This window comes from Syngnathus typhle, linkage group LG8 (assembly GCF_033458585.1).
Source record: "Syngnathus typhle isolate RoL2023-S1 ecotype Sweden linkage group LG8, RoL_Styp_1.0, whole genome shotgun sequence".
Taxonomy (NCBI): domain Eukaryota; kingdom Metazoa; phylum Chordata; class Actinopteri; order Syngnathiformes; family Syngnathidae; genus Syngnathus; species Syngnathus typhle.
Window position 1 is genome coordinate 15750444 of NC_083745.1, and position 112588 is coordinate 15863031.

General features: G+C 42.9%; 1 protein-coding gene across 3 annotated transcripts; it reads right to left on the reverse strand.

The window, feature by feature from the left end:
- Positions 1–11027: 11027 nt before the first annotated feature.
- Positions 11028–110708, reverse strand: LOC133158577 (trichohyalin-like). Of its 3 annotated transcripts, none has more exons than XM_061285854.1 (4): positions 110523–110698; positions 75334–76560; positions 29465–29545; positions 11028–28997 (listed from the first exon to the last, which is right to left on the reverse strand). In XM_061285854.1, exon 4 carries the CDS (start codon positions 28836–28838, stop codon positions 17760–17762), a length of 11079 nt encoding a protein of 3692 aa, XP_061141838.1. In that variant the 5' UTR covers positions 28839–28997; positions 29465–29545; positions 75334–76560; positions 110523–110698; the 3' UTR covers positions 11028–17759. The 3 variants fall into 3 exon arrangements, with proteins under 3 accessions (XP_061141838.1, XP_061141839.1, XP_061141840.1); XM_061285856.1 differs by lacking the exons at positions 11028–28997; positions 29465–29545 and adding exons at positions 43620–46959; positions 47026–47134 and having other exon boundaries at positions 110523–110708; XM_061285855.1 differs by lacking the exons at positions 29465–29545; positions 75334–76560.
- Positions 110709–112588: the final 1880 nt, after the last annotated feature.

Below are 112588 nucleotides of genomic sequence, written 5' to 3' on the forward strand. Positions count from 1 at the left end.
ATATACACATATACATACACACATACACCTACATATACATGCATACACACACACAAGTAACCAAACAAAAGCATAACAAGCTATATATTAATTCGTCATATTTATACATGCATACATAGTACAAATGTGTATGCATATATACATAAACAAATACACTATACAAAATGAGAAACAAGAGAACAAAATAGTCACATAGCGATGTTGAAACAATCAAAGAGACACCAGGTAGGAGTAGCTTAGAGGGGACAGAAGAAACTGCAAGCAGAAAATAATAAAAACAAGGAAGAATCAGAGTATAAATTGTGGTTTAAGTTGATGTTCTTAGTATGAATCAGCTTAGTGCGGTGGAGTAATTATGGTACTGGTAGGATCATGAGTAGAGAAGGTGGTCTTTCAGCTGCTTTCTAAAAGCAGCCTGTGAAGATATGGATCGGATGTGGATTGGTAGCTCATTCCAGAGTGAGGGCCCTCTAAAGGAGATATTATATTGATGGCGTGATGTTCGACAGGAAGGTGGGTGGAGATTGTCCCTCTGTCTTGTTGGATAAGAATGAAGATCAGATACAAATGTGAAGAAATTATAAAAGGTGGCTGGAAGACAGTGTTTCCTATATATATATTTGTGGATGAGTAGACAGGTTTGATGAATGTTTACTTTATCAATTGGCAATAGTGAATAATTTTTAAACAGCGGTGCCGTTGGTTCATATCTATTCGAGAAAGAGATCATTCTTAGGAACTTTTTTTGTATGATGAGTAATTTGTTGAGGTATGTTGGATATGTGCCTGCCCAGACTGTGTTGCAGTAATTAAGAAAAGGAAACAGGAAGCTATAATACAGAGTGAGATGAGCAGAAGGATGGACCAAGGGACAAACTTTTCGTAAAATACCTAGCATTTTCATAGATCTTTTGCAAACCAAATCAATGTGTTCAGACCAGTTTAATTGTTTGTCTACTATAACTCCTAAGAATTTGGTGCTAGCAACTTGATGGATTTCGTTATTGTTTATGTAAATTTTGGTCTGTTCTTTGGGGTAAGATTTATTTATATTGCAGAAGATCATGAAGTTACATTTTTTTATATTGAGTGACAACTTATTTATTTTGAACCATTTTGTAACAGCGTGCAATTCAGTATTTACACTTGCAATGAGGAAATTAAAATCATCGTGGGTGGCAATAAGATTAGTATCGTCCGCAAATAACAAAGGGAGAAAATTTGAACAAGACATGGAGAAATCATTTATGTACACCAAAAATAATAGAGGACCCAATATTGAGCCCTGCGGGACCCCAGATAGTATTTTCGATCTGTTCGAAGAACAACCATTTACATATTGTTCTCTGTTAGCGAGATAGTTTGTGAACCATTTCAGGGCAGAATTGTTCACTCCATATCTCTCTAGCTTAGCGATAAGGATCTTATGGTCGACGGTATCAAATGCTTTACTTAAATCTAGGAAGACACCAAGAGCGAAATTCTTATTGTCAAGAGCTGTTGAGATATGGTTGACAAGCTGAAGCAGTGCATGCTCAGTAGAGAATTTTTTGCGGAAACCATATTGATGTTTATAGAGAATATTGTTTGTTTCTAGGTGCTTTGCCAATCTTGAATAAACCATTTTTTCTAGAATCTTGGAAAAGCATGGAAGAATGGATATAGGTCGATAATTACCATATTCATTTGTCTCACCAGCTTTGAAAATAGGAATGACTTTCGCAATTTTTAGTTCTTGGGGTACAATGCCAAACTTTAATGATAAGGAGAAAATGTGTGTCAGTGGAATTTTTATTGAATGAATGATTTTCTTAATAAGTATGCTTCTGATCTCGTCATGGCCAGGGGCCGTGTTTTTTAAGCTCATGACGATGCTGTAAACTTCCTCAACACTAGGGGGGTCAAGAATAGAGAGTGAGTTGTGTATGACTGTGTTAGCAGAAGTTGAGTTAACATCGTCAACTACTGGGTACCAGGTGTAGTCATATACAATGACCAGCAGATATTCTCCAGTGGGAAGAGGTCCATAAAAGTCTGCACTCGTGCTGTGCCAGGGAGCTTTGGGCAGATCTGACATCTATAAAGGCTCCATGTGAGTGACTGGTGTGTTTGCCTGGCATGCTATGACAGTTGTTGACTTTGGCCTCTGCTTGATTGGGAACCACACTTTTGTTCTGAGAAGTTTTTTGTTTGTTTATATCATTCCCTGATGTCCCTCGTGTGCGAGCTGTAGGAGGTTTTGTAGGGTCGAGGGGATGACAATTCTTGTCTCTCAGAAAGATGTCATCAGTGGGGGATACTGTCAGCTCGCTGCTGATTTGTTTGAACTGTCTCAGAATGTTAGCGTGTTGAGTGTTGTCTGTGATTTTGTTCCACGTGTTGTGTCCGATGTGTTCGCTGACCTTCTGTAAGACGGGATCTTTCAGAGTCTCCTCTTTGATCTCTGAGGGTCATCGCTTTTGGTGTGGCATGATGAGAAGTGAAGTTGATGTACTCTTCTGCGATCTTCGCTGCTTGTGTGCTGTCGTTGGTCTGTGAAGGCACCGGATGACGGGAGATGTAGTCAGCTGGATTTTCAGCTCCTTTTTCTTCTCCACTCTGAAGTTGTAGGGCTGAAGCCTCAGTCCCCACCGTTCGATTCTTGCAGGTCGTTTCGATCTGGGGTTGTTCCAGATGGTTTCAAGGGCTTTGTGATCAGTCACAAGTGTGAATGGATGTCCATAGATGTACAGGTGATAGTGCTCACAGCCCCACACGATGGCTAGTGCTTCCCGCTCTGTTTGTGAATAGCGCTTTTCCACGTCGCTGAGGTCACGGCTTGCGTACGCTATGGTGCGTCTCCATCCATCCACTTTTTGGTAAAGAATAGCCCCTATCCAATGGGTCTCGCGTCGACAACAAACTCTGTATCCTTATGTGGCTCAAAGTAAGACATGGTGGTGTCGCTGGTGAGACCATCCTTGATGGCTCTCAGTGCTGCTGCTTGATCTGGTCCCCACTCCGACTGTGCGTCTTTCCTCGTGAGTGCGCGCAGTGGAGCAGAGATGGACGCAAAGTCCTTAATGAACCGAGAGCAGTAGTTGGCCATGCCAAGCAGACTCCTGATCTCACCAGCATCCCGTAGGGTGCCGGCTTGCTGTATGGCTGCCACATTTTTCGGATCCGCTGAGATCCCGTCAGCCGAAAAGATGAATCCGAAGAAGTCGAGCCTGGACTTGTTGAATTCACACTTCTTTCTGTCTAGTGTGAGACCGCTCTCTTTAATCCTCTGGAACACAGCTCTGAGGTTATCATCATGTTCGGACTGGGAAGTACCGTAGACCAGTGGTCCCCAACCACCGGGCCGCGGACCGGTACCGGTCCGTGGGTAACTTGGTACCGGGCCGCCAAGCCGCACAGAAAAAAAATATATTATCGACGATCAATTAATTCAGGTCAAGACACTCGTCCCGGTCACGTGACATGTTTCCCCAGTCGAGCCCGCAAAGCTAATATGTGGCGACAGGGTAACTAACCAGGCAATGAAGCATTCAAAACTGCTTCAACACATGGAGACCAAGCATCCTGCAATAAAAGACAAACCTTAATCACTCCGGGTGTCATTGTCTCCGATTACGTCTAGATGGGACCGGCTCGTTTCTGAGAAACAAACTCAGTGCTCCCACTAATTCAACGTAATGGTGAGTTTTATTTTTGTCATTTGTACTTGTTTTTATGTTAGTCGTATCATTTTATTTCAACGTATTTATATATTTATTATAAATGTATTATTTATTTATTTATATAAATGTATTATTTATTTATATAAATGCCGGTCCGCAAAAATATTTCTGACATGTAACCGGTCCGTGGCGCAAAAAAGGTTGGGGACCACTGCCATAGACAATGATGTCGTCACTCAGCCTTTGAGGCCCTGGAGGGTCTGCCAGTTTGTGTTTTGAAACACCTCCGCAGCTGATGAAATACCATCGTTAAGGCATTTGTAGCACCTCAGACCAAGGTGAGTGGTGAACGTGGTTATATACCTGCTGTCGGGGTGGAGCTCTAGCTGGTGATAACCTGCTTTCAAGTCCATCTTAGAAAACACGGTGGCTCCATTCAGTTCATGAGATACCCATGGCGTCAGACCTGAGACCGCTTCAATGATCCCATCCTTGTTGCCAATGTAATGTCTCCGGGTCCCGTTAGAGAATAAAAGAAGGATGCCTCGTTTGGATGTGTTGATCGTCTTGTACTTTATTGCCACCCGCGCATTACCAACACCGTTCTCCGTTGTACACAACCTCTTACTCCTTTACTTTCCGGATCGCACACACTTCACCACCGGGGGCGCTACACATATACACAGTATATTCAGATTTGCTGTGAACATTACACTGCCCAGAACTTGTTCAGCCTCCTGCTCTTTGGAATTATGCCACTGTCTTAATTGTTGCTACATTACTGAATGTTATGCACTTTGTTTTATTAGTTATTTTAATATACCGTATTTATTCTAATTATCGCCCTGGAATAACCTTAGAAGGTTTATGTCCAACAGGGGGGGGGGGGTGATTAATAGAGAACACTTTTTGTCTGATCGCCAAGGGGCACTGAAATGGGCGATAATATGTACCGTTTTTTTCCGTGTATAGTGCGCAAAATTTAACTAATTTATTGTCCTAAAATCTGGGGTGCGCATTATACATGGGTACAAATTTTTTTTAAATTTTTTTTTTTTTTAATTTATTTATTTATTTTTTTTTTTTTTATTAAGTCCCAATGATCGTCACACACGCAGGGAGGCAATGGGTCCCATTTTTATAGCAATTATAGTGAACAGCAGAGAAGAATGGAACAAACAACCCAAATTGCACTTCAAACACGCTCCATGCGACCGCAATGCTCTCGTATCAGACGCTTGCTCGATCACCTGCTCGTTTGCTGTCCCGTGCGCGCACGGAGCGCGGTGGTGCGTTTACGGGCAGTCGGAGAAATCAACGCCAACAAAAAAAATTACATCCAGCCTAGTTAAGACCATACCAAAGACTATAAAAATGGGACCCATTGCCTCCCTGCGTGTGTGACGATCATTGGGACTTAAAAAAAAAAAAAAATCATAAAAATTGGGTGCGTATTATACATGGGTACAGGCTTTTTTCCAGCATCAGCATGCCATTTTTAGGGTGCGTATTATACATGGGGGTGCACTACACGTACGCGGAAAAAAACGGTATGTATATTTTCCTTATGTATTATGCAATACCTGCATCTCACTGGTGTTCTTAACACAAGAACAGCGGCTGTTTTGATCTACCTCTAACAGAGGGGGCGTCAACTGACGCTCCATCGATGCGACACGTTACCGTCGCGCATCACTTGTTGCGCACGTCATGTTATTGCGATCGTCTTGTTCGAGCGCACGCCCCCATAATGTAATTGTGTGAGGATATTGTAGCTGAGTGACGAGTGTAATTGTGTCATAGTTTATGGAGAAAAACAATTTAAAAGGGACACTTGACGTGCTGACAAATCAGTCATATTTAAACTTGCGCAATGACGTCGGCATGCGGTTGCGGAAGAAAATGTAAGTTTTGGGGGGAATTTTTAGCAGCATGGGCGATAATTAGAGGTATCAATGTTTTTTATTTATGTCATCGCTAACACACACTGGGCTATTATTAGAATATGGGCAATAAGTAGAATAAATACTGTATGTATGTACAGTCAAACCTCGGTTTTTGACCACCATCCGTTCCAGAAGGCGGTTCAAGAAGTGAATCTGTCAAATTCCAAATAAATTTTTACCATTACAAATAATGGAAACATTTTTAATCCGTTCCAAGACAAAAAAACCCCGCCTTTTTTAAGCATTCTTTCATTTGCGCATCTTTTTTTTTCGCGCAACTGCAGCGCACCGCCGAACGCGACTGAAATTTAGAAAATATTTTTAAAGTCCTGATGTACTTTCCAAAATTTAAGTGGGCCTCAGTGCGCAGGGAGCTTAATTTGGTCCGGGCGCTCACTGTCGCATTGTTTTAAGGGCGTCTTTGTGTTTTAGGATGGCTTTACTGCTCCCACTTGCTTTCTTTGGAGGCATGATTAGGGGTTAATACAATCCTAAAATTAACGAAAATACAATAACGATCGAAGTCAGTGTGCATCCGGGCTGCACGGTCGGGTTTTCTCGGGTCCTTTTGGCTCATCTCGCGAGGTTCAACATCTGAATTTCGTTCAATAACCGAAGCAAAAAAACATCTCGAATTTTTCGTTCGAATTCCGATTTGTTTGAGAACCGGGACGTTCGAAAACCGAGGTTTGACTGTATACATATACGTATAGATTTATGTATATACTGTTTTTTTCCATGTATAATGCGCAAAATTTAACCAATTTATTGTCCTAAAATCTGGGGTGTGCATTATACATACATGGGTACATTTTTTTTTAAATTTTTTATTTGTAAGGAAATCATGGTACAACAATTTTTGAAGAAAATCTTGTCACGGATGGAGTGTGGAAAGGAGCAGGGCGACCAAGTGCAGCTTGGACCAGGGTTTATTGGAGGAACTCAAAACACAGACTTGGTAAACTAACATAACTCTCTAACAAAACCAACAACAGGACTGACCGACAAAGATGTGGAACAAAAAGACAGGGTGACATTACCAAAGACAGGAACAGAAACCTGTGTTATTGTCAAATATTGTTTGTTTTTTAATCTCCATCGCGGACTGGACGTCATACGGAGGCAGTATCACTGCGCATGCGCACTATGGATCCGATGCGAATAGTCCTCTTCTTGACTGACAATGAATGTGATAGTTTAATACAATCAGCAAATAAAAAAATGCGTATTACAGGTAATATTTTATTTCACAACGCTTTGCCTTGTTCCTTTTGTCTCTGCTGTTCACTTCAAACACGCTCCATATGAACGCAATGCTCTCGTATCAGACGCTTGCTCGATCACCTGCTCGTTTGCTGTCACAATGTACCCTACACAAATCTGAAACATTTGTTGCGGCTCCGAGTCACGACGAGGGGCAAGTTTTGGTTTCCAAGGGTGTTTTTTTTATTTCTCTTCAACTTCTCTCCCATACAGAGCCGCCTTTTTCACATGTCCGCACGTCACTTTCCTCTCTTTTCATTTTAAACGAACTGATCGCGGTGGTGCCTTTATGGGCAATCGGAGAAATCAACGCCAACAAAAAAAATACATCCAGCCTTAAGACCATACCAAAGACTATAAAAATGGAACCCATTGCCTCCCTGCTTGGGACTCAGCATTAAGGGTTGGAATTGGGAGGTTAGATCACCAAATGATTCCCGAGCGCGGCGCCACTGCTGCTCACTGCTCCCCTCTCCCCCAGGGGATGGATCAAAATCGCACGGGGATGGGTCAAATGCAGAGGACAAATTTCACCACACCCAGATGCGTGTGTGACGATCATTGGGAAAAATAGAAAATAAAAATTGGGTGCGTATTATACATGGGTACAGGCTTTTTTCCAGCATCGACATGCCATTTTTAGGGTGCGTATTATACATGGGGGCGCATTATACATGAAAAAAAAAAAACGGTGTCTAACTATATATAATATATATAGTGCCTTGCGAAAGTATTCGCCCCCCTTGAACCTTACAACATTTTGCCACCTTTCAGGCTTCAAACATAAAGATATAAAATTTTAATTTTTTGTCAAGAATCAACAACAAGTGGGACACAATCGTGAAGAGGAACGAAATCTATTGGATAATTTAAACTTTTAACAAATAAAAAACTGAAAAGCGGGGCGTGCAATATTATTCGACCCCTTTACTTTCAGTGCAGCAAACTCACTCCAGAAGTTCAGTGAGGATCTTTGAATGATCCAATGTTGTCCTAAATGACTGATGATGATAAATAGAATGCACCTGTGTGTAATCAAGTCTCCGTATAAATGCACCTGCTCTTTGATAGTCTCAGGTTTCTGTTTAAAGCGCAGAGAGAACCATGAAGACAAAGGAACACACCAGGCAGGTCCGAGATACTGTTGTGGAGAAGTTTAAAGCCGGATTTGGGTACAAAAAGATTTCCCAGGCTTTAAACTTTCATATCAAACAAGGAGAAGACTGATCAGAGAAGCAGCCAAGAGGCCCATGATCACCCTGGATGAACTGCAGATAACTACAGCTGAGGTGGGAGAGTCTGTCCATAGGACAACAACAAATCTGGCCTTTAAGGAAGAGTGGCAAGAAGAAAGCCATTTCTCAAAGATATCCATAAAAAGTCTCGTTTAAAGTTTGCCACAAGCCACCTGGGAGACATACCAAACATGTGGAAGAAGGTGCTCTGGTCAGATGAAACCAAAATCAAACATTTTGGCCACAATGCAAAACGATATGTTTGGCGTAAAAGCAACACAGCTCATCACCCTGAACACACCATCCCCACTGTCAAACATGGTGGTGGCAGCATCATGGTTTGGGCCTGCTTTTCTTCAGCAGGGACAGGGAAGATGGCTAAAATTGATGGGAAGATGGATGGAGCCAAATACAGGACCATTCTGGATGAAAACCTGTTGGAGTCTGCAAAAGACCTGAGATTGGGACGGAGATTTATCTTCCAACAGGACAATGATCCAAAACATAAAGCCAAATCTACAATGGAATGGTTCACAAATAGACGTATCCAGGTGTTAGAATGGCCAAGTCAAAGTCCAGACCTGAATCCAATCGAGAATCTGTGGAAAGAGCTGAAGGCTGCTGTTCACAAACGCTCTCCATCCAACCTCACTGAGCTGTTTAGCAAGGAAGAATGGGCAAGAATTCCAGTCTCTCGATGTGCAAAACTGTTAGAGACATACCCCAAGCGACTTACAGCTGTAATTGCAGCAAAAGGTGGCGCTACAAAGTATTAGCGCAAGGGGGCCGAATAATATTGCACGCCCCACTTTTCAGTTTTTTATTTGTTAAAAAAGTTTAAATTATCCAATAAATTTTGTTCCACTTCACTATTGTGTCCCACTTGTTGATTCTTGACAAAAAGTTAAACTTTTATATCTTTGTTTGAAGCCTGAAATTTCGCGAAATGTTGAAAGGTTCATGGAGGCCGATTACCTTCGCAAGCCACTGTACATGTTTGATATCGATTAAATATTGCAACAATAAAACATGTTTTCACAGTAGCCACTTTAACACATAATCGTAACTATGATCACGGGTTCTCCTAGTTAGCAGATTAAAATCCTCAAACAGTTTCAAAGTATATTATAGCAAAACAAAACAATATAAAATAATCCAAAATTGTGTGATACTACCGTTTTTTTCCATGTATAGTGCGCCCCCATGTATAGTACGCACCCCTAACAATGGCATGCTGATGCTGGAAAAAAGCTTGTACCCATGTATAATACGCACCCAATTTTTATGAATTTTTTAAAAAAAAAATTCAAATTTTTTTTTTTTTTTTTTTTAAGTCCCAAAGATCGTCACACACGCAGGGAGGCAATGGGTCCCATTTTTAAAGTCTTTGGTATGGTCTTAACTAGGCTGGATGTCATTTTTTTGTTGGCGTTGATTTCTCCGACTGCCCCTAAACGCACCACCGCGCTCCGTGCGCACACGGCGGCTCTGTATGGGAGAGACGTTGAAGAGGAATAAAAACACCCTTGGAAACCAAAACTTGCCCCTCGTCGTGACTCGGAGCCGCAACAAATGTTTCGGATTTGTGTAGGGTACATTGTGACAGACGGCAAACTAGCAGGTGATCGAGCGAGCGTCTGATACAAGAGCATTGCGGTCGTATGGAGCGTGTTTGAAATGAGCAGCAGAGACGAAAGGAACAAGGCAAAGTGTTGTGAAATAAAATACTACCTGTAATACGCATTTTGTTATTTGCTGATTGAAACTGCTAATTAAACTGTGAATTGAAACTAATAGGTGGAGAACTGAACTCTCGCTCTTTATATAGCTGACGTGTCTTGCGCAACCGTTCTGCGCATCTGTAATGGCGGCCTCCGTATGACGTCCGGTCCGCGATGGAGATTAAAAAACAAACAATATTTGACAATAACACACCATCGATTGCACCATCGCATCAAACGATGTGTCGTCAATTATGAATTTTACTAAGTGTGTTGGGCAGGATGGCTGAATGCGATGCGCGATTGACAACAAACAAGAAGAAAGGTGAGTTTTATTTCGGGGGAGATTTGTCATGTCTCGTCCCCAGTTTTGCTATGTGTCTAGGTTGCCATAGTTTCTGTTCGTGTCACCCCGCTCTTCCTGTGTCACCTCAATCGATGTAACGTGTTTTGTATTTAAGTCCTGTCTGCCCCTCGCTCACCGTTGGATCATTGCATGTGTTACTGTCATTCTGTTCCTGTCTTTGGTAATGTCACCCTGTCTTTTTGTTCCACGACTTTGTCGGTCAGTCCTGTTGTTGGTTTTGTTGTACCATGACTTTATTTAAAAAAAAAAAAAAAAAAAAAAAAATTAAAAAAAAAAAAAATTAAAATTTTTTTTCTTTGTACCCATGTATAATACGCACCCCAGATTTTAGGACAATAAATTAGTAAAATATTGCGCACTATACACGGAAAAAAACGGTATGTGTAATTCAGACAGGTCGTGTTTCTCTAGTCACAAACAATTTAACAATTTAACTTATCTACTAGTTTCCATCACATACCCCTACATCAAGTCAATCTAACTTTGGCACCATCCTCTGGTGAAATTTGGAACGGCAATGTAGTTCAACCAACAAACCCCCCTTTACCAGTTTAACAATAGTAAATTTTGAAGAACTAACTTTTAAGTAACCCTTACTCAGGCCCCCTCCTTCAGGTCTCCCATGTCAAGCTTTGTCACCATCTTCTGGTGAAATTTGGAATTTCATCTGAGCCAATTCGTCTGGGCCAAATCCAATACTCATTCACGCACCATCTTGTACCATCCTATACTTGACAGTTACTAAGTTCAGAGCCAGTGGATCAACATTGAAACGAAAAAGAAAGAAATTGCTGCCATTCGCTATGAAATTATCCGCCGAGTTATGGACAACCTTCAAAGTCAAAAAAGTCAAAGTCTGCTTTATTGTCGACGTCTTCACATGCCGAGACACACAAAGAGATCGAAATTACGTTTTCTCTATCCCACGGTGACAAGACATATTACACGATAGACATACAAGTAAACGACGCAATATAAAAAACAAGAAGGCACAAATAATAAATAATAAGAGTACCATTTTTTTCCGTGTATAATGCGCCCCCATGTATAATACGCACCCTAAAAATGGCATGTTGATGCTGAAAAAAAGCCTGTACCCATGTATAATACGCACCCAAATTTTGACTCCTACCTAAGTCCGTAAACGTAAAATTATTTCAGAAAAATGATCATCTTTGGGAACAACCGGATGTTATTCTGCCGGTCAGTATCACTGCACATGCGCTAGCATACTCAATAGTGAAGAAATGTTTCGAATTTGTGTAGGGTACATTGTAACAGCAAACAAGCAAGTGATCTAGCAAGTGTCTGATACGAGAGCATCGTGTTTGTATGGAGTGTGTTTGAAGTGAACAGCAGAGAAGAAAGCGCATCTGTAATGGCGGCCTCCGTATGATATCCGTATTTTTTTTTTTTTTTTGTACCCATGTATAATGCGCACCCCAGATTTTAGGACAATAAATTAGTTAAATTTTGCGCATTATACATGGAAAAAAACGGTAATAATAAATAATAAATAAACAGATAACACAACAAATAAGAGCCAGTGTGCATACAGACAGTAAAAGTACAGGACGCTACGCAGAACGGGGTAGCGAGTTCAGGATCCTAACAGCCTGGAGTATGAAGCTGTTTGAGAGTCTGGTGGTGGTGGTGTGAACGCCTTCGACAATGTGTGGACAATAACGGCTCCCATTTGACCGATTTAATTTTTAAAACCAAAGGAAACAAAATGGCATTATATGTACTTTAAAAAATAAAAATACGTTTTTGTTTGTTTACTTTGTGTTTTTTCAAACCCAAAAATGTGTCAGATCATTTTGCCGGCCCCTGTACAATGAACATGCGTGCTGGCTGGCTGATGCGCCCAGCACGAGGCATCCTCACAAGACTTTTCTAATTTTATTTTTTAACACTCTATTGTACTTTTAAATACGTTATTGTATTTTAAACACTTTTAAATACGATATTGTTTTTTAAACACCTTTTTAAACATTTTAAAGTGTAAAGGTGTCACGGCTCCACTCTGGTCTTGCCGTGCTGACCGGCTGACCCGCCCCTGCAGCCCAGCGTGAGGGCACCCGCACAAGGCATTTATAATTTTATTTTTAAACACTTTATTGTGTATTTTTAAACAATTAAACATTTTGTGAAAACATGTCACGGCTCCGCTCTGCTCTTGCCGTGCTGACCGGCTTACGTGCCTCCGCAGCCCAGCGCGAGGGCATCTGCACATTGCTCAGAGGCACGCTATTAGTGCTCATTGCCAGCTGCTGTCCCAAATACCGGATGGCAGTCGTTGGGTCTAAATACCATCAGACATTAATTCACACACTGAAACAAAGAGGAGAAGACAACCAGTAGGGGTGTAAATCGCGGGTTTTGTCACGATACGATATAATATCGATACAAAGAACTACGATACGATATTTGCCGATATCTTAAAGCCTGCTGCGATTCATTCACGATATATCGCGATATAGTGCTCTACGATCGATTTTTTTTTTTTTTTTTTATAAAAAATATAGAACAATATCCTGATTTATAACAATTCATATGCAAAATCAACAAGGTACTGCAAACTCTTTATTTAGGAAATTACAAGAGTATTGCAGTATACAAAGTGCTTATTTTAACACTGAAGTTTGATGTCGTGTTTTTTCTTTAAATATGCGGCGAGATTTGTGCTCCCTGAATATTTGATCACCGCATGGCAGGATTTACAAACTGCACGTGTCTTGTCCGTTGAGCCATATTTTCTTTGGAATCCAAAGTGCTTCCAAACAAATGACTTGAAGCCTAAAGGGGAGCAAATTTATTCGTCTTTTTGGACACTAGCCATAGCACCAGCCCAGGAGCCGCGTACTAGTTGTCGACTCCCCTTTCACGTGCCTGCTCTGCTCACAACACAACGCCGCGCACTGCTCCCTGCTCCCGGAAAGAGGAAGCAAGCAACAATGAACTGGATTTCAAAATAAAATGGCGTCTAATGTCCGAGGTCAAACACGGCGATATAAATCGATGTTTACGTTTAGCATCGATGCCAATAAATCGTAGAGCATTATATCGATTAATCGATGTGTATCGATGTATCGTTACAACCCTAACAACCAGTATTCGTTTTACTCGCGAGGAGTATCACAGAGAAAGCTCAGTTACAGTCTCCATTAATTCTGAGCTCTTAGTCTGTTATCTCCTCTTTTTATTTTGGGTTGCCCTGGTTACAAAAAGCGTTGCTACACTAAAGGGAGGGGAGCTATTGCTGTAGCAACGCTGCCTAGCTAACAAAGCGGCCCGACGGAACCTTGGCCTTTCTGTGACCCCAGCAGTGCAGTTTCCCCTCAGTTGGTTGTCAGCCTCGTCCTCGACTGCGATGAGATATGTATCTCCAAACGTTCTGAGTGCCGTGTACCTGTAAAACAATCCACTAGACTTTCTTGCTAAGTTTCATTCAATAATAATATTGAGTAAATAATTAGATACCTTTCGTGGAAACACTCCGACAAATATTAAATAAATGTGAGATAACTTGTATGAAGTCTACTTAAACAAACATTGAGTGAATATGGGATAACTTACATATGCAACTACTTCAACATGTATGTCTTTTCTAAAACACTTTATCAAAGGAAAACTGTCCCGAACATTAATTAATGAATGAAAACTACAAAGTTTACTTAAAGAGAAAGAACTTCACAAAGAACAAATGTGTTCTACTCATAACTAGTGAGGGCCTCCCAAAGACATGAGACGATGAGAAAGGAAGGGAGTTAAAGAACTCTCTGGGGCTAGACAGAGATCTTTGTTAAAGCAAAGATATGAGGCCTCCGGTCAGGCCGACCAGTGTTTCTCCATACAATTATTCCGACAGCATTGCTTTTTTTTCCTTTTTTGGTGCTTTTTTTCGGCGCTTGTCCTCAGTGCATGCCCCGCGCTATCAGGTACGGTAGCAAAGTGTAAACGTGTCATGGCTCCGCTCTGCTCATGTCGTGCTGACCGACGGGATGCACTCCCGCAGCCCAGCACAGTCCACATGACTTTTATAATTTACCGTTTTTTTCCATGTATAATGCGCCCCCATGTATAATACGCACCCTGGAAATGGCATGTCAATGCTGGAAAAAAGCCTGGTGGGTGAAGTCGATGCTGACTTCCTAAATGGACTAAATAATTTTGGGCGGTTTGAGGCACTAAACAGCACTCCAGCAGTGAAAACTGTTCCCCATCAGGAAGAGGAGGCACTTTGCCTTGACTCAGCCGACGTGTTGAAGACTCTGAGGAGCGTCAACCCTCGTAAGGCCCCAGGTCCCGACAACATACCTGGGCGGGTGTTCAGGGAATGTGCAGGTCAGCTGGCTGGTGTCATCACAGACATTTTTAACACCTCGCTGGGCCAAGCCACAGTGCCAGCATGCTTCAAGGCTGCCTCCATCATTCCGGTGCCGAAGAAACCTCAAATCACCTCATTCAATGACTACCGGCCTGTTGCACTGACTCCCATCATGATGAAGTGCTTCGAAAGGCTGCTTAAAGAATACATCGTCTCCAGACTCTCCCCAACATTCGACCCATTCCAGTTTTCCTACCGGCAGAACCGCTCTACTGAGGATGCCATCTCCTCTAATTTTCACTTGAGCCTGGCTCACCTGGAAGAGAAGAGCACCCATGTGTGGATGCGGTTCCTGGACTTCAGTTCTGCGTTTAACACCATCATCCCACAGCATCTGGTGGGAAAACTGGAACACCTGGGCTTCAGCACCCCCCTTCGGAACTGGCTGCTAGACTTCCTCACCAACAGACCTCAGTCAGTCCGGGTCGGACATAACACCTCCGATGTCATCACCCTCAGCACAGGCTCCCCTCAGGGCTGCGTCCTGAGCCCCCTGCTGTTCACCCTGATGACGCACGACTGCGTCCCCAGGTTCACCCCCAATCACATTGTGAAGTTCGCAGACGACACAACGGTGGTGGGCCTCATCAGAGACAACAACGACCTGGACTACAGAGAGGAGGTGGAGCAGTTGGTGAGCTGGTGCAGAGACATTAGCCTGATTCTGAATGTGGAGAAGACAAAGGAGATCATTGTCGACTTCAGGAAAAAACTCACCACGCTCCGCTGATCATCAACAGCTCAGCTGTGGAGGTGGTCAGCAGCACCAAATTCCTGGGGGTCCACATCACAGACGACCTCACCTGGACTGTGAACACCACGGCACTGGTCAAGAGGCCACAGAAGCGCCTGTACAACCTGCGGAGGATGAGGAGAGCCCACCTGCCCCCACCCATCATGAGGACGTTCTACAGAAGCTCCATAGAGAGCATTCTGACAGGCTGTCTCTCTGTGTGGTGTGGAGGTTGCAGCGCCTCCGATTGGAAGAACGTGAGGAGAGTGGTGAGGACAGCAGAGACGATCATGGGGCTCCTCTTCCCTCCATTCAGGACTTTTCATCTCAGCGCTGCGTGTCCCGAGCCCGTAACATCATCAGTGACCCATCACACCCCCACCATGGACTGTTCTCCCTGCTGCCCTCTGGGAAGAGGTTTCGCAGCATCCGGTGCAGGTCCACCAGGTTCTGCAACAGCTTTTTCCCTGCTGTCATCACTGTTGAACATTCAATCTCTGTTGAACTCTAAACTGGACTCTGCATCACACATTCACAGAATCTGTACATTATGATACTACAAACCACTATCTCGCACTGCCAACCTTGCTGAACTTTTATAACCCATGTAAATATAAAAGTACGCAACCTGGTTTTAGCATTCCTCTGCACACTTTTTTAATACTGTTTTGTTTCCTGCACTATTACATACTTTATCACTGCTGCACTTTATACTTATCTTTTTTTATCTTATATTCTTATATAGAATGTTACTTTTATTCAACCGCAATATCACTCCATTGTTGGAAGCTGTATGTAACGGAGTTTTGTTTTGTCTGCACCCTGTGCAGACAAAATGACAATAATGTTTGTCTAAGTCTAAGTCTCTCTAAATACTTTTTAAATAGTTTTTTAAAGCTTGCTATGCCCTTCTGCTTCAATGACGCACGACGCGAGCTCGCTGACCGGTTCATCAGCTTGTCTCGTAGTCCTGCTCTGCTGGCATTAGAGCCCTCCTTGTTTCCTTTAAATTTTCCGCAAATAAAGAGCCTGTGTTGTATTTGGTTGTCCTGCCTCGTTTGTGACAACAAAACGAAGCACTAATTCTGCTGACAAACAAAGTGGAGGAGTGGATATGTAGCAAGAGATTGAGATAGAGCCTGGTTAGCGGTCCTCTTACAGTTCTAAGCCAATCATCGGCAAGGATACAGATCAATATGTTCCCATTGGTCTCCTACCGGCCAATAGTGTGCTGTAAAGTCATATGGGCAGACAAAGCCCCACACTTCAAGTGACGCCGCAAAAAAACTGTGATGCACCGAATTTATCCGCAATATTTGTTTGCATAAAAAGGATGCACAATACAGGAACTTTTTAAACGCTGAATAATAAATTATTGAATATTTGCATTTATTTAATATGTACTGTAAATTGAGAAAGACAGGGGTCACTAATTAGACCCTCTTTCAAAAATGAATGACTGATTAACATATAGTTTTTACCTTTAAAAGACTTTGCCCCAAGTAGTCATCCATCCATCCATCCATCCATCCATGCATCCATCCATCCATCCATCCTCTACCGACATAGTCTCTCCAGCGCGTCTTGGGTCTCCCCGGGGTCTCCTGCCAGTGGGACATGCCCGGAACACTTCTCCAGGTAGGCATCCAGGAAGCATCCTAATGAGATGCCCAAGCCACCTCATCTGGCTACTCTCAAAGTGGAGGAGCAGCGACTCGACTCCAAGTCTCTCACGGATGACAAAACTTCTCACCCTATCTCTAAGGGAGAGTGCGGACACCCTACGGAGGAAATTAATTTGGGCCGTTTGTATCTGCCTATTTGCCTTTCAGTTCAGCTCAACGAACCGGTATAGAGTCCGCATCACAGCAAACGCTGCACCGATCAGCCTTTCAATTTCAGGTAGCCATCCTGTCCTCGCTTGTGAACAAGACCCCAAGATCCTTGAACTCCTCCAGTTGGAGCTGAATCTCATCCCTGACCCAGAGAAGGCATTCCACCTTTTTCTGACTGAGGACCGTGGTCTCAGATTTGAAGGTGCTGATTTTCATCCCAACTACGTTTTTTTTCCAGGATGGGGTAATGGGACGTCAAACGCTGCGTGTTCGCTTGGGGGGATGTGGGATGTTGTTTATGGGATGGATAGATTTTCTTGTGCGCTGAGAATGTGCGGGCGATTGCGCACACGCACAGTTTTGAGGGAACATTGGTCACAGGTTCAGTACTTTGTCCCTGGTGTGATGTTCAAGTGTCTTTTAATAATCTACGGAGTTAAATAATAGATGAGTTACTGTCTCATTTCCTCTCTGAGCAGTTGGCATGAGAGGTGATACAAAATTCCGCAACACACTATCTACTATTTGCTTTTCTTTTGTCCAATTGCGTATGTGATTACCAAGTATTCAGTGGACTGGCTTTTTTTTTTTAAAGGCTCTCAATATCCTAATGCATCTCAATTTTAAATTTCTGAAGGCTAGAATTCTTTTTGTCCTGACTTTTACGCTTTTTCTCCGAATGACTTTGCCATGCCTGAAAAAATCTTTGATCAGTTTTCTTGACAAATGTTTTTTTCTTCAGTATCCAATATGTTTCAACAAAATTGGTAATCACTTTTAATTGTTCCTCCAAGTGTTTTCTCATCTCATGCCCAGTGCATTTCATCTGATCAATCAATTTTTTTTCAATGTTTGTGTCCTTCCAGATTTTTCGTAGGCAGTCTCTTTTAGAGGTATGGCTCGCTATAGAAATATCTTGTTTGGCCAGTGATGTAGGTATGTTTTCAAGCCTGCTCTCATTCGCCTCCTGGAGATTGGCCTTTGCTTTTTTTAGTGAATATAGCATTGTTATTAAGTGAACCTCAATATACTCCAGCTCAGTTCTCAGTTGTGTTTTCCCCATGTCAATTTTCAGGCTTTTTCTATCGACATCAATGTTTGTCTTGATTGAAAGTAATTTTTCCCTGTCCTTGCTTATTCTGTCAATATGAGAATCAATAATTTCACGCTTCTCATTAAGTTCTTCTTTTTGTTCCACCATTATCGACAGCAGACGACCCAACTGGTACCTCTGTCTCAAAAGCAATTTGTTTTTACATGACACTTGGTCTGTCACCCGTTCAAGGTCTACAAGAATATTCTTCAATAAAAGTGTCACTGTCTGCACACCTTTCTCTTTTTGTTCGAATTTGATTAATATTTCGTGATTGCTCCTAATATTCTTTTCATTCACCTCCTGGAGATTCGCCTTTGCTGTTTGTAAAAACTGTACATTATTTATCACTTGATCTTGCCGTACTTTCAGGTCAGACCGCATTTGTTCCAGCCTGTCCTTCTCCATTGTTTGTTCTTCTTTCTCGACGTCAATTTTACGCTTCAACAAATTCAAAGTTTCCCTCTCATTGCTGACTGTGTTCAAGGCAGAATCCACATTTTCTCTGGTCTCATCAAGTTCTTCTTTTTGTTTCACCACACTTGACAGCAGACTTCCCAGCTGTATCCTTTCTCTCAACAGTAGTCTGCGATCAATTGTTACTTGGTCTGTCATCTGGTCAAGGTTTGCTAGTGTGTTCTTCATAGCTAATGATATTTTCTGCATGCCACACTTGTTAATTTCCATCTGGAGATTTTTCTCGTAAGCACCTTCAAGTTTCTTGTCATTTTCCTCCTGCATTTTGACCTTCACTTTTTCTAGTAATGGAACGTTATCTGCTAATTGGTCTTCCAGTACTTTCAGCTCTGCTTGCTGTTGTTCCATGTCATCTTTCTCAATAGTGAGTCTTGTTCTGTCTTCAATATAATTTTTCTTTGAAACTAATTTGTTCCTGTCATCAGTGAGTCTTTCTGTAGTAGCATCAATGACCTTTTGGTTCTCCTTAAGTTGTTCTCTTTGTTTCACCATGCTTGAAAGCAGACCATCTTGCCGGAACCTTTCTACCTGCAACAGTTTGTTTTGATTTAGTATTTGGTTTGTCACTTGATCAAGGTCTTCAACCATCTTTTTCAAGGCAAGTGTTTCATTCTGAATGGTTTCCTTATTCGTATCAAATCTAAGTCCTTTCTTGGATATGTTTTCAAGCTTGCTCTCATTCGCCTCCTGTAGATTGGCCTTTGCTTTTTCTAGTGAATGTAGCTTAGTTATTATGTCCTCCTCACTCAACTTCAGCTCAGTTCTCAGTTGTTGTGTTTTTTCCATGTCAATTTGCAAGCTTTTTCTATCAACATCAATGTTTGTCTTGATTGAAAGTAACTTTTCCCTCTCCTTGCTTATTCTGTCAATATGAGAGTCAAGATCTTCACGCTTCTCATTAAGTTCTTCTTTTTGTTCCACCATTATCGACAGCAGACGACCCAACTGGTACCTCTGTCTCAAAAGTAATTTGTTTTTACCTGACACTTGGTCTGGCACCCGTTTAAGGTCTACTAGCATATTCTTCAATGAAAAAGTCACTGTCTGCACACCTTTCTTGTTTTGTTCGAATTTGATTAATATTCTGTGATTGCTCCTAATATTCCTTTCATTCACCTCCTGGAGATTTGCCTTTGCATTTTGTAAAAACTGTACATTATTTATCACTTGATCTTGCCGTACTTTCAGGTCAGACCGCATTTGTTCCAGCCTGTCCTTCTCCATTGTTTGTTCTTCTTTCTCGACGTCAATTTTACGCTTCAACAAATTCAAAGTTTCCCTCTCATTGCTGACTCTGTTCAAGGCAGAATCCACATTTTCTCTGGTCTCATCAAGTTCTTCTTTTTGTTTCACCACACTTGACAGCAGACTTCCCAGCCGTATCCTTTTGCTCAACAGTAGTTTGCGATTAACTGTTACTTGGTCTGTAATCTGGTCAAGGTTTGCAAGTGTGTTCTTCATAGCTAATGATATCTTCTGCATGCCACACTTGTTAATTTCCATCTGGAGATTTTTCTCGTAAGCACCTTCAAGTTTCTTGTCATTTTCCTCCTGCATTTTGACCTTCACTTTTTCTAGTAAAGAAATGCTAGCTTCTAAATTATGTTCCCATGCTTTCAGCTCTGCATGCTGTAGATCAATCTCATCTTTCTCAATAGTGAGTCTTGTTCTGTCTTCTTCAGTAATATTTTTCTTTGAAACTAATTTTCCCCTGTCATCAGTGAGTCTTTCTGTAGTAGCATCAATGACTTTTTGGTTCCCCTTAAGTTGTTCTCTTTGTTTCACCATGCTTGAAAGCAGACCATCTTGCCGGATCCTTTCTTCCTGCATCAGCTTGTTTTGATTTAGAATTTGGTGTGTCACTTGATCAAGGTTTGCAACCATCTTTTTCAAGGCATGTGTTTTTTTCTTAATGGTTTCCTTAATCGTCTCAAAATAAAGTCCTTTCTTGGATATGTTTTCAAGCCTGCTCTCATTCGCCTCCTGGAGATTGGCCTTTGCTTTCTCGAGTGAATGTAGCTTTGTTATTAGGTGATCCTCACTCAACTTTAGCTCAGCTCTCAGTTGTTGTGTTTTCTCCATGTCGATTTTCAGGCTTTTTCTATCGACATTAATGTTTGTCTTGATTGAAAGTAACTTTTTCCTGTCCTTGCTTATTCTGTCAATATGAGAATCAATATTTTCACGCTTCTCATTAAGTTCTTCTTTTTGTTCCACCATTATCGACAGCAGCCGACCCAACTGGTACCTCTGTCTCAAAAGCAATTTGTTTTTACCTGACACTTGGTCTGTCACCCGTTCAAGGTCTACAAGCATATTCTTCAATGAAAGTGTCACTGTCTGCACTCCTTTCTTGTTTTGTTCGAATTTGATTAATATTTCGTGATTGCTCCCAATATTCTTTTCACTCACCTCCTGGAGATTTGCCTTTGCTGTTTGTAAAAACTGTACGTTATTTATCACTTGATTTTGCCGTACTTTCAGGTCAGACCGCATTTGTTCCAGCCTGTCCTTCTCCATTGTTTGTTCTTCTTTCTCGACGTCAATTTTACGCTTCAACAAATTCAAAGTTTCCCTCTCATTGCTGACTCTGTTCAAGGCAGAGTCCACATTTTCTCTGGTCTCATCAAGTTCTTCTTTTTGTTTCACCACACTTGACAGCAGACTTCCCAGCTGTATCCTTTTTCTCAACAGTAGTTTGCGATTAATTGTTACTTGGTCTGTCATCTGGTCAAGGTTTGCTAGTGTGTTCTTCGTAGCTAATAATATTTTCTGCATGACACACTTGTTAATTTCCATCTGGAGATTTCTCTCGTAAGCACCTTCAAGTTTCTTGTCATTTTTCTCCTGCATTTTGACCTTCACTTTTTCTAGTAATGGAACGTTATCTGCTAATTGGTCTTCCAGTACTTTCAGCTCTGCTTGCTGTTGTTCCATGTCATCTTTCTCAATAGTGAGTCTTGTTCTGTCTTCTTCAATATAATTTTTCTTTGAAACTAATTTGTCCCTGTCATCAGTGAGTCTTTCTGTAGTAGCATCAATGACCTTTTGGTTCTCCTTAAGTTGTTCTTTTTGTTTCACCATGCTTGAAAGCAGACCATCTTGCCGGAACCTTTCTACCTGCAACAGTTTGTTTTGATTTAGTATTTGGTGTGTCACTTGATCAAGGTCTTCAACCATCTTTTTCAAGGCAAGTGTTTCATTCTGAATGGTTTCCTTATTCGTATCAAATTTAAGTCCTTTCTTGGATATGTTTTCAAGCCTGCTCTCATTTGCCTCCTGGAGATTGGCCTTTGCTTTTTCTAGTGAATGTAGCTTAGTTACTATGTGCTCCTCACTCAACTTCAGCTCAGTTCTCAGTTGTTGTCTTTTTTCCATGTCAATTTGCAAGCTTTTTCTATCGACATCAATGTTTGTCTTGATTGAAAGTAACTTTTCCCTCTCCTTGCTTATTCTGTCAATATGAGAGTCAAGATCTTCACGCTTCTCATTAAGTTCTTCTTTTTGTTCCACCATTATCGACAGCAGACGACCCAACTGGTACCTCTGTCTCAAAAGTAATTTGTTTTTACCTGACACTTGGTCTGGCACCCGTTTAAGGTCTACTAGCATATTCTTCAATGAAAGTGTCACTGTCTGCACACCTTTCTTGTTTTGTTCGAATTTGATTAATATTTTGTGATTGCTCCTAATATTCTTTTCATTCACCTCCTGGAGATTTGCCTTTGCTGTTTGTAAAAACTGTACGTTTTTTATCACTTGATCTTGCCGTACTTTCAGGTCAGACCGCATTTGTTCCAGCCTGTCCTTTTCTATTGTTTGTTCTTCTTTCTCGACGTCAATTTTACGCTTCAACAAATTCAAAGTTTCCCTCTCATTGCTGACTCTGTTCAAGGCAGAATCCACATTTTCTCTGGTCTCATCAAGTTCTTCTTTTTGTTTCACCACACTTGACAGCAGACTTCCCAGCCGTATCCTTTTGCTCAACAGTAGTTTGCGATTAACTGTTACTTGGTCTGTAATCTGGTCAAGGTTTGCAAGTGTGTTCTTCATAGCTAATGATATCTTCTGCATGCCACACTTGTTAATTTCCATCTGGAGATTTTTATCGTAAGCACCTTCAAGTTTCTTGTCATTTTCCTCCTGCATTTTGACCTTCACTTTTTCTAGTAAAGAAATGCTAGCTTCTAAATTATGTTCCCATGCTTTCAGCTCTGCATGCTGTAGATCAATCTCATCTTTCTCAATAGTGAGTCTTGTTCTGTCTTCTTCAGTAATATTTTTCTTTGAAACTAATTTTCCCCTGTCATCAGTGAGTCTTTCTGTAGTAGCATCAATGACTTTTTGGTTCCCCTTAAGTTGTTCTCTTTGTTTCACCATGCTTGAAAGCAGACCATCTTGCCGGATCCTTTCTTCCTGCATCAGCTTGTTTTGATTTAGTATTTGGTCTGTCACTTGATCAAGGTTTGCAACCATCTTTTTCAAGGCATGTGTTTTTTTCTTAATGGTTTCCTTAATCGTCTCAAAATAAAGTCCTTTCTTGAATATGTTTTCAAGCCTGCTCTCATTCGCCTCCTGGAGATTGGCCTTTGCTTTCTCGAGTGAATGTAGCTTTGTTATTAGGTGATCCTCACTCAACTTTAGCTCAGTTCTCAGTTGTTGTGTTTTCTCCATGTCAATTTTCAGGCTTTTTCTATCGACATTAATGTTTGTCTTGATTGAAAGTAACTTTTTCCTGTCCTTGCTTATTCTGTCAATATGAGAATCAATATTTTCACGCTTCTCATTAAGTTCTTCTTTTTGTTCCACCATTATCGACAGCAGACGACCCAACTGGTACCTCTGTCTCAAAAGCAATTTGTTTTTACCTGACACTTGGTCTGTCACCCGTTCAAGGTCTACAAGCATATTCTTCAATGAAAGTGTCACTGTCTGCACTCCTTTCTTGTTTTGTTCGAATTTGATTAATATTTTGTGATTGCTCCTAATATTCTTTTCACTCACCTCCTGGAGATTTGCCTTTGCTGTTTGTAAAAACTGTACGTTATTTATCACTTGATCTTGCCGTACTTTCAGGTCAGACCGCATTTGTTCCAGCCTGTCCTTCTCCATTGTTTGTTCTTCTTTCTCGACGTCAATTTTACGCTTCAACAAATTCAAAGTTTCCCTCTCATTGCTGACTCTGTTCAAGGCAGAATCCACATTTTCTCTAGTCTCATCAAGTTCTTCTTTTTGTTTCACCACACTTGACAGCAGACTTCCCAGCTGTATCCCTTTTCTCAACAGTAGTTTGCGATTAACTGTTACTTGGTCTGTCATCTGATCAAGGTCTGCTAGTGTGTTCTTCATAGCTAATGATATTTCCTTCATGCCACACTTATTTTCTATCTGTAGATTTTTCTCATAAACACCTTCACGTTTCTTGTCATTTTCCTCCTGCAAGTTGACCTTAACTTTTTCTAGTAAAGAAATGCTAGCTTCTAAATTATGTTCCCTTGCTTTCAGCTCTGCATGCTGTAGATCTATCTCATCTTTCTCGATAGTGAGTCTTGTTCTGTCTTCTTCAATATTATTTGTCTTTGAAACTAATTTTCCCCTGTCATCAATGAGTCTTTCTGTAGTAGCATCAATGTCTTTTTGGTTCTCCTTAAGTTGTTTTCTTTGTTTCACCATGCTTGAAAGCAGACCATATTGCCGGATCCTTTCTTCCTGTATCAGCTTGTTTTGATTTAGTATTTGGTGTGTCATTTGATCAAGGTTTGCAACCATCTTTTTCAAGGCATGTGTTTTTTTCTGGATGGTTTCCTTAATCGTCTTAAAATAAAGTCCTTTCTTGGATATGTTTTCAAGCCTGCTCTCATTCGCCTCCTGGAGATTGGCCTTTGCTTTCTCTAGTGAATGTAGCTTTGTTATTAATTGATCCTCACTCAACTTCAGCTCAGTTCTCAGTTGTTGTGTTTTCTCCATGTCAATTTTCAGGCTTTTTCTATTGACATTAATGTTTGTCTTGATTGAAAGTAACTTTTCCCTGTCCTTGCTTATTCTGTCAATATGAGAGTCAAGATCTTCACGCTTCTCATTAAGTTCTTCTTTTTGTTCCACCATTATCGACAGAAGACGACTTAACTTGTACCTTTGTCTCAAAATCAATTTGTTTTTACCTGACACTTGGTCTGTCACCCGTTCAAGGTCTACAAGCATATTCTTCAATGAAAGTGTCACTGTCTGCACTCCTTTCTTGTTTTGTTCGAATTTGATTAATATTTTGTGATTGCTCCTAATATTCTTTTCACTCACCTCCCGGAGATTTGCCTTTGCTGTTTGTAAAAACTGTACATTATTTATCACTTGATCTTGCCGTACTTTCAGGTCAGACCGCATTTGTTCCAGCCTGTCCTTCTCCATTGTTTGTTGTTCTTTCTCGACGTCAATTTTACGCTTCAACAAATTCCAAGTTTCCCTCTCATTGCTGACTCTGTTCAAGGCAGAATCCACATTTTCTCTTGTCTCATCAAGTTCTTCTTTTTGTTTCACCACACTTGACAGCAGACTTCCCAGCTGTATCCTTTTTCTCAACAGTAGTTTGCGATTAATTGTTACTTGGTCTGTCATCTGGTCAAGGTTTGCTAGTGTGTTCTTCGTAGCTAATAATATTTTCTGCATGACACGCTTGTTAATTTCCATCTGGAGATTTTTCTCGTAAGCACCTTCAAGTTTCTTGTCATTTTTCTCCTGCATTTTGACCTTTACTTTTTCTAGTAATGGAACGTTATCTGCTAATTGGTCTTCCAGTACTTTCAGCTCTGCTTGCTGTTGTTCCATGTCATCTTTCTCAATAGTGAGTCTTGTTCTGTCTTCTTCAATATAATTTTTCTTTGAAACTAATTTGTCCCTGTCATCAGTGAGTCTTTCTGTAGTAGCATCAATGACCTTTTGGTTCTCCTTAAGTTGTTCTCTTTGTTTCACCATGCTTGAAAGCAGACCATCTTGCCGGAACCTTTCTACCTGCAACAGTTTGTTTTGATTTAGTATTTGGTGTGTCACTTGATCAAGGTCTTCAACCATCTTTTTCAAGGCAAGTGTTTCATTCTGAATGGTTTCCTTATTCGTATCAAATTTAAGTCCTTTCTTGGATATGTTTTCAAGCCTGCTCTCATTCGCCTCCTGTAGATTGGCCTTTGCTTTTTCTAGTGAATGTAGCTTAGTTATTATGTGCTCCTCACTCAACTTCAGCTCAGTTCTCAGTTGTTGTCTTTTTTCCATGTCAATTTGCAAGCTTTTTCTATCGACATCAATGTTTGTCTTGATTGAAAGTAACTTTTCCCTCTCCTTGCTTATTCTGTCAATATGAGAGTCAAGATCTTCACACTTCTCATTAAGTTCTTCTTTTTGTTCCACCATTATCGACAGCAGACGACCCAACTGGTACCTCTGTCTCAAAAGTAATTTGTTTTTACCTGACACTTGGTCTGTCACCCGTTTAAGGTCTACAAGCATATTCTTCAATGAAAGTGTCACTGTCTGCACACCTTTCTTGTTTTGTTCGAATTTGATTAATATTTTGTGATTGCTCCTAATATTCCTTTCATTCACCTCCTGGAGATTTGCCTTTGCATTTTGTAAAAACTGTACATTATTTATCACTTGATTTTGCCGTACTTTCAGGTCAGACCACATTTGTTCCAGCCTGTCCTTCTCCATTGTTTGTTCTTCTTTCTCAACGTCAATTTTACGCTTCAACAAATTCAAAGTTTCCCTCTCATTGCTGACTCTGTTCAAGGCAGAATCCACATTTTCTCTGGTCTCATCAAGTTCTTCTTTTTGTTTCACCACACTTGACAGCAGACTTCCCAGCTGTATCCCTTTTCTCAACAGTAGTTTGCGATTAACTGTTACTTGGTCTGTCATCTGGTCAAGGTCTGCTAGTGTGTTCTTCATAGCTAATGATATTTCCTGCATGCCACACTTGTTATTTTCTATCTGTAGATTTTTCTCATAAACACCTTCACGTTTCTTGTCATTTTCCTCCTGCAAGTTGACCTTAACTTTTTCTAGTAAAGAAATGCTAGCTTCTAAATTATGTTCCCATGCTTTCAGCTCTGCATGCTGTAGATCTATCTCATCTTTCTCGATAGTGAGTCTTGTTCTGTCTTCTTCAATATTATTTGTCTTTGAAACTAATTTTCCCCTGTCATCAATGAGTCTTTCTGTAGTAGCATCAATGTCTTTTTGGTTCTCCTTAAGTAGTTTTCTTTGTTTCACCATGCTTGAAAGCAGACCATCTTGCCGTATCCTTTCTTCCTGTATCAGCTTGTTTTGATTTAGTATTTGGTGTGTCACTTGATCAAGGTTTGCAACCATCGTTTTCAAGGCATGTGTTTTTTTCTGAATGGTTTCCTTAATCGTCTCAAAATAAAGTCCTTTCTTGGATATGTTTTCAAGCCTGCTCTCATTCGCCTCCTGGAGATTGGCTTTTGCTTTCTCTAGTGAATGTAGCTTTGTTATTAATTGATCCTCACTCAACTTCAGCTCAGTTCTCAGTTGTTGTGTTTTCCCCATGTCAATTTTCAGGCTTTTTCTATTGACATTAATGTTTGTCTTGACTGAAAGTAACTTTTCCCTCTCCTTGCTGATTTGACCCTGTATGTCACCCTCAGAATTCAGTTTTTCCTTTTTTTTTTTAATTTCATGTATTTTACTTCTGACATCAATATAACACCTCATTGCACACGGCTTTTGCACTGTGTTTCTTACTATTGTCATGGCAGCATCTACTGTTTGTGTATATAATATATAATTTTTGTGACTGAAATCTTCAACATAATTTTCATGTATCTGTATACACATTTTGAATTTGTTCAATTTTTCTTTGAAGTCTTCATCCTTTGTAAGCATTACATTGTCAAAGTTGTTTTGCTCAGTTTTTAATACGATTTTTTTTAACAAGTGTTTAATTTGCTTTGTTCTTTGCTTAAGATGTAGGGCCCAACCCTTGAGGTTGTGTGTCTTTCTACTCAAGTCATCGAATGAGCTGCAAATGGTTTTTGTATTGATTCTGAGGTCACACATTGTGTTTTCCAATTCATTGAGTGTTTCATTCAATAATTCTTTTTTCTTTAGAAAACTAATTTGTCTCTGTATATCTGCCTTATTTTGTTTCATGTTACACATGATCAATTGCAGATCATTTTTTCTTTTCTTTACCTCCTGTGTTATTTTCTTGAAACCACACATTTCCTTTTTACGTTTAATTTCTAAACATATAGTATGTTCCACTTCACATTTTATTTTACTTGAGATTCTTGGGTGTCTACTCATCTTTTGCTTGATGTCATGAATTATTTGCGACAGATATTCACAGTGCGTTCTCATAATTGTATGCATCCCTATACATTTATGATTCCCGTCACACTTGTTTTCGCACTGATTAGGGTCGTTTGTGATAACAGAGATAGTAGCCTTTTTCTGGCATTTTTTTATATTCTGCTTTAAGATCTCCAAACGATCCAAGTCTTTGGTCACCACCTCCAGTTGGCAATTTAGGTCTTTTTGCAATTTTTGTGTCCACCTTTTTAGTGATTTTTTCTCTAATTTTAACTCAGCATCTCTCAATTTATTTTCTTGCTGTATTCGACTGACACTTCTTAAAATATTTAGATAGCCTTTCTGTTTGATCTCCATTTGATATTTTAACATTTCAATCTCTTTGGTTTCTTTTTTCACACATTCTAGTTGAAATTCAAGGTATTTTATTTGTATTTGTATTTCTTTCGTGATGTCAAGCATTTCATTAATCTTGTTTTGTGGTTCATTTTTTTGTTCCTCTGTATGTTCCGTTTCTGTTAATTTGTTTTGTGGTTCATATTTCCGTTCCTCTGGATTTTCAGTTTTGATGAAAATAATTTGTAAATTATGTTTAGTCTTTGGCCTTTGCAAATTATTTAGATCAATTACCAGTCCATTTACCTCCTGAATTTTTTCCTCTATGGTCTCCATAGAATGTTGTATTGTCTTTCTCCGTTTCTCATCTTTTACCTTGAGTTCATATGCCTCATTTTCAGCATGTTCCACTTCTCTTCTGAATTTAGTCATAAATATTTCTTCAGTCATTTCCATTTCAGTTTTTTCTGTGTCATCCAATGTAAGTGTTTTGTCATTGTTTTCTGTGCTTGCTTGCGGGTCTTCTTTAGATGTAAACACAGATTTTATTATTTTAATTAAAGTGTCTTTATAGTTCCATCCGCCAAACCGAGGGTTCTTCAAATTCAGTTTGCCCTGTACAAAAAAAAGAATGTTTTGTTATAGTCGTTCAAGGTTTTCTCAACATTAAAGGGAGAGTAAAACAAGGAGATTCATTTTTCACTAACTAGCCCAGTTTTTTTTTTTCTTTTCATCAGGAAAATGGAAAAAGTTAGCATTTTCTACTTTATCCATTCATTTGGATAAATAGTAAAACAACGAATGCCTTTAAAAACACCCACTTTTAATGAGGAATAGGGCCACACACCCCTCCCCTCCATGTCTTGGTTGATGACATCACTGAAGGAAATTATTGCCATTACTATCGCTTAAAACAAGCATGTCCAAAGTCCGGCCGCCAGGCCAAATCCGGCCCCCGGTCAGATTTCATACAGCCCGCAGCTTTGGTCTTATAATGTAATATTTATGGCCCACCTGCACTGTCAAACTGAATAAAATAAAATAAAAATCATGAAACTTGAAACTGTAATTCCTCCTTTTACCAAAAGGTGGCAGCACCACTTTTATAATATCAGTCTGCATCCGTGCTGCAAACTCCTCTCCGCTCATTTCTGCCTTGGCGACTGCAAAGAAAATGAGGAAAGTTGACATCTAGGGTTGTAGCTGTCAAGAGAGATGGGAATTACAATATTTTTTCACTGAAAATCAAGACAAATGTGTTTGTCTAATTTGTAAAGAGACGGTTACCTTGTTTAAGGATTTCAACCTAGAGACACCATTAGACTAAACATGCTAACACATACGACAAACAAGGAGTGACCGTGCTGATAAAGTGAAGCAGCTCCAAGCTGAACCGGCATCACAACAGCTATTCTTCACGAGTTGCTGTGAGTCAAAAGTAAATATTACTAAAGCAAGCTACAAAGTGCCCATGTTAATAGGTAAACATGGCAAACCTTTGTCGAGTTACATGGTGGATAGGATGGTAAAAGATCCATGAGTGTGTATTGGATTTGGCCCAGACGAATTGGCTAAGATGAAATTCCAATTTCAAAGCTTTACATGGAAGACCTGAAGAAGGGGGCCTAAGTAAGGGTTACTTGGAAGTTAGTTATTCAAAATTAACTATTGCTAAATTGGTACAGGGGAATTTGTTGGTTGAACCAGTCAACCTCAATTCAAAATTTCACCAGAAGATGGTGCCAAAGTCATATTGACCTAACATAATAAATTAATAGTTTGAAAAGTTATCGATTAGATCAGCGGTCACCAAACTACGGCCCGCGGGCCGGATACGGCCCACGGGACCGTTTAATCCGGCCCGCCAACCCTGAACAAATTGTATTATTAAACTTTTTTTTTTTGGTCATTTTGCCTGCAATGACTGCGTTTCCCCAGTAGATGGGGAAGCGCTCGCCTGCGCATTTACTACCGGAAGCCGTGTCAGAAAGCTCGGTGCACACTCACAAGTGCGTGTACGTACTCAGTAGTACGGACATGGCGCACTCGCGCTCTATTTGTATCAGTCCTGAATTTAGAGCGTGGGATGTGACAACAGCATTCTTGTAATTCGCGCGCTGAGCTTTCAGATGCAGTTTTGCGCTAAAGCCACCCACAAACCTTCCCCTGGAATCCTTCCATTAAAATGAGTCGCCCAAGGAAAAGCAAGGTGGACACAGTGCCGAGCGTTTAAAAGAGAGTGGCCAATTTGGCTCGACGTACGCGACGTGACGTTCAGCCACATGAACGTCAATATCAACCCATCACAGATCGAGGTAAACGGACCAACACCTCGGATCTCGCCTAAGAACTGCCACAACAAATTTTACTCCAGACTATGACGCACTAGCAAACTTTAACAAAAAAGACAGCGGTGTCTACAAGCCTACTGGAACCTACAAAAGGATTATAAGGAAGGACCACAAGAACTTTAAGAGACTGCTTATATGTGTCAGAGAGATTCTGCTCTGACAACTGAACTTTTATCTGTTAAGATTGTGCATGGCACAACAGAAAGTTAATGTTCCATGGCTTTTTTTTTCTATGAAGAACCCAGAGAGAGTTATTTAGTTATTATTTATTTCCTGTTTTTTCTGTGAATAACTTAGAGAGGGTTATTTAGTTATTATTTATTTCATTAATAGTGTTATTATTTGTTTCCTGACTTTTTTTCTGTAAAGAACCTGGAAAGGGTTATTAAGGAGGGCGCTTGCCGCTATCAACATCCGTAAGGCGGCGGGCCCTGACAACATCCCGGGTCGTGCGCTGAAGGACTGCGCTGGTGAGCTGACAGATGTCTTCACAGACATCTTTAACACTTCCCTGCAGCAGGCCATCGTCCCGTCGTGTTTCAAAGCTGCCACCATCGTACCTGTGCCAAAGAAACCCGCTCCGTCCTGCTTCAATGACTACCGCCCCATGGCACTTACGCCCATCATCATGAAGGGCTTTGAGCGGCTTGTCTTGGAGCACATCCGATCCGTTCTCCCCCCCACCATTGACCCCTTCCAGTTTGCGTACCGAGCCAAACGGTCCTCTGAGGATGCCATCTGCTCTGCCCTCCACTCGGCCCTCACCCACCTGGAGAGAAGGGACCCGTATGTGAGATTGCTGTTTGTGGACTTCAGTTCTGCCTTCAACACCATTGTGCCACAACGCCTCATCAGCAAACTTGACACGCTGGGCCTCAGTACCTACCTCTGCAACTGGCTACTGGACTTCCTCTGTCAGAGGCCACAGGTGGTACGTGTTGGCGACAAAATCTCCGCCAGCATCACGCTGAGCACGGGGGCCCTCCAAGGCTGCGTGCTCAGTCCGCTGCTCTTCACCCTCCTGACGCATGACTGCACTGCAACCTACAGCGACAACCGTATAGTGAAGTTTGCTGACGACACGACTCTGGTGGGTCTCATCACCAAGGGAGACGAGACTCAATACAGGCTTGAGGTTGACCTTCTGACCACGTGGTGCAGGGACAACAACCTCCTGCTGAACGTTGACAAGACCAAGGAGATTGTTGTGGACTTCCGGAAGGGTCACACCCAACACCTGCCGCTGACCATCGACGGTGCTGTGGTGGAGAGAGTGAGCAGCGCCAAGTTCCTGGGGGTGCACATCAGTGAGGATCTCTCCTGGTCCACCAACACCGCATCACTGGCAAAGAAAGCCCAGCGCCGCCTGTACTTCCTGCGAAAACTCAGGCGAGCGAGCGCTCCTCCGGCCGTCATGACTACATTTTACCGCGGCACCATTGAGAGCGTCCACTCCAGCTGTATTGCTGTTTGGGGTGGCGGCTGCACTGACTACAACTTGAAGGCCCTGCAGTGATGTGAGTCACCCCGCTCAATCTTTGTTTGAGCTTCTGCCCTCTGGGAAGAGGTACAGGAGCCTGCGCTCCCGCACCACCAGACTCTCCAACAGCTTCATACTCCAGGCTGTTAGGATCCTGAACTCGCCCCCCCTTTCTGCGTAGCGTCCTGTACTTTGCGCTATGCTTACTGTCTGCTGTACAGACACTGGCTCAGTTTTGCTCCTCTTATTTATTGGGATATTTGTTTATTATTTATTCATCACTCATTTTATTTATGTATTATTTATTAGTTATTGTTTGTGCCTTCTTGTTTTTATTTTGTGTCGTCTACTTGTATGTTTATCGTGTACTGTGTCTCGTCACCGTGGGATGGAGGAAAAGGAATTTCGGGTTTTTTGTGTCTTGACATATGAAGGGATTGACAATAAAGCTGACTTTGACTTTAAAAAACCGTTATTTGGTTATGTGTGGCTTTCTCAAAAACAATAAATTTTTTAAGCTCCCCTACGATCGTCACACTTTTTCTGTTACAAACTGACACCGGCCCCCCATCAGAGAAGGGAAACGTTATGTGGCCCTCACAGGAAAAAGTTTGGGGACCCCTGGATTAGATGAAGTCTTGTTCTGAAGCACAGCAACACACAATTTTGGATTATGTTATGTTATTTTGTTTTGGTGTAATATACTTTGAAACTGCTTTAATATTTTAATTTGCTAACTAGAGAAGACCATGCTCATCGTTAGGGATGAGAATGAGACATGTTAATCACAGTTAGAGTAAGATGCAATATAATTTATTTTATTCAGCTTTGCAATATTACATAGTTAGTAGCAACTGGAGCAGCATCACAGCGCTGATGTTTCATTTACACATGAATGTATTAAGAGTTGAGTAAGGACAAGGGGTTGACAGTGATACCGTGGGTGGAAGACTGCAATTCCACGCTTGACCTTGACCTAGAGGTGAAAACATGTTTTGAAGCTGCTTGAGTGTTGTAATCTGCTAACTAAGAGAATCGACGATCATAGTTATGATTATGTGTTAAATTGACTATTGTGAAAGTATGTGTTATTATTGTCACAATGTTTAATCAGTATCAAACATGTAGTATGTAATATTGATGTTCCATTTACACATGAATGTATAAATGTGAGCGAAGACAAGGAGGCGGAAAGGGTTAATGGTGATACTAAGTGGTGGAAGACTGAGATTCCACACATGAGCGTGACCCGAGGTCAGATTCATCCAGTTGAGGCCTAAACAAGATGCTGTTTGACGGAACACAAGTCAGAGAAAGAGATTGCAAATGTCACGTTGACGGACAGTTGACAAGATTTGGAAGTAGAAAACAGGATGAAGCATCCCTGAGAAAATTGTTACATCCCTGAGAACATGGTCACCTCATCTGGTTGAATCCTGTTGAGACCGGCCGAGATGCGGGTGCTGTCTATTCTGGAAGCATTTGGGTCATCTGAGGCCAATGTATGACATCATGGAAAAAAACTGGTACGTGACCAAGCAGGCATAGTACCCGGGTGCTGTCTATTCTGGAAGCATTTGGGTCATCTGAGGCCAATGTATGACATCATGGAAAAAAACTGGTACGTGACCAAGCAGGCATAGTACCCACAAACTGAACTGGTATAAAAGGTTCGTTCGGAGAAAGAGCAGCTCTCTCTCTCGCGGGCTTCTGCCCGTGGGTCGAGGACCCCAATTAGAAAAAGATAGTTTTCATCCTTTCTGAGATTAAGCCAAGGTCTCTTAGAATGAATTTATACTATCTTCAAATTAGATTTAGTCAAATTTTAAGCTTAAAGACAGGCTGGGAGATGCAGACCTCGGTGCAGGAGAGAGGGGCCATTTTTTAGGGCGTCGGCATCTCCCTTCTTTAGGCCAGCCTGTTCTTTTAAACAGAATTCAGATTTTGGAACAAGGAGAACTGATCGCTCGACTCTTCCACCAAACAGCATTTTAGATCTCTAGGTGGGCTCTCCCGGTCAGGGGTTTGCCCCTGCAGGCTACTGCCGTGGGTTGAGAACGCCGATTAGACAAACATAGATTTCCTTCTTTCTGAGATTGACCCAAGGTTTCTTAAAATGAATTTATACTATCTTCAAATTGGACTCAGTCAAATTTTAAGCATAAAGACAGGCTAGGAGATGCAGACCTCGGTGTAGGAGAGAGAAGCCATTTTCGCGGCGTCATGTCCATTCTTTACGCCAGCCTGTTCTTTTCAACAGAATTCGGATTTTGGAACAAGGAGAACTGATCACTCGACTTTTCCACCAAACAGCATTTTAGACCTCTAGCCTCTTACCCTTCAGAACTTCGAGACTGAATAATTTTTGCTCTATTGAGAATGGTGAGTGGAAATTATTGTTAATTGTTCGAACAATTGAAACTTGTAATTCTTCTTCCTTATTCAATAAATTTCTACTTTATAATCATATAATTTTGATTAATGATTATTTTGATCTTGATTTAAACCTTTTATTTCTCTATCATAGTCATACTGTAAACCGTTCAGTTCTTTTTTAAATGAAGACAGCTTTAATCCTTAAACATAAGGGAGTGTCAGAATCTGGTTCAAAACCGTTAACTTGAGCTCAGCTAGTGTGCGTGCACGCTAGTGTAAATAAACGAGTTCCTGCAGTCTTAACAAAGACAGCTAAATCTATTCCGAGCGGTTAACAAAAGCCCCAATCATTATAGGAAAGAAGAGCCGCTGAAACGGCCGCAATAAATTTGATCCCGGATTTTGAAAAGGAATTACACTGGGATCCTGTTGCTTTAAAAGGGACTGTCGTCTGTAAATGACGGAATTAATCTAACAATAGATTAGTTACCGTATTTATTCTAATTATCGCTCATATTCTAATAATCGCCCAGTGTGTGTTAGCGATGACATAAATAAAAAACATCGATACCTCTAATTATTGCCCATGCTGCTAAAAATTCCCCCCAAAACGTACGTTTTCCTCCCTGACCGCATGCCGTCATCATTGCGCAAGTTTAAATATGACTGATTTGACAGCATGTCGAATGTCCCTTTTAAATTGTTTTTCTCCATAAACTATGATACAATTACACTCGTTACTCCGCTACAATATCCTCACACAATTAGGGGCGCGCACTCGAACAAGACGATCGCGATAACATGACGTGCGCAACATGTGATGTACGACGGTAACGTGTCGCATCGATGGAGCGTCAATTGACGCACCCTGCTGTTAGAGGTAGATCAAAACAGCCGCTGTTCTGGTGTTAAGAACACCAGTGAGATGCAGGTATTGCATACTACATAAGGAAAATATACATATTATCGCCCATTTCAGTGCCCCTTGGCGATCGGACAAAAAGTGTTCTCTATTAATCGCCCCCTGTTGGACATAAACTTTCTCTAATTATTGCCCTGGGCGATAATTAGAATAAATACGGTACTTGAACAGCGGTTAGACTCGGAACGAATCTTCTTTCCGTACCGGCTTAAATCCATTCTCATCTCCTCTACATACTGCGTTACTGCAGAGGGGCTAAACTACAGAATTTTACCCTTTAAACGGAAAGGGCTTATATCAGATTAGTGCACGATTGACACCTTTTGCTGAAGGTACATTTATCAAAGACAGTGTTATGAAAATGGTTTTTCACTTCTTTTTCACTTGTTTTAAGTTTTAATAATAAAAGACAACGTTTCATTACTTATAACTCCTGTTTAAAATGTAATGAGGCAAAAATATGTTTAAACTCATGTAAATTTAAGATACCATATTTTTCGGACTATAAATCAAGGTTTTTTTTTCATAGTTTGGGTGGGGGGGCGATATGTGAATTTTTTCATACATTTTCCAAAAAAAAAGTGAAATTGCGATAAACGAACCGCGATGTACCAAGAGATTACTGTAATTTGAATTTCAAGTGACGTCGGCGGCGCGGCAGTTGTTTACCTAAAGGACAAAGATTCGATCACGGGATGACGAAGATGACGAAGGGCCCCACGTACTACCGGCATCATTAGCGGCTTTGTTTGTAAGTGACACGGAGGACGAAGAGTTTGAAGGATTTAAGGATTTGGAGTGACCCAGAAGGTTTGAAAAACTATTATGGCTTTTACGCACGACCGGTCCTACTCTACGGAGCTCTCTTTCACCTCCGTGGATGGAAGTCGGGGGCCGCCGCTCGGCCTGGTGGCTGCCCGGGGACGGTGGATGGGGCTCGGACATGGCTTTTACGCACGCCCGGTCCTACTCTAGGGAGCTCTCTTTCACGTCCGTGAATGGAAGTCGGGGGCCGGTGCTCGGCCGGGTGGCTGTCCGAGGACGGTGGATGGGGCTCGGACATGGCTTTTACGCACGCCCGGTCTTATTCTATGGCGCTCTCTTCCACCTCCGTGGCTGGAAGTGCCACCTCCGGGGATGGAAGTCCACGTCGCCACACGCCTGGAAGTCCACGCCGATGCTTGGATCCTTGTACTTTGTTAACGCTACAATATAGTTATATACTAGATCTGTGGAATAACGACGAGGCTGACATCAGGGCGCACGCGCGGCGTTGTTGACAAAGGACGAGGAATTTGATCGATGGATTTAATGATTTGGAGTGACACAGATGGTTTGATAATATTATTGCTTATATAATAGTTATTGATATATAATTTATATATCGTTATATGGGCCTGTGGAATATTTTGAAGTGCAAGCGCCGTCAGCGGCGCGCACCCATTGTTGACATAAAGGACGATCAATGGATTTAATGAATTGGAGTGACACAGATGGTTTTATAAACATATTATTTGAATAACTTACTGTTACGTCAGGCCCGTTCTCAGCTCTTTGTTTCTGTTCATGTCACGTTAGCATACCTATCGTTTAGCCTGTTGTTGCTCGTTCATGTCTGTTATTGGTGTTGGATTTTGACGAATAAATTTCCCTCAGAATGCGACTTATACTCCGGAGCAACTTATATATGTTTTTTTTCCACATTGTTGTACATTTTATGGCTAATGCGACCTATATTCCGGAGTGACTTTTAGTCCGAAAAATACGGTGTGTCATAAAGTTTGTTCAATGTTATCTGACTTCAGATATGAATGAAAGGAAACATTCACTAGAGAAAGCAAATACCAATCTCCAGGAGGCGAATGAGAACAGGCTTGAAAACATATCCAAGAGAATACTTCATTTTGAGACAAATAAGGAAACCATTCAGAAAAAAACAAATGCCTTGAAAAAGATGGTTGCAGACCTTGATCAAGTGACACACCAAATACTAAATCAAAACAAACTGATACAGAAAGAAAGGATCCGGCAAGATGGTCTGCTTTCAAGCATGGTGAAAAAAAAAGAACTTGAGTAAAACCAAAAGGTCATTGATGCTACTTGAGAACTATTCACTGACGACAGGGGCAAATTAGTTTCAAAGAAAAATTACGTTGAAGACCAAAGAAGACTCAATATTGAGAAATATGAGATGGAACAACAGCATGCAGAGCTGAAAGCATGGGAAGATCATTTAGCAGCTATCATTCAATTACTAGAAAAAGTGAAGGTCAATTTTGAATGAATGAAAATGACAAGAAACATGAAGATAATTACGGGAAAATTCTCCAGATAGAGATTAACAAGGGTGGCATGCAAAAAAATATCAATAGCTATGAAGAACACACTAGCAGACCTTGACCAGATGACAGACCAAGTAGCAGTTGATCGCAAACTACTGTTGAGAAAAAGGATACAGCTGGGAAGTCTGCTGTCAAGTGTGGTGAAACAAAAAGAAGAACTTGATGAGACCAGAGAAAATGTGGATTCTGCCTTGAACAGAGTCAGCAATGAGAGGGAAACTTTGAATTTGTTGAAGCGTAAAATTGACGTCGAGAAAGAAGAACAAACAATGGAGAAGGACAGGCTGGAACAAATGCGGTCTGCTGTCAAGTGTGGTGAAACAAAAAGAACGTGATAAGAACAGAGAAAATGTGGATTCTGCCTTGAACAGAGTCAGCAATGAGCGGGAAGCTTTGGATGAGTTGGAGCGCTACATTGACGTCTACTGTCATATCGCACACTGGCTCGGTTTTGCTCCTCTTATTTATTGGGTTATTTGTTTATTATTTATTCATCACTCATTTTATTTGTTTATTATTTATTGTTTGTGCCTTGTTTTTATTTTGTGTCGTCTACTTGTATGTTTATCGTGTACTGTGTCTCGTCACCGTGGGATGGAGGAAACGGAATTTCGGTTTCTTTGTGTGTCTTGACATATGAAGGGATTGACAATAAAGCTAACTTTGACTTTTGTCTTTGAGAAAGAAGTACAAACAATGGAGAAGGATATGCTGGAACAAATGCAGTCTGACTTGAAAGTATGGTACTATCAAGTGATAAATAACTTGCAATCTTTACAAACAGCAAAGGCAAATCTCCAGAAGTTGAATGAAAAGAATATTGGAAGCAATCACAAAATATTAATCAAATTCGAACAAAACAAGAAAGGTGTGCAGACAGTGACACGTTCATTGAAGAATATTATTGTCAACCTTGAACGGGTGACAGACCAACTGTCAGGTAAAAACAAATAGCTTTTGAGACAGAGGTAACAGTTGGGTTGTCTGCTGTCGATAATGGTGGAACAAAAAGAACTTAATGAGAAGCGTGAAGATCTTGATTCTCATATTGACAGAATAAGCAAGGAGACGGAAGAGTTTCTTTCAATCAAGACAAACATTGATGTCGATAGAAGAAGCCTGAAAATTGACATGGAGAAAACACAACAACTGAGAACTGAGCTGAAGTTGAGTGAGGATCACGTAATAACAAAGCTACATTCACTAGAAAAAGCAAAGGCCAATCTCCAGGAGGCGAATGAGAGCAGGCTCGAAAACATATCCAAGAAAGTACTTAATTATGAGACGAATAAGGAAACCATTCAGAAAGAAACACTTGCCTTGAAAAAGATGGTTGCAAAGCCGCTTTTTTAGCTTTTGAATACATTTTAATGTGTACTTGGAGTACCAAGGATTGTAGAAAAGTTTCATTATTTCAATCTGTTCAGGTTTATTCATTTTCTGTTATGTATTTTTATCTTTTACGTCAGTGGTCTCCAATCCCCGGGCCGCGGACCGGTACCAATCCGTGGATCATTTCACTGGTCCTTTTATCTCAGACAAGATATTTTAGGTTGCATTACCTGACATGTTTCGGCTTGTACCTCCGCCTTCATCATCTGATGACAAGTGAAAACAAAATGAACTTAGTACAACTAATCCGTGAATCATTTGGCTGCATAAAAAAGTATAAAAAACTTACTTAAGCATTATTTATGTTTTATTTATCTGAGTCTGAACCATGTTTTATTTTGAGAAATGGACCGGATTCTCTTCTACACGTTGTGAAGTGAACAAAATATACCGTTTTTTTCCATGTATAATACGCACCCTAAAAATGGCATGTCGATGCTGGAAAAAAGCCTGTACCCATGTATATTACGCACCCAAATTTTGACTATTTTATTATTATTTTCTTTTTTTTTTTAAGTCCCAATGATCGTCACACACTAGGGGTGTAAATCGCGGGTTTTGTCACGATACGATATCATATCGATACTAAGAACCACGATACGATATTTGCCGATATCTTAAAACCTGCTGCGATTCATTCACGATATCTCACGATATAGTGCTCCACGATCGTTTTTTTTTTTTTTTTTTAAATAAAAAATATAGAACAATATCCTGATTTATAACAATTCATACGCAAAATCAACAAAGTACTGCAAACTCTTTATTTAGGAAATTACAAGAGTATTGTAGTATACAAAGTGCTTACTTTAACACTGAACTTTGATGTCGTGTTTTTTTTTAAATGTGCGGCGAGATTTGTGGTGTTCCCTGAGTATTTGATCACCGCATGGCAGAATTTACAAACAGCACGTGTCTTGTACGTTGAGCCATCTTTTCTTTGGAATCCAAAGTGCTTCCAAACGAATGACTTTAAGCCTAAAGGGGAGCAAAGGTGCTCATCTTTTTGGACACTAGCCATAGTAGCACCAGGCCAGGAGCCGCTTACTAGCCTCCCCTTTCACGTGCCTGCTCTGCTCACAACACAACACGCTCCCGGAAAGAGGAAGCAAGCAACAATGAACTGGATTTCAAAATAAAGTCGCGTCTAATGTCCGAGGCCAAACACGGCGATATAAATCGATGTTTACGTTTAGCATCGATGGCAATAAATCGGAGAGCATCGATTAATCGATGTGTATCGATGTATCGTTACACCCCTATCACACACGCATCTGGGTGTGGTGAAATTTGTCCTCTGCATTTGACCCATCCCCGTGTAATTTTGATCCATCCCTTGGGGGAGAGGGGAGCAGTGAGCAGCAGCCGCGCCGCGCTCGGGAATCATTTGGTGATCTAACCCCCAATTCCAACCCTTAATGCTGAGTGCCAAGCAGGGAGGCAATGGGTCCCATTTTTATAGTCTTTGGTATGACCCGGCCGGGTTACTTAAGTCCGTAAACGTAAATTTTTTTCAGAAAAAAGATCATCTTTGGGAACAACCGGATGTTATTCTGGCGGTCAATATCACTGCGCATGCAGTAGCAAACTCGATAGCGAAGAAATGTGTGAGACTCTCAACGGGATCACCAATATTTGAGTGATGTTCCAGTTATTTATCACAATTAGTTTACCAAGTCTGTGTTTTGAGTTCCTCCAATAAACCCTGGTCCAAGCTGCACTTGGTCGCCCCGCTCCTTTTCACACTCCATCCGTGACAAGATTTTCTTCAAAAATTGTTGTACCATGATTTTCTTCAAAAAAAAAAAAATAAATAAATAGAAAAAACAAGTAAATTGTACCCATGTATAATGCGCACCCCAGATTTTAGGACAATAATAGTTAGATTTTGCGCATTATACATGGTAAGACAAGGACAGCAGGGACGCACGGAGCCTTTGGCAGGGCATTCAGACCATCACGGATTACAAGCCCGCGCCGCAGAGCTGTGAAGGCGACGTCCGTCTGCTCAATGACCTCAACCGCTTCTTTGCTCGCTTCGACGCTCAGAACAGCACTTGCCCGCTGAAGGCCACTCCCCCTTCACACGAGCTGCCCCTGTGCCTCTCCGCCGACAGCGTGAGGAGGGCGCTTGCCGCCATCAACATCCGTAAGGCGGCGGGCCCTGACAACATCCCGGGTCGGGCGCTGAAGGACTGCGCTGGTGAGCTGACGGATGTCTTCACGGACATCTTTAACACTTCCCTGCAGCAGGCCATCATCCCGTCGTGTTTCAAAGCTGCCACCATCGTACCTGTGCCGAAGAAACCCGCTCCGTCCTGCTTCAATGACTACCGCCCCGTGGCACTTACGCCCATCATCATGAAGTGCTTTGAGCGGCTTGTCATGGAGCACATCCGATCCGTTCTCCCGCCCACCATTGACCCCTTCCAGTTTGCGTACCGAGCCAAGCGGTCTTCGGAGGATGCCATCTGCTCTGCCCTCCACTCGGCCCTCACCCACCTGGAGAGGAGGGACTTGTATGTGAGATTGCTGTTTGTGGACTTCAGTTCTGCCTTCAACACCATTGTGCCACAACGCCTCATCAGCAAACTTGACGCGCTGGGCCTCAGTACCTACCTCTGCAACTGGCTACTGGACTTCCTCTGTCAGAGGTCACAGGTAGTACGTGTTGGCGACAAAATCTCCGTCAGCATCACGCTGAGCACGGGGGTCCCCCAAGGCTGCGTGCTCAGTCCGCTGCTCTTCACCCTCCTGACGCATGACTGCACTGCAACCTACAGCGACAACCGTATCGTGAAGTTTGCTGACGACACGACTCTGGTGGGTCTCATCACCAAGGGAGACGAGACTCAATACAGGCTGGAGGTTGACCTTCTGACCACGTGGTGCAGGGACAACAACCTCCTGCTGAACGTCGACAAGACCAAGGAGATTGTTGTGGACTTCCGGAAGGGTCACACCCAACACCTGCCGCTGACCATCGACGGTGCTGTGGTGGAGCGAGTGAGCAGCGCCAAGTTCCTGGGGGTGCACATCAGTGAGGATCTCTCCTGGTCCACCAACACCGCATCACTGGCAAAGAAAGCCCAGCGCCGCCTGTACTTCCTGCGGAAACTTAGGTGAGCGAGCGCTCCTCCGGCCGTCATGACTGCATTTTACCGCGGCACCATTGAGAGCGTCCTCTCCAGCTGTATTGCTGTTTGGGGTGGCGGCTGCACTGACTACAACTTGAAGGCCCTGCAGCGCATAGTGAACACGGCTGGTAAGATTGCTGGTGCTTCGCTCCCCTCCTTGGAGGACATTTACACCTCCCATCTGTAAAGGCGACCACGATTGTGAGTGATGCGAGTCACCCCGCTCACTCTTTGTTCGAGCTTCTGCCCTCTGGGAAGAGGTACAGAAGCCTGCGCTCCCGCACCTCCAGACTCTCAAACAGCTTCATACTCCAGGCTGTTAGGATCCTGAACTCGCTCCCCCGTTCTGCGTAGCGTCCTGTACTTTCACTGTCTGAACTGTCTGAATGCACACTGGCTCTTATTATTTATTATTTGTTATTACTCTTATTTATTGTTTGTGCCTTTTTGTTTATGATGTTTTTTACTTTTGCGCTATGCTTGCTGGCTCCGTTATTTATTGTGTTATCTGTTTATTTATTATTTATTCATCACTCTTACTATTGATTGTTAGAATTTTTGCCTTCTTGTTTTTATATTGTGTCGCGTACATGTATGTCTATCGTGTTATGTGTCTCGTCACCGTGGGATAGAGAAAAACGTAATTTCGGTCTCTTTGTGTGTTGTGACATGTGGAGAGATTGACAATAAAGCTGACTTTGACTTTGACTTTGAAAACGGTAACATTACTAGTATTGCCACCTGTCCCGGATATTTTCATGGTCTTTTCAAGTTTTTGTACATGTGCAAAATGTTCTTTTCAGTTTAATTGTAGCGTGCCGATGTCCACAGCCTTATTGGCGCTAGAAAATCTGGATACTCATTTGTGGCGGGCAGTGGTGACTCATTCTGAATGGTGAGGTGGAAACGGAGTGTGTGTAGGATAAGGAGAGAGAGAAAGGAAAGGATCCAGTGACTAAAAAGATGAAGTTTTATCGTGAAAATGGGTGGAGAGACGGTGGGGGTGCTACAGGAGGTGATGACAGGCCAGTAAAGAAAAAATATAAACACTCGACATGTTTTTAACTAGGGCTGTGGACTTGGTCGGAGTTTTGCACCGAGTCCGAGTCTGAGTCCGGCCTCTTGACCACGAGTCCGAGTCCGGCTGTCCATTTTCTCTGTTAATTCATGTGACTGGCTAATTTAGATCAAAATCTAAATAATTACAACTGTTTTGTGATGGCTTTGTCTTTATTAAACATATAAACGAATACAGTAAACAGATACTTTCAAGTTTTAATCATTAATTACACCATTATAACTCAGACATTTATCTAAACACAAATAATTAGTGATGACCCCACAACTATCGAAACACATCAATGACATAAGCTGGGTGACATAATCGTTCGACTGGTCTTTGAATGCACCCCGCTTCAATGGCAGAACGCGGATGAATTTAAAGACATCAAATGAGAATAATCCTTTATAAAAATTAAAATTGACTGACGAAAACGTGAGTTCTTCATGTTTTTATTGAAAACAACATAGTGCTGACGCCGTACGACGCCGTACGACATCGTTTTTTCGCTATCCAAATAAGGCGTGCGCGCTCCCGCGACAGGGGGAACAAAATCTCACGGGGGAACCAAATCAAGCGCGGCAGGGGGAACAAAATCTCACGGAGGAACCAAATCAAGCACAACACCTGGTTCTTCCATCTTGGCTGTGTGCAGGGCATTGTGGTTCTTGTACGTGCACGCACGCAGGCATGCGCGGGCGGGCACGGAACAACTAAATTTGTCTTCATAACAAGCAAGCAGGGCTGTGGACAGTATTCCTACGCGCATTCTCAGCTGCATGATGAAAATAAAATGGGACGTATTTTTTTTATTGTCGGACTCGGTGGACTCGGTCAAAATCAGCACCGAGTCCGGCAGAAATGACCGAGTCCGACCGAGTCCGAGTCCCCGAGTCCGAGTCCACAGCCCTGTTTTTAACAATGACTAGTTAAAACAGGAGAAATGCGCTAAGTGGCTAATGTAACAATATGATCTATGGTTAGTCAACTGTGAAGTGTTGAGGGAACGGGGAACGTTTTAAGGGCGGACACTTCCGGTTACAAGGTTGGACTATCAGTACTGCATTAGTGTAACGGGAGACGGAAATAAAAATGACAACCACATTGGGTTGGATTGAGACCAGAATGTGCGCCTTGTTTCTGAAAACACCATACTTTAAACATGGTGCCAGCGGAGGAGGACTCCGTCTGAACTCGCATGTGATTTTTCCGGGCGAGGACTGTTACTGCATGTTAACTTAGCCACTAATACGAGTGACGACATGGAAGGAATGAGGACGCCGCAAACATTGTGCTTGTATTCTAGCAACCTCTCTAAAACATGGAAGAATTGGAGGGATGAGTTTGCACTGTATGTGGATCTGGCGATGGAACAGGCTGATGACAGACAGAAGCCACGGCTGTTCAGTTATCTTGTCGGCGAAAGCGGCAGAGAGCTCTTGGATACCCTGATGGGCGACGCGGCTAAGGATACGTGGAAACTAGAGGACAACATTACAAAGTTTGATGATCACTATAACCGTCGCGAATGAGATTGTGGAACGCTACATAACTGCTCAATCAGAACATTAATACAACACACACATAGGCACACACACACCCACACACAGAAGGGTGACGCGCCCACACTCACAGATACCAAATGGTCATGTGACAAGTTCCCGCCTTTCCGGACAGTACAAAACAAGCTGACCTGGAGACGGATGTTGTTGTTGATGTGCTGCCTTGCCATTGTGTACTGGCTGCCATTGAACAACCCAGGATCTTGCCAATAAAGGACCAACTCTACACTCTACATCTTTGTTTTACCTGCCTCAACTTCGGACATCCCCGCACAACACGCAACAGATGGTGACCCGGACGTGGGTTTTGTCCAGTTGAGCAGGTTTTGGCCGCTTTCAGGTGAGGCTTGCCGCTCCGGTTCGGAGGTCCGGGGCCCCACCTTCAAAAGGTAAGAGGATTTTTCCTTCACAAACTGGGACTTCCGCACTGTAGTGGCATTGCCTTGGCTGAAGTTTAGCGTATTTTGCCGTAAATTGAATTGGTTTGTGTACATGAACCTCTTTTGGTAAATTACAGCGGTCGGGTCTGGAGACGAATTGCTGCTTTAGTGGGTTTCGCGCGCTGTTATTGTGTGAGTCTTGTTTTTCGTCTTGTTTTGATATAAAATTTCGGCGGTCGTCAATGTGGTTCCGAGACCTGCGTCTCCATCCATCCATCCATCCTCTTCCGCTTATCCGGGGTCGGATCGCAGGGGCAACAGCTTCAGGAGGGACTCCCGGGGTCTCCTACCGGTGGGACATGCCCAGAACACCTCCCCAGGTAGGCGTCCAGGAGGCATCCTGATGAGATGCCCGAGCCGCCTCATCTGGCTCCTCTCAACGTGGAGGAGTACCGACTCTACTCCGAGTCTCTCCCGGATGACCGAGCTTCTCACCCTATCTCTAAGGGAGAGCCCGGACATCCTGCGGAGAAAACTCATTTTGGCCACTTGTATCCGGGATCTCGTTCTTTCGGTCACGGCCCATAGCTCGTGACCATAGGTGAGGGTAGGAGCGTAAATCGACCGGTAAATTGAGAGTTTAGCCTTTTGGCTCAGTTCTCTCTTTACCACGACGTCTTGTGATTTCATATTGTTGTATTTTTGGCCGTTGAGTGTACCCGGTATTTGTGTTTGGCGGTTGTCGATGAGGTTCCGAGACCTGCGTCTTGTGGTTTGTCACGTGTGGTGATTTAGCCGCTTCGTTTTCTCCCGGCATTTTTTGAACGTGGATGTGTGATGATTTAGCCGCTGCGTTTTCTCCCGGCATTTTTTGAATGTGGATGTGTGCTGATTTAGCCGCTGCGTTTTCTCCCGGCATTTTTTGAATGTGAATGTGTGCTGATTCAGCTGCTGCGTCTTCTCCCGGCATTTTTTGAATGTGGATGTCTGCTGATTTAGCCGCTGCGTTTTCTCCCGGCATTTTTTGAATGTGGATGTGTGCTCATTTAGCCGCTGTGAACCTCCCAGCAGACGTAAATGATTTGGCTTTTGTTGTTTGTTGTTTTTTTAATATTTTTTTTCCCTCTCTTGTTGCCTCTGTGCGGGCGTGGCACCAGTGCCTGAGTAACAGGCATTGAATGGCAGGTGTACAACTCCTATTTACTGGCAGGGCACACTGGGGTGGCTTTGCTAACTGATCTAACAGACGATCAACTTTCCTGGTACAAGCTTCCTCCATGCAGCCCCCATATTACGGTGATGGTGGCAGCGGAACACACGGCAAAGGATCTAGGTCCCATGACGTATAAGCCCTCTCGTGCTTCCGATTGGGTTTCTGTGTCATCCAAACTTTCCTATTCTTCAACCTGTGATACTTACCGCATGAGGTTGTCGGCTGTTCCAGTCCCTTCCATTCTGCAAAATGTCATTTTGCACCGCCACCATGGCCGGGAGACAACGGATTCAGAGATTGCCGAGGAGATGTTGGAGACGCTCCCTGCTGATCTTTGGTCACAGGGTGCGAATGACATCGGCCTGTGTCGCAATGTCTCTCCAGTTACGTTTGAAATCACCCCAGATCCGGTTTGTTTGCGTCAATACCGTATTTCTCCGGAGGCGGCGGCGGGGGTCGACGAGAATATTCGCTCCCTCCTCCAATCGGGTGACCTTCAGCTGGAATCTGACCCCGCCTGGAACACCCCGATTTTGCCTATTCCGAAAAAGGAAGGAGGGAAGTTCAGGATGGCTCATGATTTACGCGCTATAAATGCTAAATAAAGTTCTCACTCCTCTTCTTCCTGTGCCCAACCCTTTTGCTGCTTTGCTTTGCGTTGTCTCTGCTCTCTCCAGACCATAAATTATTTTCCTGCATTGGCTTGGTGAATACTTTTTTCTGCCTACCGCTCGATAGGTCGCTGCAGCACATCTTTGCTTTCATCTTTCAGGGTCAGACCTACTCCTACACTTGTTTGCCCCAGGGGTTTGTCCTTTCTCCTGGCCTTTTCAATGCGGCCCTGCGTGACGTTCTATCCTCCTTGACCCTTCCTACTGCTGTGATGCTTGTCCAGTATGTGTATGACATACTTCTTGCGGCGCCCTTAGAGGATGTTTGTTTGCAGGCAACGAAAGCGGATCTACTGCACCTGCGGTCGCAAGGTCTGAAAGTCTCCCGATCTCAGTTGCAGTGTGCTCGCCGGCTTGTTTCTTTCCTTGGCCGTGTGGTGTTCTCTGGAGGCACAGGGTTGAGTGCTTCCCATCGCTCTACTGTCCTACATCATCCCTAACCGGAAACTGTTCGGGAGATGCTTTGCTTCTTGGGTATTGCCAATTACCCCCGTAATTTCATCCCTGACTTTGCTGAATTTACCACTCCGTTACGACAGTTGGTCAAGGATGCTGGCATGTGCAACGTCAAGGCTTCTCTGGCTTGGACGACTGAGACGGAACAACTGTTCATTGCCCTGAAACAGTTGCTTTCATCTGCGATTGGTATGGCCATTCCCCGGTACGACTTGCCCTTTTATTTGGATGTTTCTGTAAAGCTCCGCTCTGTTTCCGCTATTCTTTTCCAGAAACAAAGGGGGGATAGGAGAATACTCATGTTTTGCTCCGTTCTGCTCGACCCGTATAAACAAAAACAACCTCCCTGTGCGCGTTATGCTTCTGCGTTGGCAAGAATTTTGCAAAAAACTGTACACATTACACATTTTGACAACACATGGAGTCGTAGAGTAGGTCACCAGCCACTTAGTCACAATGTCATCGGGCAGACATTGTAAATTGGAAAAGATACTTACTGCACCGAATTTGATTTACACACATGAAGGGGTGAATGCTGCACATGGGTTGGGGGAGGGTCAGCCGCATGTGTGTGTAGAACGAGACAGACAAGCACAGATATTTCGTGAACATTAGTACATAGAACCGATAACAGATGCGGAAGAAATGTTATTCACAGACGGATGCTGTTTTAGAGGCCGAAAGTCACTTCAATCAGCATACGCAGTGGTAAGACACGTGAATTACAATAAGTTTGAAGTGATCAGGGCTGAACCGATTGTGGGACCACAGTCGGCACAAAGAGCTGAACTGATAGCCATGACTCACGCATTGGAAATGACTGAAGGAAAAATGGTAAATATTTAGAGATTCAGCGTACGTTGTCACAACGGCACATTTTGGTCTCACAGAATGGGAAAGAACCGCGTACGTCACCGCGTCAGGTACCCTGGTAAGATATCTGACCGATGTTCTGCGGCTAAGGGATGCGGTGATGAAACCTAAAAAAGTGCCGATTATCAAATGCAAAGGACATTCAGTCAAACAACATGATGCCAAGTGGCAATGCCACTGCGGAATCAGCCGCAAAAGAGGCCCCAGGGTATGTAATACCGGATGACGGCATGATGGTGCAGGTGTCACTCCAATCAGATGGACAGACCAGATGGTCGGTGTCCGAACTGCTGTTACAGCAAAAACGAGCTGGTTAATCATTAAATCCCGACACATGGGTTCCCATGCATTGTCAAGTCAGATAATGGCACCCACTTTAAGAACAAAGACCTCCAGCATGTAGGAAGCACGTTGGGGCTCAGGCACAAATTTGGTTCAGTTTATCCTCAATCCCAAGCCCAAGTAGAGAGAATGAACCGCACATTGAAAGATAAAGGTGATGGCGGAGTCCAATCTGAATTGGGTTCAGGCGCTCCCTCTGGCATTGGTGTGTGTGCGTATGTCAGTGAACACCTGAGCTGGGCACACCCCTTTTGAGTTACAGAACGGATGCTGTTTTCCGGGACCGGAATCCGGTGGCGGGTTCAGAGGGCGGTAAGCGCTCTCGCCCACATCTCTGACCTATTGTCAAGTTCTATGGTTCCAGATTTGCAGAACAGACAGCAGCGGACCCAGAAGTGACGGCCGACATCCAGATAACCCCATCGGTCTGGCTGAAGGTCCTGAAAAGGAGGTGGACGGAGCCAAGGTGGACTGGTCCTTAAAAAGTGGTGGAGCGCACCTCACATGCCGTCCGGCTGGGCGGCAAAGGAGATACGTGGTATCATCTGTCCCAGTGCGCCCCTGTGAAACCGCTTAACCGCTTCTTTGCTCGCTTCGACGCTCAGAACAGCACTTGCCCGCTGAAGGCCACTCCCCCTTCACGCGAGCAGCCCCTGTGCCTCTCTGCCGACAGCGTGAGGAGGGCGCTTGCTGCTATCAACACTCGTAAGGCAGCGGGCCCTGACGACATCCCGGGCCGAGCGCTGAAGGACTGCGCTGGGGAGCTGACGGGTGTCTTCACGGACATCTTCAACATTTCCCTGCAGCAAGCCGTCGTCCCTTTGTGTTTCAAGGCTGCCACCATCGTACCTGTGCAGAAGAAACCTGCCCCGTCCTGCTTCAATGACTACCGCCCCGTGGCACTGACGCCCATCATCATGAAGTGCTTTGAGCGGCTTGTCATGGAGCACATCAGATCCATTCTACCCCCCACCATAGACCCCTTCCAGTTTGCGTACCGAGCCAAACGGTCCTCTGAGGATGCCATCTGCTCTGCCCTCCACTCGGCCCTCACCCACCTGGAGAGTAGGGACTCGTATGTGAGATTGCTGTTTGTGGACTTCAGTTCTGCCTTCAACACCATTGTGCCACAACGACTCATCTGCAAACTCGCCAAGCTGGGCCTCAGTACCTACCTCTGCAACTGGCTACTAGACTTCCTCAGTCAGAGACCTCAAGTGGTACGTGTTGGCAACAAGATCTCCGCCAGCATCACGCTGAGCACGGGGGCCCCCCTAGGCTGCGTGCTCAGTCCGCTGCTCTTCACCCTGCTGACGCATGACTGCGCTGTGACCTACAGCACCAACCACATGGTGAAATTTGCCGACGACACGACTCTGGTGGGTCTCATCACCAAGGGAGACGAGACTCAATACAGGTTGGAGGTTGACCTTCTGACCACGTGGTGCAAGGACAACAACCTCCTGCTGAACGTCAACAAGACCAAGGATATTGTTGTTGACTTCCGGAAGGGTCACACCCAACACCTGCCGCTAGGCTTTCTTCGCCAGTGATGCGGTGTTGGTGGACCAACAGAGATCCTCACTGATGTGCACCCCCAGGTACCTGGCGCTGCTCACTCTCTCCACCACAGCACCGTCGATGGTCAGCGGCAGGTGTTGGGTGTGACCTTTCCGGAAGTCAACAACAATCTCCTTGGTCTTGTCGACGTTCAGCAGGAGGTTGTTGTCCCTGCACCACGTGGTCAGAAGGTCAACCTCCAGCCTGTATTGAGTCTCGTCTCCCTTGGTGAATTTTGCTCTTGTCATTCATATTATCTTTCAGAAAATAATAGTTTGTGCCAGATCTACAGGTCCATAAAATCAACAGTCTTAACATGGCCAGTTCGTAGCTTGCTTTAGTAATATTTATTTTTGACTCACAGTCCCGTGTGAAGAATCGCTGTTGTGATGCCTGTTTAGCTTGGAGCTGCTTCACTTTATCAGCACGGTCACTCCCTGTTAGCTGGTCGTTTGTGTTCGCATGTTTAGTCTGATAGTGTCTCTTTAAGTTGAAATCCTTAAACAAGGCAACTCTTTACAAACTAACCTTTAGGACAATGTAGTATTGCTCCAAATGTTCGTTTAATTTCCTTTAAAGGTCCGTTTGTGCATGTTAGCACGATCGCAAATTAGCATCTTTCCGCTAACTCGTTAGCCTGCCCAGTACTACTTTGCTGCGGGCCAATAAAAACTGGACCGCGGGCCGCAGTTGCTTTAGACACGTTTGCAATTGTGCAGCGCTGCGGAGGTCTCAAAGGAGAATGTTAAAACCATCACCGGTCCGTCGGATGAGGATATACATGCTGTTAAAGAAGTGCGGTACAAGAGCCAAGTTGACAACTCGGTGGATTGTAAATTCTGTAGGAAAACACATGATAAAAGTACATTTAAATGCCCAGCATTTGGGAAAAAGTGCGCCAAGTGTAGTAAAGAGAACCACTTTGCAGCGAAATGCAGGGCTAGAACGGACCAAACGTCGAAGCAGAACGTGAGGGCCGTAGCAACAGAAGATGTGAGCCATGAATTTGAGGATGTATCATATAACTGAGACAGTGTGTAGAGTGGAGACAGGCTCAGGCACGGATGTGGTAGCAGCAAGAGCACAGTGAAAGGAGATAAACACAGCTCAGTCTAACACCCAGCTTCTCTTTACTGACACCGAGGGGCAAGAAAACGTCTGCAGGGTCTAGAGTAGGGGTGTCCAAACTACGGCCGATCAGCCCCCCCCCGGAAGAGAAGCGAACGCGCAGCGTTTGATTTTACGTCACACTAGCCCCTCCCGGGAGAGAAGCGAACGCGCTGCGCTTGACGTCCGAATAGCACACAGGAAGAGAAGGGAACCCGCAGCGTTGAACGTCCCACTAGCTACCCCCCCCCCCCCCCCCCCCGGGAGAGAAGCGACAACAAATATTGCCCCCCGGGCCCCTTCACGTTACTAAATATGGCCCTCCTTGCAAAATGTTTGGACACCCCTAGTCTAGAGCATTTTCTATTCGGGCTCCAGAGCTTTGGAATGCCCTACCAATGGATATTAGAACTGCTACCTCAGTAGAAACATTTAAGACACGTTTAAAGACACATTTCTACGATATGGCCTTTAATTAACCTGTAGTGGCCGATTCGGCTGGAGTTTGTTTTCGGTTTTGATCCTAAACCATTAAACAGAGTATTGACACGCAGCCACTTCCCACTTCCAACCATTGAGGACATCTTACCCGACTTGTGAAGAGCCAAAGTGTTCACAGTGTGTGACGTCAAAAGTGGATTCTGGCATGTGCAGCTGGAGGAGGAGTCCAACTATTTAACAACATTTGCCACTCCCTTTGGACGTTACAGATGGCTGAGGATGCCGATGGGTATAAGTCCAGCCCGGGAAATATTTCAGCGAAAGGTCACACAGGCCTTGGACAATGTGCCGGGTCTGTACTTTGTTGCGGATGACATCCTGATCACAGGACAAGAGGAGACACAGGAGAATACAGAACGGCACCATGATGACAAACTGAGGCAGTTTCTTGACAGATGCATGGAAAAGAACATAAAAGTAAACGCGGAAAAATTCTGATTGAGACAGAAAGAGACCACATACGTACATTGGACACTGCTTGTCGGCAGAGGGACTCAAAGCGGATCCGTAAAAAGTGCATGCAGTGGAGCAGATGCCAGCACCGACAGTTGTGAAAGGAGTGCAGAGGCTTCTCGGTGTGGTCAATTACCTCACAAAATTTAGCCCTCATCTCTCAGACCAATGCAAAGTACTGAGGGACCTGACGCACAAAGACGAGGATTGGAAATGGACAACAGAGCACACGGAGGCATTCCTCAAACTTAAAGAGGCAAATGAATGCTCCAGTGCTGAAATATTACAATCCGGATAGGAGCTGTAAGTACAGTGCGACGCCTCAGACACTGGGTTGAGCGTTGACACAAACTGAGCGTCGTTATGCTCAAATAGAAAAATACTTTTTGGCTATGGTGTTCAGCATGGAAACATTCCACCAGTACACATGTGGTTGCAGGGTCACAGTCCAGAGCGATCACAAGCCGTTAGAAACCATTATTAAAAAAAAACTACTGAGTGCACCAAAAAGACTGCAGGGCATGATGTTGCGCATTAAGAAATATGACGTGGACGTTTTGTATGTGCCGTGGAGAGACATGCTATTGGCTGACGCTCAGCAGAGCCTATCTTCCAGAAAGCCTGCCCGTGGAGGATGAATTGGAAACTGTCAATATGGTACAACACCTACCGATCTGATCGGACAGACTGCCGGACATAAGACCAGCCAAGGACAAGACCCTGCAACTGCTCATACAAACAATGAGCCAGGAATGGCCCACGGATAAGTCTCAGGTACCAAATGAAATTAGGCCATTTTACGTGTTCCAAGATGAACTGAGCCACCAAGATGGAATATTCTTTCGGGGGGAGCGTGCCGTCATTCCGAACACGCTGAGGTCGGACATCACTGGGCGATTGCACTCATCTCATCTTGGCGTTGAAGGATGCCTACGGAGAGCTAGAGAATGCGTCTACTCAGGGCATGAACAATCAGGTCAAGCAATATGTTGCCAAATGTGGAATCTGTAGGCCAATGGACAATAAACAGCAGAAAGAAACATTGATGTCACATGATGTTTCGCACAGGCCTTGGGTTAAGGTGGGCACGGATCTTTTTTTTTCTGGACGGAAGATACTAGCTCATCACTGTGGATTATTTTTCAAACCTTTGGGAACTTGACTATTTGCTGAACACAAAGTCGACCACGGTGATAAAGAAACTTAAAGGTCACTTTGCGCGCCAAGGCATTCCGGATACGATGGTCTCAGACAATGGGCCACAATATGCAATCCAGAACTTTGAAAAATTCAGTGGGGTTACCGGCATATGACCTCATCACCTGGCTATCCACAGAGCAACAGCAAGGCTGAATCAGCCGTTAAGACAGCCAAACAACTTCTTATCAAAGCCAAAGCAGACAATAAGGATCCTTATCTAGCTCTTCTAGACCACTGCGACACACCGTCACAGGGCCTGGACAGCCCAGCACAGAGACTACTCAGTCGCAGAACCCAGACACTGCTACCAACAAAAGAAAGCCTGCTGAAACTACGAGTGATGCAGATAAGTCGGAATCTAGAGAACAAAGACCAGTGTCAGAGTGCATAGTACGACAGAGCAGTTAAGGACTTGGACATACTTAAAACAGGTGACTGTGTGAGGATACAGCCACTCCCAACCCACACTGTCTGGAGATTGGGCCGGGTGCTGAAACCGGTGGATGGGAGGTCCTACAAGGTGCAGTTGCTCTCGGGAGGAGTCATAAGGAGAAATTGCAGGCACCTCAAACGGGCACAGGGAGGGACCCTCAATGACACAACAGAGATGGATATCAACATCCCCAATCAGCTCCAGGCCAAGGAAAATGCAGAGGCAGTTGCTGTTCCTCATATGATCGCAGGAGGACATACCCCCAGAGGAACTGGGAACGGAAATACCCCTGCCACAACCAGAGCCGGTCGCGTAGTGATAAAACCCCAGCGATATAAAGTCAAAGTCAAAAAAGTCAAAGTCAGCTTTATTGTCAATCTCTCCACATGTCACAACACACAAAGAGACCGAAATTACGTTTTTCTCTATCCCACGGTGACGAGACACATAACACGATAGACATACAAGTACGCGACACAATATTAAAACAAGAAGGCAAAAATTCAAACAATCAATAGTAAGAGTGATGAATAAATAATAAACAGATAACACAATAAATAAGAGGAGCAAAACGGAGCCAGCAAGCATAGCGCAAAAGTAAAAAACATCATAAACAAAAAGGCACAAACAATAAATAATAAGAGTAATAATAAATAAACAGATAACACAACAAATAAGAGCCAGTGTGCATACAGACAGTACAGACAGTAAAAGTACAGGACGCTACGCAGAACGGGGGAGCGAGTTCAGGATCCTAACAGCCTGGAGTATGAAGCTGTTTGAGAGTCTGGTGGTGCGGGAGCGCAGGCTTCTGTACCTCTTCCCAGAGGGCAGAAGCTCGAACAAAGAGTGAGCGGGGTGACTCACATCACTCACAATCGTGGTCGCCTTGCGGGTGAGATGGGAGGTGTAAATGTCCTTCAAGGAGGGGAGCGAAGCACCAGCAATCTTACCAGCCGTGTTCACTATGCGCTGCAGGGCCTTCAAGTTGTAGTCAGTGCAGCCGCCACCCCAAACAGCAATACAGCTGGAGAGGACGCTCTCAATGGTGCCGCGGTAAAATGCAGTCATGACGGCCGGAGGAGCGCTCGCTCGCCTGAGTTTCCGCAGGAAGTACAGGCGGCGCTGGGCTTTCTTCGCCAGTGATGCGGTGTTGGTGGACCAGGAGAGATCCTCACTGATGTGCACCCCCAGGAACTTGGCGCTGCTCACTCTCTCCACCACAGCACCGTCGATGGTCAGCGGCAGGTGTTGGGTGTGACCCTTCCGGAAGTCCACAACAATCTCCTTGGTCTTGTCGACGTTCAGCAGGAGGTTGTTGTCCCTGCACCACGTGGTCAGAAGGTCAACCTCCAGCCTGTATTGAGTCTCGTCTCCCTTGGTGATGAGACCCACCAGAGTCGTGTCGTCAGCAAACTTCACGATACGGTTGTCGCTGTAGGTTGCATGTGTTGATTGAATACAGTGATTTGTTGTTTTATGTTGACATATTCTACTCGAAATATGCAAACACAACAAAAGTTACATGTTTTCAGTGTTTGCAATGGTTCTGTGTTTTCAGTGTGTTTGCAGTTTTTTCAATGCAGCAATCTAGTGTTGATCATTTTCATTAGCTACTGAGATATTTGAAGCGAGGCGTTTTGCACCAATGTTTAGGATTCATGTCAGCATGGTATTTGGTCTTTGGTAAAAGAAAACATTTTGGGGAGGTAAGAACTCATAACTTTTAAAAGAGAAAGGATGTAACAATCAGGGATGTGCGGTCAGAGGAGGCAAGTGAGTCTCCCCTGCCATCATGAAAAGGGGAAAAACTAATTTAATTGTTTTTATTTTAAAGTCATTTTCCTTTTAATTTCAATAGTTTTGTATCATTTTGAACCAAAATTGCAGATTTTTTATAGTTATTTTAAAACCGAAGACCATTCGCTCGGAGGAGCCAACTTCCTGTCTAGCCTCTGAGGATAGCGTAATCACACAGCTGCCTAGGTTGACAGGCTATGCAGTGAGACAGAACTGCTCTCTGTGTGTCTCTATGTCGCTGTTTAACTGTTCAAACACTGTGGCTATATTAACTAATTTCTGTAGTTAAGCTGATGTATTGAATATCTAGTATTTTTTGTCATCTGTCTGTAATGTCGTGTTTCTTAAGATGAACAAAACGGCATTGAAAAGAGATCTTACGGAGGCTACGAAAAAAGGTTCTCCAGCCTTATGGCAGAGGTGCTAGTGATCCCGGTGTTACATGTCAAGTTGTTTCCATGTTATCTTGCTCCCCGTCTCGAGTTACGACTGTTATGATAAAGCGATTTTGTGTTTTGCGACTGGAGATTCGTCACAAGCGACTTGGAACTTGCCTGACTGCAAAACTGTTCAAATTCTCAATAAAAACGCTGAACAAAATGTCTCGTTTGCATTTTCAACTGGCTGCAACACATAGCAAGAGAAAGGATTTGTTAGGGTTTGCAGAATATCTTCATCGTATGATTATGTTGGAATGTAACCTGTAATAATTTAACTAGCTTGTCCTGTCTTAACAAAAGTAGTAGACCAAAGTGCTAAGATCTTTTCAACTTATTGACTAGCTGCAGAGGAAGCAATCAAAGTTGCTTTGTTTACAGAACGTCGTAAAAGGTCCCCTGCTATGCTTTGATCAGCAGGGGACCGTCTTCACCTTATCCTGTGTGTTCCCACACACCCACTTTCAACCCCACTCTGTTTCTCTCAATAAATAAGCGCCTGACGAGGCCTGAGTCAGACTTCATTCGACCATCGCTGTAAGCACAGCGACGAGTGAACTCTCCGCCTGCAGGTGTCTAAAATGACTTGCTTGACTCCTGTGTGGTTCTTGCAAAATAAGTTAGAGTGAGCACCACCCTAACATTTTGGTGCCGAAACCCGGGACCCTCATACCCGCCATCTGGCTGACTGAGGAGGACGTGCTGCATTGTCGACAAGCCAGCGTCCTTTAGGGGGACCTGGAAAAGAAGGTCCTGGGAAGAGAATTTCTTCGCTGGGCCAGCATCTTCGGTCTGCTTTCGTCTGCCAGAGGTGGATTGACGGGTTCCGGCAATGCAACGGACCAGGGGTCAGGTAAGTTAGAAATTGTGTGGTTGTGAAACGCGTAAAAGTAAATGTGCACAGGAATAAAAATAGGCAAGACAGAAGATAAGAAGTCTTGTGGAAGGAGGGGGTGTTGTAGAGTCCCCCTCCGGATGAAGTGGCTCTTCTGGAGCAGTGGTTTTCAAACTGTTTTATATATTTTTGTAAAATCTCACGTACCTCCGTGTACCCTCACTTGACAACCACTGTTCTAAGGGGACAACTTTGCGTTGGCAGGGCTGGGTAACTGGACAGTTGTCTTCAGTTCCCAGGGAAGGAAGGGGTGTTGTATCAAGGGGTGTTGTATCATCCATCCGGATGAAGCAGCTCTTTTATTTTTAAAAGAGGACTTCGCGTAGGCAGGGATAAGAAACTTGTGTGGTTGAGTGTGCGACTGGTAGGATAAATTGACTGCAAAGAGAATTTGGTGGAAGGTCAATTTAAACCTGCATTGAGGATCCTCAAAGAAAAGAAAAAAGAAATAAAAAATTGTATAAACCTAAAATACTAAATTAAGATGGGTAACAAAACCGGTAAATCCCTAGCTCTTGAAGGAGATGAGAAGTACATGGCGAGTAAATTTCTTAATTGTATGCAATACATGCCAAAGTGGAAGAAAAAGTATGGAGTAGAAGCAAAGTTGAAAGTGGAAGTCTGGAAGATAGTGGTTGATGTTTTGGAGGAGAGTGTGAATAGGAAGTCAAAGGGACTGAAAAAGAAAAGTAAAGAGAAAGAATTGATTTGTGCTAGAATGTGGTTGAATGCTTCACAAGAGAGAAGACAACAAATCCAAAAGACAAGAGATAGAAAGTTGAAAAGTGATGAGGCTGCGTCTATGTTTGTCAGGCCGGAAGACAATGAGGCCACAGTGCGCAGGCGCACTGTCCCGGCCACGGCTCCAGCCGCAGCTGGAAATGCAGCTCAAGCGGAGCAAGAGGGATCTTCCGCTCGTATGCAAAACTTGTATCCAGGTTTAACAGACCTGCACCCTCCCCCATATAACAGAAAAAAAAGCCAGGGTCACATTGCTAGAAGTCCTGTACAAACAAGAAGTTTGACCACTGCTGCTAGGTTTTCCCAAAATTTGGACAATGTTGATGTGTGCCCAATGATACAGGTGCCAAACCCTATTGTAGGGGAAGGCCAACCTCCACATACGTATGTTTTTCGGCCATAGACTTTGGAAGAGGCAAGAAAAGCAGTTGAAGGGGTTACCCCTGTTGCTGAAGACCCAGATAAATGGGCAGAAGACATGGCTGGAATCATACATTCCTATAGACTGAATGGGCATGAGGCAGGAGAAGCTGCAATGTCTTCTTTGGGGAAAGACTGGGCAAAGGTTAGAGGTCATTATACAGGTAGAAATAATCAAGGGCCCTTTCCCTATCCCGGTGAGGGAAATCAATTGGTAGGGGAGTATGCAGCACAATGGAATGATCTTGTGCAAAGAGTGAGAACTATATTTCGAAGACGAGCGAATTATGGTCATTTGGCAGGAATTAAACAGAAGCCTGGGGAAGATACTGATGATTTTCGCTTAAGATTTGAAAAAGAATTCAGGGTGCATAGTGGCATCCCATTCAATGATGCAGCTGAGAGTGCTTATCAGCAACAGCTTAAAAATGCGCTCCTTACTAATTTCCGCCCTGAAATCGGCAACTGGGTGAGGAAACATTTGGTGGAAGTAGATGTTGCAAGTGTGACAACACTATGCAATGGGCCAGACATGCTGAAAAGGTGATCAAAAGAGGCAAAAGTTCTGATGTATTTCATCTAGGCAACGATGATGATGATGACCTAGATGAAGATACAACAGTGGGTCCCAGCGGGCCAGAGGAAGAGGTAGAGGCCAACAAGGTCGCAGGCCTCCATATAATTCAAAACCCCCATCAGGTACTGACAACTGTTGGAACTGTGGGAAATGTGGACACTGGTCAAAAGAGTGTCGTCGTGCAAAACAGTCTGATTAATTTGCAAGCAGTTTTTTTTTGTGTGTTGAGTTTTTTTTTGGATTGGTGGATTGTTCTATCGGGAACCTTGAGTTGGAAATGGTATATGAATGTTGTGTGGAGAGCTTGGAAGAATATGGACCAATGTGATAGAAAGACTCCTTTTTGGAGGCTGTGTGTGAGATGCAAATGAGCATTGATGACTGAATGCCCGACTGAAGGGAAAATAGAGGTTGAATGGTTGATAGAGGTTGAATGGTTGAAGTTGTTGAGCGAAACAAAAAAAACAAAAACAAATACAAACAAAAGAAAAATAAAGGTTGCTTTTGACAAGAGTTGCAAAGAACAGACGAAGAACAGTCCTTGACCCGGCATTTGCGTTTGGCGGTCGTCAATGTGGTTCCAAGACCTGCGTCTTGTGGTTTGTCATTTGTAACGTTTGGCTGTTGTGAACTTCCCAAACAGACATAAGTGATTTGGGCTTTTGTTGTTGGTTGTAATTGATTAGTGGGAGGACTGCTAGAGCTTGCTCCTTCGGTGTCTCACCTGTGCCTTCCTGCCTTCCATTGTCTCCACTGAGACTGGACTGTGGAGGGGGGAGTGTGGTGTTGTGGTGTGAAAAGGGTGTAGGAGCCAGCTCCTGTGGTGATTGATATTGTAATTTGATTGTGGGGGAGACTGATGTAGGTGTGGGGCTCTGGACTCTGCGGGTAGCTGTTTGCTGGGTTGGCGCGGGTGGTGGAACGACGGCATTGATTGTCCCAGTACTGGCCAGGCTGGGATAAATCAGTATGAAAATGCCGGGCCCCCCCCTCTTGCTTCCCTTGCTGTGGCTGCGCGCGGAGTGGGGTCATACCCACTCCGGGGGTGTGCTGAGTGCGTGGTGGCAAGTGATATTGAAGCAGGGTGATGCCTAGGAAAGGTGTGACAATAGTTGCACGAAGGATAAAAGGCACTGAGGAAAGAAAAAAAATAATAATAAAAAAGAAAAAAGGAAAGGTACAACCAAATGTCAAAAAAGAGGATGGCGTTTGCGCAGCGTTGTTTGTTGGTATTGTTTGTGAGCTGTGTCTCTGCTGTTTTTGTGTTGCCTGTGTGTTGTGTTATGTGTTAAAAGGATGAAAATGGCTAATATAGGTGCACTAAAGAATTTATTTATCTGTAGTCTATCTGATTTGCACCGCAAAACAAAACCAATTTTGTTAAGATAGCAAGGAAAAATAAAAAAGCGAGCAATTTGTTTATGGGCAGAAACTGGTCCACGCTCCTTTAATGCCTAGCCTTGGTTAAACAAAATTTGAGAGATGGAAGGAACTTGCTTTCTGGAATTGGATGATGAACAACTATGAAATAACGACATTTCAAAGCTAAATTTAAAATTTGAGAATAAGAGAGCGATTGAGTTAGTTAAAGTTAAGAAACTACAACAGTTAACTATTATATTACTTTACCAGCAGTTATTTTGTTGATTTCTTTTGATTTTTTTCTTTGATTGGTGGATTGGGTTGTCACGTTGAGAAAGGAAAGGAAACGATACAAATGGGCAACTGTATTGAGCCATGGTGTTGTCATGTGCCGTTGACACCTGGCTCAACAGGGGGGATGGAAGGGCAGTTCAGTCAGCTTTATACAACATATGAATTTGATTCATATTCAAAACGTTTATAAAAAAAAAAATTGTAGAGCTTGTTTAACATGTGCTTAACACAATCCACAGGGTTATAATGCCTGGTCATAATAGATGCATTCTAAAAATGGATTGAATTGGCTTCAAAATAAACACTGAATGCCTTAAGAGTGGCCAAAACGTTATGTAAAGAAATAATACCTTGTCAACAACTGCTGTAGATGTTAAAGGATGGAATCACTATCTCTAAAATGAATGTGGATAGTTTGTTTTAGGTGACTATAAGAGTAACTGGTAAAATAAACAATTGATTGCTAATGGCAAAACAAGCTGCAAAGACAGGAACAATTATGAATGTCATGTGTATGGGTTCACGACCAATTCTTTATGTTGTACCGTTGCCATTGATAAAAGATTGTGTGAAATCTGTCACGTCTACTGATTGTGAAATGTGCGACAGAGTGTTCTATATAATATCCGTTGAAGAAAAAAAAAAAAAAAAAAGAAACCATTGCTTTTAGAGAATATAGTCAACCAAAATTGTATATGTACCGACATGCCAAGCTCTGGGAAAAAGCTGGAAAAAACAAAAACATAATATCTTTAAATTTGAGAGGCGGCGATGATCTGACTGAAATTGATGCAATTAAAGTCCCCAGAGGAGTTCCTGATTAATAAGAATTAATTGACCAAATTGAAGCGGGATGGGAGTCCTCCATTTGCTGCTGGTGGACGATGAACAAGACCGTTGACAGGATAAATTACATCCATTGCAACATGCAGAAATTGGGCAAACTGACACAAGCGGGACTTGAGGCAGTGCACGAACAGCTAGCCACGCCTTCCCTAATGTCAATCCAGAACCGCAATGCTCTTGTTATGTTGTTGTCTGGGAAAGGAAGGGTCTGTGCAATGTTCAGGGAACAATGTTGCACCTTCATCCAGAATGACACCGCCCCTGATGGGAGCCTGATGAAGGTGATTGCAAGCTTGCAATCCCTCAACACGAGGATGAAAGAGCACAACAAGTGGATGACTGCTTTTGGGAAGTATAAAGCCCTTGTGTCCTCAATTACTGCTATACTCATCTTGTGTGGATGTTGTTGTATTCCGTGCTCTGTTTAACCGTCTCATCACTACAGCAATATCGCCCATGGAAGACGAGATGGCCTGGGTATGCTTAATGTCTGAACGGCAGCATGTTGATGATAACGATGATGATGATGCAAGTTTTGCACTTGAGTTTACAGACTTTTTCCCAGATCTGTGTGTTTCCGAATGATGATGTTGCCACATTTATCCTTTTTGGTGGAAATATTTGTGCGCATACTTGTGATCTGACAACTGAAAATCGAGAGAAGTGGTTGTTTTTGGTGATGTAAAAATTGAGCAAATGTGTGATAAACAGGAGGGAAATGTTGGAATAATTTAAGTAAAGCCTTGTCATTTACAAGTTTATGGCTTTCCTTTTATCTAGGTTTTTTCTCTTTAGTAACAGGGATGTCTTTTGATCCCTGTCAGCCATATGTATCCTTCCTGTCCTTATGTTATCTGTGTGTTTTTGTTCCTGTAAGAGGCCTTCACTAACAATGAGAAGAGCTTATTTGCATAGGCGAAATGTTCTTATTTGGTTGAAAGAAACTCCATTCCTTTTAGTTAACTGTAGGTTTGGTTCATAGATTGTTGTTGATCGGAACTGTTTTTCTTTATTAAGTGTTAAACACAGTTTGAAGTGGTTGCGTACAAGTTATCCCATATTTACTCAATGTTTGTTCAAGTGTTTAGGAAAAGTCACTCATTGTTATTGAGTGTTAATTTACTAAGTAGATAAAGTCTAGCAAAGGTCTAGTTGCATTGTTCCACAGGAAAGTGGCAATTCAAGTTATCTGATCACAATCGAGGACAGGTCAGCCAACCATGAGAGAAGAACGGCTGGTTGAGGAAGGAGGACAGATTCTGCGGGGGTCACGGGCCGACAATGAAGTGCTAATTCACACCACACTACATTCCTTGGCTAATCAACGTTGCTACAGACACAATCTTCCCTCCCTCTGGTGTAGCAACACCTCTGTAACCAGGGCAACCAAAACAGTGATGAGAGGAGCAGAAGAAACATCTCAAATGACTAATGCAAAGGTTGCAGAAAAGGTGCTGTTTTTTGCTGTTTTCCGGACGTGCTGCTGTTCTTTCGGTGGCGGATCCAGATCGGGATTTGGTCAGCAAACTACTGCGGATACGGAAGCAAAGACCGAGGTCCAGATCACCCCAACGTTCTGGCTGAAGGTCCCAAGAAGGTAGGGGACGGAGCCTGCGTCGACTGGACCCTATAAATTGGTGGAGTGCATCTCACATGCCGTCCGGCTGGCCGGCAAAGGAGATTTGTGGTATCATCTGTCCCAGTGCGCCCCAGTGAAGGGTTCCTGCAAGGAACCAGATCAGCCATCAACAGTCCCCGCCCCAGTTCATACAGAGGCAGAATAATCCTCTTCCCCCTTGGTGGCCAGGTAGTCCACCCTGAGCCACTGAAGACAACGACCACGCAGCAGACATTCCCAAGTTCTCCCCGGACGGAGCAGATCTGCGAAGGGGGTGAGAATCGTGCTCACCCTCCACCAGTAGGCGTGCCAAGCCCCCAACGGCTGAACAATCACGAGCAATTTTTATCTTGATTGATAACATTCTGGTCGCCTAAGGCAGAGGGACCGTGTAACTCTTTTCCTGCATTTAATCTGGCCGCAGGTTTTTAAATTACACACACAATTTGGACTGGAGTATTGAGGAAAAAACTCATCTTCACTGGAAGTTATTGCTTTCATTGTATTTTCTTACTTATGTTTGACTGATCGAGGTTGACATAATCATATGATAAAACAGGAGGGATATGTTAGGGTTTGCAGAATATCTTCATCGTATGATTACCGTTTTTTTCCGTGTATAGTGCGCAATATTTTACTAATTTATTGTCCTAAAATCTGGGGTGCGTATTATACATGGGTACAAAGAAAAAAAAAAAAAAATTTTTTTTTTTTTTTTTTTTTAAATAAAGTCATGGTACAACAAAACCAACAACAGGACTGACCGACAAAGTCGTGGAACAAAAAGACAGGGTGACATTACCAAAGACAGGAACAGAATGACAGTAACACATGCAATGATCCAACGGTGAGCGAGGGGCAGACAGGACTTAAATACAAAACACGTTACATCGATTGAGGTGACACAGGAAGAGAGAAACTATGGCAACTTAGACACATAGCAAAACTGGGGACGAGACATGACAAATCTCCCCCGAAATAAAACTCACCTTTCTTCTTGTTTGTTGTCAATCGCGCATCGCATTCAGCCATCCTGCCCAACACACTTAGTAAAATTCATAATTGACGACACATCGTTTGATGCGATGGTGCAATCCTCGATGGTGTGTTATTGTCAAATATTGTTTGTTTTTTAATCTCCATCGCGGACCGGACGTCATACGGAGGCCGCCATTACAGATGCGCAGAACGGTTGCGCAAGACACGTCAGCTATATAAAGAGCGAGAGTTCAGTTCTCCACCTATTAGTTTCAATTCACAGTTTAATTAGCAGTTTCAATCAGCAAATAACAAAATGCGTATTACAGGTAATATTTTATTTCACAACACTTTGCCTTGTTCCTTTCGTCTCTGCTGTTCATTTCAAACACGCTCCATACGACCGCAATGCTCTTGTATCAGACGCTCGCTCGATCACCTGCTAGTTTGCCGTCTGTCACAATGTACCCTACACAAATCCGAAACATTTGTTGCGGCTCCGAGTCACGACGAGGGGCAAGTTTTGGTTTCCAAGGGTGTTTTTATTCCTCTTCAACGTCTCTCCCATACAGAGCCGCCGTGTGCGCACGGAGCGCGGTGGTGCGTTTAGGGGCAGTCGGAGAAATCAACGCCAACAAAAAAAATGACATCCAGCCTAGTTAAGACCATACCAAAGACTTTAAAAATGGGACCCATTGCCTCCCTGCGTGTGTGACGATCTTTGGGACTTAAAAAAAAAAATAAAAAAAAAAATAAATAAAAATTTTTTTTTAAAAAAATTCATAAAAATTGGGTGCGTATTATACATGGGTACAAGCTTTTTTCCAGCATCAGCATGCCATTGTTAGGGGTGCGTACTATACATGGGGGCGCACTATACACGGAAAAAAACGGTATGTTGGAATGTAACCTGTAATAATTTAACTAGCTTGTCCTGTCTTAACAAAAGTAGTAGACCAAAGTGCTAAGATCTTTTCAACTTATTGACTAGCTGCAGAGGAAGCAATCAAAGTTGCTTTGTTTACAGAACGTCGTAAAAGGTCCCCTGCTATGCTTTGATCAGCACCCTATCCTGTGTGTTCCCACACCCCCACTTTCAACCCCACTCTGTTTCTCTCAATAAATAAGCACCTGACGAGGCCTGAGTCAGACTTCATTCGACCATCGCTGTAAGCACAGCGACGAGTGAACTCTCCGCCTGCAGGTGTCTAAAATGACTTGCTTGACTCCTGTGTGGTTCTTGCAAATTAAGTTAGAGTGAGCACCACCCTAACAGGATTTGCCTGCAAACAGAACTCTACGTAAATCATTGTTAGTGAATATTAATGGGGAATTTAGCATGTGTCGTTATGTCCTTGACACTTCACACAAATTGCCTCCAGTACCACTCCCACTGGTGTCTGCCTGTGTGGGAATGTTAAGTGGTGGAGGCGCACACTGGCAGCTACGCTTCTGTCAGCCTGCCTATGGGCAGCTGTAGCTACAAATGAAATTTATCAAAATGAAAATGGGTCAGTCAATGGAAAATGGATCAATCTACTGTGTGAGTGCTTTGAATATAGACTTCTATAGAAAAGCAGAATATATATTCATCTATCATCTGTACCGCTTGTCCCCACGGGACAATTTGGAGTGCTCACTCTGCCTACCAAAAATGTTATTGGGATGTGGGAGGAAACAGAGTTCCCGGGGAAAACCCACACAGGAACATGCAAACTCCACACAAGGAGGGCCGAAGGTGGAGTCGAACCTATCATCTCTGAACAGTGTATTCACTGTTCAGAGACCGGTTTCGAGGCATATTTTCCTCGAAACCGGACTCCACGTAAAACATTGTTAGTGAATATTAATAGGGGATTAATTTAAAAAAAGCGGGCGGGGCTTTTACCTAAATTTAAATTTGACACAAATAATAAATAACCTCAGACTCTTGACCTGGGGAGAGGGGGAGACTGGGGAATTGTCAATAGAGATGGAAAAGTAATTTATTTTAGAGAGGGTGGGATTGTACCAATAAGAATAATCTCAGTGTTATCACTGTTTAATTTGAGAACGTTATGAGAGAATCAGAATCTGATTTCCTGAAGGCAATTAGAGAGGGAGGAGGGAGAGGTTTAGATAGTAGGTTGGTAGACAGGTAGAGCTGGGTGTCATCTGCACAGCAATGCAATTCAACATTACAGGACTGCGTCAGAAAATTAGAATATTGTGATAAAGTTCTTTATTTTCTGTAATGCAATTGAAAAACCAAAAATTTCATACATTCTGGATTCATTACAAATCAACTGAAATATCTAATTGTGCGTCAAATTCGTGTCATTACTAGAATTGCAAATTGTCTTCACTTTTAATATCTTTTTTTTTTTAAATATTTGACCAGTTTTTGCTCATTTGATTTGAAAACGAGTTATTCGTCAGTTTGTTTTGTAGCTTTTACTGTATATAATGTGAGGTGCTCATACATTTATTTGGGTTGACAGTCATAATGGCCCTCTGAAAGAAGCTATGACTACAATGCGGCCCGCGAAAATAAATTGTTTGACACCCCTGCCTTAGAGGCATCTGAATACATGCACGTCCAATGTTCAAGTTTGTTTGCACCACCATGTCAGGGATGATGTCAATGCATGGATTTTGAAATAGTAGTGTAAGGACTGGTAAAATGTGATAGATAATTAAAGACAAACAACTGTAAAGTCAATAAAGGCGAATTTTACTTTTGTATATCCCACCGCTCACCCTCATCGCATCGCATGACAGACAACCATTTGTGAAATTTGGGTCTCTCCACACTCCTATTAATACGCAAAGCCGATCAATATAACACCGCTGCTTTAGTACTTGGACCCATTCCTTATGTGTCTAGAAAGTTGATCATGTCGTAAATGCATGATATCCTGCTGCGAGGTTGGCGTGAAGCTTTGGAACGCGACCATGTCAAGTTGGTTCCGAGGACCCAGTTTACATTCAAGATTCATGAGTTTTTACTCGCCATGTTTGAGCGTGCCAAACAAGGAATTTGACTTCGGTAAATCACATCCTCTGTTCAACAACATATTTAACATGGGCGGGTATACACAAGGCAACAGATCAATGCGTACCCTGGCCGGGTAATTTAGTTTTGGCTATATCAAAAAGTATCTATTGTGTTCAGTGTGTGCCACGATAGCACAGCGGTCAAAGCGGTGCTCAGTACGCTGTACGTTACTTATTTGCGTCACGGGTTCAAATTACTTTTTTTTTTAGTGTTTGCTATGTGTTGCAGCCAGTTGAAAATGCAAACGAGACATTTCGTTCAGCGTTAAAAAAAAAGAAGTAATTTGAACCCGTGACGCAAATAAATAACGTACAGCGTACTGAGCACCGCTTCGACCGCTGTGCTATCGTGGCACACACTGAACACAATAGATACTTCGCTCCCCTCCTTAAAGGACATTTACACCTCCCATCTCACCTGCGACCACGATTGTGAGTGATGTGAGTCACCCCGCTCACTCTTTGTTCGAGCTTCTGCCCTCTGGGAAGAGGTACAGAAGCCTGCGCTCCCGCACCACCAGACTCTCAAACAGCTTCATACTCCAGGCTGTCAGGATCCTGAACTCGCTTCCCCGTTCTGCGTAGCGTCAACTTGTATGTCTATCGTGTAATATGTCTTGTCACCGTGGGACAGGGAAAACGTAATTTCGATCTCTTTATGTGTCTCGGCATGTGAAGATGTTGACAATAAAGCAGACTTTGACTTTTTGACTTTGATAATTAGTTTAAGTATTGAAGGCTTTTTCAATAATAAAGCAAAGCTCCTTTCAGATCTTCAGCCAGATGTCTTCAAGAAACACATAGTGAGAACAACAAGGCCTCTTTACCAGGAATGCATTTGGCTATTGACATCGCCAGCCAGACATATGGAAGGGCTATATTTGTTGGGGACAAATAATCAGTTTTGAAGATGCAAATGGGGAGAAGGTTATTTCATGGGCCCTCAAGAATAACCTTGCGCTATTATATGACCTAAAAGACCCTCCCACAACCCAGACCTAGCTTTTGTTACCTCAACAAATCCCAATATTCTTACAAGATCAGTCTTACAACCTACACAAAGGTCCCTACACCGACCTGTACAAATCACATTCCACCCAGTTGTAAGACCTACACAATTAAAATATCTCTCCAGGTTCAATTTAAAAAAAGCAAAATCGACAGGTTATAAGGAATTTATTGAACAGCGTATTGATGCCATACCACCCGAGCCTGATCATTACGATAAATTTGTTCAACTAGTATCAGCTCAACAAAACATGCCTAGAGGCTGCAGAAAGGAGTACATTCAAGGAATGACTGGCCAAATTAAAGAACTATCCATCCATCCATTTTCTTCCGCTTATCCAGGGTCGGGTCACGGGGGCAGTAGCTTTAGGAGGGACTCCCAGACTTCCCTCTCCCCAGCCACTTCATCCAGCTCATCCCGGGAGATCCTAAGGCATTCCCAGGCCAGCTGAGAGACATAGTCTCTTCAGCGCGTCCTGGGTCGTCCACGGGATCTGCTACTGGTGGGACACACACACCCTCCGGTCCCTCTTCTTAAAGAGGGGAACCACCACCCCAGTCTGCCAATTCAGAGGCACCGTCCCCAAAGTCAATGCAATGTTGTAGAGGCGTGTCAGCCACGACAGCCCCACAACATCTAGAGCCTTTAAAAACTCCGGGCGGATCTCATCCACCCCTGGGGCCTTGCCTGCGAGGAAAACTACCTCAGTAACTTCGACCCCAGAGATTGGAGAGTCCGCCTCAGAGTCTCCAGGCCCTGCTTTCACAATGGAAGTGGAATTGAGGAGGTCTTTGAAGTATTCTCCCCACCGAACTCTATGAGAATTATAACGCCCTATACAATGAAGACCTGTTTAGCAAAGACACCATTGAAATGGGAGAGACAGTTCTATCTCAACTGAGCCAGGAGAGTCAACAACAATGGATTGACCTCGTAGAAAATCTAGACATGACTCACAACAGCAAAAGGGCATGGTCAAGCATTCGTAGATTAAACTATGAGAATAAACCACCTCAAAGAATAGCAGCATTAAATCCAAACCAAATTGCTCACCAATTGTAAATGGCCGTCCAAATAATAAAGGACACTATAAAAGGAAAAGGCAAGAGGATATGAAGGCAGCCCTCTTAGACGGTAATGATTACTTCCCACCTTTCTCTCAAGAACACGGGTGTCAAACTCAAGGCCCGGGGGTCAGATACGGCCCACCACATCATTTTATGTTGCCCGCGAAGTCAAATTGTGCATCGAATTCGCGTGTCAATTCTAGAATTGCAAATTGTCTTAACTTTTAATAATACCTTTTTTTTAAAATATTTGACCAGTTTTTACTCGTCTGATTTGAAAATGAGTTATTTGTCAGTTTGTTTTGTAGCTTTTACTCCATATAATATGAGGTGCTCATACATTTATTTGGGTTGACAGTCATAATGGTCCTCGGAAAGAAGCTATGACTCCAATACGGCCTGTGAAAAAATGAGTTTGACACCCCTGCTCTAGAAGACCTAGAGAAAGAAACCAACCAGTTAAAACCAAAGAAGGTTGCAGAAATAGATGGGATCCTAAATGAGTTCCTCAAACACCTGGGACCCAAGGCAAGACAATGGCTACTGTCCCTCTTCACCTTATGTCTAAGAACAAAGGAGGTCCCAAAAAAGTGGAGAAAAGCCTAGGTAGCTGCTCTTCTAAAGCCTAATAAAGATCCAAACAACTCAAAGAGCTATAGGACAATATCACGACTATGTACCTTATATAAACTCTATGAGACACATATACTAAACAGAATATCCAACACAGTTGACAACTCCCTCATAGTAGACCAAGCTGGGTTCAGGCCAGGACGATCTTGCTGCGGTCAAGTCCTTAATTTAACCCAGTACATAGAGGATGGGTTTGAACAACAACAAGTCACTGGGGCAGTGTTTGTCGACCTAACAGCAGCATATGATACCGTCAATTACAGAGGTATACTTCTGAAAGTGTCCAAAATGCTGAAACATAGAACTATAGTAGAAGTAATTAGAAGTCTCATTGAAAACTGCAAATTCTATGTAGAAATGAATGGCGTCAAAAGCAGATGGCGGATGCAGAAGAATTTGCCTACCACAGGGTTCAGTCCTGGCACTCCTGCTATTCAACATATAGTACACCGATTACCAACCTTCTCCGGCAAATATGTGCAGATTCATCTATGCGAACGACCTATGTAAAATGAGTAAGAATTTACAGTCAAACCTCAGTTTTCGACCACAATCCGTTCCAGAAGATGGTTCGAGAAGTGAATCGGTCGAATTCCGAATATATTTTTCCCATTACAAATAATAGAAAAATTTCAATCCGTTCCAACATAAAAAAAAAAACGCCTTTTTTAGCCTTTTTTCATTTGCGTATTTTTATAAGATCGCGCAACTGCAGCGCAACGCCGAACGTGCAACCGTAGCGCGCCGCCGACCACGAAATTTAGAAAAATACTTTTAAAGTCCTGATGTACTTTCCAAAATTTAAGTGAACCTCAGTGCGCAGGGAGCTTAATTTGGTCCGATCGCGCATCCGCCGGGCGCTCACTGTCGCATTGCTTTAAGAGCGTCTTTGTGTTTTAGGATGGCTTTACTGCTCTCACTTGCTTTCTTAGGAGGCATGATTAGGGGTTAATACAATTCTCAAAGAAACAAAAATACAATAACGAACAGAGTCAGTCGGCATCCGGGCCGTGCAGTCGGGTCTTCTTGGGTCCTTTCGGCTCATCTCGCGAGGTTCAACCTCCGAATTTTGTTTGACAACGGAAGCAAAAACAATCTCGAATTTTCGTTAGAATTCCAATTTGTTCGAGGATCAGGACGTTCGAAACTCGAGGTTTGACTGTATTTTGAAAAATATAAAAAAAATCTCTCTCAATTACATCCGTCGGTTCAGGTCAAGACGCTCGTCTTGGTCACGTGACCCGCGAAGCACGCAAAAATGAGCAAGAAACAGAGATGTTTGGAAATCTTCTTCGGAAAGGGAAAACAACCTAATGAGTTGAAAGAAGAAGAGGCTACGACTTCTAAGAAGAGGAAAGCTGCATTTAAAAGAAAATTTCTGGAGTCCTACTTAAAATATGGGTTTATCGCCACAGGTGACTCTGACGTGCCAAGCCCACTCTGCATAATATGTGGCGACAGGCTAGCTAACGAGGCAATGAAGCCTTCAAAACTACTTTGACACATGGAGACCAAGCATCCTGCATTAAAAGACAAACCTTAACCACTTCGGGTGTTCCCACTAATTCAACGTAATGGTGAGTTTTATTCTTACATTTATTTTCATACTTGTTTTTCACTTTATTTCATCGTAGTTATATATTTATTATAAATGTATTACCGTTTTTTTTCCATGTATAATGCGCCCCCATGTATAATACGCACCCTAAAAATGGCATGTCGATGCTGGAAAAAAGCCTGTACCCATGTATAATACGCACCCAAATTTTGACTCCTACTTAAGTCCGTAAACGTAAAATTATTTCAGAAAAAAGATCATCTTTGGGAACAACCAGATGTTATTCTGCCGGTCCGTATCACTGCGCATGCGCTAGGAAACTCGATAGCGAAGAAATGTTTCGGATTTGTGTAGGGTACATTGTGACAGCAAACGAGCAGGTGATCGAGCGAGCGTCTGATACGAGAGCATTGTATTCGTATGGAGCGTGTTTGAAGTGAACAGCAGAGAAGAAAGCACATCTGTAATGGCGACCTCCGTATCATATCCGGATTAAAAAAATAAAATAAAATGAATTTTTTTATTTTTTTATTTTGTACCCATGTATAATGCGCACCCCAGATTTTAGGACAATAAATTAGTTAAATTTTGCGCATTATACATGGGAAAAAACGGTATTTATTTATATAAATGTATTATTTATTTATACAAAGGCCTGTCCGCGAAAATATTTCTGACACGTAACCGGTCCGTGGCGCAAAAAAGGTTTTGCCACCTTATCAATGGTGACTGTCAAGTGGCTGTCAAGTTTCATTCATATTTCCTTCTCTGTTGACATCAACAGAAAAGCCTCGAGGCGGTCCTGGCTCATCGAGGTTCGAAGTCTGTTCACAAATTTTAGTGTGGAGAAGGCCCTTTCACAGGCCACTTGTGTTACAGACAATGTTAGCAAGAACCTGTATGCTAGACCAATGACATGCTAGGCAGTGTTCCCCCTACTTTTTCAAGTGTCTGTGCAAACACACAAGCTCCCTGTGCACACTGTGGACCACAAACAAACAAACAAACAAACAAACAAACAAACAAACAAACAAACAAACAAACAAATAAATAAATAAATAAATAAATAATGAAAACTTTAACTTGCTTGTGGTTAAATTTTGCTTTGTGTGACACATCATTCCTTTTCTGTCGGCCTTTTGCGCTCTCCCGCAATAATGTACTGATCTCCTGTCCAATCTTCAGTCTTTGTAGAATCCCAACAGTTTTCAAATGACATTTCTGCTGAATGGGACGCTTGAGGTAGTCGTACTTCCATTCCTTCCATATGTTTCTCTCCGTAAACTTGCCCGCCACTTTGGCTTTACTGCATGTTTTGCAGGAGACCTTTCCCATTTGAAAAATAGAAAATCTCACCCAGTTTCACCATTTCCTCTTGTACTTGCACACACTCCGACAGCCATTCAATCTTAAAAGAACTGCCGCATCTCTTGTTTATTTTGACTTGGCGAACGGATTTGTCGTTGCTCATTCGTTTCGCCATGATTAGCTAATTTAGCATTTGCATCGCTTGACACCGCTGCACTGTCGTTAGTTAGGTAACCTGCGCGGCACGGATGGGCAGGACAAATGTTCAGGCACTGTCAATCCTATGATTGGCTGTGTAGCATGAGTGAACCATATCATATCATTTGCTGCACACCTGTAAATTACTGATTTACACTACAAAAAGGCACAGAAAAAAAACACATTCGTCCACTTAATTAGATTAGAAGTAAGATGGCGGCGCGTGCACACGCAGCGGCCTCTCTCTGTCCTGAACGGTGTTTTGTTTTGTCATTTAATGTGGGTTTGTCCGACAGTTTTGTGTGTTCGTCTCGTCGTACCGGGTTGTGCTACAAATACAGCGGGCTGGTTCTGCTCGACATCCGCGAAAGCGAGTTTTGTGGCGATCTGGACTTTGAAGCGGGGACATTAAAGGCGCTCGGTCTGCTGCGAGAGCGGGGGCGTCCGGGTCAGGCTGGCGGCCAACCCGGCTCGCCCGGCCGTGCCTTCCATTCTTCTGGCGAACGTTCGATCGCTGGACATCAACATGCCTGCTGAGATCTACGAACCGGACAGTGCGCAACTGCTGTGCATCTGGAGTGGCTAGCGTGCTATCGGGCGGACCGGGACATTGTACGAGGGGGAACGTCGCGAGGAGGTGGAATGTGCGTCTACATCCGTGACGAATGGTGCCGGGACTCTGTGGTGGGATGCAAGCACTGCTCGCCTCTGGCGAAGTTTGTGATCTCCAGGCTGTTGGGGTCCTGAACTCTCTCCCCCGTTGTTTACTTGTATGTTACTTGTGTACTCTGTCTCGTCTGGGGTGGAGGAAACGTAATTTCGATTTCTTTGTGTGTCTTTGCATGAAGGAATTGACAATAAAGCTGACTGAGATTACGTCTAACATTAGATATTAATCAATCAGTTTATGCTGAATTTTATTTTGTGCGCAGGATGGAGTTTCTTGTGCGCAGAGACTGCACAACCAGTGCGCAATTGCGCAGCTGCACAGCTTAGAGGGAACACTGATGGTAGGCATCTGTGAGCAAATTGAAATGAGACAGGACGTGATAGCAGCATATGGGACAGTCATTACAAGAGGAGTAGTGAGTGTTCTCCAACTCCAGGCCCTCCTCAGGATCCTCAGTGTGCACACCCTTTCAATGACTGTCCTGACTTTATAGCCAGCTAAAGATGCCATCTTCAGTGTCTCCCACTGGTTATCAAGGCTAGTCAGTTCTGCCTTTTATTACATGGCAGCAGCACATATATGCACACAACACATGCAAACTGGAATGCATACACACGCGGGCACACACACAGTTTTTAATGGCACCGTGGGGGGGCTGAATAATTTTCTGCATTTGGCTGCGTCCCCTCCAACGCCTTTCTTTTTTTGTCCCTCTCCCTCTCTGCACTGCCTTTTCTCTTCTTTTTATCACATTCAAAGTCCATTATCCTCACTTGCACCGCTCGCTAGCTATACACACCACAGCAGCCGGCACCTGACATACGTAACACAGCCCTTCCTCCACATGCGCTCTGTGTGGTTGATACGGACTGTGGGGGCGGGTGTTAATTGATATAAACCAATCGTCTTTTCCTCCTCACATGCTCCTGGCCTGAGTGGCCTAAGTGGCCTGGCCTGTCTCTCTGATAGGCGCGCCACCGCACCGGCAGACTTAAAAAAGAAAAGAAGGAAAAAAAACAGTGGGACGCAGGCCAGCAGGCCAATCCTAGGCCGGCGCTTTGGGAATACTTCCGGTTCTCCCTATGGTCAGTCCGGGCGTGCTTCTGCCATAACACAAATAATAAATAACCCTATGGGGATTTACAAACTCAATTCATACGCTGTTGGATTTGTTCACGCTGTTGGATTTGTTCACAAATGAACCAGACCATATAAGCACGGAAAAAAATAAAATAAAACCAGTTCAATAGACAAATGTGTTGTTGAAATATTTGTAATTGGATGGTTTGCTGGGGTGTCTTACTTGGATTTTGCTTATTTGTACGCCGTATGCAATAATGGATACTGCCCTACCATTGCAGTTGCCACTGACCTGGTCCGGTCCTTGCCGCTTGTATGACTCTTTTAAGACTCAAGGCAATCAGACTTGCCGAAACTAGTGATGCGTGGCTAACTGCAATGTTATGTCACAGCAAGCATAATTTTCCTAGTTTTAGAGTATGAGACTCGGATGCCACGCAAGGCACAAAGTTTCTCAATAGCAGCAAAGTTTCTCAATCTACATCTGCTAAAAGAAAAACTTCTGTTCAGTATCTTTGTGCTGTCCAGTACAAAATGGCCTGCGGCCCGGTACTGGTCTGCGGTCATGGTTGGGCAATGGTTGCTTATTCTTTAGACAAAAAGACACACTTACCCTCTGATCTGACTTGGTTCTTGTCATCTCATTGATGTGCTTTTGAGCCTGTTGTGCACCTGGACAACAGTGTTTACATTGCATCAAATCCTCTTCTTTTTCTCTTTGTTTTTGCAGCTTCATCTTGAGGATTTCTAATTCATCCTTCTCTTTCATGGTTTGTTCAAGTTTTTGATGAAGTTTGATCATTTTTTTAGCTTGACATTTGATGCTTTTGACTTTTCTTTTTGTGAATTCCTTAGCGATTTGTTTTCTCACCAGGTTCATCAGCTTTCTTGCTTTTTTCTCTTCAAGATATATCCTGTGTTTATTAGCATTCACTGTCTTTATGTTGTTTGTTTTTTGTTGTTTTCTTGTGTGGATCAACCTCTTCCATATGTCCTCTTCTTCCATGTGCGTTTGTGTGTTTACTGTATGTTTTAATATATCCCCCAGTTGTTCACTGTTTCCTGGCACACAGGATTCAAAAAACATACTTGTTTTTTCAAAAAATTCTTTGTCTTTCTGTTTTTTAGTACGTGTTTTCATTTGAGTCAAAATGTTCTCAGAATGCTTTACAATGACAGTCATTGTGTTAATGATGTGCTTTATTTCATTTTCAAGTTGTGAAACTTCTTTACCATTTCTTATTATTGCTTGGTTTAAACATACCATGCTTTCCTGCATGTACTGCTTAGTTAGCTTAGCTTGTTTTGCACCAGTGATTGTTTTCCAGTTATTAGTTATCAGACTGCAGTCACTTGTCGACCACTGCCTTATTTGGCAGGTAAGTTCATTGAGACTTTGCTTGTGTTCTTCTAATTTTGAAAAATTTATCAATTTTAAATTGTGTTGCTTAATTTTAATCTCAGTATGTTGTCTCCCCAGAATATGACTCTCTCTGTTAATGACAGTCAATGTTTCATGAAGAAGCATTTGTTCTTTCATGGCTAAATTTTTACTCATCTCAACTTTCAGAGTAAAATGTTTCATTTGTAGTTTCAAAGTTCTTACAAGGATGTTCAGGTCATGTCTTTCATCTTTCAGTCTTTCAATTTCTCTTTGTTGTTTACTTACAATTATTCTAAGGAATTCAAGTTCATGTTTACCTCCTTGTTTTATTTGTGAAAGCTGCTCAGTTTTCCGCATTTCGTGACAAATTGACGACACCCCTCTATTCGGGCTGCCAATTTTTGTAGTTGTTGTGTCAGTATGTCTTTGATTTTCTCGCTTTCTTTTTCAATTGCCCTGCACATAAACAAACAAAAACACACACGACCAAACACATTAACAGACAAGCATGTGCACGAGTGCATGCACACACAAATACTCGCTATATCGCGGTTCAGTTAGCGCGGTTTCAGTACATCGCGGATTTTTTCCAAAATAAAAAAATAATAAAAAATTCTACCTTGTTATAAAAAAGTTGTTATAATAAGAGTTCTAAAAACATATTTACAGTATGTACACTTGTACCTTTTTATAAAATAGTTGTTATAATGATAAAAAACATATTTACAGTATGTATACTTTAGCTCCATCTACATATGTTACACACACACGCACACGCGCACGTAGACACACCACACACACACACACACGCACACACACACACATCATATTTATATTTTTATTATTTATACATTATTTTCTGTATGTTTTTTATACTCCGTATTAATACAGTATTTACATGTTTGAAACTATTATTTAATGTTCTAATGATAACATATGCACTTATATGGTTACATTTATCGATACACAAAAAATGTATGTATGTCAAAAATGAGAGGGTGACTCCTTTGAGGATTTTCACATATCGCGGGTGGTCTTGAAACCAATTATCTGTGATAAACAAGGGATTATTGTACATACACACAATTTTCATTTATACTTGCATGTTGGTACTTTTTTTGAGGATCTGTAGAGTTGACAAACCTGTTCAAAAGCCAGGTTTTGATCAACAACCACGTTCAAATTTCTGTTATAGGGGCTGTAACATACAATTTATTTTAAGGGTACAGTGTGTCAACAGTTTTGATATTTCAATGTTAAGTCAGTTTGAAAACCCATGATCATTTTCACTTACATGCAAAAATGCAAAAAATATATGTACATATACAGTGATCCCTCGTTTTTCGCGGGAGATGCATTCCAGAACCAGCCGCAAAAAAACAAAAGTATGCAAAATAGAAATGGTATATATATATATATACATTATTTAGAAATTTAAACACCATTGTTGAAATTTCCAACACGTAGTGTTTCTTGTTGGCCGCTAGAGGGCATGGTGTTTTGTAAATTAATTAGAAGTATGGTTTACCTTGCAAAGCAATGCAAAGTGTCCACCTTCAGAATTACCACATTACAGGAACCTCATGCATAGTGAAACCAAAGTGAGTCATGGTTGCACATGGATGTTAAAGCTTTTTAAACCCTACCCAATACTCTCCACAAATCTTTCCCATTCCCTTAATAACCACTCCCACACCGTATTGTATCTTTACAGTAAATAGAAGAACAAACACGCAATATTGTCACGTGTCTCGACACCTGTTGATGCTTCTTTCCTTGCACGTGGCCAGCTGCCACCTCCTGCGCTTAAACTCAGTCACGTCCGCAGTGACGCAGATTGCTGTGAGGTATGCCCCATGCTATCCGGGCTCATTGCCGCTGTCCCAACCTCTGACCAGCAGTGCTTTTTCTCCTACGTGCGTGGCAGCAAGCCGCGCACCCCATGCTTGTCCTCAGTGAAGCACATTTCTCAGAGGCACGCCACCACTATAAGCTCTCATTGCTGCTGTCACGTCTCTTTCCCCACTGCGGTGCACTTGTCCTTCGTACACGGCTGTGTCACGTCTTGGCTCTCGTCCTGCTGGCTGGCTGACGCTCCCTCCATGCTAGACCTCGGGGGCGCGTGTTGCAAATACGGAAATCCGCATCCTAATTGGCGCTGATCGCATACACTTGTCCTGTGTTACCCGCTGATTAGGGTGTATATATAGAAGTCAGTCGCCGCAGTTTCGTCTGCTTTGACATGCATTTTACTGATCTGCTGTGTAGCGGTATGCCTGGCTGGTCGACTGTCTTGACGCACGCATCACCTGATTCCTGTTTGCCTGAACCGCTGTGTTATGAGATGCCGCCACAACGCGAGCTCACTGGCGCATCAATCGCCTTGTGCACCCGCTCTACTGGCGTTCTAGCTTCCCTTTTCCCCTTTTCCTGTTTTCACATTCCCTAAATAAACAGTCTCTGTTGCATATGGTTCGTCTTGGTCGTGTTGCACATGGCCGCCATCTCCCTCTCTGAAGGGGACAAACAAAGTAGCAGTGTCCGAATTCGCAGGCAGCGTCCTCCAAGGCCATTTCGAAGGCTGGGTCCTTCGCAGCTCTGGAAGCTCCACCTCCTTGGACCGCATAAGCTGTGGCAAATTTGGATAGGCGGACTATCTCCGTACAAATCAATAGCCAGAATCCTTCAACGCACAATATGGCAATGACGTGGCTGTTCGTGGCCATCCATTTCTACAACATATTTTATTTTGTCATTGTCAAGCCAAGTTTCTGATATAGCTATGATTTGGAATTTATTTATTTTTATTTATTCATTTTATTTAAATTTTCTTTTTTTAAGTTTTTATAGGCTATTAAAATGTATGATTGATTTGCATTTTTTATTCTATGTTATAAAAGTCGCCTTCTGTGCTCATTCCTAGCTGCACGATACTTCTTTGTACCTATACCGGGACAAAACAAAATGGGAGCTTGCTTGGACGACTTCGCATGAGGAACTTGGCATACCTGGCATGTTTTTATGTTTTTCTTTGTTTATTTTTCACCTGTTGGACTGCCGGTACTATTGTTAAATTAATTCCGCCATTTCCGGACGCCAGTCCCTTTTTGAAGCAACAGGATCCCGGTATTGAGTAATTCCTTTACGAGACCCGGGATCAAATTGATCGCAGTCGTTTCAGCTCTTCTTTCCTATACTAATTGGGGCTTTTGTTAACCGCTCGTAATAGATTTAGCTGTCTTTGTTAAGACCACAGGAACTCATTTATTTACACTAGCGTGCACCAACACTAGCTGAGCTCAAGTTAACGGTTTTGAACCAGATTCTGACACTACCTGATGTCAAGGATTAAAGCAGTCTTCATTTAAAAAAGAACTGAACGGTGGACAGTATGACTATGATAGAGAAACAAGAGATTTAAACTTAAAGCATAAAATATCAAAATAATCATTAAAAAAATTACGTTTCAATTGTTCGAACAACTAACAACAATTTCCACTCACCCTTCTCAATAGAGCAGGGGTCTCAAACTCCAGTCCTCGGGGGCCGCATTCCTACATGTTTTCCAAGTTTCCCTCGTTAAACACACCTGATTCAAATGATCAGTTCATCCTCACGTTCTGCAGGAGCTTGACAATTGAATCAGGTGTGTTTAATGAGGGAAACTTGGAAAACATGTAGGAATGCGACCCCAGGGGACTGGAGTTTGAGACTCCTGCAATAGAGCAAAAATTATTCAGTCTCAAAGTTCTCTCGATTGAAAACTCGAAAATATAGTAAAAAAGGGTAAGAGTTTAGAGGTCTAAAATGCTGTTTGGTGGAAAAGTTGAGGGATCCTTGTTCCAAAATCCGAATTTTGTTTAAAACAACAGGCTGGCCTAAAGAATGGAGATGACGACGCCCTAAAAATGGCTCCTCTCTCCTGCACCGAGGTCTGCATCTCCTAGCCTGTCTACGCTTAAAATTTGACTGAGTCCAATTTGAAGATAGTATAAATTCATCTTAATGGACCTTAGGTTAATCTCAGAACGAATGAAATCTATCTTTGTCTAATCGGTGTTCTCGACCCACGGCGGTAGCCTGCCGGGGGAAACCCCTGACGGGGAGAGCCCACCGGGCGAGAGAGAGCGATGCTCATTGTCCGAACAAACCTTTTATACCAGTTCAGTTCGTGGGTACTATGCCTGCTTGGTCACGTACCAGTTTTTTTTCATGACGTCATACATTGGCCTCAGACGACCCAAATGCTTCCAGAATAGACTGCACCTGGATCTCGGCCAGCTTCAACCAGATGAGGTGACCATGTTCTCAGGGAAGTAACAATTTTCTCAGGGATGCCTCATCCTGTTTCCCACTTCCAAATCTTACCAACTGTCCGTCAACGTGACATTTGCAATCTCTTTCTCTGACTTGTGTTCCGTCAAATAGCATTTTGTTCAGACATCAACTGGATGAACGTGACCTTGGGTCACGCTCATGTGTGGGATCTGTCTTTCACCACTTAGTATCACCATTAACCCTTTCCGCCTCCTTGTCTTCGCTCACATTTATACATTCAAGTGTAAATGGAACATCAATATTACATACATGTTTGATACTGATTAAACATCGTGACAATATTAACACATACTTTCACAATAATCAATTTAACACATAATCATAACTATGATCGTGGATTCTCTTAGTTAGCAGATTACAACACTCAAGCAGCTTCAAAACGGAATTTTGAACGAATTGAGCATGGGCTTCCCTAGTTAGCAAATAAAAATATTCAAGCAGTTTCAAAGTATATTATAGCAAAACAAAATAATATAACATAATCCAAAATTGTGTGTTGCTGTGCTTCAGAACAAGTCTTCATCTACCTTCATCAAGTCTCATTGTGACCCGCGGGCCACATCCGGCCCACGGGGCCGTTTAATCCGGCCCGCCAAACCTGAATAAATTGTATTATTAATTTTTCGGGGGTCATTTTCCCTGCATTTACTATGTTTCCCCAGTAGATGGGGAAGCGCCCGCCCGCGCATTTACTCCCGGGAGCCGTGTCAGAAAGCTCGGTGCACACTCAAGTGCGTACTCAGTAGTACGTAGTAATTTCATCTATCAGTGCCAAATTTTGAGTGTAGGCTGTGACGTCAATATTCTCGTAATTCGTTTATTAATTTTACTCCAGACTATGATGCACTAGCAAAAAAGGGAAACCAACAATACTATTGATTTCTTTATTACTTTATTTATCGTAATTTTTGGACTATAAGTTGCACCGGAGTATAAGTCGCACCAGCCATATAATGCCCAAAAAAGTGAAAAAAAAACATATATAATTCGCTCCGGGGGCAATTTATTCGACAAAATCCAACACCAAGAACAGTCATGAACGAGCAACAACAGGCTAAACGATAGGTATGCTAACGTGACATAAACACAAACTAAGAGCTGAGAACGGCCCTGACGTAAAATTCAGAGTTATTCAAAAAACTATTACATAAATAACACGTTAATAAAACCATCTGCGTCACTCCAATTGATTAAATCCATCAATCGTCCTTTGTCAACAATGCGTGCGCGCTGCTGACGGCTCTTGCACTTCAAAATATTCCACAGGCCCATATAACGATATATAAATTATATATCAAATAACTATTATATTAGCAATAATGTTATCAAACCATCTGTGCACTCTAAATCATTAAATCCATCGATCAAATTCCTCGTCCTTTGTCAACATCGCCGCACGTGCGCCCTGACGTCAGCCTCGTCGTTATTCCACAGATCTACGACATAACTATATTGTAGCGTTAACAAAGTTCAAGGAAAGACGTGGGTTTGGTAAACAGCTTTTTATTTAACAAAACAAATTTATAGGCGTGTGGCGGCGTGGACTTCCAGCCACGGAAGTGGAAGAGAGCTCCATAGAATAGGACCGGGCGTGCGTAAAAGCCATGACCGAGTCCCATCCACCGTCCTCGGACAGCCACCCGGCTGAGCGCCGGCCCTCGACTTCCATCCACGGAGGTGAAAGACAGCTCGGTAGAGTAGGACCGGGCGTGCGTAAAAGCATTGTCCGAGCCCCATCCACCATCCCTGGACGAGTCGATCTTTGTCCTTTATGTAAACAACCGCCGCGCTGCTGACGCGACGTCGCGCTGCTGACGCGACGTCGCGCTGCTGACGCGCGACCGCGACGTCGCGTCGCCCTGCTGACGTCACTCGTCGGAGCTCTCTTTCACTTCCGTGGATTGAAGTCGGGCGCCGGCGCTCGGCCGGGTGGCTGTCCAGGGTCTAATAAACCTTTTATGCAATGACCTTTACATGTCATTTATATTACTTCACACAAACACTACATCCATCTGCTCCTGGTTTGCCCCCCCCGGTCAAAATTTAGAACTCAATTAGGCCCGCAAGTCAAAAAGTTTGCCCACCCCTGATCTAATCGATGACTTTTTAAACTACCGTAAATTCCGGACTATAAACCGCGACTTTTTTCCAAAGTTTTGAACCCTGCGGCTTATTCAGGTGCGGCTTATATGAGGATTTTTTCGTGATTTTTGTGATGACTTGATCACTTGAAGATTCAAGAGTTTTTTATTCGCCATGTTTGAGCGTGCCAAACAAGGAATTTGACTTCGGTAAAACACACCCTCTGTTTAGGTGACTAACAACACTCACGTGAAAAATGGTAAAAAATAAAATAAAATTCACTTTTATACACTGCGGTATCTTGAAGAAAACAACAACAAATAAAATACTATTTTGAAACACTACTATGGCTGCTGCTTATTCTGGCTGTGTTGCTTGTGACTATTATGATCTTTAGAAGGAATGTACGCTAGGTGACCTGCGTCAAAGGGCTGTTTCTCTTACTCTGCCATGTGACTCACAGTGGCGCTGTTTGGACCATCTGCATTGTATTAAAACCCAATCAATCAGCATTTAAATTAAATTCTTCTGACATTTTGCTCACCAAAAACAAGTTGTAATGAACGTGAACTTTTAATGCATTTTATTCAGGAGGTTACTTTGAACCCCGAGGCTTAAATGGCGGCGTGGCGTATTTATGGAATTTTACGGCCTCCAGGGGGCGCTCTAGCAGGATTGCTTATTATTATTATTATTATTATTATTTCTTCTTCGTCTGTCAGCGAGACATAATGCGCCGAAGAAGACGTGCTAGTTTGTGTTTTGAACATTTCGCGCATCATGCACACACCCTCATGGAAAAAACAAAGAAATGCATTTGATGCAGCTTTTAAGTTAAAAGCAATCGATTTGGCTGTCAAAGAGGGAAATAGAGCTTAAATGGCGGCGTATTTATGGATTTTTACGGCCTCCGGGGCGCTCTAGCAGGAAGCAAGAGCGAGACAGACGATATAGAGATAATGCGCCGAAGAAGACGTGCTAGTTTGTCAAGACGGTTGCGTCTTTATTTCGTGCTCCCGTCCGTCTATACGTGTCGCTCGCTAGTTTAATGTAATTTAGCGCTTCGTGCATGAATAAAATTAACATGAACAGACCCTCATCACACTCGAAAAAATGCATAAAAGCGACGACAAAAGAGAGACTGAGAAAGTGTGAGGCGAAGGATATCTAACGCTATTCCAATCGGACACTGAGGAGGAAGGCTTCGATGGTTTCAGTGCACTGGAGGAAGATGAAGACGATGAAGCTCTTTTTTGACTTTTACTGGTATGTTTTTTAACGAGCCCTGTTGGTGCTGTACTACCGTGTTGCTGCTGTGTTACCGCCGCGTCTCAGTGACTTTTACCGGGTATGTTTTTTTTAATCCAGCCCTATTAGTCTTGTGTTACTTCCGTGTTGCTGCGGTATTACTGCCACGGCACGGGCAGTGTTTGGAAATAAATTTTATGGTATGTTATTAAAACTTTAAAAAAGCTTTCTGTGTCCAGTCTTTCTTTGTTAATAACTCGCGTTGGAAAGAAATGACTTTGAGAAATCAACGCCAACAAAAAAAATACATCCAGCCTAGTTAAGACCATACCAAAGACTATAAAAATGGGACCCATTGCCTCCCTGCGTGTGTGACGATCATTGGGACTTAAAAAAAAAAAAAAAAAAAAACTAATTAAAAGAAATTGGGTGCGTATTATACATGGGTACAGGCTTTTTTCCAGCATCAACATGCCATTTTTAGGGTGCGTATATACATGGGGGCGCATTATAAATGGAAAAAAAGGGTAATTTAGAATTTCATGGCTGCAACACGTGCAGTAGAAGTTCGGAAAATGCATGTTTACCACTTCGTTCCATCACCTTTCATTTGAATAACACTCAATAAACGTTTTGGAAGAGAGGAGACTAATTCTCTTAGCTTCTTATGTAAAATTCTTTCCCATTCTTGCTTGATGAACCGCTTCAGTTGTTCAACAGTCCGGGGTGTTCCCTGTGGTATTTTACGCTTCATAATGCGCCACACATTTTCAATGGGAGACAGGTCTGGACTGCAAGTGGGCCAGGGGAAAACCTGGACTCTTTTACTTCGAAGCCACGCTGTTGTAACACGTGCAGAATGTGGCTTGGCATTATCTTGCTGAAATAAGCAGCGGCGTCCATGAAAAAAATGTCGTTTGGACGGCAGCATCTGTTGCTCCAAAATCTGTATGTACTTTTCAATATTTATTATTTGTCAAAAAACAATTAAGTTTATCAGTTTGAACATTAAATATGCTCTCTTTGTTGTGTATTCAATTGAATGGGGTTGAGAAGGATTTTCAAATCGCTGTATTTTGGATATACCGTATTTTTTGGACTAAAAGTCGCTCTGGAGTATAAGTCGCACTAGCCATAAAATGCCCAAAAATGTGAAAAAAAACATATATAGGTCGCATTTTGGGGGGCAATTTATTCAACAAAATCCAACACCAAGAACAGACATGAACGAGCAACAACAGGCTAAACGATACGGTATGCTAACGTGACAAACACAAACGAGGAGCTGAGAACGGGCCTGACGTAACATTCAGTTATTTAAAAAAATCTATTACATAAATAACACGTTTATAAAACCATCTGTGTCACTCCAATTCATTAAATCCATTGATCGTCTTTTGTCAACAATGCCGTGTGCTGCGCCGCGGTTCCAATTATTCCACAGGCCCATACAACGATATATAAACTATATTTCAAATAACTATCACATAAACAACAATATTATCAAACCATTTGTGTCACTCCAAATCAAATCCATCGATCAAATTTCTCGTCTTTTATCGATCGTCCTTTGTCAACGACGCCGTGTGCCGCGCCGCAGTTCAAATTATTCCACAGGCCCATACAACGATATATAAACTATATTTTAAATAACTATCACATAAACAACAATATTATCAAACCATTTGTGTCACTCCAAATCCATCGATCGTCCTTTGTCAACAAAGGGTGTGTGCCGCTGACGGCGCTTGCACTTATATTCCACAGGCCCATATAACGATATATAAATTATATAACAAATAACTATTATATAAGCAATAATATTATCGAACCATCTGTGTCACTCTAAATCATTAAATCCATCGATCAATTTCCTCGTCCTTTGTCAACAATGCCGCGCGTGCGCCCTGACGTCAGCCTCGTTGTTATTCCACAGATCTAGTATATACGTAACTATATTGTAGCACTAATGTGGTTGTGACGCGTCTTTATCAGCTGATGGATGAAGGCGTGGCTCACCTGTCAGATTTGACAGGTGAGTCACGCCCTCTGCTGTCAGTTCACCTCTCCAAAACACTGTTCCAGGTTGTAGAGAGCATGTAGGCTCCCTTGTCCCTGTTGATGGTCCTCGGGCCCCGCTTGCGGATCTCAATGGCCTCCCTGATCCAACGCTGATGTTTGTTTTCTTCAGTGCGGATGACTCTGGCCTTCTCCCAGTCCATGACAGCAGAGGGCGTGACTCACCTGTCAAATCTGACAGGTGAGCCACGCCTTCATCCATCAGCTGATAAAGACGCGTCACAACCACATCAGTGACACTCTGATGAAGGCGGAAGAATCCGCCAAAACATGTCAGGTAAATAAACCTAAAACAAATTGTTTGATATAGAAGAACCAGAGAATTAATTGAAAAAGAAAAAACAAGATGAACCTAGTACAACTATATTGTAGCGTTAACAAAATACAAGGAAAGACGTGGGTTTGGTAAACGGCTCTTTATTTATCAAAACAAGAGTTCAACGAGCCAACAACTACTGAACTGTAACGATAAAAACATATACAAGTTGCTACACGAAATAAAATATATCAAATAACTGTAACATAAATAGTTAACCGCCACACGGCCCCAAGCACCGGCGTCAACTTCCAGGCGTGTGGCGGCGTGGACTTCCATCCCCGGAGGTGGCACTTCCAGCCACGGAGGTGGAAGAGAGCTCCATAGAATAGGACCGTGCGTGCGTAAAAGCCATGTCCGAGCCCCATCTACCGCCCCCGGACAGCCACCCGGCCGAGCACCGGCCCCCGACTTCCATCCACGGAGGTGAAAGAGAGCTCCGTAGAGTAGGACCGGGCGTGCATAAAAGGCACAATAGTTTTTCAAACCTTCTTTGTCACTCCATTTCATTAAATCCTTCAAACTCTTCGTCCTCCGTGTCACTTACAAACAAACCCGCTAATGATGCCTGTTAGGGTTTGCAGAATATCTTCATCGTATGATTATGTTGGAATGTAACCTGTAATAATTTAACTAGCTTGTCCTGTCTAGACAAAAGTAGTTGACCAAAGTGCTAAGATCTTTTCAACTTATTGACTAGCTGCAGAGGAAGCAATCAAAGTTGCTTTGTTTACAGAACGTCGTAAAAGGTCCCCTGCTATGCTTTGATCAGCAGGGGACCGTCTTCACCTTATCCTGTGTGTTCCCACACACCCACTTTCAACCCCACTCTGTTTCTCTCAATAAATAAGCGCCTGACGAGGCCTGAGTCAGACTTCATTCGACCATCGCTGTAAGCACAGCGACGAGTGAACTCTCCGCCTGCAGGTGTCTAAAATGACTTGCTTGACTCCTGTGTGGTTCTTGCAAAATAAGTTAGAGTGAGCACCACCCTAACATTTTGGTGCCCAAACCCGGGACCCTCATACCCGCCATCTGGCTGACGGAGGAGGACGTGCTGCATTGTCGACAAGCCAGCGTCTTTTAGGGGGACCTGGAAAAGAAAGTCCTGGGAAGAGAATTTCTTTGCTGGGCCAGCATCTTAGGTCTGCCTTCGTCTGCCGGAGGTGGATTGACGGGTTCCCGCAATGCAACGGACCAGGGGTCAGGTAAGTTAAAAAATTGTGTGGTTGTGAAACGCGTAAAGGGTGCACGGGAGACAGCTTGGGTTCAAGTCCCAGTGGAAGGAACGGGCTAAGAAAAAACAGAGCTTCTTTTTCTTAATTGAAGGAGGGCGTAGATTCTTTTTTTTGTCCGTTCTTCCAAGCTGTGTTGGAAGGTTTTCTGGCTTGGGTTAGAGTCCCAGTGGAAAAAACATGCTAAGAAACACGGAGCTTCTTTTTTGTTAGTCAAAGAAGAGTGTAGATTTTTCTTTGTACGTTTTTCCGGCCAAAGAACAGCTTGGGTTCAAGTCCCAGTGGAAGGAACGGGCTAAGAAAAAACAGAGCTTCTTTTTCTTAATTGAAGGAGGGCGTAGATTCTTTTTTTTTGTCCGTTCTTCCAAGCTGTGTTGGAGGGTTTTACACCCATCTTGGATAGGCCTAGAAATAAAAAGCGTTGGTGTTTGTGTGGTTGAGAGAGTGCGACTGGTAGGATAAATTGACTGCAGAGAGAATTTGGTGAGAGGTCAATTTAAACCTGCATTGAGGATCCTCAAAGAAAAGAAAAAAAAAGAAATAAAAAAATTGTACAAACCTAAAATACCAAATTAAGATGAGAAACAAAACCGGTAAATCCCTAGCTCTTGAAGAGGATGAGAAGTTCATGGCGAGTAAATGTCTTAATTGTATGCAATACATGCCGAAGTGGAAGAAAAAGTATGGAGTAGAAGGGAAGTTGAAAGTTGAAGTGTGGAAGATAGTGGTTGATGTTTTGGAGGAGAGTGTAGATAGGATGACAAAGGGACAGAAAAAGAAAAGGAAAGAGAGAGAGTTGAATTGTGCTAGAATGTGGTTGAAAGCTTCGCAAGAGAGAAGAGAACAAATTCAAGAGACAAAAAATGGAAAGATAAAAAGTGACGAGACCACCATTCAATTAAGATTTGGAAAAGAATTCTGGATGCACAGTGGCATCCCATTTGATGATGCAGCTGAGAGTGCTTATCTGCAACATCTTAGAAATGCGCTCCTCACTGTTTCACCCCCCGACTTAGGCAACTGGGTGAGGAAACACTTGGTGGAAGCAGACACTGCTTGTGTTGTAACGATTGAGAAAGGCAAATGTTCTGATGTATTTCATCTAGATGATGATAATGATCTAAATGAAGATGCAACGATCTTCTTCCGAAGCTCCCAAAGGGGCAGAGGAAGAGTTAGAGACGAACATGGTCGCAAGCCGCCATATAATTCAAAACCCCCATCAGGTTCTGACAACTGTTGGAACTGTGGGAAATGTGGACACTGGTCAAAAGTGTGTCGTCGTGCAAAACAGTACCAATCAAAGGGTGGAGGAAGAGGCAGAGGAAAAGCCAAATTTTCAACATGTCAAGCTCCCCCCCCCCCCCTTTTTGACCGCTCATGCTAGTACAGAGACATTGTATGCTACATTTAATGGAAATTATTGATTAAATCCTGATTAATTTGCAAGCAGTTTTTTTTGTGTTGATTTTTTTTTTTTTGGATTGGTGGATTGTTCTATCAGGAACCTTGAGTTGAAAATGGTATGTGAATGTTGTGTGGAGTGCTTGGATGAATTGGGACCAATGTGATAGAAAGACTCCTTTTTGGAGACTGTGTGTGAGATGCAAATGAGCATTGATGACTGAATGCCCGACTGAAGGGAAAATACAGGTTGAATGGTTGAAGTTGTTGGAGAATACTATGGAAAATGAGTTGAGCGACTTTGAGTAAGTTAGATGCTAGAAAGGAAAGAAGGAAAAAAAAAAAACCCCAAATACAAACAAAAGAAAAATAAAGGTTGCTTTTGACAAGAGTTGCAAAGAACAGACGAAGAACAGTCCTTGACCCGGCATTTGCGTTTGGCGGTCGTCAATGTGGTTCCAGGACCTGCGTCTTGTGGTTTGTCATTTGTAACGTTTGGCTGTTGTGATCCTCCCAAACAGACATAAGTGATTTGTGCTTTTGTTGTTTGTTGTAATTGGTTAGTGGGAGGACTGCTGGAGCTTGCTCCTACGGTGTCTCAACTGTGCCTTCCTGTCTTCCATTGTCGCCACTTAGACTGGACTGTGGAGGGGGGAGTGTGGTATTGTGGTGTGAAAAGGGTGTAGGAGCCGGCTCCTGTGGTGATTGATATTGTAATTTGATTGTGGGGGAGACTGATGTAGGTGTGGGGCTCTGGACTCTGCGGGTAGCTGTTTGCTGGGTTGGCGGGGGATGGGGGACGACGTCATTGGTTGTCCCAGTACTGGCCAGGCTGGAATAAATCAGTATGAAAATGGCGCCCCCCCCCCCCTCTTGCTTCCCTTGCTGTGGCTGCGCGCGGAGTGGGGTCGTACCCACTCCAGGGGTGTGCTGAGTGCGTGGTGGCAAGTGATATTGAAGCAGGGTGATGCCTAGGGAAGGTGTGACAATAGTTGCACGAAGGATAAAAGTACTACCAAAACGTCAAAAAAGGGGTTGGCGTTTGCGCAGCGTTGTTTGTTGGTATTGTTTGTGAGCTGTGTCTCTGCTGTTTTTGTGTTGTCTGTGTGTTGTGTTATGTGTTAAAAGGATGAAATTCGCTAATACAGGTGCACTAAAGAATTTATTTATCTGTAGTCTATCTGATTTGCACCGCAAAACAAAACTGATTTTGTTAAGATAGGAAGGAAAAATAAAAAAGCGAGCAATTTGTTTATGGGCAGAAACTGGTCCACGCTCCTTTAATGCCTAGCCTTGGTTAGATAAAATTTGAGAGATGGAAAGAACTTGCTTTCTGGAATTAGATGATGTACAATTATGAAATACCGACATTTCAAGGCTAAATTTAAAATTTGAGAATAGAAGAGCGATTGAGTTAGTTAAAGTTATGAAACTGCAACAGTTAACTATTATATTATTTTACCAGCAGTTATTTTTTTTATTATTATTATTATTTTTTTTATTCGATTGGTGGATTGGGTTGTTACGTTGGGAAAGGAAAGGAAACGATACAAATGGGCAGCTGTATTGAGCCATGGTGTTGTCGCGTGCCGTTGACACCTGGCTCAACAGGGGGGATGGAAGGGCAGTTCAGTCAGCTTTATACAACATATGAATTTGATTCATTTTCAAAACGTTTATAAAAAAATTTTTTTTAGAGCTTGTTTAACATGTGCTTAACACAATCCACAGGGTTATAATGCCTGGTCATAATAGATGCATTCTAAAAATGGATTGAATTGGCTTCAAAATAAACACTGAATGCCTTAACAGTGGCAAAAACGTTATGTAAAGAAATAATAGTTTGTCAACAACTGCTGTAGATGTTAAAGAATGGAATCTATATCTCGAAAATGAATGTGGATAGTTTGTTTACTGATTGTGAAATGTGCGACAGAGTGTTTTATATAATATCCGTTGAATGGAAGAAAAAGAAAAGAAACCATTGCTTTTAGAGACTGTAGTCAACCAAAATTATATATGTAGCGACATGCCAAGATCTGGGAAAAAGCTGGAAAAAACAAAAACATAATGTCTTTAAATTTGAGAGGCGACGATGATCTGACTGAAATTGATGCAATTAGAGTCCCCAGAGGAGTTCCTGATTAATAAGAATTAATTGACCAAATTGAAGCGGGATGGGAGTCCTCCATTTGCTGCTGGTGGACGATCAACAAGAACGTTGACAGGATAAATTACATCCATTGCAACATGCAGAAACTGGGCAAACGGACACAAGCGGGACTTGAGGCAGTGCACGAACAGCTAGCCACGCCTTCCCTAATGTCAATCCAGAACCGCAATGCTCTTGTTATGTTGTTGTCTGGGAAAGGAAGGGTCTGCGCAATGTTCAGGGAACAATGCTGCACCTTCATCCAGAATGACACCGCCCCTGATGGGAGCCTGACGAAGGTGATTGCAAACTTGCAATCCCTCAACACGAGGATGAAAGAGCACAACAAGTGGATGACTGCTTTTGGGAAGTATAAAGCCCTTGTGTCCTCAATTACTGCTATACTCACCTTGTGTGGATGTTGTTGTATTCCATGTCTCCGTGCTCTGTTTAATCGTCTTATCACTACAGCAATCTCGCCCATGGACGACAAGATGGCCCGGGTGTGCCTAATGTCTGAACGGCAGCATGTTGATGATAACGATGATGATGATGCAATTTTTGCACTTGAGTTTGCAGACTTTTTCCCAGATCTGTGTGTTTCCGAATAATGATGTCGCAACATTTATCCTCTTTGGTGGAAATATTTGTGCGCATACTTGTGATCCGACAACTGAAAATCAAGAGAAGTAGTTGTTTTTGGTAATGTAAAAATTGAGCAAATGTGTGATAAACAGGAGGGAAATGTTGGAATAATTTAAGTGAAGCCTTGGCCTGCCAGACCTGTAGGCCTTGTCTTTACGAGTTTATGGCTTTCCTTTTATCTACGTTCTTCCTCTTTAGTGACAGGGATGTCTTTTGATCCCTGTCAGCCATATGTATCCTTCCTGTCCTTATGTTATCTGTGTGTTTTTGTTCCTGTAAGAGGCCTTCACTAACAATGAGCAGAGCTTATTTGCATAGGCAAAATGTTCTTATTTGGTCATTCCTTTTAGTTAACTGTAGGTTTGGTTAATAGATTGTTGTTGATCAGAACTGTTTTTCTTTGTTAAGTGTTAAACACAGTTTGAAGTAGTTGCGTACAAGTTATCCTATATTTACACAACTCAATGTTTGTTTAAGGAACTGCATACCAGTTACCTTACATTTACTTAACATTTGTTTTAGTGTTTAGGACAAGTTACTTATTGTTATTGAGTGTTAATTTACTAAGTAGATAAAGTCTAGCAAAGGTATAGTTGCATTGTTCCACAGGAAAGCGGCAATTGAAGTTATCTGATCTCACTCGCGGACGACTCGGCCAACAACTGGAGAAGAACAGATGGACAAACTCTGCGTGGGTCACGGGCCGACAATGAAGTGCTAGTTCACACCACACTACATTCCTTAGCTAATCAACGTTGCTACAGACACACTCTTCCCTCCCTTTGGTGTAGCAACGCCTCTGTAACCAGGGCAACCAAAACAGTGATGAGAGGTGCAGAAGAAACATCTCAAATGACTAATGCAAAGGTTGCAGAAAAGGTGCTGTTTTTGGCTGTTTTCCGGACGTGCTGCTGTTCTTTCGGTGGCGGATCCAGATCGGGATTTGGTCAGCAAACTACTGCGGATACGGAAGCAAAGACAGAGGTCCAGATCACCCCAACATTCTGGCTGAAGGTCCCAAGAAGGAGGGGGACGGAGCCTGCGTCGACTGGACCCTATAAATTGGTGGAGCGCGTCTCACATGCCATCCGGCAAAGAAGATTCGTCGTCTGTCCCAGTGTGTCCCAGTGAAGGGTTCCTGCAAGGAACCAGATCAGCCATCGACACTCCCCGCCCCCAGTACAAACAGAGGCAGAATAATCCTCTTCCCCCTTGGTGGCCAGGTAGTCCACCCTGAGCCACTGAAGACAACGACCACGCAGCAGACATTCCCAAGTTCTCCCCGGACGGAGCAGATCTGCGAAGGGGGTGAGAATCGTGCTCACCCTCCACCAGTGGGCGTGCCAAGCCCCCAACGGCTGAACAATCGCGAGCAATTTTTATCTTGATTGATAACACTCTGGTCGCCTAAGGCAGAGGGACCGTGTAACTCTTTTCCTGCATTTAATCTGGCCGCAGGTTTTTAAAATTACACACACAATTTGGACTGGAGTATTGAGGAAAAACCTCATCTTCACTGGAAGTTATTGCTTTCATTGTATTTTTCTTACTTATGTTTGATTGATCGAGGTTGACATAATCATATGATAAAACAGGAGGGATATGTTAGGGTTTGCAGAATATCTTCATCGTATGATTATGTTGGAATGTAACCTGTAATAATTTAACTAGCTTGTCCTGTCTAGACAAAAGTAGTTGACCAAAGTGCTAAGATCTTTTCAACTTATTGACTAGCTGCAGAGGAAGCAATCAAAGTTGCTTTGTTTACAGAACGTCGTAAAAGGTCCCCTGCTATGCTTTGATCAGCAGGGGACCGTCTTCACCTTATCCTGTGTGTTCCCACACACCCACTTTCAACCCCACTCTGTTTTTCTCAATAAATAAGCGCCTGACGAGGCCTGAGTCAGACTTCATTCGACCATCGCTGTAAGCACAGCGACGAGTGAACTCTCCGCCTGCAGGTGTCTAAAATGACTTGCTTGACTCCTGTGTGGTTCTTGCAAAATAAGTTAGAGTGAGCACCACCCTGACAATGCCGGTAGTACATCTTCGTCATCCCGTGATCAATCTTTGTCCTTTTTGTAATCAACCCCAGCGCCACGCCACGGACGTCACTTGAAATTCAAATTACAGTAATCCCTTGCTACATCGCGGTTCGTTTATTTTATTTATTTATTTTTTTTAAGTTTTGAAAAAATTCACATATAAGTCGCTCCTCAGTATAAGTCGCCCCTCCACCCAAACTTTGAAAAAAAACGCGATCTATAGTCCGAAAATTACGGTATTTACATTTTACGCAATTTCCCAACTTCAACCAAATCCGGTTGTACATTCTCCCCATTACCAGACCCATAGGGGTATTTGGACTCATTCCGCTTTTCCTCTCTAACTTCTACATTTTTCAACCGATTCAACCCGTTCCAACTTTTAACTTTTCACCTTATGCTTACCCTAACCCCCACTTCCAAAGTGCAGCGGCCATCTTGGAGAGACCCAGAAGTGCCACAAAATCAACAGGAAATGAACCGTAAATGCAGCAAAACAAACAAGAAGTGCCCCAAATTGAACCAAAAGTACCCCTAACAAACCAGAAGTGTCCAAAATTGAATCCGAAGTGTCATAAATGGAACCGGAATTGCCCCAAATGGAACTGGAAGTGCCCTAAATTGAATCGGAAGTGCCCCAAACAAACTGGAAGTGCCCTAATTAGACCAAAAGTGCTCCTCCCTGCTAGGAATCTTTTTGGCCACGCCCAGTTTCAAGATGGCTGCTGGTATAATTTGCTCCTAGTCCTGCCTGCAATTTTAGAGTGATTTTAGTGTTTTCTTGAGAGCTTTCTGGCCATTTGTCGAATGCAAGTGTACCACCATTGTACAGGTTAGTCAGAAAACCAATTTTGTTTTTTCTGTGGACTATTTTTATGTTTTTTGGAGCATGTGCTCTGGTATGCTAGCAGGCCTGCTAGCACTAGCCAGCTTTGCTAGCCTTGCTATCTGTTAGCCGTGCTAGCCACCATCAACCTACACAGCAGCCCAACTGCCACCAGACTGCTGCAACCTGCCACCTGGCTTCAGCAGCCCACCTACCATCCAGCTACTGCAGCCTACAGCAGTTACCATCAGACTAAAGGGACCCAGCTACCATTAGGATACTGCAGCCAATAGCTACCACCAGGCTACTGAAGCCTGCAGTGGCTACCACCAGACTACAGACTGCAGAGGCCCAGCTACCTACCACCAGGGTACGGTAGACTACAGTAGTTACCTCCGGACTACAGATGCCCAGCTACCTCCAGGCCGCTGTAGCTTACAGTAGCTACCCCCAGGCTGCATAAGCCACCAGGCTGCTGCAGCCTACAGTTGCCACCACTGGACTACAGAGGCACAGGTACCACCACGCTACTTCAGCCCAGCTGTGATTTTCGGCAAACTAATCCAACTCAAGACTCCTCGTGTGCATGCTAACACTAGCATGTCTGTCAGGACATCACCCCCGGACCACCTCACGCTGGCCGAGCTGTCCCATGGATTCCTCAACCTACAGAAGCAAGTTTCCCTTCTGACCTCCACCCCCCTCCAAGATCCAACCCAAGCTGACACCCTGCTCCTGGTGCGACAAGCGTGCAATGCTGCTGCAGTGGAGGAGCCACCGCAGAGCCCTTGCTCCACAGACCGTCGCCACTCAGAGCTCTGGATAGAACCTCAAACGCAAGAGGGGGGGATGAGACTCACGCATCAGCACCTCACCCTCAGGTGACATCCCCACACACCCAAACCGTTTCAGGCTCCTGGCTGAGAAGGAGGCTCGTCTCCACTCACCCAGGGCCAAGAAGCCAAGAAGCTCCTTCTCCTCCGCCCTCACACCACCAATAGCCTTTCACTACACCCCCAACCCTAAGCGGTCCTCTCCCCCCATAAACTGGGAGAGGTTATTGGAACAGACTGGTTGCTGTGGCCTGTTTCAGGCACCTTCTCCCCCTTTACTCCACCCCCCACCTTCACCAAAGGAAAAATCACACCACTGTCACACACTACCTTCCCACTGCAAAAAATTCATGTCTACACTTCTTTTAGAGTATCCACCACCGGCTATCGATCTCAGCCACAACCAATCATAATAACCCCATAAATATCCCACTAAACCCTAGCCCAAAACTACATCCCGGGTCGAGCGCAGAAGGACTGCGCTGGTGAGCTGACGGATGTCTTCACAGACATCTTTAACACTTCCCTGCAGCAGGCCATCGTCCCGTCGTGTTTCAAAGCTGCCACCATCGTACCTGTGCCGAAGAAACCCACTCCGTCCTGCTTCAATGACTACCGCCCCCGTGGCACTTACGCCCATCATCATGAAGTGCTTTGAGCGGCTTGTCATGGAGCACATCCGATCCATTCTCCCCCCACCATTGACCCCTTCCAGTTTGCGTACCGAGCCAAACGGTCCTCTGAGGATACCATCTGCTCTGCCCTCCACTCGGCCCTCACCCACCTGGAGAGAAGGGACTCGTATGTGAGATTGCTGTTTGTGGACTTCAGTTCTTCCTTCAACACCATTGTGCCACAACGCCTCATCAGCAAACTTGACACGCTGGGCCTCAGTACCTACCTCTGCAACTGGCTACTGGACTTCCTCTGTCAGAGGCCACAGGTAGTACGTGTTGGCAACAAAATCTCCGCCAGCATCACGCTGAGCACGGGGGCCCCCCAAGGCTGCGTGCTCAGTCCGCTGCTCTTCACCCTCCTGACGCATGACTGCACTGCAACCTACAGCGACAACCGTATAGTGAAGTTTGCTGACGACACGACTCTGGTGGGTCTCATCACCAAGGGAGACGAGACTCAATACAGGCTGGAGGTTGACCTTCTGACCACGTGGTGCAGGGACAACAACCTCCTGCTGAACGTCGACAAGACCAAGGAGATTGTTGTGGACTTCCGGAAGGGTCACACCCAACACCTGCCACTGACCATCGACGGTGCTGTGGTGGAGAGAGTGAGCAGCGCCAAGTTCCTGGGGGTGCACATAAGGGAGTATCTCTACTGGTCCACCAACACCGCATCACTGGCAAAGAAAGCCCAGCGCCGCCTGTACTTCCTGCGGAAACTCAGGCGAGCGAGCGCTCCCCCGGCCGTCATGACTACATTTTACCGCGGCACCATTGAGAGCGTCCTCTCCAGCTGTATTGCTGTTTGGGGTGGCGGCTGCACTGACTACAACTTGAAGGCCCTGCAGCGCATAGTGAACACGGCTGGTAAGATTATTGGTGCTTCGCTCCCCTCCTTGAAGGACATTTACACCTCCCATCTCACCCGCAAGGCAACCACGATTGTGAGTGATGTGAGTCACCCCGCTCACTCTTTGTTCGAGCTTCTGCCCTCTGGGAAGAAGTACAGAAGCCTGCGCTCCCGCACCACCAGACTCTCAAACAGCTTCATACTCCCGGCTGTTAGGATCCTGAACTCGCTTCCCCGTTCTGCGTAGCGTCCTGTACGTTTACTGTCTGTACTGTCTGTATGCACACTGGCTCTTATTTGTTGTGTTATCTGTTTATTTATTATTTATTATTACTCTTATTATTTATTGTTTGTGCCTTCTTGTTTTTTATATTGCGTCGTTTACTTGTATGTCTATCGTGTAATATGTCTTGTCACCTTGGGATAGAGAAAACGTAATTTCGATCTCTTTGTGTGTCTCGGCATGTGAAGACATTTACAATAAAGCAGACTTTGACTTTGACATGCCTCTGGAGCTCGCTCCCAGCCTATCACGCAATCTTATTCCAGTCAAACAGATGCCGGCACCCAATCTAGCACCCATAATAACGTACAAATGACAAAACGGAAAAACAAGTATCACATAAAACAAATCCCAACATATCCCAATTAAGCAATATTAAAGGTCTTAAAATATGTCACCTCAATGCAAGAAGCATCACATCAAAGCTTGATGAAATAAAAATACTCACTGAACAAGGCAAACCACATTTTCTCGTCGTTACAGAATCGTGGCTTTCTCCTAACACACCAGACTCGTTTATCTCCATAGACAATTATCAACTACACAGAAGAGAGCGGCCAAATAAACCTGGTGGTGGTATTCTATTACTAGTAAATAAATCCTATGCACACAGAGTAACCCCAATCACAACAGAAACTGAAACCATGCAACTGGTCATCAGCTTTACCAACCAACATGCAATCACAGTTATTGCCAGTTACAGGCCGCCAAACACAAACCCCACAGTGTTAGGGTTTACAGAATATCTTCATCGTATGATAATGTTGGAATATAACCTGTAATAATTTACCTAGCTTGTCCTGTCTTAACAAAAGTAGAAGAAAAAAGTGCTAAGATATTTTCAACTGATTGACTAGCTGCAGAGGAAGCAATCAAAGTTGCTTTGTTTACAGAACGTCGTAAAAGGCCTCCTGCTATGCTTTGATCAGCAGGGAAGCGGCTTCACCCCATCCTGTGTTCCCACACCCCGACTTTCAACCCCACTCTGTTTCTCTCAATAAATAAGCGCCTGACGAGGCCTGAGTCAGACTTCATTTGACCATCGCTAGGAATGGACTCTCCACTTGCAGGTGTCTAAAACGACTTGCTTGTCTACTGTGTGGTTCTTGCAAAATAAGTTAGAGTGAGCACCACCCTAACACACATATTATATTAAAAATCTATCCAATATTATAAAAAATATAAAAACAAAGGAATACATTATAATTGGCGACTTGAACTTAGACTACAAAGACAAATCATCCAAACCTCTAAAAAGCATGGCAGAAAAATTAGGACTCCACCAATTGATAAAAGAACCAACTACTAGAATATGTCACACTCGCAGCTCTATTATTGATCTCATCTTCACCAATAAACCCGCAAAATATAGTCATCCACGAAGCTGTATCAGACCATTCTCTCATATACACGGTTAGGAAAAACCCGAAACCTCGGAAAAATCATCAACAGTGCGTTATTTAAAATATATCAAGATCTAAGCTACCACAGTATGAAACCGAAATAAAGAATATTGATTGGAGCAATCAACCATCACTCACCGACCCAGAACAAATCTGAGCAGATTTCCAGAATCGTATAGAAGCCATACGGAATAAAATACACTACTACCAGAAAACTCAGTCTACGACAGAATAAATTACCATGGATAAACTCAGATATTCTCAATTTAATTGCACAGAAAACCACTGCACTGAAATTGTATAGGTCAATAAAAACTATTGAAAATAAAACAGCTCTTACACATCTTAGAAATAAATGCACCTTGTAGATAAGTAAGGCTAAAACCACTTACTTCCTGAAGCAAATCACTCAGGCCGCCACTAACCCCAAAATCTTCTGGCAGAAACTAAAATCCATCACTGGGCAAACTCATGAAAATACAAACAACAACATACAAATATCTTTACAAAATACACTCACTACTTATCAGGAACAGATTGCAAATGCATTTAATAATTACTTCATCACCTCTATTAAATAACTGACAGGACACTTTGATCCTCCGTCTACACCCACACGTACAACTCCCTCATCAGACAAGCTAACCTTTTCTGAGATTACACTTTGAGTTATCCAGTATTCTCAGCTCACTCAATAACTCAAAGGCCAAAGACATCTATGAACTAAACACAGACTTTTACAAAACCCTTGACAGTAGCTTCCTACCCCTAATCCTCCATTTAATCAATCTCTGCATAAGACATTCCATATTTCCGACTGCGTGGAAAAAAGCAAAAATTACCCCAATATAAATCAAACGACCGAACAACCCTATCCAACTACCATCCCATATCAATCCTCCCACCTATATCAAAACATTTAGAAAAAACCCTGTCAGAACAATTTATAGAACATCTTGAAACAAACAACCTTCTCAACAACTCACAATTTGGCTTCCGATCAGCTCCTTCTACACTATCTGCACAGCTACTACTCACAGAATATATGCGCACTTCTCTTAATAAAGGCCACATCACAAGAGCAGTCTTTGTAGATTTCCGTAAAGCCTTTGACACAGTTAATCACAAAATACTCCATAACAAACTAGCTTCCTTTCATCTCTCCCCCTCAGTGCTAACTATGCTCTCTTCATACCTCTCGGATAGAATCCAGGTTAATATTGGTCAGGCCACATTTATTCCATTACCATCTCCCACTGGTGTTCCCCAGGGCAGGATACTGGGCCCATTATTATTAATTATGTACATCAACGACATGCCTAACATATGCAAACAAACTCAAATCATATTATATGCTGACGACACAGTTATTTTTACCTCAGATTCGAACATCGAAACCATAAACTCCAAACTTACTTCTGATCTCCAGCTCCTACACGACTGGCTAAAAGTAAACCATCTGACGATCAATATAAAAAAAAAACTGAAATAATGTATTTCCACTCCCCTAGAAAAAACATAACTGTCCCCATTACTCTATCCGATCAAACTCTAACTAAGTGGCCTTACTCCTAGCTCAGTGGGCTAGTGGTAGAGTGTCCGCCCTAAGACTGGAAGGTTGTGGGTTCAAACCCCGGCCGGGTCATACCAAAGACTATAAAAATGGGACCCATTACCTCCCTGCTTGGCACTCAGCATTAAGGGTTGGAATTGGGGGGTTAGATCACCAACTGATTCCCGAGCGCGGCACCGCTGCTGCTCACTGCTCCCCTCTCCCCCAGGGCATGAATTAAAATCACACGGGGATGGGTTAAATGCAGAGGACTAATTTCACCACACCCAGATGTGTGTGTGACGATCATTGGGACTTAAACTTTAACTTTAGTAGTCACAAACACATAAATATCTTGGAGTGCACTTAGACTCCCACCTCATCTACAAAAAACATGTTAACACTCTCACTAATAAGCTCAAACAGAAAATGTATGTCTATAACAAGATCAGGCCATATCTCACCCATAATGTCTCAAATATTTATTTACATTCCATCATACTGTCTAACCTATCATACTGTCTTCCCATTTGGTCTCTCACCACAAAAGAAACTCTGGATCCTATAGCCAGACTATACAATAGACTCTATTGCTCTATTGAATAGAGCATACAAAATACATGGTGGACTATCAATCTGGACCCATCACTGCACATCACTTGCACGCTCCAATGCACTAACCTTCCAGAATTACACAATTTTCATGGCAATAAAACTCTTCTATCAACTACACACAAATTCTCTCCCACCTATAGTTAATTCACTCATCCCAGGCCGTAATGAAAGACAGGCCCGCATTACCCGCGCAGTTACACAGGACCTCATCCGAACCCCAGCATACCAAAACAATTTTGGTCTGAACTCATTTATCCGCACATCTATTTTGATCTGGAATAAGATACCCCTTCAAATCAGATCGGCCACCTCTATTATGCAATTTAAATGGCTAAACACTTTTTTTTTAATAACAAACCAAACTTGCACCCATTAACAATAATATATATATATATATATATATATGTTTTTTTCAAAATCAGCTTTATTGTCAATCCCTTCATATGTCAAGACACAAAGAAACCGGAATTCCGTTTCCTCTATCCCACGGTGACGAGACATACAAGTAGACGACACAAAATAAAAACAAGAAGGCACAAACAATAAATAATAAATAATAAATAAATAATGTGTGATGAATAAATAATAAACAAATAACCCAATAAAAAAGAGGAGCAAAACTGAGCCAGTGTGCATACAGCAGACAGCAAGCATAGCGCAAAGTACAGGACGCTACGCAGAAAGGGGGAGCGAGTTCAGGATCCTAACAGCCTGGAGTATGAAGCTGTTGGAGAGTCTGGTGGTGCGGGAGCGCAGGCTCCTGCACCTCTTCCCAGAGGGCAGAAGATCAAACAAAGAGTGAGCGGGGTGACTCACATCACTCACAATCGTAGTCGCCTTGCGGGTGAGATGGGAGGTGTAAATGTCCTTCAAGGAGGGGAGTGAAGCACCAATAATCTTACCAGCCGTGTTCACTATGCGCTGCAGGGCTTTCAAGTTGTAGTCAGTGCAGCCGCCACCCCAAACAGCAATACAGCTGGAGAGGACGCTCTCAATGGTGCCGCGGTAAAATGTAGTCATGACGGCCAGAGGAGCGCTCGCTCGCCTGAGTTTCCGCAGGAAGTACAGGCGGCGCTGGGCTTTCTTCGCCAGTGATGCGGTGTTGGTGGACCAAGAGAGATCCTCACTGATGTGCACCCCCAGGAACCTGGCGCTGCTCACTCTCTCCACCACAGCACCGTCGATGGTCAGCGGCAGGTGTTGGGTGTGACCTTTCCGGAAGTCAACAACAATCTCCTTGGTCTTGTCGACGTTCAGCAGGAGGTTGTTGTCCCTGCACCACGTGGTCAGAAGGTCAACCTCCAGCCTGTATTGCGTCTCGTCTCCCTTGGTGAATTTTGCTCTTGTCATTCACATTATCTTTCAGAAAATAATAGTTTGTGTCAGGACTACAGGTCCATAAGATCAACATGGCCACTTCGTAGCTTGCTTTAGTAATATTTATTTTTGACTCACAGTCCCGTGTGAAGAATCGCTGTTGTGATGCCAGTTCAGCTTGGAGCTGCTTCACTTTATCAGCGCGGTCACTCTCTGTTAGCTGGTCGTTTGTGTTCGCATGTTTAGTCTGATAGTGTCTCTTTAAGTTGAAATCCTTAAACAAGGCAACCGTCTCTTTACAAACTAACCTTTAGGACAATGTAGTATTGCTCCAAATGTTTGTTTAACTTCTTTTAGAGGTCCGTTTGCGCGTGTTAGCACGATCGCGAATTAGATTCTTTCCGCTAACTCGTTAGCCTGCCCAGTACTTCTTCTTTGCTGCGGGCCAATAAAAACTGGACCGCGGGCCGCAGTTGGCCAGCGGGTCGTAGTTTGGTCACCCCTGATAATATCTATCTATATATCTATATCTATATATATCTATATATATCTATATATATCTATATATATCTATATATATCTATATATATCTATATCTCTCTCTCTCTCTCTCTCTCTCTCTCTCTCTCTCTCTCTCTCTATATATATATATATATATATATATATAAAAAAAAAAAATCCCCTCACCCTCCGCGGGTGGTCTCCCACTCCAAGCTCAGGTCCTCTACCAGAGGCCTGGGAGCTTGAGGGTTCTGCGCAGTATTTTGGCTGTTCCTAGCACTGCACTCTTCTGGACTGAGATGTCTGATGTTGTTCCTGGAATCTGCTGTAGCCACTCCTCCAGTTTGGGGGTCACTGCCCCAAGTGCCCCAATGACCACGGGCACCACCGAGGCCTTCACTTTCCAGGCCTTCTCAAGCTCTTTTTTGAGGCCCTGGTATTTCTCTAGCTTCTCAAGTTCTTTTTTCCTGATGTTGCCATCGCTTGGTATTGCTATATCCACTACAACGGCCTTCTTCTGCTGTTTGTCCACCACCACAATGTCCGGTTGGTTCGCCATCACCATCTTGTCAGTCTGGATCTGGAAGTCCCACAGGATCTTGGCTCGCCCGTTCTCTGCCACCTTAGGGGGTGCTTCCCACTTTGAACTTGGGGCTTCCAGTCCTTACTCTGCACAGATGTTCCTGTACACTATGCCAGCCACTTGGTTATGACGTTCCATGTATGCTTTCCCTGCTAGCATCTTACACCCTGCTATTATGTGCTGGACTGTCTCAGGGGCCTCTTTGCACAGCCTACACCTTGGGTCTTGTCTGGTGTGGTAGATCTTGGCCTCTATTGCTCTGGTGTTCAGAGCCTGTTCCTGTGCAGCCATGATGAGTGCCTCTGTGCTGTCCTTCAGTCCAGCTTTTTCCAGCCATTGGTAGGATTTCTTGATGTCAGCCACTTCACTTATCTGCCGATGGTACATCCCATGTAGGGGTTTGTCCTCCCATGATGGTGTCTCTAGCCACTCTTCCTGTTTGCCATTGTCTGAGACATTCACTGAGCACGTCATCCGTTCGGGCCTTTTCCTTGATGTACTCATGGATCTTGGCTGTTTCATTCCGAACAGTGGCTCTCACACTCAGTAGTCCTCGGCCTCCTTCTTTACGGCTAGTGTACAGTCTCAGGGTGCTGGACTTAGGGTGGAACCCTCCGTGCATGGTTAGGAGCTTCCGTGTCTTGACATCTGTGGTCTGCGTCTCTTCCTTTGGCCAGCTTATTATTCCTGCAGGGTATCTGATGACTGGCAGGGCGTAGCTGTTTATTGCCCGGATCTTGTTCTTGCCATTTAGCTGACTTCTGAGGACTTGCCTTACTCGTTGTAGGTATTTGGCTGTGGCTCCTCTCCTTGTGGCTTCATCGAGGTTGCCATTTGCTTGTTGGATACCAAGGTACTTGTAGCTGTCCTCAATGTCTGTTATTGTTCCTTCTGGGAGTGAGACCCCTTCTGTATGGACTACCTTCCCTCTCTTTGTCACCATGCGACCGCACTTCTCTAGTCCGAATGACATTCCAATGTCTGTGCTGTAGATCCTGGTTGTGTGGATCAGTGAATCGATGTCTCGCTCGCTCTTGGCATACAACTTTATGTCATCCATGTATAGGAGGTGACTGATGGTGGCCCCATTTTTGAGTCGGTATCCGTAGCCGGTCTTGTTGATTATTTGGCTGAGGGGGTTCAGACCTATGCAGAACAGCAGTGGGGACAGAGCATCTCCTTGGTATATGCCACATTTGATGGAGACTTGTGCAATTGGCTTGTAATTGGCCTCAAGGGTTGTTTTCCACAGTCCCATCGAGTTTGCAATGAAGGCTCTCAGGTTCCTGTTGATGTTGTACAGTTCCAAGCATTCAGTGATCCATGAGTGTGGCATGGAGTCGTAGGCTTTCTTGTAATCAATCCAGGCAGTGCACAGGTTGGTGTGTCGAGTCTTGCAGTCTCGGGCGACTGTTTCGTCAACCAGCAGCTGGTGTTTGGCTCCTCTGGTATTGTTGCCTATGCCTTTCTGTGTTGTGCTCATGTATTGAGCCATGTGTACACTTATCTTAGCCGCTAAAATGCCTGACATGATCTTCCATGTTGTAGGGAGACAGGTTATTGGCCGATAGTTGGATGGGACTGTACCCTTTGTGGGATCCTTCAGGATCAGGACTGTGCGTCCTTCAGTTAACCATTCGGGGTGAGTTCCAACTTTTAGTAGCTGGTTCATTTGTTCTGCTAGGCGCTCATGGAGTGCAGTGAGCTTCTTAATCCAGTAGGCATGGATCATATCTGGCCCGGGTGCTGTCCAGTTCTTCATACCTGAGACTCTCTCTTGGATGTCTGCCACAGTGATGGTAACTGGGTTCTGCTCAGGGTGGTTGCTGTGGTCTTCTCTTAGAGAGACTAGCCATTGTGCCTCACTGTTGTGTGATGTGTCTTTCTCCCATATGCCCTTCCAGTATTGCTCAGTCTCCAGCCTTGGTGGGTCAGTTCTGCCGTTGTTACCCTGCCATTGAGAGTACACTTTTCTTGGTTGGGTTGTGAAGAGCCTGTTTATTCGCCTGGCTTCACTTTCTCTTGTGTATCTCTTTAGGCGACTGGACAGGGCTAGGAGCCTCTGTTTGGCAGTCTCCAGTGCTTCAGGTACGTTCATCTGGCTGTACTTCTTGGGTGCTGGTTTCTTCATTGCACCTTTCTGGAACTCTGATAACTATCTGTCTCTCCGCACTGTCTTGATCTTAGCCTCCAACCTTCTTTTCCATGGTGGGTCTTGGAACCCATGCTTGATATTGCTCTTGTAACCAAGCATCTCCAGGATTACTGTTGCTGAAGTGTATATCAACTTATTGGTTTCAGTGATGGTGGTTGTAGGGATTGTTCTCAGTGCTGCATTCAGATCTTCAACCAGGCTTTCTGGTGGTGCTTCACTTAGCCTTTGTAGTTGGCGTCGGGGTTGGCAGCTGTTCATTCGAGTCATGATTTTATCTTTCAGGTCAGTTGCTGTCTTGTTCAGGCTTGCATATCCTCTTGGGGCTATGTACCCAAGTTCTTGGGCAGTTGATGTTGACTCCCCTCTGACCTGGAATTCGGGTTCCCGTTTGTCTTGGCATCTGTGTTGTACCTCGTCAATCTCAAGTTGTGATATCAATTGCCGTTTCTGGATATTGGAGCACTGAGTCACTAGTTGTTTAGTGGTTAGTGTTGAGATCGCAGTTTCCATTGCTCCCACATTCTCTTCATGTACCCCCTCTGACTTGGTTTACTGGAGTAGTAGCACTCCAACAGTGTTAGGTTCTCACATCTTGCCCATTTCCGCCTTGTTCCAGTAGCCCACTTTTCATCTAGGTCCCCCAACGCCTGACGCAGACCTTGTTTGACCGGGCGACGTCTGAGCCGGCATCTCATTTGATTCTTTATCTCTCACCATGTTTATGAGGTAGGCGATATCGTCAAGGGTCTTGCCCACAGACCCACACTGGATGATGGTATGGCTCCGCCCCGACCAGGTCTCGAACCCGGGTCCCGCTGGTTGATAGTCTACTGAGCTATCCAGCCGATATATATATATATATATATATGTATTACTATGTATGATAAAAAATGAGAAAGTGACACTACTTCGCAGATTTTCCCCTATTGCTTGGTCTTGGAAACAATTAGCGATAAACGAGAGATTACTGCATTGCAAAATTTAAATTTCAAAATTGAAAATGTAGGTTTAAGATGATCAGTTTAAAGTTGCAATTGGATGAATATGTTAAAAAATGTAGAAGGAAAAAACTTAACTTTTTGGAATTTTATAGGTGAAAATGTGATATCTTGATCACTGAGGGACTTCCAGTTCAATTCAGGGCACTTCTGGTTTGATTAGGGCACTTTCAGTTCAATTTAAGGCACTTCCGTTTTGTTTTGTTCAGTTTCAGTTTATTTAAAGGAAAGGTCGACATGTAACCTCAAAGACTGGCCTGACTCAGTTCAAGAACTGTTTTACAGCAGGTTCCTATAACATTACATACATTTCAATGCAATATATACAATACCGTTTTTTTCATGTATAATGCGCCCCCATGTATAATACGCACCCTAAAAATGGTATGTTGATGCTGGAAAAAAGCCTGTACCCATGTATAATACGCACGCAAATGTTGACTTCTTTTTTTTTTTTTTTTTTAAAGTCCCAATCGTCACACACGGATCTGGGTGTGGTGAAATTTGTCCTCTGTATTCGACCCATCCCCGTGTGATTTTGATCCATCCCTTGGTGGAGAGGGGAGCAGTGAGCAGCGGCGGCGCCGCGCTCGGGAATCATTTGGTAATCTAACCCCCCAATTCCAACTCTTAATGCTGAGTGCCAAGCAGGGAGGCAATGGGTCCCATTTTTATAGTCTTTGGTATGACCCGGCTGGGTTACTTAAGTCCGTAAACGTAAAATTATCTCAGAAAAAAAATCATCTTTGGGAACAACCGGATGTTATTCTGCCGGTCAGTATCACTGCGCATGCAGTAGCAAACTCGATAGCGAAGAAATGTGTGACTCTCAACGGGATCACCAATATTTGAGTGATGTTCCAGTTATTTATCACAATTATTTATTATTATAATAATAATATATGTAATATATATAATAATTATTTATTTATTATTCACAATTGTCATGGTGATCTTTAGGCTGGATGTATTTTTTTTTAAATAAATAAACTGGACTTTTGTTGGTGTTGATTTCTCCGACTGCCCAGAAAGACACCACTGCGATCAGTTTGGTTAAAATGAAAAGAAAGGAAAGTGACGTTGTAAAGAACCATCCGTGACAAGATTTTCTTCAAAAAATGTTGTACCATTATTTTCTTAAAAAAAAAAAAAAAAAAATTTTTTTTTTTGTACCCATGTATAATGCGCACCCCAGATTTTAGGACAATAAATTAGTTACATTCTGCGCATTTGTGTATCAATAAATGTATATTAAATCATATAATTGCATACATTATCATTAAAACATTAAATAATAGTTTCAAACATGGAAATACTATATTAATAGTATTAATGACATCCAGAAAATAATGAATAAATGATATAAATATAATGCGTGTGTGTGTGTGTGTGTGTGTGCGTGCGTGTGTGTGTGTGTGTGTGTGTGTGTGTGTGTGTGTGTGTGTGTGTAAAACATATGTAGATGTAGCTAAAGCAGGGGTCACCAACACCGTGCCCGCGGGCACTAGGTCGCCCGTGAGGACCGCGTGAGTCGCCCGCAGGACTGTTCTAAAATTAGCTCAAATCGCGGCACTTGTCAATGACCTGCATCTATTTATTTTACAGTCAAACCTCAGTATTTGAACGTCCTGGTTCTCGAAAAAAAATTTTTTTTTGCTTCAGTTGTCCAACCAAATTCAGAGGTCGAACCTCGCGAGATGAGCTTGGAGGTCCCGAGAAAACTCGACTGCGCGGCCCGGATGCCGACTGACTCCATTGTTATTGTATTTTCGTTACTTTGAGGATTGTATTAACCCCTAATCATGCCTCCAAAGAAAGCAATTGAGAGCAGTAAAACCATCCTAAAACACAGACGCTCTTAAAGCAATGCGACAGTGAGCGCCCGGCGCGCTGCGGTTGCGCTGCGGTTGCGCTGCGGAAATTGCACATATCTTTACATTGTTGTTCATCAAATAGTAAGTTAAATGAAGGACTAATCTATGCTTCATTTTCAGTGGGAACAGTGTTGTTGGTCTCACTTTTTTTTGCTAGTGTATCATGTCACGTCTCGTCCCCGGTTGTTTGATATGTAGGTTGTCATCGTTTCTGTCCGTCTATGTACTCGCCCCTCCCTTCCTGTGTCAACTCACAATCAATGTACTAATCACAGTCACCTGCCTCTTGTTACCTGTCTCGTATTTAAGTCCTGTCTGCGTGTCACTCCCCTGTCGGATCATTGTTAATGTCATTGTGTCTTTTTGTTTCACGTCGTTGTCGGTCAGTCCTGTTGTTGGTTTTGTTAGTAAGTTATGTCAGTTTACCGAGTCTGTTTGTGTTCTCCAATAAACCCTGGTCCAAGCTGCATTTGGTCGCCCTGCTCCATTCCGATCCGTGACACATCATAGTCTGGAGTAAAATTTGTTGTGGCAATTCTTAGGATATAGCCGAGGTGTTGGTCCGTTAACCTAGATCTGTGACGGGTTGATGTTGATATGGCTGAACGTCACGTTGCATAGGTCGAGCGAAATCGTCCACTCTATTTTTAAACACTCAGCACTCAGTGTCCGCCTTTCTTTTCCTTGGGCCACTCATTTTAATAAAGAAATAAAGAGCCAGTTACCAAACCCACGACTTGCCTGGTACTTGGGTAGTAACGCTACAATATAGTTATTTAGAGCTGTGGAATAATTGGAGCCGCAACTGATGACGAGTCTGACGTCAGCGCCGCATGTACTTCCGGAGTCAGCATTGTTTTTTCGTTTTTTTAATAATTAACACAAAGGACGATGATTTTGATGGATTTAATGATTTGGAGTGACACGAGTGGTTCGATAAAAGTTTTAATTATGTTATAGTTATTTGAGATATAGTTTATATATAGTTATATAAGCCTGTGGAATAAGTTGAACCGCAACTGACGACGAGTCCGACATCAGCACGACATGCACGTCCGGGGTCAAAAGCGGCATTGTTTACTCAAAGGACGAGAATTTCGATGGATTTAATGATTTGGAATCACACGGATGGTGTGATAAACATGTTGCTTATGTTATAGTTATTTGAATAACTGTGTTACATCAGGTACGTTCTCAGCTCCTCATTTGTGTTTGTCACTTTAGCATACCATATTGTTTAGCTTGTTGTTGCCTTTTTATGTCTGTTCTTGGTGTTGAATTTTGTCAGATAAAGTTCTCCCAAAAATGCGACTTGTACTCCGGTGCGACTTATGTTTTTTTTCTCCTTTATTATGCATTTTATGGCTGGTGCGACTTGTACTTCAGAGCGATTTATAGTCCAGAAAATACCGTAAAAGCAAAAAAAGTGGAATTTTCGCAAATTAGCTGCCAAAGATTTGGGAAAACTCAAAGCTATTAGGCACCCATTATCCTTCAGTGCTATCATATCACGGAACTTCAATCTACCCAGTGCCCAGAAATGTAAAGGTGTTTAGTGCTCAGAGACATGGCCAAGGTATGGAAAGCTGACACCTGATGACCACTGAACAAGACATACACGTTAAAACACGAAGACTGGGCCAGGGAATATCAGTAGACAGATTTTACAAAGATTGGGACTGATGAGAACAGAGCGGCTCCTGATGGACCAGTTGGACCCGTGGCTGGATCAGTAACGGCCACAGAGCTCCACTTCAAAGCACACACTAGCAAGGTGAAGGCGGGGTATTGGTATGGGCTGGTATTATTTAAGATGAGCTGGTTAGACTTTTTCGAGTTAAATTTGGACTTAAAATAACTCTAAAATCAAAACAAAACTTAATTCAACATCATTCATTGATGATCATTGGGACTTTAACTTTAACTTAAAAAGTTGAAAGTTTGCATGTTTCAAGAAGACCATCATTTTTATGCAGGAAAATATTTCGTTGCATGCATCTGTCTCCACTTAGTAGCTTGCCAGTAAAGGCCTTAAAGACTTCTTCACCTGACCTATTGAGAATTTGTAGCCCCTTCCTAAACGGGAGATTTAATCTGAACGTAAACAGTACACCTCTCTGAACAACAAGAAACTGGTTACTGTAATTCTGCACGCTAATAGTTGCCTAGTAATTGTGCACACATAAATTTCCCAAATTTACTCTCAAATATTCAAGTTTAAGATTTTTTAACATTTTGATTGACCGAGAGCACTGTAGTTGTTCAAAAACAAAATTAATCCTCAAATATACGATTTGCCTAATAATTCTGCACACAGTATGGAGGCAAAAAGGTAATTTGGTCTTGATTTTAAAATTAGAATTAATATATATACTATGTAACTTAGTTCAGACAGTATACTAACCTCAACTGCACTTTGTCTTCAATTTTATGGAAAGTCTTAAACATCCAGAAATTTCACATTTGAAAAATGTCGTAAAAATCTGTGATCCGTTTGGATGAACAAAAAACACAATTTACCTTCTGAACAGTTTGGCAGTGAGTGAGATGTGACACATTTTGTGTTTGTGTGCCTGAATGTGTTGCAACGTTTAGGAGATGATTTAGGAGATGCCATAATTTTCTGTGCCTGTTCTCTGATGATAAGCCTGTTTATGGGGTGATGCTCAAACCTTAGTCACTCTTCATCTACTAAAAACACTCATGTTTAGTACTCCCACATCACAAAAGACATGCTCTGCATACTTTTAATATCGCTGGCCACAGCATAATTGCCCAAGTTGTTTTTGGAAAACAAGAATAAAAAACATTCTTAGAACGCACACTGGTATTTTTATTGGGTCTTTTTACTTTTGCTTACTTGTTGACCCACCCTTGATAAAGTTTATGTCAGTGTCAATATATGAATACCAATGTGTGTTTCAGAAAAATCTGCTTTTTTTTCGTTTTCTAAAAACACACACGACAAAGGGCAATTATAGGGAGCGATGCAGTAAAAAAATATTTTGATCTTATTACTCTCTTTTGATAATACAACATAAAATTTAAACCTGCATTTCCAACACAACATAAAATTTAAACCTGGCTTTCCAACACAACATAAAATTTAAACCTCCATTTCCAAGAAGTTTACTGATCTAAACCAAGTATGTTTTTGTAAAGTGGATGGATGCGTTGCAACGTTTAATAATAATAATAATAACAATACATTTTATTCATAAGGCCCCTTTCAAGGCACTCAAGGTCGCCATACAAACATAAAATAGCATACACAATTAAAATAAAAAGAAAACAAAAATGTTAAAAAATGACCAAAAGATTAAACATAATTTTCTCTGTCTGCTCTCTGATGATAAGCCTGTTTATGGGGATGCTCAAACCAGTCACTATTTATCTACTAAAAACACTTGTTTAACACTCCCACATCACAAAAGTCATGCTCTACATAATTATAATTTATGCCATATAGCATAATTGCTCAAGTTATATGACAATATTTTGGGAAAATAACACAAAACAATTTTTAGAATGCATATTGATATTTGTAATGGTCTTGTGGCTTTTACTTACTTGTTGACCCACCCTTGTTGATTTTTACCAATGTGTGTTTAAAAAAAAAATTGTATTTGTAATTAATTATGCTACACAGCATATGATACATTAAAAAAATATTTTTATCTGCCTTATTACTCTCTTTTGATAACACTACATAAAATTTAAACCTGCATTTCCAAGAACTTTACTGATCTAGATTAAGTATGTATTTGTATAAGTGTATAAGTGAATTTTAAATCCCTTAAACTGTTATGCAAGACATTTAAAAAAAAAAAAATAGTAGTTTAATTGAATTATGCCAAAAACAGATTTCTCTTTTCAAGATCAGTCAATAATAGTATGATTGCGGGATTCTGAAAGTGAAACTTTGTAAAATAACTTTTAACTTTATTTCTGCCATACAGAAAAACAATCCAGCCTGCTCTCTGATGATAAGCCTGTGTATGGGGTGATGCTCAAACCATAGTCACTATTTATCTATTTAAAAACACATGTTTAACACTCCCACGTCACAAAAGACATGCTTTACATAATTTTAATATCACTGGCCACATAGCATAATTGCCTGTTATATTACAATATTTTTAGAAAATAAGAAAAAACAATTTCAGAACGTATGTTGATATTTGGATTGGTCTTTTTGCTTTTGCTTACTTGTTGAACCACCCTTGTTGACTTTTTTTGTCACAGTATTGATGAAAAAAATACCAATGTGTTTTAAAATATAGTTTTTTTTTCTTGTTTGCTGAAAACAAACATAACAGGTATTTAATTATGCTACACAGTAAATGATACATTAAAAAACCATTTTTATCTGACTTATTACTCTTTTGATAACACTACATAAAATTTAAACCTGCATTTCCAAGAACTTTACTGATCTTGACTAAGTATGCATTTGTAAAGTGAATTTTA

What these genes read in the sequence shown, in the direction of transcription:
- LOC133158577 (XM_061285855.1), bottom strand. Translation starts at nt 28,838, where the DNA reads ATGGAAATGACTGAAGAAATATTTATGACTAAATTCAGAAGAGAAGTG.